Raw genomic sequence first — 144,179 nt, 5'->3', positions numbered from 1 at the left:
TTCAAAAAAACATTTGTTTGAGAGAATTTCCCCGGTGAGATTTTGAGCGTTTTCTCCAAATCAGATCTGCAAATGGGTTTTATAAGGTCATATCTCTGCTGTAACTAAACTAAAAATGTTTATTTTAATCCATAATACATACACTTATATAAACTTTAAATAAGTTAAGCAACAAAATAACCACGTCACCAACAAAATGTTGAAACCCGATTCGAAAATCCCAGACCGTCCTCCCGCATTATTTATCATATGCGGATATACAATCGGCAAAAAGTCTTTAGTTGGTACTTAATTTTCGTCTGATTCATGTAAACAAAAAAATAGGGCAAATGTTTCACACTCGTCAAAATTCGAGCTATTCGACGAACTTTACTTTCATAAGAGCTTGGTGGTATTCCAGATTGCAACTGTCAGAAAGTTTCAAATGTGATTTGGGAAGAATACCCATTTTATAAAATAATACCTTTGTTGAAAGGGTAACATTTTTTCAGGATATTTTCGGGTTCTTTCTTTTATATTTCCAGTATTATTATTATTTTACACGCTCAATGTTTCAAATTTTAAACAACTTTTCTCCTTTAGGTGAAGTTTTGTTATCTTTCTCAATCCAAACAAGGCGTTAAAAACAAACTTACAATAATTAATCAAATGGTCAATAATGTGATAATAGCCCATGCTAATAGGAAAGCCTAAGGAATTTTTTAAACAAAACGGAGTATTAAAATATTTATTTAATAACGCTGGTTTATATATTCTTCTGAATGCACCGCGTTAAAAGATTGGGTAAAGAATTCTTCAAGTTTTTTTTTTTTTTCTTTTTTTCAAATTATATTATGAATTTGTTTTTGTGCTCATTGAACTAGTGCATGAATTTAACTATATTATTGTTTTCAAAGCACATAACCCCAGACCCCTAAAATGTATTGAATTAGGTAAACTACATGGTGGCCCAAGAGTAGGCTTTGCACTTATAAATATATTTATTACTTGACAAAAGACGTAGAGCCTCTCTACATACTACTATAGAACCCTGCTATGTCTGCTTACCGAAAGTTTTTCCGGAACGCGGGATGAAAAAGATTTGTGAAACAAAGGGCAGTACAATCTGAAACTTGTGAAGTCACAAGGTCACTGACCCTAATTTATTATAATTATCTATTCAGTTAGTATTTAACAAATACCATATATTGCATAAATTGAATTATTTCTCGAAGCAAAAATGACTGTGCTGTAACTCAAGTACACACCATGCATTGTACGAATATTTAGACATATAGTACTGTGACCCAAGCCAGGTCACGTATGCCATGATTGTTTAAGGGTTTTAAGATTCATTAGCAACCGTGCGCGTGGACCCATAAAGGGCTTGTTAATACGGAACTCATTTCTCGATATTCGAGCGTGCCTCTCGAGACTGTGTGAATGTTTGCAGTCTTGTCGCAAATTACCAATAACGGGCGTGAGGAAGGCTGTAACGTCTGAGTCTCGGTTTTTTAACAAAGGGGAATGCCGTACAATCGACCTAAATGATGTCATATTTGTATTGACGTCTTTTGTGAGCACGATTCAATGGGATATAATAACTTAATATCGAAGTCAAAGAAACCCGATATGCTAGTTTACACAAACCCCCTGGCGGACGGTCATAGGGTCATTTGGAGTTACCATTGACTTTCCTCCTAATGTAACCCATAAATAAATAGGAAATCATAAAATTTGTTACTCTACCTCAAGGGAATTTAACCTTTTTGGTGGAATGGATCACCAATAATAAATAGAGGCTCGTGGAACCCATGTGCCATAATTGTATAGATGTAAGGCGTGTTTTATATACTATTAACAATATATATATATATTTTATATATGAAATTCAGTGAAAGCAAACCTAATACTGCTGAAACAAAATGACATTTAAAGTGTAGAAGGATAAGTAATAGGGGCAAACCTAATAGATATTTGATTATATTTAAATAAAGTACATATTATTAAAAATATGTGAATGTACCCGGGCTGTATTGCCAGAACACTAGGTTCGGGGAACTCTGTTTGAAAACAACAATACTGGGCTGGGCATCTCCGATCTCACCTTGTTAATATTTGTTTAAATCCACAGATGTTTTAATTACATAGTTACGATCTGTATCGAGGGTACGGCAGTCATGGCCCGCGCCTTGTACGCCGTTTGTATAGGAGCGCAAAAAAGGCGAAAATCTCGAAATGTTTCAATGAAATGATTTCAAAATCAAATTAATTGAAAGTCGTAATTTTTACTCAAATAGTAAGGTACCATTTATCTATTTAACTATTTTACAACAGTTGTTAAAAATTGTCAGTCAATAATTGAGGAGGCGCATTTTCAAAATTCGTCATGTGCGCCATTTCGCGTGGATATGCCACTGGTAACGATTCGCGAAAGTCAAACACAAGTATGACAAGCCCAAAAATCATGTTTATAAGGTCAATATAAATTATCACGGTATGGAATCAAATTTTGAAGTAGATAAACAAAATAGTATTCGTATCAATACGGTAGGAACAATTTTACATAGCTGAAAGAACACACCACATGGGGTCCTCCACATCAAATTAAGTAAACATTAATCACAAGCGCAAAATAATCCCAGTGACCGACATACCTATCATAGAGTTTAACCAATATTAATGTAGTACGTCCAATTGGATACTATATCAAAAAATAAACACTCCTTCTCCACCTACAAAGTCGTGATATTCTGAATTAATGAAACAATAAAATATACATGGAGTAAATATTTCGGCGGTAACCCTGTAAATGAAACACCAAGCAAACATTTTTTTAAATTGGCGCGTGCTAATAAAAAGAGAAAAACGTAGAGAAAAACGTACTACTCTCGTAGTATGAGTACCAGGTTAGGGTTAGACCATAATTTTATTCCGATTTTCCTTAGTTTAGTTCTGTTACGAATTCGGGGGACTGTGTGTCTAAACCAAGTGAATATACCCTGTGTCCATAGGCTTCAGTCCCTTTACACAACTTGATGTAAAGTATACGAACAAAATTAGTTACCTCCATATTGGTATACATACTTCTGGAGCGCCGTAAAAAATACCCCTAAACACTTTTAAAAGATTTGACTGCCCATTATTGTGTGTATTGTATTGTTCTGCTTTATCAAAAGCCCCGATTCTATTTATATGCACTCAACTTAATAACACGTATCATATTTAGATTGTGTCATATCAATATTTTGGACAAAAGACAATTGCCGATACTCCTGCTCTGGATCACCCCGCTTTATTTGCTCATATTTATTCTTAAGTTAGAGTAAAGGGAATTTTTATGTACTCTGGCATGAGGGTCTGATCACACATCTCTAACAAACCACAAAAAACGGTATCCAGGCTATTTGGAATATATTCTGGAGAGAATATATCTTCCACATTACTAGAACTTTTGTGCATAGAGTTTGTTGAACTTTCTTCATTTTCTTAAAACTCGTGGGGGATTGGGAGGGGCCACCTTGTGAATTAAACACTAATTATAAAATAAGTTTTCTTAGAAGTACTATTCGAACATTACTTAGCTGTCAGTTTTTTCAAGAAATCTCCTCAGGAGCAGAAAGAATTCTTGTTATATCATAAGGCAATAAAGGTTTATTTGCATCCTTGCAGACAGCTATTTCATTATTATGTATCACACTAATACAGCTTCAAAATAAAATCGAAATTTTTCAGACCGCCTTGTTTGAAACCACTGAAAGCCCTCTACCCCAGTTGGATACTTCCATAGTGTGTGTGTATCAGGTTAAGGCCCAGTTTTTTATTCCGATTTTTCCTATTTCAGTTATATTACAAGTTCGGGGACTGTTTGTGTTAGCCGAGTGAATATATTCCCTGTTTCAGTCTCCTAACACAAATTTATGTGATATAGGCGAACAAAATTAGTTACCCCCATATTGGTACACACACTTCTGGAGCGTCTCCAATTGATTTCTTAAACTGTTTATGATCAAATCGATATGTTTATAGCCAAACCACATAAGTCGACCAAACCCAACAATTTGCTGATACTAGTAATAACAGAAGCACTCATGTGTATGTCATACACGCCCCTTTTAATTGTTAGTCAGATGTGAGAATCGAATCTCTTTTACCTTTATTCCTCTCAATACGACTAACTAATTAGCTAGTACGGCGCACATGTTGATGTATCAAATTCACATTACATCAGCTGTTACGTATATTCGTAAATTTAACCGATATAAAAGAATGGATTCCGGGTTCATATATTGCACTGGGATTCTTTTAGTGACATTTTTTTTTTGCGGGGACTGAATTTTCTAAAATCAAGTTTTTATTTTGAACATGTTGATTATGCCATAACGGTCATGAGCAAGAATCCAATTTTGCAAGAACGGTCTTATTGCAGAAATGTGCATTTGCAAGTATATAATTCTACAAGAACGAGATTTGCAAGAACGTAAATTTCCCATAAATCTTTGGTCTATTCAAACAGTTGGTGGTAAAAGTGGTGCGCGGTATTGCCACAAATATTTAGCAAATTTTGACATTGTATCACATCAAAATATATTCAAATTCAGTTTTTAGCTGAGAAATTGACAGTTCCACTACTTTCACTACGTCGTAACAAACAAAAAGTCCATCGAAACTCATTATTACTAATATGTATTTTATGTATGCATATTGATATTATAAATGAAAGGAAAAATGGAATCATACCCTCTTGTGGATTAACGATATAAACGATGAATGCTCTTGTGTCAAGGAAAAATAGAGTATTTTAGGAATTGTACATAGTTAATCGAATGTGCAGTCTTTTGATTATTTTCCATTTATTCAAAGTTTGCGGTGATAGAACAGATTAATTCAGTTTCTGAGTAGCGGGTAACGTTACCCCGAGATGCCGCTTCAATTTCTATTTTGACAAATCGGATGCTTTGAATATTTGCAGCAACAACACCTGAGGATTAAGTAGTAGGCAATGGTTTTCTACTTCTTTCTATCTGCGAGCGATAACTCCTAGAAGCGTTACCACTTCGTATCGTCTGACCGCTGTTGTCGGCTTTTTGAGCATGACGATTGGTTGAAAATGACCTTTGGTCATTAAGAGTAAGAGTACAGTTCGTAAAGTGTTTGTACTAATGATAGCACAAGAATAAACTCAAATTTTTATAAACATTCTGAATGTTATGCATAACATTTGCAGCAAAAGATGTAATATTACTTACCCATTTTGTTTATCTGTTCTCTCACACCAGTTTTTGCTATGATTCACTTGATATCTTGAAGATGAGTATTTATTTACAACAAAATCAGACTTAGTGCATACAATAAGTTATTCACGTGACTGGCTCGTTAATTGCAAAAATGAGAAGAAAATAAACAATAACATTAAATGGAAGCAAATACTGTTTCGCAAAAAAGTTACCTCGATCTTGATAATTGTTAGTTTGAGTCGAAAATCCTACTTTTATTCCTTCCACATACATTGTAATATATCATCTCAGATACTAAATAAAATTCGGGTCACTTTATTGGGCTTGCTACCATATCACATGAATTCATAGTTCAAAGTGAATTCCAAGATGTGTCCACCATTCACTGCAATCTGACTCTGACAGTTGCAATATGAACAGTCTAAATCAGTTGTTCTCAACTTTCTAGGCCGCGCCCCCTTTTTGGAATTTTCAAGTCTCGCGCCCTACCTCAAAAATAACTAGACATGCAAATTAGCTACAAATAACAGGTAATAAAGCGAAAGTATGATTTATTCAAAAGACACGTTAGAAATACGTGGATGGAATCGCAATCTCTGAGCAATAGAGAAATGTAAATATCAAAAATATGGCGGACAAGATCAAATTTATTTTTATTTTTAATTAGGTTTACGCCACTTCAAAAATATTGTCTACGTCCCTCACGTGTGACGCGCAGTTAAGAACTGCTGATCTAAATCTTACATCGATGCGAACAGATTTAAATAGAAGACGCTTGATATAGCTGATACCTGACTGTCACATTTATCCCATTGGCTAAATTCAAAAGAGATTATAAATATGATTCCTAAAACCAGAGCTAGCTTCAAGATTGCGAAACCTTCTGTGTAAGTCTCACTTGTTGTCTCCTACTTCATGTTTACTAATATAAATTCGTGCTTAGGTGTTTTGTCCTATTATATCCTTTTCTAAAAATTTGGGTTGTTCTATCCCATGTACTATACGTCTCGTTACTTCATAATCTTGCATTCAATAATGGGTTTCAATTTTTAAAAAGGCACCGACATTGCAAACGAGAATATCGGTTGGAAACCGAAGACTTATCGATCGATAGTTAGGGGATCCCCCAAAACAGAAACTGCAGTTTCGATTCATCCGCTCTTGTAACTTGCGCACTGCGCATCGCACACACACACTCGGCGGGTTTCAAAATTCTCTCGCTTTACAAAAATCTAGATCACTATATCAATAATTGATTGATAACTCGCTAATTATACGACATAATTCGCCCAAAATCAATAGGATTCTGGTCCGAGATAAGATGAATGCACATGCAAAATCTGGAGCAGATTCAATCCCGCTTTCGTGAGATATCGCGTGCATCTAACAGACACACACACACACAGACAGACAGACATACATACAAATACCTATCAATATACTTACCGATCTTAAGATCGATAAGTAACAACAATGCTGCAAATACAGTTTCATAATGCTTTGTGTATGAATTGAATTTAAATATTGCAGTAAAGTGTTGAATAATTGTTCTAAATTTCGTTTTTCGAAAGCTGTAAAGTTCTAAATCTTTTGTGATTGGTGGTGAGTAAATAACATTTTTGTAAATAAAGTTTGAATTGCGTTTTAATCGAGCCCACAAAGTATAAATCGTTAAAAGCAATGCTGTGAAAAATATCGACGATAACGTACATAGTTATTGCCCTGCTTGTATGTATCACTGGTCTTTCAAATTAACGTCTATTCACCACATGCTCAATGGTAATATTTTGGGTACAACTTTGACGGCCATATTCGAGAGAGCTTTGTGTTAGGGTACATTGTATTTTGAAAGTATTCTGTATTTTTAGGCTTTGCAGGATGGCCTAATTAAGTGCAATATTCATTTTTTTCCTCCAAGTTTCTAAACAAAATATATTATCAAGAATCGTAGTTCAATTTATGGTTCTGCTGGGCATGTATATTGATTTAACTAAAATGAACTTGGACTTGACTTATGACTTCGAAGCAGAAGCGACTCAACTTTACTTGGAACCCAAAATTTAAAATTTTCTGTAAAACTTGAGATATGAATGACCTATGATTCGACTTGATTAGAGACGCAGGTTTTAGGGACCCAACACTGTCTACATTACCGTTAGAAATAATATCTTAATGTCTACTACAATATCGGATAGGTATCAGCAATTTTTAGATGCCATACTTCATAAATTACAATTACGTCTCATATAGTCTTTAATTGATAAAAGTCGCCTTAAAAGTTCAAGAGATCTGAGAAGGGGTTCCAAGTTTGTTTATTAACTTGATGAGCTCTATTGTTTCACTTTATATATTAAATGGGAAAATAAATGTCAACTACAATTAGTTGGAAATGTCGGCAACGATATTACAGAATCGACAGTGTATGGCATTATTAGATATGGGGTTAACTGTATAAGCTGATTCTGGGAATGCTTCCAATGTGATTTGATCCTAGGTAGCGAAAATTCTAGTATTCGAATTTTCATATATACCTTACCTTTTTTCCGACGCAAATAATATCCAAAGGTAGTTTTAATTTTTCGAACGAGAGAGAAATTTAAGTGCCACAATTATTAGGACCAAGCGTGAATAATATCCGCATTGAATCTTGTTTAACCTGTGTGTATTGAATTTCAAAATACATTTAAATATTTAATAACTTCTCATATTTATCATAAACATTTCGGGGTCATCGTCGTTGCAATGTAGTTTATATAAACAAAGATTGGTTACAACTTTCCCACTGTCTAAGTCGATTCCTGATGAATGACCGGTTGGTCATGCTGGAATGGATGGCCAACTGAAACAGAACCAAGGTTCAGATCAGCTAGCTGGTTTAATTACCTGTCTTCGATTTCATATTTCCTGGCAAGAGCATGAGAGTTCGGTCCCAATCGTATGTTGATCTAACGCAAATTTAATATCTCTCTATCGCCATAATGCGGATCTTGAAAGTTCTTCGTCCATTTGTCCTATTTCACGTTTGTAATTGAGTCTTGGCTTATGATAGTAAAACAGAGATATTTGAAAACAGGAGAGCGATGCTCAAATATATGGACATAGACAACCGGCCCCGTCTAGCCATTCAGCGTGGCCCTTACAATACTCTATTTTTCCCCATCAAGCATAAAATTGTGATCCGATATTTTTATTTAAAAAGACCCTTACACGAGTAAAAATACATAATGTTAATTTTTGTTCTTGTCGTTGCGTTAAATTTTTCGCCGTTTTGCCCAGTGCCGTTTTACCGTTATTGGTTGTGTTTATAGAAAAACTATATATTTTGTGTGTGACCTATTCGGAGTCAGAAGTTGGTTGTATGGCCTACCCATAAAATATGCTGCACACCTCTGTAGCAAAGTGATACGATACAGTAAAGAGCAAAGAAAGTTACGCAATAACATCATATATTAGATTTCTATTTGACAAGAATAAAATTAAAAAACATTCACAACAACCTTCAAAAAATACTATTTAGTAAGCGAACATGAAATATGTATCATATGAGAAAATATTTTCAAGCTAAATAGAAAATAAACCAAATACAGATGAATATAGGGCCGCAATAGCTAAATAACGAACTACTACGGAAATGACTTCCAAGGAATTGAGTGAACGGTAACAGTAATCCAACATTTAAAAAAGAGTACCAAGGAATGTATTTTAAAACTAAGACTAACCGATACCAACGAACAGAACCGGACTAAGACATATTCTGATTCTAGGACATAAAGACCCTACGTCATTCCCACTTTTTCAATTTTTTTAAAATTATTTCAAATGAACGCATGGCCTATTCGCTGTTTAAAGATATTGACAGTATGTGAGTAAGTATGTGAGCTGGCGAAAAGTCTTTGAAGGTTTTCAATATTTTACAGGGTGAAATGAAAAAACGCTATTGAAAAAAAGGATAAAATGAAAATGATATTTCAAACATTAACCTGAAATCAGGCCCAGAAGTTTTAGGGTAAAGTTAGTCGGTGTAATGGTAATCTAGATTTTATAACTATACATCGTAGGTCAATTATCCGCTTTCTGTAGCAGACGGATATTGTTGACTACCGGACTCATTTGACGAGAGATCATAATCTCCCATAGATACGGTATGAAAGCTGAGTGAACTTTGAACTGAGGGTTTGGGAAGTATTTCCGAGTTGTATGAACTTAGTTGTGGTCGAGATGAACTAGACACTAGTTACTAGAGCCTGATGAAAAACGAATGGCTCGTGACGATGAAGGACTGAAAGCACTTTCGTACGAAGCGGTGGAAAAACTTAATGTGCTTGAAACTGGCGACTCCTTATCGTTTGGAGGCGCACCGGAAGAAACTGAATATTCCGAACTATTGATGCTTGAGTGTCACATGACTGGGACTGACTAGTAAGAGGCGAATACGGACTGCGGAAACCTGGAGACTTTTCAAAGCTTCCATTTTTCTGCAAACTTGCGTAATTATCGTTGAAAGTGTGCGTGCCGGTGCCCTAGATATTCACATTAATGCTGACGAGTGATACTGAGAGATTTTTATCAAGTTGGAAAAACCTGTAAACTTGCTGACATAGATCGGTTCAGACAATTGTTCAAATGCTGGCATTATTAGGTGTCCTTCGTTTCCCATTTGAGTATTGTTGTTGCCGTCGATTGAGAGAAAACTTCCATATTGTGTATATAAATATGGGCTGTTTTCTTTTTAGTGACTATTCAATGCATAGGAAGAACAAAGGACACAAAGCCATTGTTCTATTTGCCACCCAAATTTACTTTTTATGATGACTCCTCTTCAAAGAAAAACGAAACTAATAAAACCTAAACGCATATATCACATTAGTATTTGTGATGTGATCAATCGTGATCGATTCGTTCATGAAATAAATCATCACACTCATAGCTTTTAACGCAATTGCGCAGAAAGAGCATCCGACACAAATTCTCAAATTGATCTAAAAAAAAATTGATTTTGACATATATTTACTTCATTTTAAAATTAAAAACTATTATTTCACCAAACCTGACATATTAAGTTTGCACAATATAAATGCGGTTCCTTCAATTAGTTGGGACATATCGGGAATGAAAAAGTAAACATTGTTTCATTACTTGCAAAATCTAATTATTTAGATTTTATTTATTTATTTTATTATAATTTAGATAATTTAATATACATATTGTAAAAATACCCCTTAACACTTTTGAAGGATTTGCATATTCAGTATTGTGTATATTGTATTGTATCGTAGTATCAAAAGCCCCGATTCCATTGATAAGCACTCGATTTGATAACACGTATAATATTTTAGATTATGTGATATTTATATTTTGCACAAATGACAATTGCCGAAACTACTGTTCTGGATCTTTCCGCTTTATTCTCTCCTATCCGACACGTATAGGCAATCAAACAATATCATATTAAAGTTTCTGTTGGAAAACATCGAGATGGATCCGGAGAAATTTCGGTCTAATAAATGAGGCTCTGATCATACATCTTTTTCAATCCCTCCACCCCCCTCAAAAAAATAATAATAACAAAAATATTCACCAAACCACTTTAGTCGACCTAGCCTAACAATAATAACCAAACCCAACTAGTAATAGCATAATCACTCATGTGTATATTACACACGCCTCCTTAATTGTTCATCAGATGTGAGAATCCAATCCAATTTCTTTTACCTCTATTCCTGTCAATACGACGAACTAATTAACTTTGGTACGGCGCACATGTTAACGTATCTAATTCACATTTTATCAGCTGTTAGGTATATTCGTAAATTTAATTGATGTAGGAGAGTAAATTCCGGGTTTGTTTCTTTTGCTGTGCCTCCTTTGTTAACATTTCTGTTTTCTTTTGGCGACAACAGTATTTTCCAAATTTTATTTTTGAAAATTTTTTTAAGATTTTTGAGCCAATTCAATATTGTGAAAACTAGCGTTTACACAAGTGCAATTATGCTAGAACGTTCGTTAGAGAGAATTAGGATTTAAGGAATCAAAATTTTTTAGTAATGTGCGCATTAAAATAATACGAAGGAAAGAAGACCCGACAAACATTGTGTGTTGTTGTTAAAAATATTTAGCAATTTTTCTTAAATATTAAAAAATGAAATCAGTAATATTTAATAAGCAAATTGTTTGTGTAATACCCCTACATATGAATGCTCGCTTTTTACAAGAAGTATCAGATCAAAAGGCAATCGGAACTCATTATTCCACGGCTCGGGTTGTAAATAGCGACTGTCAATAAAGCGACTACACGACAGCGATTGAATTAAAACAGCGACCGTCAACAGAGCGACGACACGACAGCGATTCGTTTAAAACAGCGACTGCCACAACAGCGACATCAATTCCTTTATTAAATCCAAGGCTCACGCGCACACGCACTCTTTCATGTCACTTCCTTTCCTTGACGTTATGAAATCTATCGTGGCAAACTTTCAAACGACCTTAAAATTAATGTGTCACGAAATAGCGTCACCTTTCAACGACCGACCAGGAAATTCGACTCAGTGAATTCAACTTAGTGAACACGAGGTAAAAGTCGCTATCATAACAGTCGCTGTTTTAATGAGGTCGCTATAATGACAGTCGCTGTTTGGAATGTTGCTCACTTGATTATTAAGAAGTCGCCATTATGACAGTCGCTATCCATCCTGGATACCTTATTCCAAATATGTAGAAAACCAAACGCATTTCAAAGATAATTTGAAATATCCACTAATCAATAATCGTGTCAAGTTTTATGATCGACATAACTTTTGATCCAAAGAATTTGTAGTTTGCCAGCTTTACACATAAACTGAAATTAGGTCCATAATACGGCGGTCGGGTATTTATTGAAAGTCATTAAACATTAGCTGTCATAAGCATGAGTGATTTTCAATGCGTCACAGCTCGTGAATACGGTAGGTATGAATTTGGCGTCATAGCGCTTCCTCTATTGTGCTGTATACAAAATATCGTATACGCTTAGTCCTGGGTGGGTTTCTATATTAAAGCAGACCAGAGGTACTTTAATTGCAAAAAATGCTTTGCATCAAATGATTTTATTTAGTTTATAATCGCTTGATTTCAATTTCAAAATAAATGTAATATCTTCAATATAGAAATAAATAAAGCATTAAATATTACATATATATGTAATATTATACTTCGAAATAGTTTTTATTCTCTTGTCATGAGGTAGTCAGTGACAAGGTCATCTATCTAAATACAAGTCGAATAATTAAATATATGCAATACAAAAAAATACAATAACATTATTTTCTATTTTAAATAATATCCTGTCACGACATAATTTTTATTCTCCTATTATTATGTGAATATTGACTTTTTCCCGACTGGTGATCCATTAGTCCCCAAGGCGGATTTTGGAGAAGAAATACAGAAATATTACTTTGTATTCGGTGTAGTGTATTTAGTATTATCGTAATGCATACTTATGTGCACAGATCAACTACTTCAAACCATACAAAATCCACAGTTGCGAGTAACACTAAATAACGATCTTCGAAGATTGGATAAATAGCGGAAACATAGTTTTCATGCATAGTGAGGGAGTAATGAAGAAATTCAGAATAGACAAAAGAAGAAATATATCGAAATTTATTGTGAATCACTGGACTAGGCAATCTATGTCGATATGAGAAAAACAACTAAATATACAATATACATATAAATACATAAAAATACATTGTTTTAAGAGGCAAATATATTCATATTTGGTTTCAGTCTGACGAATACAATCCGGCTGTTCTGGATGTTAAAATCAAAAGTAACAAATATTGCCATTCACGATATATATGATCCGGTTTCATCCTGTATAAAAAATTGAAATATTCAAAGTTATGACACGGCACCATGTATTATTATTAATCAAGATTTTACGAAAAAATTGTGAGCACACAATTTGGGAGCGTAACGGAGCAAGGGAAATCTTGGATAACAAAGAAACGGAGCGCTGAAATGCTGCAACTTATTTTATATCAGTATGGTAAATTTCTCGAAGATGACAAATTTGGAAAAAAAACGTCGATTTACTTGTAAAGATCGCAATGTGATATAAATATCACCGCCCATTTTGGAAAAAATAGGCCCTCATTTGCCATCTTCTGTCACAACAATGCGCAACCCTTTTTTTAATTCGTGGGTCGTTTAATTCGTTTTTTTAGGTCTAGGCTGTTGATGGGCGCCAGATGCTTCCAGTCACTTCTTGGCTCCTGCTTTTTTATTGACCTTAGCTGCTGCCTTGGTTTTCTTTTTATTCCCGGTCTTTTTGGTAGTTTCCTTGAAACATTTCACTTTAAGATATTGCAAAATGAAGCAACAACCACGCGAGTGTCGCACGCCACACGATGGCACTAGAAATCAGGAAGTGAATGATGCCGTCTACAGCGTCATCGAGAAGGGCAATAATAATGACCAAGCGGAACGAGAGATTGTAGAGAACCAATTATACAACATGTAGAAGTTTATAATTTGATTTTTCCCATACAACCCTTTTTTGTTGAGTTCCACCATTCGCCCGTTCTGATATTTCATTGTTCACCATGCATAAAACCTGCTTCAGTCATTAAATGTTTATTGGAACTTTAGGTTGTGCCATGCAAAAATTGCACTCTATCTTCAGAACAGTTTAAGTAGTAATATGTGTTATATATATCATACATAAATAAGTATTGTAGTTATAATGAAGAACTAAAAAATGTTCGTAACATTACAGCATATACAAACCAAAATGCCCCGAAACACGACCTAAAAAATTCCTCTCCGTTCGGTGACGTCGTACCACTAAATCTACTACATCTTTAAAGACTGCTATCGCTATCATTTGTGGAGTTGTCCTATTGGGCTCACCCTTTTATACAGGATCGTTTGGACGCTGACAGTAAAGCACAGTACTAGATATCTGTTTTGTGATTTCATTTAAGTTGTTGTTGTTGCTTTTAATATTGACTGCTATAAACTCTTAGCTCAGGAGTGTGCAATATTTTTTGTCGTTGGGACATATAAAACACCTTATCAGACATCTAACTAGGCTAAACAGAAAAAAAATTAGTTTTCAACGAACACAACAAATTGCAGTTATGATGGCACCGGGCAAAATGACGAATAATTTAACCCAGTGACAAGAACAAAAATAAACATTATGTATTTTTATCCATACAAGTGTCTTTTTAAACATAAACTGTCAGATTATAATTTTGTGCTTGATGGGAAAAAATCTGCATTTTTACAAGGGCCACACCAAATGGCTTGGCGGCCCGGATGTGGCCCGCGGGCCGCCTCTTGCACACCCCTGACTTAGCATGTTCGAATAATTATTTTTGATCGATTTTGTTATTTTAGCATTCAAGTATGCGATTATGTTGCTTTAATATATCTATTGGTGAAAACTTGATGCATCATTTGTATTTATTCTGAAACATTTCTTAAAGTTTAGATCCATACACAAGGAAGTCATTTAAAACTCTTCAGATAAATGTTCAAATCAGAAATAGATTGAAATACAAACATAAGTATTATTGATATTTGTAAGAATACTTCCGTTTGGAGTCTATTTAAGTAAACAAATTCCCATTTGAAAGCTCATCGCCATTGTTTATTAAATTCGAATTTGGTTGTAAGGATGATTCTACGTAAAAGAAATTGTCGTCGTAGTGTAATTTATTGAATGCGATCTGAATTTATTAATCTGTATTATAGATGAAATGTATACTTGATCAGCTAACATCATACCCGGACAATGGAACATCATGTGCTTAAACTTCGAACTAAATTTTATTATATTTATTTATTTTATTCATACTACGTTAGATTTATAGAATAAATATAAATAATAAGATCAGAAAATACCAATATCTATACCAATAATCTCACTTACTTCAGAAGTACTACAATCAAGGCGATGCTGACGATTCCAAAACCTGTTCCTAATGCAATTGCGGCCGTGTTAGTCGAGGTCTTGGTCGGGTTTGTTATACTACTAGTCTGAGTGGAACGATCTCCATCATCTTGAACATTAAAGAAAGCAATTTATTGAAAGAAAAATTTGTGATTTTAACACAAAACTCTGTTGTAGTCCCAGCGCATGTGGTTATTTTCATGTCTTCAATCAGGACTATTTCCCTTTTGGTTAAGTACTTGAGACCTCGTTATGAGAGAAAACATGCGCGAGAAAATGATCCCAGGGCGACGGGTGTGAATCGAATTTTAGCAATTGCACTCCAAAAGATCGTGAAGTATTTTAGTAACTTCATATTCACCAACCATTTTTCGAATTACCTTCTTGGGCAAATAAAATCTTGTACAAAATTTCCACTTAAATAAAAAAATAATTGCCAAGAAGTAGTAAATTTAATTTAATATTTTGTATTTCTACGCCTTCAGAAAGAGTGAAAAAACAAAGTTAGTTTTGGTCTACACGTGTTGCTCAAAATACACAGGTTCGAACTAGATTGTAATAATTACAACATTACAAGATGTTTGCAGTATTTCTGATTCTCTGGTGTTTCTTTTTTGGATTATATGTCCCAAAAACAAGACTACAAAGTTTGGATAGAGACCGTCTCATAACCGTTGCTTTGAATTTTCATCGACTACCACCTAACGGTATGATATATAAACGAAAATGAATGTTCCGTTCTCTCTCAAATATGTAAAAATTTTGATCAAAACGACTATAATTCAGTTAAAAAGAGAAGGCTGTCGTACATACCCGTGAAACTCTGCTGCGATATATTAATGATGCTTATGGTAAATTTTTGAGGAAGTGAAGACCAAGTGGGGTTCGTCTCGTAAATGATGCCAGAAGGTGGCGCGTCTGATGATCTCACTGACCACATAGTCCGCCTGCAGCCATTTGTTATTGAACCGTAAATAGGTTTCGAATCGCGTGAGCTGATGAGGAAGCAATCGCCCGGGGAATAATTACAAATATCGTGGGTCATCTGTGTGTATCCCCGGATGCTAAGCAGGTTGGTGGGGGAATACAATAAATCGAAAAGCACTTACTTCGCTTTTAGTTCTATCATCCTTGGCGCTGTCTATTGAAGACTCTATACAAAGCATAAGCACCTGCGCCAGCACCTGCCAGAATCAATGCTGTACTAAGCCCGACTCCAATTGCAGTAGCACCGACACCCACGGCGGTTAATCCAAAGGTTATTCTAGCTGTCGTCAAAGCTATTTCAATAATATCAGCCATATTTCAACCTTGTTTATGCGATAATAGTTTTCCCACGGATGAAAGCGTGTTTCGCCGCTTTAATAGACGTGAGCTCGTTGCAAACAAAAGCCAGAATGCCAAGTAATTGGCTGCAATATAATTATTATAACTTTAACCGACTTAAGTTAGTCACCCACGTATTGTTTTGATAACTTGCGGAGTTTTTCTGTTCCGCAATGGACGTATTACTGTATGATTCGTAGCCAGTGGCGTGATTCAAAATGAAGCGTTGGTTGTAATGAGTGTGCATTGTTTCCAGCGCATCATAGCTCATTATAACACATGAATACAGTGGGTGTGAATTTCGCATCATATCGCTTCCTCAATAGTGCTATATTCAAAATATCATATGCGCTTAGTGCTAGACAATTATATATATTTAGACATACATCGGGAAATATGATAACTACGATGCTCTGCGTCAGATTTTATCATTCATCTGTTGATTTTGTATAATAAACGTACGACCTTATTCTATCCAACATGGGTATAAATGAAAAGATCAGAACGGAAAACGGCGTTGAAAGTATTTGATATCAATGTCAACTGGTTTCTTTGTACAACTAACATAATGAACTTGAACCTGTCTTCATCTTGACTTATGACTCGAAGCAGAGGTGCTGACTCAACTTACTTGGGATCCAAAGTTTAAAATTTGCTGCTGTGGTTAACTCTACAACTAACAGCTAATTCTGTGGGTGCTCCCAATGTGATTTGATCCTTGAACTTATAAATGCTAGTATCCCAATTTCCATACCTTTTTTTTAGTTCTCCGCCGCGAATAATAAAGAGCCGAATGTAGTTTTAATTTTTCAAGAGAGAAAGCAATTGATGCACCACAACTATTTAGTATTAAGCGTGAATAACATCCTCATTAAATCTTGTTTGGACTATGTGTATAGAATTTCAAAGAAACACTACAATGTATAACTTCCTGTATTTATCATGAAGACTTCCGGGGTCATTGTCGTCGCGGTGTAATTTATATAAACAATGGACTTGAATTGCTCACTGGGCCAGAATCGGTGGTCTACAAATTTGATTCTATTATCATTTTTTCTCTTCCAGGAAAAAAATGTGAAACTCTTCCTAGCCCGATATAACTTTAGTTAATATCTCTCTATCATCCAAAAGCGGATATGGAAAGTTCTTCGCCAATTTGTCTGATTTTATGCTTCAAATTGAGTCTGGAACTATAAATAATGGCAGTTTTCTAACAAAACATGCCGTCAAAATTTCCCGCGTACTAATTTTTTTTCTTTTCGTAAGGCTCATGGTAAAACAGAAATGTTTCAGAATAAATACAAATGATGCATCAAGTTTTCACCAATAGATATATTAAAGCAACATAATCGCATACTTGAATGCTAAAATAACAAAATCGATCAAAAATAATTATTCGAACATGCTAAGTCAGGGGTGTGCAAGAGGCGGCCCGCGGGCCACATCCGGGCCGCCAAGCCATTTGGTGTGGCCCTTGTAAAAATGCAGATTTTTTCCCATCAAGCACAAAATTATAATCTGACAGTTTATGTTTAAAAAGACACTTGTATGGATAAAAATACATAATGTTTATTTTTGTTCTTGTCACTGGGTTAAATTATTCGTCATTTTGCCCGGTGCCATCATAACTGCAATTTGTTGTGTTCGTTGAAAACTAATTTTTTTTCTGTTTAGCCTAGTTAGATGTCTGATAAGGTGTTTTATATGTCCCAACGACAAAAAATATTGCACACTCCTGAGCTAAGAGTTTATAGCAGTCAATATTAAAAGCAACAACAACAACTTAAATGAAATCACAAAACAGATATCTAGTACTGTGCTTTACTGTCAGCGTCCAAACGATCCTGTATAAAAGGGTGAGCCCAATAGGACAACTCCACAAATGATAGCGATAGCAGTCTTTAAAGATGTAGTAGATTTAGTGGTACGACGTCACCGAACGGAGAGGAATTTTTTAGGTCGTGTTTCGGGGCATTTTGGTTTGTATATGCTGTAATGTTACGAACATTTTTTAGTTCTTCATTATAACTACAATACTTATTTATGTATGATATATATAACACATATTACTACTTAAACTGTTCTGAAGATAGAGTGCAATTTTTGCATGGCACAACCTAAAGTTCCAATAAACATTTAATGACTGAAGCAGGTTTTATGCATGGTGAACAATGAAATATCAGAACGGGCGAATGGTGGAACTCAACAAAAAAGGGTTGTATGGGAAAAATCAAATTATAAACTTCTACATGTTGTATAATTGGTTCTCTACAATCTCTCGTTCCGCTTGGTCATTATTATTGCCCTTCTCGATGACGCTGTAGACGGCATCATTCACTTCCTGATTTCTAGTGCCATCGTGTGGCGTGCGACACTCGCGTGGTTGTTGCTTCATTTTGCAATATCTTAAAGTGATTGCAGCGTTTAGATCCATACACAAGGAAGTCATTTAAAACTCTTCAGATAAATGTTCAAATCAGAAATAGATTGAAATACAAACATAAGTATTATTGATATTTGTAAGAATACTTCCGTTTGGAGTCTATTTAAGTAAACAAATTCCCATTTGAAAGCTCATCGCCATTGTTTATTAAATTCGAATTTGGTTGTAAGGATGATTCTACGTAAAAGAAATTGTCGTCGTAGTGTAATTTATTGAATGCGATCTGAATTTATTAATCTGTATTATAGATGAAATGTATACTTGATCAGCTAACATCATACCCGGACAATGGAACATCATGTGCTTAAACTTCGAACTAAATTTTATTATATTTATTTATTTTATTCATACTACGTTAGATTTATAGAATAAATATAAATAATAAGATCAGAAAATACCAATATCTATACCAATAATCTCACTTACTTCAGAAGTACTACAATCAAGGCGATGCTGACGATTCCAAAACCTGTTCCTAATGCAATTGCGGCCGTGTTAGTCGAGGTCTTGGTCGGGTTTGTTATACTACTAGTCTGAGTGGAACGATCTCCATCATCTTGAACATTAAAGAAAGCAATTTATTGAAAGAAAAATTTGTGATTTTAACACAAAACTCTGTTGTAGTCCCAGCGCATGTGGTTATTTTCATGTCTTCAATCAGGACTATTTCCCTTTTGGTTAAGTACTTGAGACCTCGTTATGAGAGAAAACATGCGCGAGAAAATGATCCCAGGGCGACGGGTGTGAATCGAATTTTAGCAATTGCACTCCAAAAGATCGTGAAGTATTTTAGTAACTTCATATTCACCAACCATTTTTCGAATTACCTTCTTGGGCAAATAAAATCTTGTACAAAATTTCCACTTAAATAAAAAAATAATTGCCAAGAAGTAGTAAATTTAATTTAATATTTTGTATTTCTACGCCTTCAGAAAGAGTGAAAAAACAAAGTTAGTTTTGGTCTACACGTGTTGCTCAAAATACACAGGTTCGAACTAGATTGTAATAATTACAACATTACAAGATGTTTGCAGTATTTCTGATTCTCTGGTGTTTCTTTTTTGGATTATATGTCCCAAAAACAAGACTACAAAGTTTGGATAGAGACCGTCTCATAACCGTTGCTTTGAATTTTCATCGACTACCACCTAACGGTATGATATATAAACGAAAATGAATGTTCCGTTCTCTCTCAAATATGTAAAAATTTTGATCAAAACGACTATAATTCAGTTAAAAAGAGAAGGCTGTCGTACATACCCGTGAAACTCTGCTGCGATATATTAATGATGCTTATGGTAAATTTTTGAGGAAGTGAAGACCAAGTGGGGTTCGTCTCGTAAATGATGCCAGAAGGTGGCGCGTCTGATGATCTCACTGACCACATAGTCCGCCTGCAGCCATTTGTTATTGAACCGTAAATAGGTTTCGAATCGCGTGAGCTGATGAGGAAGCAATCGCCCGGGGAATAATTACAAATATCGTCTTGGAATCCTGCAAATATAAGAGTTTAAGTTTTCAATCACCTCACCACCCTGTTGCATTTATCACTCCAAACAAATCTCCTAACAAGCAACAGTAGGCTCTTCTATAATATTAGGAAAGAGAGTAATTTTTGTGGTTCATCGTATAGGTTTTCTAATGAATTCCACTATGTGTTAGGCACGGGGAATGTGGATAAGAATATAATTCCATATTCATATTTAGAGTAACATTGAATTGTAAAAAGTATCCGGCGATATTGTTAGATTCAGCGTTTTAAAAATGTTATTTTTATTTAATTATTATAAACATTTACATGAACAAATTATTTAACCTAATATAATTAAACTTCCCCGGCATGTTGACTGTGGTTTCAGCTGATTTTCTGTTAAAATTAGAAGCAAAACATCTCCATGAGTGGATGAACAGTTTGTCGTCTTCAAATTCCATTTGTAGTGGAGAACATTGCTGTGATCAAATGTGATAGTTGATACGCTGCAGATATCCAGATCAATGATCTCCAAGCCACTTGCCAATAGACACCATCCTGAAATAAATGTGTTCAAAACATTTTAGTTTAAAAGCAGTTATAGCTAAGCAAGGTAGAGTTTACCTTCAGTAGTTCCCACTCATTATCCTAAATTATATTTGGACGACTTTTCAATGCTAAAATAATTGTACTCTTTCAATTGGTGCACACAATCGTAAAACATCGTTTTACCGCCCGATCTTGATTAAGAGCCCGTTTGAATAGCCGCCCCTGTGATCAGAACATAAAAATAAATAAGGGCCGGAGCTTGAATATCCACCCGATGTAAAAGCTGATTTTTCAGTGGTAGAGAACAATAGGAAGTAAGAAGCGCTTTTGTCACAACGCTGTTGAATTTTTAATTTTTTTAGAAAATTGAAAAAGTCGCCGATAACGCGTACGATTGCCCTTTGCTAAAATCGCCGAATGTTTTCATAGTTGTGACGTGTTATTTAGGCCGTAAACGCTTTTACGTTGACGTTTATTGTCTCTAAATCACAAATTTTCCACAAATTTGTACCACGATAACAATGACAATTATTTTATTTTGTTACTCGCGCGGAATTGTGCATCCGGTGAGATTTATTATAGTCCATCGGCGGCGAGATTCTAAAGACAAATTATTGAATAAGTCCACGACCTAAATTGTTTGATCAAAAAGCGGAAATAAAATTACTGAAAATAAAACCGTAAACAGGTGTTGTTGAGGCCCGCGACAGTCTAAAAACGCTTTTCTTGGCATTGAAAATCGCAAAATTTCGTCTGCCTACGGCACCTTGTTATCCATTACTTTTACTAAAATTGCCGTCGAAAATGTACGTGTTAACATTAAACAAGGTTGAGAACGCGACTTTTCCTGGTTTGAGATGATGTATAGATTTATTATAGTCCATCGGCGGCGAGATTCTAAAGACAAATTATTGAATAAGTCCACGACCTAAATTGTTTGATCAAAAAGCGGAAATAAAATTACTGAAAATAAAACCGTAAACAGGTGTTGTTGAGGCCCGCGACAGTCTAAAAACGCTTTTCTTGGCATTGAAAATCGCAAAATTTCGTCTGCCTATGGCACCTTGTTATCCATTACTTTTACTAAAATTGCCGTCGAAAATGTACGTGTTAACATTAAACAAGGTTGAGAACGCGACTTTTCCCGGTTTGAGATGATGTATAAGATAATTAATCTATAAAGTACATTCGAACAAAATTTATTGTACTAAAATAAAATTTATCCCTGAGATTTTTATTAAAGCAGAATTACGGATTTTTCAGAACGTTTTCTCCTTAAAAATAATCGGAGTGGCAGCATTGCGATTGAGAGGAGTCAGTGTTACAAGTACATCTCAAATTTGTGGAATTTGCAAAAAAGCAAAAATACGGATCAAAACAATATATAATCGGGCAGTTACCACACATTTTTATGTCTGCGGAATGTCGTGGTGTTTTTTAGTGGCTCTTGTTTTATCGACGCAACCACAGTTTAAATTGATGACAATTAAATTAATAAAGCAAGACATTTTAAATATGCCCATGAATTGATTACTTTGCACAACAGAAAATTATTTTTCGTTGAAAAAGTCGGCTCTTTTAACAAGTGGTGTTACCGCGGCCACTGTTTGACGTGGATATCGAGGCCGTGAAGACGGGTAAATATGTATTTTTGATTTACTGATATAACCTACTTTAAATGTATTTTCATTGCATAAAGTAAAATTTTACTATACGGATTTTATAACACATATTAAGATTTTTCTATCGGCTATAACGAGTTCGCAAGATTGCAAAAATACTATTAAAATTAAATACATCAGGCAACTTATCTCATATTTTTAAGTCCACAGATCGCCGTGGCATTTTAGAGAAATAATGTTTTTATTTTGACGTAAGAAGTCGCAACCGCTAGTTACGTTGGACACAATTAAATCAATATATAGGGACATTTTAGAATTTCGTAGTTGTCATGGATTGAATAATTTAAGCAACAGAAAAATCATTATACGCTTAAAAGGCGACTCTTTTAACGAGTACGTAATCGCCGTGGCTGTTACACACGGTAATTGGAATTTTCGATTTTGAAACCCCTCCCTTTTGAAAGTCCTGGCTGCGCGCCTGATTACGTAACACCATGGTTCTCAAAGTGGGCGTCGCAAAACTTTTCTTTTTTTGCGGATTTGTACCTGCGGTGCGTGAAAAAAGTCAAAATGTTCGTTATTCTCGTTTAAATCATACTTGAGAACTGGAAATATAAATACAATATAAACATAAATACAATATATTAATTATTGATCGAGAATAACGAGCGCCCGTGCTTGAATAAGGGCCCGGTTAGTGAGTTGGTTGAAAAAAATATGGGCCCGGCTACAAACGAGCAAATACGGTATATATTATATATATCACAAAGCGCTTGTTACTTGACTGTTAATAAAATTCTCATTGGTATATAGTCGACTGACTGCGGTTTTTTTCCAGACAAACTTAAAAATGCGTAACCTTTGAAAACCAAATTTTAAATGTAAATTATTCGATTTTTGTAATAAATCGTTTAAATTCATATTTCAAGATTTCTCAAGCTTCTATAAGTCCCGAGAGTTTTTAAAGGATAACTTCAATATAGAATGATGTATATAGAATGATGTATTTCATTAATCTCACCAATATCTTCTAATAATGAAATTGTAAAGTAGGCTGCTTCATTTAATATCACACATGCTAAGATTATCGCTAAGATCAGATCTATGTAAGCTGATTCATTACAAACGCCCAATCCAACCCAAACAAAAATTATAAATCTTAGTCTAAAAGGCAACTACAGCATTTTTACAGTCGACGCCAGTGAAAGGAAATCCTCCGCAGATTAGTAACCTTAAACGTTATGTTCTTACCACATACCTGTAAATAGTATCAGCAAAATATACGGCATCTCAACCTCACTTTTCTTTCACCTGAATCATTACTGGTATAGTATATACTATATAGATTGAACAACATACCAAATGCATTGAATACGTAACGCATTCTATAAACGAGGAAGTGGCTGAAGTAATTTACCACCCACACATTTAAAAATAAATGGCAAACTTACCACGTTTGAAGTTGATTTCCGTTCCAATAATCTAATTGCTCAATCCATTTTTTAAGCAATACTTAGCATACTATGTGTGACTTACTCGACAAAACATGTCAGCTCGAAAATATTTTTCTAAAGTCGCAAGATATATGTCGCACAACGCCTGGCGTAACAAAAATATTTTTCAGTTGATTTATTATTTAGAGAATCATAGAACGTGAAATTGATTGACTAAACAGCTGTAGCGTCACCAGGGCTAATATGTTATGTTGACGTCCTTTCAACATTACTGTGAATTTAACGTAAATATAGTAATCATTATTTATTGAAATGTTAGTATTCAACATTTTTGTCAACATGGGGTTGGTTGGTGTACGTATTGCCTAAATCGGATTTATGATGGCTTGGGTGTGATATACAAAAGCCCCGAATCTGAAGCCTAGCAATCGACGTGTTACAATCGCGTGTGTTACAATCGGTGAATGAACTGGAGTGTACTACTGTGATACAATTTAAATACCATCCGAAATTAGATAACATTTGAAACAAGAGACCGATCCGCAAATTTATGGACATAGCAGTGTTTACGACTAACGCGATAGCGGAACCGCCACAAGTTGATACATTTTTGATTTCGCCATTACACACAAAAATCGAATCCCATAAAGCCCAAAAACATTTTTTTAAATAAGTAATTGTAATACCCGGCTATGAAAAATATAATCATAAGCCACTGGAAAACAATTCGTACATCAGTAGTTAATGAGAAAAGCGTTTTTTTTTTACAACGATAAAAAGAAAAATACCAACAAGAATGAAAACAACGTGATAAAAACAAAATGATCCATATGTACATTTCGTGTCTAATATGTGACATTTAAGAACAATACAAAGTAATTTAAGTCGCATACATATGGTGCTTGGAAACAGACAGGAGTATGGTTGGAACAGCGATTGCCTGTGTTCATGTACTCACACCTGGAGTCCAGAAAAGGGATTTCCCCGGTTGAGAGATTAGTGTCTTCTTTTATTCAACAAATGTTTTAAATAGAACATAAAACAAAAGATGGTGTCGATGTCGGTGTGCTAACAATATTGGTATATCTATTGTCCCAATACCAAATAAATATTCACAAAGTAGACAAAAACGTATTGAGGGAGAGTAACTCTTGCTGTTTCAAGTAGTGGAGAATAAAAACCAGTTTGATAGTATTTCGAATCGTTTGTATTTTCATTACTAAAAACTATAAAAAAAATGAGAATATTTTGAATGAATTTACATAGCTGGAAGTATTGACGTAATGTTATTGGATTTATATTTTTTTAAATAGGAAATTTGATTTGGTTTTGTCGATTTCTTTTCAAAGCGTGCTAAAGCTTTAGACGAGGTAAGGATACCAACTGTAACAATAATTTACCGTTTCAAACACAGTTGATAGCATAATCTCAATATTTATATTTATTGCTTTTCTCAATAATATCTGTCGAACAACATAAAAATCAAGGTCGTTTACAAAAAATGTACTTTATGGTGTCTTCGTATATAAATGTTTGAAGATTCATTGTCCCGATTCCAATTGCTTTATTGCTGGTTTGGGAAATGCTATTTCCCAATTTTTTTGTTATATTTCTAAAAATGTCCTTAAAACTGATATATATTTAGTATAGGTAGTAAAAACATTGGATGATCCAAACTTACATGAGAGCATATTTGATAATTCTGTTCAGCCTGTCTTCAATATCATACTCATTAAGTCTGTGTCAACAATAGTTTTCGTTTATCTATTTGTAGAGTGCTCGTATCATTATCGCATAGAACAAAACGATTTTGATTGGATCAGCTTGATGCTTTACCCTCACTTGAATATGGTCTAATTCGTTCAACGATATACAAAGACCAGACAAGAATTGAGTATAGAATTAGGTGGTCTTTTGTTGGTTGATTCTATAAAATAAGCGAAAACAAATAACAGAATCGTTAATGGGTGTGCGTAGGGTGGAGAATATAAGTATATATATATATATCCTTGCTTCGATTTGTGCAAATCCTTCTCGTAATAGGCATTGAAAAAATTAGTCAACATGAACCTACACTTAACTCGGGACGCCAGTCCCCTTTTTGTTTGGGCCATATATGTGATGCTGACGTTACAAAAGCAAAAACATCTGTACTCGGGGAATACCCGACGAAAGACAGAATTTTTAATGCTTGAGCAAACAAATATTATAATTGTAAGACTCTTTGTTTTCCAGTTCAACGCCAACTTGTGACATTTTTGTATACAATAATTTTGTGCCATTAAATGTATAATATCATAAAGCTTGTTACGTATTACTTTTTTAATTTCACTGATAGTATTCTTAACCAACTATTAGCATTTTTATGTTTGAGTTACTGTGCGATACATGTACAAATGAAATTATTTGTTTAAAGCCTCGACACAAGATTAATTTTCGCATATTGCCTAATGTACCGTGAATATATTTTTTCTGAGTTATCATTCCGGGAATCAAGAAAGAGAAAGTAAAGAGATCTTTAATGAAATGCACTGAAAATTTTAAAGAGATTGGTTCAGTAATACAGTAATTAAAGATAAAAGCGACTTTTTAAAAACGTATCAAATAACCAGAAGAAGAAGAGTGCCTGCATAAAATGCAAAATGATCGTTATGTCCACGGACGTGTCCAACAAGAGAGCGATCCCTAAATATTTGGATACGAAATATAAAACAAAGTAGTACGTGATTACGCAATCTTTCACGGTAGCGGTATAGTAGTGTTCACTATTAATGCGATAACGGAACCACCACAAGGTGAGCAATTTTTGATGACGTCATTGCACACAAAAATCGAATCCCATAGAGCCCATAATTTTTTTTTAAATGAATCAATATATTACCCGGCTATCAAAAGTATAATCTTAATTAAAATACCTACTAAAAATTTCAGTAGTTTATAAGAAAAGCGATTTTTTTCACAACAACAAAATAAAAACAACAACATAAAAACAAAACGATACATATATACATTTCTTGTCTAATAATTAATAAAAATACAAAGTAATTAAAGTCGCATAATATAGTGCTTGGAAACAGACAGGAGTATGTATGGTTGGGTCAGCAGTTGTCTGTATTCATGCACTCACACCTGCGGCCCGTGAAAGTGATTTCACCGGTGGAGAGAGTAGGAACTTCTTTTATTCGACAAAGGTTTTAATTAGAGTATAAAACAAAACATGGTATCGATGTCGCCGGGCTACAATAAAAAATTGTTATGTCAAATATCCATTGTCTCAATAACAAATGAATATTCCTAAGATTGGCAAAAACTTATTGAAAAAGAGTTGCTCTTAATGTTTCAAGTCATAATGGCTTAAAAACCTATTTGATTGTGCCTAGAGTCGTCGTTTGTAATTTCAGTACTAGGAAAAATGTTTTGAAAGTATTATAATTGATTTCTAGAAGTATTGAAGTATTCGTGAATTAAAATTCCATTCGAGTTTTAATTTCTTTTCTGGTGGATTTATTTTTATTGTTTACCTAAGCTTTAGACAGGCTAACAATATACGTGAGAATCTATTGGCTTGTATTGTAATTTTGTATCGCAATTTAACACTTTTTAAACATGATACAAAGTTATAATGCGTTTCTAATGAATAATTTTACCATCGTAACAAATGCTTTTAATGGAGAATATTTTTATTTACAGCTCTAAAATACATTTTATTAAATAGACTTAACGCTGTGAAAATTGTGTTGATATACGCGAAAAATTGCATTGAAATGGGTAAGCTAGCTTTTGTAATATGGTTTGTTCATTGCAATATTATAAAATCTTAGAAGAAGAAAAAACTTCAGTAATGACCTCATATATATTTAACTCTTTTACAACTCTGATGATTGAACTGCCAGTCATATTTTCTATTGCCAATCCAAAAAATGGTGTTTCTACTTTCTATATTTAGGTTGACTGTCCGTTTACAACAGAATTCTAACCTTTTTATAATTTTTCAAATAATTAAATAAAAATTTCTATTCCTACATTTTATTGGGTGAATTTGTGACATATGCACATGTAGTCCGGCAGAATCGGGCCTTGACTTTGTTTTGGGACATAAAGTTTTTTTTATTGTTTCGATATAATGTAGATGACATATATAATGATACCCAGGTGGGTGTGGAGTATATAATGTTGAGCAATTTTTTTTAAATTGATTCAAAGTATTCGTACCAAGATGACGCATATCCTGAACCTTAACCTGGTAAACATACAATGTTCAGGTTGCGTGTCATCTTGGTACGAATACTTCAGGAGCGACTTTTTGTTAAAAACGATTATTTTATAACTACAGGGTTTAGTTTTGCATACATAGTAACATTGAATCTCCTTACAATGTCAGAAATTCAATTTTAGTAGAATAAATGGTAGTTTATTTCACTAATACAAGCCAAGATCCATCGACAGCATCTAGCCACTTTCTATTGCGCCCTTCAAACTACATTTGCGTTGCCGCGCGCATTTTGTTCTCCTAGTTTGAGCTTAGGGACTTGGAAATATTTTATTAGTTGAATTGGATTGGAATATTTGACCTCGTCTTTCACTCCGAACAAAGCCATGTAAAACCATCCACTGGTATTTAACGATGTGTAACGTGTTTTCTTTTGGAAGAACCGGAACCTTTCAGTGCTGCATCGACTTTGGCAAAACTAATATATCCTTGTGGAGATAGAAGGTATGCGTATGCGAAACCGAGATGTGCACCTGTTATGCCAACATAGTTTAGTCAAACATTTTGAATGCTAGTACATCACACACATTTTCCTGCGTGCTTCGGTTGTACGTACTAACGCGCACATTTTTGCGCACATGCATCAAATTCCACTTGATTATTGAGCTATAGGTTTCTGACGAGCTTTTGTGTATGATTTCATTCCATAGAATTGTATGCTGTTCTAAAGAATACTAGTTTTCTTCTAAAGAATACTAGCTTATTTCGACGATGCCAGTAAATCTTTAATATGAAAAGATCAGTAACATCTGCAATAAAAACAGCAGTACCCACTCAAATGACAGCTGGGGGATGGATACTCTTAGTATCTGCTCCATCGCGTGCCTCTTACAGTCTTACCAGTTTACATGAGTGCCAATTGGTATCTAAGCTCAGCCAGAGACAAAAAGTTTCGGACTGCAGTTGGCGTGACGAAATGTTTTTAAATATATATTCTACAATAAGATTATTTGATTGCATACTACTGAACGTCCCGCCTTATACGTCTTTTCCCATTGCACTATTCCTTTACTGATATTCGATAATATGACGCTCATCTGACATAGTTCTTAAAGTGTGTAGATAGGTATAATCCTTTCCACGCTGTTCAGATGGAAATGCGCAAATATATATATAAGAATTGCTAATATTGGTTTGCAATGCGATGAAATCCTTTTTTGCATTTCGGCCTCTCGCAATTGCTGCGTATACTTATCGGAGAAGTTCTGTGGCGTGGTTATCAAACGAAAAAAACAAAAAACATGGGAGTATTTTTTTTACTTCTCTACTACTATATAAACCTTGACATTTTGTGAAAACTTTTTTTCCATGCAACCTTTTTTTAAAACATCTCCAACAACCACAATTAATTCTGTTATTAAACTTCCAAAACAAACACATAAAATCATCAACAGATGCATATCACCAAGTAGATATTGTTGAATTGATTTTTATTTTACCATTTTTCATGTAATTCTTTTTGGTAAATCTGTTATCTAAATACAGCACATTTGACAATGTTGTAGTGTGACTTTTTTTGGCCTCACATTTTTGATATTTGTAGTTAGAGCTTTTGGGACTCTGTCAAACAAAGTTACATACATAATATTGGTTGTAAATTGCAAAACATGATCATGTTGTTGTTGGAATAACTTGGCATTTTACCACCCGGCACCCGTATATCATTTATTGTTGAGAATATTAATAAAATCATAAAATTTAAAAATCCAGATGCATATCACAAAGTAGATATTGCTGAATTGATCTTTAATTTACCATTTTTCATGTAATTCTTTTTGGTAAACCTGTAATCTAAATACAGCACATTTGACAATGTTGTAGTGTGACTTTTTTGGCCTCACATTTTTGATATTTGTAGTTAGAGCTCTTGGGACTCTGTCAAACAAAGTTACATACATGATATTGGTTGTAAATTGCAAAACATGATCATGTTGTTGGAATAACTTGGCATTATATCCCGTATATCATTTATTGTTGAGAATATTAATAAAATCATAAAATTTAAAAATCCGTTTTCGTGAATTTTTTGTTGTAGCTGAATTCCAGGGACAGCATGACAACAGGCCTCTTTTAGTTTATGACAGGGTTTCTTAAAAGGGGACCCCGTCTTCCTTGGTGGCCGCTGATCGGTTATCTGGGAGCACGAACAAACAGATGGAAATGCGAATATATAATACCAATGTATTTTTATAGAAGAGAAGAAGCAAGAGTGTTGAGAGTCTTTGGTAGTTTGAAAAAGCATTGGCATGGAACATAAGAATGAACTACATGCTCTCCCATGGATATACTATAAAATGTAGCAATTTTCTCATTCTTGTTCTATGATATCATTATCTTTCACGGCGTCGTCGTGATCATCCCGCTGCATAACAATTCTCGCTAACAAATAATTGACTGTTCTCCACCGGGTGTATATCCACTTGAACCACTGGCGACTGCATTAGCAGGCTTGTATTGTTAATTGCAACAAAAGCGGATATTTTGAAATAGTACTCTATTTACGCGTACTCTAATAGTACTTTATTTTACGCGTATATTTGGACAATATTTCCAGATATGGGTCGCGACCCAAAGCTGGGTTCAACAAATACCTAAAATTTATTGATTTTCTTTCCTAGTAAATTTGGTGCTTGCGTAGTTTGTGCACCAAGATTGCGCACAACCTGAACATAGTATTGTAACAGGTTATGATTCAGGTTGTGCGTCATTATGATACACAAGTTTGACGAAAAACACTATTACACTCAACAAATACCTAAAAGTTATTGATTTTCTTTCCTGGTAAATTTGGTGCTTGCGTAGTTTGTGCACCAAGATTGCGCACAACCTGAACATAGTATTGTAACAGGATATGGTTCAGGTTGTGCGTCATTATGATGCACAGGTTTGACGGAAAACACTAATACGAATATCGAGCCGTAAAAAAAATTGCTCAAGGCTGCAAACTCCACACCCATGTAGAAATGATGGGCAATGACCCCAAGATAAATAATCACAAATAAAAAAAACTTTATGTCTGAAATCAAACTCGGGCCAAACTCGGTCCCCTTATCTGCCGGACTAATGGTATAGACTTTGTGTAATAATAAGCGCAATGGTGTGGCATTGCAACTAAAATTTCTTTGTGATTTTAATGCTGCGTGCTATAAAGGCCTAATATTTTCATTTTAAAAATACAACTTACATTTACAGGTTTTAATTGGAGAATTTATGTCGGAAGAATATTATGCGCAATATCGATTATATCTGGTGGATTGGCGTGCTGTTTCGCATTTGCATCGATTGCGATTGACTACACCACAAAATATATTGCGATCCTATCGTTATTCATTGTTGCTATTGTTTCTTTTTGGAGCGCAATTATAGCGCAATGTGAATGCGAATGCGACATGGAACAGTGTCCTTGTTCACACTATTCTTCTGAAACATTGAATAGCCATCGCGACAAACTTACACTTTCACATAATCAAAATAGTCTCCAAACTGAGGACAATATCAAAACTTCTCTGGGTAACGAAGAGCACTTAAATCCAGCGTTTGAACAGTTAACTGAAGAGTTTGATGAATTTCCAGCACATTCAGAGACTTTATCACCTTGTAAAAATCTTTCAGTATCAACCGTTAACATTGACATGAATACTGAAGACGTAGGTACGCACACTTTCTGCAATAATCGCTCAAGTTTGCACGAAAGTGGAAGCGATGAAAATTCGCAAAGCATCCACCTTTCTTATACGCCACTTGAGAGTCAATTTCAGTCACATGACACTCAAGCATCGTCAAAATCCGAACCTCCTATTTGTTGCATACTGGAAAGCACTTTTGAACCTCTAACTTCGAATAGTCCTTCAGCCACATATGGAAATGAACTTGACTATCAAACCGATCAAAATCCAACTGGTTCCGACAATCAACACAAAATTGTTGAAGGTATGCCAAACACTATTGAAGGTTTAGAATATCCAATTTTACCCGATACAATCCGAGGCAGTACCGGATCGCCAGTTTCAAGCAGATTGAGCTTTTATACGGCTTCGTACGAAAATGCTAGTCCTTCATCTTCCCGAGTCAGTCGTTCTGTTTCGGGCGCCAGTTCATTTCGATCCCAACAAAGTTTCCGTTCTCACAACTCTGAAATCTTTCCCAGACAATCAGTTCAAAGTTCACTCAGCTTCCATACCGCTTCATTAATATCGTACATTTTGTAGGTTCATGTTAACTGTTAGTTGCTTGAATGTTATTGCTGTTTATTTATATCCACGCGTTCCTAATGGCAATTCATATACCATATGTATTTTGCATAAATATTTATACTCAACTGTTTTTTTGTTGTATTTCACTTGTGCATGTATCCCTATATGGTAGATATAATATATACATATTGTAATTGTTATGTTTGATTTTACTTTAGATGCTTTAACTCTGACACTGCCAAAATACGGCCCGCGGATCCTTTGCAGTCCGCTGGTTAATTCAATCTGGCCCGCTTAATGCTGCCACAACCAAACTTAAACTAAATTTGGATATTTAAGCTGAAAAATAGCTCAAGGAATTTGTTAGGATTGCGATTAAATCCAGTTTTGGCACGATGCTTATTGTTTCCCACTTTTTCTTTTGTAACACTGTGAATATTGTTCATAAAATTTACCTTTTTACGTCACACTTACATGGACCGCCACTCTGATTGAGCAAAATATTTGGCCCATGGTCAAAAAACCTTGTTAATTCCTGCTTTGATTTGTAGTTTAGTTCTTGGTTAGAAGTGTAGTTCAGATTTCCCATAGACATTTGTGGCGTGTTTGTATTTGGGATATTATCGTAATAAATATAAAGAATAAAAACGTCTTGATTTGGATCAGCAGTATGCATTGCCCTCACTTGAATAGAAGATAAAGCGCAAATAAATAAGAAGACCAGACAAGATCCGAGTTATGAGTCAGACTGTCTTTTGTTAATAACTTCAGTGAAATAAATAAATAACAGGAATACAATAGAAGCGCAAGAAAGGGTGTGCGTTGGGAGGAGCCCATATACAATAATATATACTATTATATCAATGATTTGAAAAGTTTTAACTTTTGGGTTGAAAATTTTTGTGTCAATCTTTTCTTGCGTTTTGTCGTTAGCAAACTGGAAAACATGAAATTACATCACAATATGCCAGGTTCCTAACTTCAACATTATCATAACGGAGCATCATCATCAGTCGATACTTGGTTATCACGTTACTGCATTTACAATTGATTTTCCCTCTTGTCTACATACCCTACAACAATTACCTTAAAAATGTATAAACTACTAGTACGCAAGCCAACTTATCCTTTTTCCGCACTGTCTTTGGTACTAATGTTACAAAATCATTGTATATTGCAAAAAGTACCTATACTGACTTGGTATTCACGTCCAATTAAAAAACAGGTGGTTTTTCTGACCAAGGGAGAATATTCTTTCCCATTCTTCGGCATCACATTGTAGAGAGACATAAATATTTTTATTCAACAAAGTATCGAACAGTAAAGTCGATGTAGACACTCGATACAAACGTAGAATAACTCCATTGTTTCAATTGACATATAGCTGTTTCAGGAGTAAACAGACAGAAGTAAGTGTTTCAGATGTAAGCTGTCGACAAGGAATTTTTCTGAATACTAAAAGCGTAAAAGAAATTATTTGGCTTAATCGTATTGGAATCATCTCATTATTATCAGATAAAGACAAGTGTATATCATGGGGTATTATTGTTCGACAGAATAGTTTAAATTTGAATTACTTAATATTAGTTAACCTATACCTGACTCTTAGACATTCCAGAAGTTAATGTATCAATATGGGGGTACAAGCTACAAGCTAATTACAAGTGAAGTACTACTGATTTGTATATTATTATTGTTATATTAATTCTGCTATATTTACAAGTGTCGCGGTTGTCAAAATCCTTCTATTTAAAAAATGGTGGTTTTTGATAAGTTAAATAGATTGAGCTCAGCTTGTTGAAGCCATAGAAATTGAGTTTATCAGACTCGCAGCTTACACTTTCTTTCAAATGAGTTGTGACCAATGCGAAATGTATTTTTAATAACGCCTTTAGTTATCATTGCAATTTTTACTGTTTTGTAATAATCGGTAGGAAATATTTTGGCGTTTATCAAATCTGACGACCACTTTGGCATTTTACTCTGTAAACAATTAGATTATAATTTTATCCTAATGTGACAATTTACAATTTAATACTAATATTCAGTTTTGAATAGTTTTTTATTGAATATCTACCAATATAAGTTGGAAGCTGAAAAAGAAACGTGAAAATAAGTATAGGTTAAAACATATTAAAATGAGTAAGTTCGCTTCATTTTTTTGTTGTGATACATAATAGGATATCCTATATATTATCATTGATATATCACATTATTTTCAAATAATCGTGAGTAGTAAGTGTCAGTTCCTAAAATTTGTTACAATGTTATATTTTTTTATTGCAAAAAATAACTTTTTTTTAAAATTGAAGTCGTTTTTAAAATGGCTTGACCTATATAAAATGATTAAGCATTATGACTTATAAAACTTGGCGTTTTTTTTTTAAATATATTTTTTTTTTTTTCAGGTTCTCTTGCGAGATTTTTGGCCGCATGCACATGTTTATTGTTTGCTATGAAAGCGAACGAGGAAGTGTGGTATTTCTCCCAGTTTTGGTGGATCGTGCGAGCTAATGTTTTATCAGGGGTATCAAATATTTTCATCGTTTTCTCACTGTTAGGAATTGTTGTATTGCTTAAATTGGATCGGATAGTTATGAATTGGATATTTATGCTTTATTTGTATACGACATTAAATAGGCATCAAGAAGAAATCGGTGCACATCCAGGTCATTGAGCGTTAATTGTATCAAAACTTCGAATCGGTTCTGACCAACAAAGCTCTTCACAATCTTAACTATAAATAATTCTTCTTTCACAAATGAAGGCAAAAAAGTGTGTTTTCCTTAAACTTAAATGCTAAAAGATATCACTCATGAAGTAACCCTCGATATATATTATGTTCTGTCCTATTATGAGATGTGTAAAAGTAAACACGAGCGAGTTCCACGTCATTTTCATACGTTAATTCAAATATAAAAGGTATGTTTATCATGCTTGCAATCAGACATGAATTGATTTAAAATTATTTGCGAGAATAGTTTATAATTGTCCATCGCTTTTTATTTTCAATGTTGTACTAAAATAGGCTATATTATTTGTGTCAACTTTAGTTTTATTGTGTTTATTTGCAGTATGTTTGTTTTATTCTCGCAATAAAGCATAAAAACACCGTTGAGTTTCAATACCCAGATTCTGCACTTGCTTGGATATAAACAGAGTATCGAATATCGAATCTCCTATTGAACAGACAAAACAGACAAGTGTCGGTTGTGTGTAGACCAGTAGTTGACTTTAAATATTTGCTTTTAAATACCGAGCATGGATCAGTGGACTCTATGTTTTTTTTCTTCAAATTTCTCTGTTATGACTTCATCAAAATTAAAAAATTACGTACCGTGCCGTGGTTCCGTAATTGGGTCTCAGCGATCTGATGGTCAAACTACAAAACTGTAAAAAAAACTACTTCGTTTTGGCTTTCAAGTCGATATATTTGAGCATTGCTCTCGTGTATTTTATATTTTAGTGTTTACTTGGCGGGTACATGATTCTTGACTAACATATTACATGGCCTACTCAGTATATAGAATACTATCATTCGTTAGTTCTAGCAAAAAGGGGCAGTAAAAAAATAAAAATAAGAGACTAGTGAATGACGACCAAGTGTGGGCATAGAATAAGTACATATTAATATAGCATTGCTTTGACTCACGCAACTCTTACGCACAATGGGATTTAAGCGAACAAGTTAACTTAAACCTACGAGTTAATTATGAAGCCAGGTATTTCACTTGTAAAAATCATTCATTAAATACTACTAAATTAAACCTACGAGTTAATTATGAAGCCAGGTATTTCACTTGTAAAAATCATTCATTAAATATTCGTTAATACTTTATGATTAAGAATAGATAAAATATCTGAATGCGAATCTGATTTACATTTTATTCTATATCTCACCTTTCAGCCTAAGCTTTCAGTATCGACGAAATTATCTGCAGGCAAACTTGCTACTTTGGTTTGAGCGTTTTCCCTGATACTCACATCACAAAGGCAAAAGCATTGGCAAATTGGGAATCCGCTACTTGTGACAGCATTTTGCAACGACTGAGTGTACAATAATTATGTAATTTTTTGCTGCATATTTCAAATGTATACGCTACCCCTACAATGATTTTCTAAATATTACTAATACGTAATTTCGGTTGTTGCTTATATTCGATTTTTGAATATGAACTCGTATTTTCAAGTATATATATATAAATGTCATGTTGTAATCGTACTCACTGTCGTCATAATTACTGAAATGTAAACACACATTCACGCCCGTCCGCGTACAAACGTAGACAAAGAGACCGTTTTGAAAGTTTATTTATTTAATTCCACGAATGGTATAATAATACCTATGCTTACCATGTGTATTGTTCCATCTAGTATATTCTATTCATGCTGTCATATCCATCTGAGCGTAATTATACTCAACAAGTCACACTCAGGTGATGTGAGGTTATTGGAATAAAATTCCAAATTAATGTGAACTTACTATAATTGATGTGACTAAATTAAAATGTGTTGAAGTGTATTTTTGTTACAGTGCAAATTCGGAATGAAAAAATTTTGTGTTGGTGATTTTGTGGTATGGAATCGGTATAATAATCGGTGGATTCAATATCATTGGCCCTGTCTTCAAACTCAACTATTTGTACAAATTCTCATACGTGCTGGTTCCTGTCAATTGGATTTGGAACTTTATCACATATTCTTCCCTTTTTTCGATTGTAAACAAAATTAAACGTGCATGTTTATACATTTGAAAATTAATAACCAGACCTGAAGCACGCGGGATCTCCCAAAGAAATATTATTCAAAGAAGGAACGTTTCACAAGAACAAAGTGCGGGAGAATCTAATCTGCATGGACGTGATCTAGTGGCATTTTCGCCTCTGTTAAATACAGCGGCATGCTCTCTCAAGTCCTTCATCGTCAAACGTTAGTTTATATCAACCAATAAAATCTGCGACAAATGATGGGAATAATAGCGATTCGGGATCCAGCCTCAGTTTTTAGACAGCCTCATATGAAAGTCTCTACACCATTTCCTCACGCAGTGTGTCCCCAATGTCAAGTGATATCTATCCTCCACGTAGCTCGGATACCATTCGTGAACCCTCAATTCGGAGTTTCATCAGTTTTGACACCGTCTCAGTAAGAAGTGATGAACTTTCATCGCAGGATTTTGATAGTCATACTTACTCAATAGCACCAGATAGCGGATACTTCTCCTTGGACATTCGCAGTATATAACTCTAGATTGGTTCATTCAATATCTGGACAACTCTTGGCATTTGTAAATTTACACAGTAGCAATGACTATGGAAGTTAGCATGTCAGTCAGCCTTCGGCACATGACTAACGGGTGACCTTTTGAAGCATCGCAAAACATCGAGGTTTTCTCCACTACAAAACCATGTTTCATTTTCCGTTTATGGTATAAAATTCAAGTGTAATTTCAACGAATCGATTCAAATTTCTTTTGTTATGTCATGTTTATCAATTTTGTACCTAATTTGTTGATTTGTGGCCCGCGTCATCAATAAAGTTCAAAAGGTCGCCCATGACATATTTTGAGTAAGAGACTGCTGTATTGCGGTATAACCAAACCCACATGTTGGCTAAAGTTTGACCAACAATTCCAAGACTTTACTTGTATTTTTTTTTAAATGTGCTTCCTATGACAAATGAATTTATTAATTCTGAAAAATTTGAACCGCTTGGCCGACTAGATAACCAAATCGCGATTTATGTCCAACAACAACAATTGGCAAAGATATACAAGAACCTTACGTTTTCCAAAATTGATTTTTCCACGTACAAGTGTGCATCCATAGTCGTGACCTTGAAAGAAACAATGTTACATGTGTTACATGTTATGTACCATGCGATTCGAAGTATTATTAAACCAACTTTCGACTTGAAATGCATAGTTCAAAGTTCAAAACCTCCATGAAAAGATGATGAATCGTGCACAGGCAAAAGATTTCTAGATAGGATGAATATTTAAACGAATCTTCGATAAATGGTGTATGGTTACCATCAAGATTTTTACCCGCCAAATTTGAAATTTATTTATACTATCGCAGGAGGTTGATGAAAGAATATAATCATATACAAACCCAGGTTTTCAGGCCCGCTATGCAATTCAATTGCGAAAAATCCCCCAGTTGACGACGCATGTTACTTATAGGTAAATGTAAAAAGGCAAATATATACAGATGGGTGAGATATATAGATGATATTTATGTGACCGATAATCCTTCCCTTTCACTTCAGTCGACGGTGGTATTATCTTGTAGCTAACGACCTCAAGCGACGATTAGTAATTTAATAGCTTTATCCGTTATCAAAGAAATCCGTGATAGGTACCTGCGTTGCTTTGAATATGATATGTCTGTATCTATGTATGTTAATTTAGCTAAATATCGCCTAGGGCGTTATTAAAATGACGCTTTCCCGCAATATTACGACTGCTTCTAGTCAGCCTTTAAAGCCTCCCGTAGATAGAATTTACCATTCTAACATCTCAGTAATCAGTGGGCAAGGCTTGATAAGCGATTGAATATATATTATTAGACGCCTAATATTTTAAATATACTTATTGTAGCTGTATTCCAAGGTGTAGTCGAGTAGGTACCGCGTGAAAACAACCGACGAGATAAATAACCTTTTTGGAGGTACAAATGATTGAAAGCAACGTTTCAAAATAGACTTAATTGGTGAACGTTTGATTTTATTTTATTTACATGAGAATTAGATTGTGGTAATTAAGGTCCTTTAACTCAGAATGAAAATATATAGGTGGACGAGTTTATCCGATCACTGTTGTGTTATAAGAAATGAAGCGACCGAGATATAGAAATCATGTCATGTGCGCCATCATATTAATACATGCATATTTGGATCTAGATTGGTCTTTCATCTCACAACTGTGGGATATCCAAGTCCCCAATTTTACTTTATTCTGCATTGTACTGACCAACACTGTAAAAAGGGTTGTTTACGCATGTGAGGTTTGGTTGTGTTGTGATTCAAAAAGCAGGCCTAGGTAGATTTATTTTAGTTCTAATCTTCTGTACTGCAAACAAAGGTAGGTTATCTTGTTAGTCACTTCGTAAATAGTAGAACTACCCTGGCATATTGGTATCAATAACCGAATATAATCAGTATAAAAAGAGCTTATGCAATCAATACGGCGCTCCAGAAGTAGGCGTACACCAATGTGGGGGTAACTAATTTTGTTCGCTTACTTCCCATCCAGGTGTGTAAAGGGACTGAAACTTATGGACAGGAGGTATATTCACTTGGCTAACTCAGACAGTACCCTAACTCGTAAAAACTTAAATAAGGAAATCGGAATGAAATTATGCCCTAGCCCTAACCTGATACACACACTACGGGAGTACCATCAATACTCTTAGTTTTAGATTCACTTCACATTGCGAGTCAAGTACACCTTTAACATACAATCTACGTGCGAAACAAGTAGCGATGATGTGTGTAGTTTCACACGATGAATTATGCAAAACGACTTCCCTTTAAGGCCTTACTCAAGTGCAAAATCGGCACGATATATTCCAAACATACACAGCGTGTTGCATGTAGATAGATGCCAATGTTTGATAAAAGTTTCTCGATAATGGAATTCTCATCAATATTTCAAACGAATTCACATGATTTTGAAGGGATTAAATATTCAAGGATTAAGAAATGAAGAGTAAGTAGTGTTGGATCAAGTGACTGTACTTGTGCATCAACTCAACTAGTATATTCGAAAGTAAGCCTTGACATTTTACTGTTATGATGTTGACTGTCTTCCTCTGGAATAGTAGTTAAGATAATGAACAATTGATTATTTTGGGTATAAATATAATTTTATACATGTAATTTGGATGCTTAAAAATTACGCCCTTTTTGGGCTAACGTTCCGATAATTCGGCAATATTGAATTCCTTGGATAGGGTGAGAAGTTCGATTACATTAACTGGGAGCATATACATCAAGGGTGGGCAACATACGGACCGCGGGTTCAGGTCCGGCCCGCGACGAGATTTTGACCGGCCCGCTGACTGTATCCAACCACACTCTGTAATGCGGTCCGACGCATCATTCCTGAAAGTTGTCGATTGCTATACTCTCACCGCACTGTCAGTGCAAACTGGGGAAACAACCAATTGTCTTGGGGCAGCGTTTCCCAAACGGAACACTTACACTTTTTATCTCGCCTCGCGGAACACCAAAAAATGTAAGGGTAAAATTGATAAAGAAAAATTGTGTAATGTAGCGGTTCCTGATGGGTTTGTCGTGACGAGTTGCCAAATGCGCTGCGAAAACTAACAGAAATGTGAACATACCTAAAATATGATTGAATATTCTACATATTGCATTTATTATATATACCAAATTTTTTATTGTTTCTTAATTTAAATGATGTTTATATTACTCAATTCATTCATTTTACAATTATATGTCGTTTACTTTCCATTACTTAGTGTTTGCATCTCATGTTGCGTCTGATGGAGATAGAAGTACTTGTTGCAATTTCGCGAGCTGCAGACCTGCAGCTTTGTAATTTTTTCAGCATTTCAAAGTAAAACCAGGCAGAGATGAAGGAAGAAAATTTGACCTTTTGCCTTCATTCTTTAGACCTACTTATTTGGCTATGACAATCAAAAGATTGTTGTGAACTTGATAACGAACTTAAACAGTCAAATAGCCAGGCCGACTGTTAACGAAAATGCCACTACCCTACCCTATAGCTAGTCCGCTTTAGGCCGACGGTGACGCGATATCGAACGGTCAGTTGGGCGACTACTGGTACTTCACGTTCCATAGATCGTTATGACGATCATTTTAGACGTATAGTTTGGAAAACACTGTCTTAGTGAACAAACAATTGCGTTAGCACACTTGTTAAACAAATAATATAAGGTCACAGCAGGAACGTTGTGAACATTCCCCACTACTGGTATCAGTTATATTTATATTCTAAATATAAATTGATTTTAGAAATTGGATTTTATATAAAGTTTTATTAACTATGGAATATCCCAAGAAACGTAAAGTTGACAGAAAGAGAGTGTCGAGCATTTAACAAAGATTAAAAACCGGAGTATTTTTTGTAACAATCCGGCCCGCCGAGGACTTCATTTTCCTACATTTGGCCCGCCGAATTGAGAAGTTGCCCACCCCTGATCTACATTATAGATTCTGTGCGAACAGAAGTCAAAACTTTAAATTGTACTGGAATTTCATGTTAACAAAAGTTTCATATTTTTATCTATGCATTCAAAGGAAGCCTTTCATAATGCGAATTAGGCAAGTTAAGAATCATCTGAGTCAAATTTTAATTGTGGGAGTTACATTGTATCTTGTGATATACATATTGAAAGATGATACTAAAGAAATGACAATGGAAATCAACAGATATGAAATAAAGAACGAAAATGATATTTCAATGTCGGATCAAGAAAAAGCGGATAAATTAGCATTGTCTATGGCGGAAAAGATGCACGAAAATGAACGAAGAAAAATGAAGGCAAAGCGTAAGTGTAGTTTTTGTTTTTCTATGTCATTTATCTTTGAAATATCTGTTCAATTTTGACGTCATTGGTTCTTGAGAGATATCTGAATTAGTAACAATTTGGCGTAGATCATTTGAGAGACGTTGTCTAATGTTCATATTGACCTAATTGTAAATACTCCTAATTGTTCACTAACTTTCAACCAGAATTGGTCTGTGTTAATGTTGTATATATGTCACAATATGAAATATACTTACCTTCATATAAATTAAACAAAATACTCTGAATGTAGCAGCCTCATAATATATAAAGTAGGCTAGTAGCCTACAAGTATTGTTATCCTTGATCAAATCGTTTAAATATCAGTCAATTACCCCCTTAAAATCTTTAAATTCCTTATTGTAAATTTACGGTTGTTTTTGTATTTTCGAAATATACAGATAAGAATTTTAAATAAAAAGCCATCCAGAAATAGTAACTTCAGTTTTACTGATATCTCGCAGAAATAGATTATTAAATTTCAATCTTTTAAAATATTTTACTTATTTTTCTAGAAATTGAACCCAACTTTATTTCCGGTATCAACAAAGTACCGCAGAATGTGATGGAAACAATAATTGCTCAGGTACCGGGTGGAAAAGATGCACTTTCACGAGGAGACAAAGTGGCACAAGCTGCGATGCAACGTCTGTTCGCAAAATATAAAACCGAGATACTGCAATCAAAATTAAGCAATAACAAACTTGCAGAAAACTTTGCAAAGAGGATGTTTGATGACCAGAAAAAATTGGGAGCTTTACCAGATATACGAGACGGGCCGCCTTTTTATGACCCCAAAAGAATTCCTGGTCTGAATGATCAAGACCCCAATTTAAACCCCTTTGTGGGATCAGACCCCAAGTCTTTGATGTTGCAACGTCTTGTGCAGAAATTAAACCCCAAAGGTGATAATAAAATCTATCAAATGCTAGAAGACAAGCTTATAAACGGAGGGGGAAATGCAGGTCAACAGGGCGCAGGGAGAAATATAGACCCTAACGCTATGATTTTGGAAATACTAGCAAAAAAACAAGGCAATCCGAATCCGAATCTACTAGCTCTTATGGGACAACAATTTAATAGTAATCCCAGTTTAAACGTACAAAATGTCAATAATGTTATGCAACCCCCGCAACCGGTGCAAAATGATGGTACTGGTTTGGATTTCCCAATCCAATCCTTATTAGACCAACCTAAAGAGGACGCTGAATGGCCTTTAAGTCAAGGGGGCCCTGCTGCTGCTGATCCTAACCTACCCTTAAATTGGCAATCTGGCATTAATCAACACGAACTTATCAAGATAAAGAATTTTATAAAAAAATATGAAGGAAATGATGGGCGAATAACAAAATTAAAATTAATGCTGAATATTGCGGAACCGCAAAAAGTAGACACGGGAATGGTAAACTTAGAATCTAACATCGGATACGACGGAAATCAACCACAAAACCAATTTATGGGACAGGCCAGCCTAGGAGACGCTGAATTAAGTGATTCTGATTTAAATTCAATGGTCGATTCGGAGGCGAATTCAAATGACAAACCATTGCCTCTTGAATACAACGTTAGACATGCGAGTTTAGATGGCCCAGGATTGGACGATTCCCAAAGATTACCTAATGTACTGCATGAGGTCGAGATAAAAGATCAAGAAATTGACTCCAATCAGAATGAAATGAATTATCATCTAGAAAAAAACAATATACGTGAAAATATTGTTGACAAAAATGGCAAAATACTACTTGAAGAACACAACCCTGGACATGCAAGTTTAGACGGCCCTGGATTGGAAAATTCTCAAAACGATCCAAATTTCGGTGACAGTAAAAATATACTATCTAATTCACATCTAGAGAAACTTAATCTAAAAGAAAATATTGCTGAAGTAGAGCAGCAAAATGTCGTAAGTTCACAACTGCAAAATTCTCTCGATAACAGCCAAGATGTGGCAGATGGTAACAAAGCACTCGAAAACTCAGACAATGCAGAGCAAACAATCAGGGGGAATGAAAATCAAAACGAAGTAAATGGAAACGATCAGCAAAACGACCAAGGTGTTTATTGAAAATATAAGCGCAGTATACTGCTTTCATCAATTTACATTAAATTGTTCTAGTTTTCAAGTTTATGTAGGTTTTACATAGACCCTACTTCAATTTTTGCGTACTCTTTGTGGTTTGTAGAGATTCCCATCGACAACGTTTTGAATTCATACCTAACACCCATACGTCGCGTTTCTTGCAATCGCATGCAGTCGTGTTGAAGCAGCAAGCATGTGGTGCCTGTTCAATTGACTCAAGAATTGCAATTTATTAATCATTAAAATCATTTTTATTATAATTGAGTACTAGTCTATGTTACCACATTTCTCCAAAGAGTCGAAATCTCTTATCTAAGCTTCATCATATTTTTTCGTAAATTTTATTATTCATTTTGCACAAGATATCCTAAATTTCATTGTTTGTTTTGCACAAGTTGGAATTGATAATAAATATCTTCCTACAATTTCAATTGAACGAGAGTTTTGTTGTTGCAGGTCAGGAAAGAAAAGATGTGAGCAGAAATAAAGTGAGAAGAGACTTTGAAAATAACGAAGAGGAAAGTAAGAAAGAAAAAGAAAGGTAGTTCATTTCTTCCGATAATTATATTTTGTATTTAACCGTCAAGCTTTATTTATCATAAGCAGCATGGACGTTTGCGTTTATATACAGTCTTTAAATTTGAAACAAAATGTTCACTATTGACTCGTTAATCATAAAAATTGTGCACCGCGACAAAGACCTTTTATCAAATCAAGTCAGAATGTTTACGTAGTATTTAATACTACACTCGGAGTTTAGCTGGGAATGAACAAAACCATTTAAAACCTAATATATATTTCCGGGTGCAGGAAGAGAAGGAATACAAAAATAAACAAGCATTACGCCATTGTGTTATCTAGAATCCATAATTTATAGCCAGGTAGAAGGCAGACATTGCCTGTTTTAAATCTCAAACTCTTTCCGTGTGTAGAAATCCTTCATACACGAAAATTACTCTCTGTGTAAATGATGATGTTTCAGGCCGAATAATTTTTGAATAGCCAGAAAATGTTGTTTGTATGAAGTAAACAAACACCAAATACACATAGTCTTTTCTGTTTAAATCAACACATACTATTTAGAAAAATTACCTAATTGAATCTGTTATTTTAAGAGGAAGTCTGCTATTCTTAAATATGATGGGGTTGCGTGGGTTGAGCATGATTGTTAATATTTTTTAAATGACAACTTTATCTCCTCGAGCCTTAGAGAAATAGAAAATCCTCTCTGCACTAAATGTTATGGCGATAAAGTTAGAACTCTTTGTAGCTGATCGTAAAATTATGTAGCCGTCTTCAGTACATGAATTCAAATATTATAGGTCGAAGAAGAGTGGACTGACATTCATGAGTCCACAAGAATTTGAAGCAATGATCAAAGAACAGGACGGTGGAACAACAAAACGTCCAGATTTTGATTTTGGAAAAGTTAGAGTTGTCGTGGTAGACCCGTCCAAAGACAGAATGGGAAAGGTAAACGTTATTTGACAAATTTCGTTAAATCAAAACTTCAAGTTTTATCTATTTTCATCTATTTTTCAATTTCCCATATGTTTCCATTTTTACAGACCATCAATATAACGAGAATAATGACCGTTGAAGAGTACAAGAGGTGGAAACCTCAGGAATATATAAGAATGTACGCGAATCCATTCCAGAAAGGAGACGTTCCACCGACGTTGATGCCTTATGGGGTAAGCCACTTCAAAATGTGTGGAATCTAACCTAATTGAAAAATCCTGCAAATATATATATTTAGCCTATGTTTTCACCTTCTACCTATTCTGGTGTTGATTTTTTCGAAATTTCAGATAAACTTTTTTTCAATAAAAAATTGTGTTCATCTTTTTTCGAATATTCAGCATACGAAACAAGCATAATATCAATAAACTAAAGTATTATTTATCACTACCCTTTATATTTCAATATACTTTTGTTTACTTTAGCCTGCACTTTTGCGACCTAACCCAAGATCACTGATAACAGATCTGTCAATGAACGTTCAAACAGAGAAAATCGAACTTGATTTACTTATTGAGAAAAAGAGGAGAATGGCTAATGGAGATGACGATATTTTCCAGGTAGTTTGAATTGTGGTATGACAATGGAATGCTGCAGTAATTCGGACAATTTAAATAAAACTAATTATTACATTCTCCATATCCATTATCACGTTTTCTACATAAGGTATGAAACTTACGATGAATCTATGATTTAAATTTATTTCAGTTTTGTGATTCCAAATTAGATTCTGTTTATATTAATTATTTTAAATAATATGATCAGATATATTAAAAACCCATTTTTTACGAAGGAGGCCATAACAATTACTAAACTCACTAACATTAAAAAAGTAATTTCGTTGAAGAACTTTTAAAAACAAATATTATTTTCAGATTCCAGAAGTGAGAGATGAAATGCAAAATAATCCCAAAGGAATCCCGAATATTATACATTTTATTTGGTTTTCTTGCCATAGATACAGAGTTCACCACTTTTTAAGGTAGGAAGACTTGTAATAAATACGAACATATAGTATAGTTATATCATAACATCTACATCATGCAAACGATTAGAAAAGAAATTAGGTTTTAAAACTGGACACATTGTAGTACATGATATTTAAAAAGTACCTTTAAAATTTCGATTTTGTTGTAAGGTCAGTTCTCAATATACTATTACCAGATTGGTTTTATTTCACTCGGTGTTTATTCAATTTTTACTTATCTAATATACTTGTAGGGGACAAACATCTATATATGGTATCATATATTCCCTTTGCAATTTCAATTTTTTTTTTAATTCATGGACACCCTGTATAGTTATGACTTAACATCGGCATCATGCACACTTAGAAAAAAATATGATTTTGTACATTTGGATGGTAAATATGGTATTACAGAGAAATATATCAATAAATATACTGTATAATGTATGACGTATTTTAATTTTGACTCATAGATAGCCTTGTACATCTACCTATTAATAATTGTTTTTTGAATTATTCAATTTCCCTTGCATTCAAAGTATGAAAAGCGCAATAAAAGTGCAAAAACCAAGATTGATTTTACTTCACACAAACTGCGCTCCTAGCGGCCAATACTGGGAAGAATTTGTCTCTGAAGCGGGTACAAAACTGAAGATAGTGAAACGAACTCCTCCCAATAGAATCTGGAATCACAACGTTACAGTTAGTTTATATTTTAGTGGATAATTTTGTTTCATCTAAAGTCGTTTATTTTTAAATTTTTACATAAATTTACACATATTTTTTTAAATAATTTACATATTTGTAAAAGCACGATCAATCTACAATTTTAATATAAATGGCTCTTACTTGTGATGCGCATGTACAATTCTTCTTCCCCTTCATTTATCTTTTAACTTATTGCTGGTTAATAAACAAGTTTAAGTAATTTGCTCTACTGTATTTTTTGACTGACTTTCAATATTATCTCGGATTGAATTCACACGCACAGCATGTCAACCAGAGTGTACGAGAGAAAGATCCCTTCCGGTCCCTTCAAATATGGTAGCTTCCTGCCTAGAGGTGGCTTCTCGTAAAAATCCTTGTTATGAGTGAAAATGGAAATTTTGAATACGAATGCAACGACTTTCTCGATTTTTTTTAGTATTTCGTTCTTCAACACGAGCTACGAGAACCCACTGTTACTTTTGCTTATTAGGCTTTATAATTTCCAGTGTCAAGTGTTTAAATAAATAGTATTTTTGTCTTTTACCCATGTATAATACCTTATTAAACACATTAACGTTGCAGAGAGTGGAACATCAATCGGATGTCGCCAGATTACAAATTCTTCTTGAGGTTGGAGGAATATACATGGACGATGATATGATCATATTAAAGTCATTGAACCCACTCAGAAACAACAGCATGGTTCTCGGAGAAGAAAACTACGATGCACTTGGTAAGTTGTGAGTATATTTATTTTCGCATCAGTAAGGAACAGAAGTGGGATTATTTAATATACTATTAGATTCAAGACTCTTTCTCTATTGAATACGGACCCAATAATTGATAATCATTATTTATGTGCATGCTATCACGTTTCTTATCATAGTTGAAAAATTCTTGCCTGAAGTCAGGCAGACGAAAGGTTATAGAAATACACTTGTGTTAGTATGTCATAGTATAATCATCTTTATTCCTGCCACAGCATCGTTGCTTTACTACACGCATACGGATCCACTTCCGCAAAGGCACAGAGCAAGTAAAGATAGTTTGCGTAAACCTAAACAAATAGTTGATGTTTAATGATGTTAATTAAATTAATGATGTTTAATAATAGTATGTGAATGAATGTTTCAAGGTACTCATGCAGTTTAGCTAACCAAGAAATGAGAAAAGCATATTGCGATTATATTAATTATGCCAACCACTGATATCTAAAAGTATGTAGGGAAATACTCGTTTTTCAGGAAGGTCGGAATATTCCCTAATCGCCTAGACAATTAGACCATGGGTTAGGTGGTGTACATGGGATAAATTAACAGAAAAGTATACATTATTCAAATAATAAACGAAACATCGGTTTACTACGTTCTCCGATCGACATGACAACATTTGCCGCTTATGATTAATTAAGCTTTTAGTTAGTTTATATTATTTGTGATAATATTATCACTAATTCAATCTTCGCATTCTACAGCAAACAGCATGGTATTATCGAATCGAAATTCATGGTTTTTGCGAAGATGGTATCAAGAGTATCAGACTTTCAATGGATCGAAGTGAGTATATTATTTTTTTTATCTGTAACAACAGTTGAAAACCGGTCACATAATATATAAAGGGTGGGCCAAAATGTTACCATTTTTCAAATTCAGAAAAATTAAAATGAGAATATACACAGGGTGAGCCCACAAATGTTATCGTTTTTCACATTCAGAATGTGTGAAAATGTAAAAAAGGTAACAATGTACATTCGGAATGTAAAAATGGTAACATTTTCTGGTTCACATGGTCTTATTTTAATTTTTCGGTAACAATACCTCAATTTCGTTTTCTCATATTCTGTTATCGTGTAATAATTTATACGTATCAGGGTTCAAACAAGTCGTTAGATACTATATAGAAAAAGTAAAACTTGAAATTAAGAAATATAATGTTGAGGATTTTGTAATAAAACCACGCCTTAACTTGGGTGGTCAACTGCCGATTTCGAAAGTTTTCTCAAATACAGTGAATATCATAATAATGTAGAATTTGATAAGCGAAGAACATTAAATTTAAATTTACTCCAAATACAACCTTAACAACAGGCTAACACATCTTTTATCCCATTTACTAAACTTTATTTTGACAGAAATTTTTATCTACAATTAAATATGCTTTAATTTTTCCCGCTAGATGGAGCCATAGTTCATGCTTTGTCCCTTGGTCACTGTGGATGATATTCCCAAACACAATACACATCGTCAAAGAGACGTTACTGCGACCGAACTGGGAGGAAATAAAATATATTTATCACGAATTATGGGACTGGTCCCATAATTATGCTATGCATTTATACTCAAGGTAAGAAAGATTATTATATGTAACATTAAAAAGTGAAAATATATATTTTACAGGTTAGAGTTAGACAGTATTTACTGGAGGGACAGCAAAATATCTAACTGGCGATGGTTACAGATTTATTTGAAGACATAAATAAACTATTCGTATTTGAAATAATTTGATAACATACGACAGAGAAAATGGGAGCAAAGAATGGCCCAGTTAGATATAAAAATGGCAGAACATTCCCAAAGCTATGGAAAAAATATGTCATATTATATTCACGTACAATATATTTTTTATGTTATAGGTTCATGAGAGCTTTAGATGGAACACCTGAACGATCATTACGAGAACTAGCAATATTGAATACAACGTATGGGGAAATATCGAGATTTATTTTGTGGGGTAGCAAAGAGCCAAGAGATATTACTGACTGGGTTTGAAATTATTGAAATGAAGCCTTCTTAGCAAAGAATAAAATACAATAAGCTCAAAGCAAAGATAACTCGATGTCCACCAAGTGGAGAAAAAAAGAACTGAAAATTTTAATATAAACCAAATACAGTCTATCAGAAACTAGAACTATGAGTCTATTCACAATACAATCTGAATCTTTATAATTAATACGTTTTGTTGGGTCGTGAAAGTAAAATAAAATAGACATGAATAATTTAACCGAGTGGAAATAAGATATACAATATCTAAATGTTATTTATTGATACATTATGAGAAATTCGGAATATCCAAATCCCTTTCCCAAACTTTGAAAAAGATACATTACATAATGACATTTGTTTATTTCTATACTTATTCTGCCGCTGGGATTCAACTCTTATTAGACTCAACTCAAATTATAAGTATGCGACAAAAGGAGTTTTGTGCTTAAAGCACATATTAAAAAAGATATAATGCCACGCAATTTTTCTCTCTATATTATGTTGAATATTCTATATCAATTCATATTACATTGATTGATACCAAAATAACTAGTGCAAAAAAATTGTACGTATGACGTATATTTTATTCTTTATCAAAGTTGAATATCATATACGAATGTTGTTTTGCCAATGTGTGCATTCTTGTATATGTCTTCAAACCGACAGGGTTGGAATCTTTTGGTCGAGCGATATTATTTGATATATTATTTGAAACATCTCTTATTTTAATAAAAATGATATTTTTCATTTTGAATGTTTTAATTGGTTGAATTGTTTTAATCTATCTTGGAAAGGTTCAGGTACAAAAATGAATATTTTAAACAACAGAATAACATGGGTAGAATTGAACATAAAATATATGCAGTGCTGTATCAAAGCAACTGATTACCTCGGCATTATGGCAAAATTTACTCACTTTTCCTAGGCTTACCATACGTCCCGCTTTTCAGCGTTTTGTCCCGCCGTCCCGATAAGGCAGCCAAAAGTCCCGCTTTTCCAACATAATACACAAATATGTTTTCGTTACTGTTGTTTCTGTGTAGCGCAGCGCTAGCCTGAAGGTGAATGCGTTCGTTTCCCACTGATTCCCATTGATGGCAGACGTATCGCATGTAAAACCAATACTAATTAGTCTAAATTCGAATTATTTGTACCGGTATCGGAAACGTCAATTCCTTCCTATTTTTCGAACTCAACCCGATATTTGGACAGAGAATATGCGTATGAAATTTCGATAACAATATGGTCAATAAATACAGGAGAGACAGCTTTAAATGTAGGCCTATGTAGTAAAATCGGGGTCGTTGTCTTTTGAGGCGTCCCGATTTGAAGTCACAAAAACATGGTAACCCTAACTTTTCCGCATATAAAAATAAACACTTTTTACTTATTAAAACCAAAATTGACTAAATCGAGAAAGCGACTATTAACGTAAAATTAAAAGTGATAAAACTACGCAAAATCTAATTTTTGAAGCGCCCCAATTTTGTCTGAATTAATTTGTCATAAATTTCCTATTATATTCAATGTATTTTCTGGCAGCATGTTGCAAAAATTATTCAACAATTCCATCAACTTTGCTAATAGATCATTGGTCAATTCCGTCAGCCAATGTTTATACAAGATGATACATTTAATGGCGATTCGCATCACTCCCCCTAAAAGGTTTTCATTATTCAATTCATTCGACTATTTATCAAAGAAATATACGATATAGGCATAGGTGGACCAGTGAAGAAATGCGGCTTGATTTTATGTTTAACTTTCAAATACTGTACATCGGACTGTTATTCGTTTATATTAAAATTAACCCTGTGAATCATCATTGTATTACTAGAATGTTTCGCATGGTATTGACATGTATATATATATATATATATATAGCGCTAATAATTGTTCCTACATCGGAACCTATTGCACCAGAGGCAAGCAATATTGGAAAGTTACTTGTTCTAGTGAAAGCAATTCGAAAATTCTACCTATCCAAGTATTCATCTAAATAATAAGATGCTAGGACTGTTTTAACGTCAGTCATAGTATATAGAAAATATTTGGATGATAATTTTACTTTACTTACCTAATCAATGATTGCACGATTCAGTCTGCTGTTTGCGAAAATCCGTTCGCCCCTATCGGTATATTTTCCTGTTGTAAATGGGTCAATATGAAAACAAACAACTCTTCGAAATTCGTTCTATGGCGTAATAATTGTCCATTAATCAAACACAGCCACTGTATAATTTGCTATAAAAATGATTTATGTGGTCACAATGGACCAGACAATACAATCGCGGATGACGCGAACAGCGAAAATGTTGTTTGGTGGTCAAAAAACGGTGAGGTCGGCCCAGGAAGTTGAAACGGATTGTATACCACAATGTTTAGCGTTATACTATTTACGTTACTGTACTTTGAAAAGAGATTTCTACTAAGCTGAACTGATATAGTAACATTACCTGGTAGTTTACCACATGCGAACATTTTGATGTAGAATTATTTATGCAAATAAAAGTGTCAGGATGAATGTGTGTTATTTTAGGTGCTTGTTAGTTTTGCAAATTTAGTTCAGAACCCGCTGAAATACATAGAAAGAACAGTTGCTGAGTGAAAGCAGATGTCAGGGAGAACATCAGATTTTTGCCGGTTAGTTTGCTCTCAAATAGGCCGGTCATTTGCCCATCAACATTTGCAGACTACGTTATCATCTAAATTTGAAAGCTTCAGTTGTGCTGTGTGGAACAAATTGTGGATTCAGGGAGAGCAACACTGCACTGTCACAACAAGGTAATCAAGATAAAATTAATCAGACGCATTACCATGCCAAAATGCTGAGTAAGTCCAGGGGACGATTGTCATGATGTAAAGTTATGTCCGAAGTGTATACATTTCAGGCAGACTAGTTTGGTCTTAGTTGGTCTCTCTCTCTAGTTTGGCAGAAATTATAGACTGTAATCTTAATTTTAAAAGGAGTACGATACTAGTTTTGCTTGCATATATTTTTCGATTTAATTTTGCTCAATAATTTTATGTGAAACGTTCATTTTTTTAATTACTTCTTTTCAGAAGTCGGTTTGCATTCAAATAAATTTATTTGTTAAGTTCAAATGACTAAAAAACTCCGCTGAGAGATTTAATTAAGAGATTTAAGTGCTTTGCCTAAAATAAGCTCGAAGTTATATTTAGACGCTTTTATATCTTGGCAGGCGTGTACTTTGTTACGCATTGAATTAGGTCATCATAATATATCTATATGTTTTGAATAGGTAGAAGCACGTGTTTTTAATATCAAACATAGAAAATTCATCATTTTTACTTTGAAGACACGGCCAATTTCAAGCTAATGTTCCACGCCTTTTATAGACCTTTGTTTTGAACATGACCTAGCCCGAAGGGAGTGGTGTAGACATATTTGAGCGTTTAATCGTCTTCCTAGTGACGAAACTGTTCATGTTTCCGTGATTCCATATGTCAAGAAAAACTTCTACTTTGCATATGTACAACGTGTTTAAATACTGTTATGAGCTATTATCAATTAGTCTAATTTGAGATCTCCATTGTAATTTATAGAGCGTAATCGTATACATGAGGCGTCTGAATATAAAAAGACACACTTAGCTTACTTTTTATAACATTCTATTGAAACAAAATATCCAAATAGGTTGGATTCTACTTTCTCCTATATTACCACCTATCCTCTGGTAAAACCTTACTCCAATTGTTCTTTAGATTATGTGGGTGGGGGAGTTTTAGGTAGCTCATCTTAAAGGCGGTAGATCAATGGCATTGTTAAGCTGTCTTGTATTTGTTTTGCTCCAAGATAAATCGACGATGTGCTTTAGGTTTACCGAATCTTTGAATAAAGTCGCGATATCTAGCTTTCAGATTATTCTAAAACTAGATAGTTGTTCGCTAATTTATATAAATTCACCTTAATGTTTCACACTTTTTTCGTAATATGCTTCCACTAAAACAAACATTTATATATCAAAAATACCCTTTTCTTTTGAAATCATTACGCATGTGCGCAGCAGCACTTATCGACCAAACTTGAACTAACCTTATACTCGAAGTTTTGCCTATTATTTGCTATGCCATGCCAATCACGACCTGGAGATACAAATATTGTTACTTCTACAGTCACGCCTGGTAGGGAATAAGCTTTTGATAATCCCACGACCCATCGGTTGCCATTTTAACTTTCTCAACAATACACAGCTGGCCATGCTGAGCAAATACTGTAAAACGCGGGGATGTCCAGATATAATAGGGCTGTTATTTTCTATGGTGGGTCATCGACCTCTACACATAGTATTGCGCCTGAATAAAATTTCATTAAAAAAGACAATCCAGACAGAGGGGTTGAACTATACTTCCATGACTTTGAGACATGAAAAATACTTTGTGCATGTTGTGCCTATTTTTATTCGCTTTGGTGCTCCCCACCATATTGAATTTCAATATTGTGGACTGATTACTAAATTGTCCGTGCCGAATAGTATTGTGTTTAAATATAAATTTGAAAGGTTGTTGCAAAACAAATGTCTAGAACTGGCGAAATTAGTTGAAGTTAACAATAACATAATCAGACAAGTTTCGAGCTTATACTTAAAACTGTAAAATAGTAGTTCTAGTTTTGAGCCGGTTCACCCAGGTAAGCTCTTGCGTGGTTAAGGATCAGGAATTTGTTTATTCTCTTTTTAAATATTTTGTAGGATGAGATGTTTTAGTTTAATCATTGGGCTGTTTGCCATGGTTGACCCCGACTTTAATGAGAACAACAACATTTCGTGTAAATATCAAAGTTTATTGTGGCCTATCAAGTGAGCTGGTCGTAAATTTTATTTCACCTTCTCTTGGACCGAGTCGAAATAACGTTGAAATATATCGAGAAATTCGAGAAAACGAAAAAATTCAAACACAGCCCAGGGCCTTTGCCGAATTTTAAAAATTCCTCAGTATCTTATATTTTAATATAATCATTTTCAAAAATATATAACCCGGATGCTTTAACAACATTTTTCTCGAGCAAGATTCTATTTATCTACTATTTGAAGAATTATTGGTTCTGAGATGGTATTTTACTTGGAATGACAAAACTGACACATAGCTCAACATCTTGAGTTTTTTTTGAAAGTAAGCGTTGGCCATTGAGTATCTAATATCTGGATGCAATAATTAGAATTAGCGTAATGATGTTATTTTAAGGATCACATTGAGAAGCGGACAGCATGTCCACTCACTAGTACCCACTCATATATCATCGCAGTCATGAATCACTCACTACCTGATGTATCTATCGCTTATTGAAACACGAACCATTACCGGTCGTTTCAGTGCGTGTTTAAACATAGAAGAAACCACGAACTAGTATTTTGGCTTTTGATGTCTGAGGTAACGAGTATCGTATAGGTTTTATCGTGCTGTTACCTCGTATAATTTTATTTTTTTCGTTGTTGATAGATGTGGTGTTCGCGAACTCCCCACGCGATCCCATACTGAATGTTTTGTCCGATCAAAGTTTTTAGAAGGGCGGCACGAGCCTCAAATATCGTCAAATCCTCCTTGGTATTAACTAACTTTTCCCAGCCGGGGGAGAAATTTGGCCTGCCTTCTTTGGGGAGGAATTTCGCTTTGTATTTGCTGTAGTATTACTAATATTCTTCAATTTTTATCATTACTATAATAATTATCCATGAACAAATAATGAACTACTTAAACTGTGCAAAGGCGGGAGTGCAATATTCTCAAAGCACTAGCAAATGATCCAAGGGTTGGCAAGACTTTATGCATAGGGAAAGAGGAATAAAGGCTTCTAAAATATGCAAAGAGAAGAATTTAACACAAAAGATTGGAAACCACTGTATTCCAAACTATGGATTGAAATATTTTACCAGCGATGTCTATACATTTTTGTAGTGCTTTACACATTATGGCGACTGTTCGTATTGCGAGTGGAAAAAAATTACAAATTGATTAGTTCTTAAACTCTAGTAAGTTTTGCGTATTTTTTCGAATATAAATTTTAGCAAAACTTCATTCGATCGCGTCGAAGGTTAGCTTTGATCTTTGTTAAAATCTCGCAAATTAGTAGGAATGACTACGTTCTACCGTCTCACGCTAAATCCATTCGACCAAATAAAACAAATATTGACACATTGCCAAATGACTGGGTTTCTTACCAAAATTCCACAAACTACACGACAGTCGATGATTTTCCAATTAGCCAGCCTTATTTCATAGGCATACCAATGCTGGTATAGTTCAAATTATCCCTTTTGAAAACACTACCGTTTGAGTTAAAATTTGATGATTCACTTTCCTTTCACATTGTCCCTAATATTGGCAAAATTTCTATAAGGTTCTAGGGTTCACAATTCTTGTTGACCAAAGATGAGTTAAATGGATCCACTATTTGTGTAGGAATGCCATTTCGAAGAAATAAGAACTGGTAGGTATCACAAATCAAGTACGTCATCCTGGTACTGCTGTCTGAACCCGAAGTTGTGAATTGCCACCATGACCCAAAGAACGGCTTTGGCCTAAGCTCTAATCTATAAATACCTATGGGTATGTATATAAAGTCGTACCTACTATTTGAAATTTACCTTCAAAATGTGTGACATTAGAATTAGAAAGAGGACGTTACTTTGACTGGGACATGATATTTAATGCAAATAAAGCGGAACGACATCAAACATAGAAATCAAATATGTGTTTAGTCTGTAATCAGAGTTTTTGGCAGGATTAGCTCAAAAAGCCGTATCAAAATACAATCATCAAAAAATTTATGAAAATTTTGAATGCCCTGAAATTTTTTTACCAATTGATCGGCGGATATAACATATGTATCAGGCAGTTCTGGGTCTGAGTGGTCTTTATGGGCCAGGTTGCTCGTGGTTGGGTATGACTGATTTTGGAAAATTATTTTATATTTCTATCAAATTTCTATCCGAAATATTCCTTTGTGATAATTGATTTTGTGTTAAAGAGGCGTTGAGCATTAGAAATGTTTTGCACACGCTCTCTGCTGGTAAACATGCCAAAAATTTAAAATATATTCCCATTCAAACTCTAACTAGTCAGAGGAGGGGAATGTAAACACATATTGAGGAAGTATGAAACGACAGTGAGGTGAATTGTTGTACAGTTCTGGACATAAATATGCACGATCAAGCGTGTACTTCGTTTCGTTTTTTACCTCAACAACAATTGTAGATATTTTGTTTCATGAAAATATTTGACCTTGTATTTGAGATCACCAAATCGGTCAAAAAGGCGACACTGAACAAATATACAAATGACGAAAACCATTTGCATCGTTTCAATATAAATAATGTGGCAAACACCATGCGGGTGACTAAAAATTCTACACAAATAAAAATAATACATTTGAGTCATCTTATTCCAGAATGGATTTTTTTCGCATATAATGTGGTTCGGGCATTCCACATATTAGTCATTTCTGACAAAATATTTTTACGGTATATAATATTTTGAAAACCACTCGTGTTTGGATTTACTCTCGTTTTGCAGCTTTCTCGACAGTGTTTAGTCGAAGCTTGTCAGCTAGTACCTATTTATTGTTTGTGTTAACTGGTATGGATATATATCCTGCAAGCAGAAATTCAGGTGCTCTCGAAGTATTCGTACTAAGATAGCGCACAACCTGAACATAGTATGCGTACCGGGTTGTGGTTGTTCAGGTTGTGCGCCATCTTGGTACGAATACTTCCGGAGCGCCGAAAATTAATATTTTATTTGAGTGTGCGTAAGTGGTTGCTTATTTCCAATAATCTTTTCGCTTTAAGTTCTGTTTAATTGGAAGTAAACAACGCTGATCTGATCTGCACTTATCTGAAAGCTGAAGAAATTTTGGTGATACTTAGCGTGAGTTCTACCCCCATAGGTAGTCTACCCAGACGCAACAAATAAAGTGTTTATCACTAAAATAAATGTATGGAAATGTGTAATGTTCACGAGGGATGGACAATAAAACGATGGACCTCACCATAAAGTGCTAACGGGAAGAGATAGTTCTCACGCTAAAGTGCGGTAGACTTCACAATAAAGTGGCACCGAATTCTTATCACCATAAGTCAATAACCGCTCGAATACCGCATTCAATACATTTCTAGTTTCAGTCGGGTAGAATCAGGACAGACAGTTCGGGACGTGTGTTATCTGGATCACTAAATGAATATTTTGATATAAGATTGAGTCTAAGTTACCTATTCGACAAAACCGGTTTCAAACATTCTTCCAAAGAGTGTTATTTTCACACGGTTCGCTTACCTTGCACGCATGGTAATATGCTAATCCGTGATTTCCTCACTAGGGGTCAAGGGTCCTAATTGCTAATTTTTAAACAGTTAATTTCTGTTTCAATCGAATTATTACTGTACGCATTTTGAATCAAAACTAACTATTACCAAACAAAAATTAGAAGACAGCACTTGTTTTTTGTAGTTGAAAAAAGCAGTCCTTATAAAAAGTCGTTTTAAACCGCAAATCATAGATATTTGTTAAATGGCATTTCCGATTGTTCTTTGCCAAATTTGATACGTTTGGAACAATTTTGGTGCCAGTTAGGTTAAATGTCAGACACTTGCGGTTAAACCTACTACAAAAATTGTGAACTATGTTAAATAAAGTTATTAGGATTTGAAACACTAAATAAACATATAGCTGACTACGTTGAACTAATAGGTCACGGATATTAAATTCAGAAAACAGGTAGACCTGACTTGATATACATTCAGACCAGAAAACGAAAGAAAGCAACATCATGATTGATCTATATTAAAAACAGTTCAGCCTTATATCAAAATTATATCATTACGTTTTCTATCATAATTGAGCCCAAATCTTACAAGAAAATTGGTTTATCGGCTCTTGCTTCTCCCGTGAGTGTAATTTTTAACTGGCATGTTTAGTTAAATTTCATTTGTCAATAACCTAACATTAGATTGACATAGTATGCCCAAAGTTAATGTAGAACTGTTGAGTATAATCAAACAAATTATAAAAAACATTTTTATTTTGGTTGCATTGACATATTTGAAAGTATGATCATGTTTTGTAATACTCTGATATATCTGAAGCGATTTGTGGGTATGAATGAAAAACATAGAAATGAATAAATATTTATGTAACCTCGCGTGCTCACAAAACAAATCTGTAACTCATGGATGCCAGATTGCAGTACGTTGCGGTTAAGTACATTCCAAGTCTGACCCAAAGTATCAAGGCACGTTCGGTATTATCCATTATGACCCCGCTGCCTCTTAGGAATGTTAAGCGATTTGGTACTTAGGCTCGTGTTGGCAGACACGCTTATGTTGTTTTTTCTGTAAGTAACGTAGCGCGTTAAAACAATTTCTGCCGCCAAACGTGAATGCTCTTTTCTATTATCTATCAAGTCAACGGCTGGAACGATTGTTTCCAAAATATTATTATAATTAGGGAATTTCCGAATGCCTAAAAGCGTACGATACCAAATTTACACAATTTAGAAAACCCAAAATATGGCGTGTCACAAAAACTGTGTGTAATGAGAACTTTTACAATAATTTCTCATCATCCTCTATTTTTATCGTGACTTGAATGTAGTGTATGTTGTTTATTTCCATCAATAGCACTTATAAGTCACACAGATGTTAAACAACCGCAATATCTAATTTTCTACAGAATCAATCCATGTTTTTTGAGACGTGAAAATTTTTATGGTTGTTCATCTAAATCAGTGGTTTTCAGGGCTTCGCAATACGGTCCATAGGTTCCGCAAGTTCACGCTGTTTATATATAAAACAAATACTTGTTTTGCTACTATTAAATAAATTTGCTATACGCTTCAAAAATCATATTGTTTCGCCATTATTGATTTTGCTTTTATATATATTTATTGTTCATGTGTTTCAAACAATAACAGAAAATTAAAACTCTTGCACAGGAGTTCCTTGAGCCTTCAGAATTTTTAACTGGGATTCAGTTCTACCAAAATGGTTGAAACTCACGAACTAATTAAGTTGCAAATATCCAACTAACATAAAATTTCGTATGCAAATTGACAGAAACAAGATACCTATTTTATAACTATTACTTTATAACTATTTTTATATGTTCTGACACATGTCAAATTGTATTGTAAGATATTTTATTACCAGTTCGATTGGAGGTTCCAAAAATTTTTCCATATAATTTAATTTGAATAGTTGGTAAATCTTTACATATTTATTGAGTTTTAATCACCTTCAATTGCTTTGTTTAGTTGACATAGTAATTCACATGTTATTATAGGCAAAATTGATAATATTTTGCATGAAATTATGGCTACTGCTTTTGGTAAAGTCAAAATTAACAATTAGAATGCGTTTGCAACGCTAATAAAACATTTAATAGATAAGTTTAGTTGATTTATTAATTGGCACGTGATGATGACGAATTGGATGATATTTAGCTTAACAATATGAATACCACTTGGTTTTGAGACACAATGGATACTTCGAATGCCCCATATTCGATCTCGTTGTAGCAACGTTCTCATTTCCGTGACTGTACATTTGTTTTCGAGCTTAGGACAGTGACGTTTGGCATTGAAATGACAGATGGCCATTTGGGTGGTTTGCCAGTCATCCGTTAATCAAGGTCATTTTCAAAAATTGGAATTCTTGTGTAAATCTCACTTAATGGATTTTAAAGCCAGTAGTATATGCAATGCAATTGGCAATGGATTAGGAGTACTTCAGCTTTGCGTGTCTGAAAATTTAGCGATATTTGTATATCATTTATGATGAGAGATGATTGTCAAAATAGGCGTGTATTTTAAAGACATAAACCTTTTGAAGTTCTGTTTGATAAAATAATAAAAGAGATTCACATTTCGTTCTTACTGGCTTTATTTGACACAATAAATGTGACATTGCAATGGAAAGAAATATTCTATATTTGTTTTGATATATGTGACGGAACATGATTGTCAAAATAATGATGTTCTGTTTGATAAAAGATTGAAAGAGATTCGAATTTCGTTCTCGCAGACATTATTCAAAAGAATCATACAATGATAAAGTAACACTGAAATAGACAGGAATACTGTATATAAGATTTAATATATCATTTCTGGCAGAAGATGATAGTCAAAATAGTCGTGTAATTCAAATACATGGAACTTTTGAAGTTCTATTTGATAGAAGATTAAAATTTCGGGTTTTTTGAAATTAGTTACCATATCATAAAACGTTAAAATAACACTGAAAACATGAAATATACTGCATATTCTATATGGTTAATAAATGAATCTTTCAATTCAATATTGAGACTATTTTGAAATAGGCCACCATAACAAAATATAGAACAGTATTTTTTGTCATATTTGATTTCTTGTACTATGGTGGGTAGATCCGAGTTTCTGAAATGTCCAAATAGATAAAATATTTTGCAAAAACAGCCAGTCAGTTTATTTACCAAACAAACGAAATACACCTTGACCCATTTTCTCAACCATGAAATGGACTGTTCCGTTTAATCCGCACTTGCAAACTCTACCGACAGGTTTTGTGGATGAACGTTTTTGATGTCCAATATTTATCATTTTGCACATCATTTGCTTCCTTGACCTGGTTTTTGAGCAAGGATGTGAAACTACGTTGATATTGAACAGTGCGAAATGTCTGTCTGTTTTTTAATTGGATGGGCCACATTTATTACAGCGTCAGTTATTCTAATAATTGTAATATTTAATAATATTGTTACTGGCCTAATTTCTATGTATCTGCTCCCATTTTTCCGTGTAACATCGTAAAACATCTGTATTCTTGACTAGACAAAAACATTTGAACAGACATGAATTTATGGTGACCTTTCATCTATGAGTGCAGACATATTCAGATAAAAAAATATTCAATAATATACGCTAATTAGCGAGCTTGAACTCTGAATTGTCTTAGAAATCAGATAACGAGACCCTTCTCCTTTCAAGTAGGTTGATGTTGGATTAAATACGCATTAGAGACCGCGTAGATAGCATACCGACAAAGTCAAAAGGATTATGGGTAATAATAGGGCGATTATTGGAATTAGTGTAAAATAGCGAATAAACATGCAAGCAAACTTAATTTAATTATTTCCTTTTGATTCGGTCGATATTCAATCCCCCTCTAGAAACACGGATACACGTGAATCATCGAAAATGTTTGTTTAGTTCAGACTAGGGAGGTTGGAGTGAGTTTTTCACGTACTTTGAATGTTTTGAGTTTTGTACATCAGCTCTTTATTTAGAGAAACATTCTTTTGTACATTGTCTGGCTTTCGCATTGAATTCGGTGCTGCGAATTATATTGGGGTAATTTATAAAAGTAATTAAATTGAAAATATTCAAAGCAAAGTCATTCCACCTTTAAAAAGACTCAAAATGAATCAAAACGAAAAATATTATTTATGTGTTTTGTTGGTATAACTTTACCTAGAATACGAAGCATCATTAATTTGTCTTTATATCTTCTAAAATGTTTTTGAATAAACTTTGCTCAAAGTAGGTCACACACAACCACTCAGACTGATATCTGAACAAAGTTGCGCAACAAAATAATTGCCTGAAGCTGATAGAACTCTATAAACACGTTCATTGAAGGAAACTCATCCCAAAGATTTGAGTTAACTCCCCTAATATTAATGCTTGTTGTGTAGTCATCGAGTGTTGAAGTTACATTTACATGATAAAACAGTTCACTTAGTTTTCTCCAAGGTATGGGGTTTTAAATTAAAACGAAATGCATTTATACAAAGCCTGTTATCACCTCACAATAATATTTGAACCAAGGTGTTGCATTTCTCAAAACATAAAATTTGTTTACGTGTATATTCACTGTGTATTATTTCTTTTCGTTCATTGGAAATAAATCTTAATTGAAAATGAACAAAGAGCGTTTTTTTCTATTTTAATTTATACATTAGAAATCGTGATATGCGTTAAAACACTTCAGCTGTCAGTGACAAAGTATACTTGCTTTGTATATGAACCACGTAGAGGTCGTGTTTTAGGATTGTAACAGGACACTTTTGACAAAAACTGTGAGTAAAACGCGGTTGGTTGTCACATGACATACCACCACATACTTAAATTTCATTTGAACCTGTACATGACTTTTGAGTTTGTGCTTGTCCTCTATAGATACTTACAAATGAAATTATGTAACATTTTAAAGTAAAATCTTGGTATTGTATGAAATTCAACGCTGTGACTTTGACGTAATAAGAAGAAATTTAAGATTATTTTATTATTGAAAATTATACAGTGTTTGTATTCAAATTCAAACACTATTCTTCAATACTCACTAGTATATTTATATTGCGGAATTACGTGCAAATCACTGGCGACTCGTATTACTTTCTACGTTTGTTTGATCTTATTGTTTTTCTACATAATTTTTATTATTTCATTTACTCAGTATTTAGTAATATTAATAATATTAAGTCTGTACAATTTCCCGATCAAGATAGTCCACTATGTATAATTAGATTCAATTCAGGCTTTAGACATAATATATTTATCTCAGTAGCAAAGCTGATTTGTCATGTGTCATTTATTTATTTATTTGTCAAAGCTCTTTTTTAAATATAGAATTTTTGGATATAAATATTTTAATATTAAGTTTTACTGAAATTCTTAGGCATCAAGTTCAAGCATCCCTAACCTTGCGGCTAAGCTACATCAGTCGCTTTATCAAATTGATCGAAAAAATTTGAGTTGTTGCAATCTGCTTGAGTTATTTATCTCAGAAAAACAAGAACATTAATTGTATAATAAATTGTTATTACTCAAAAAAAATGGAACAATGACATCTGCTTATTTGACTGTGCGTTTGACAAATTTAATAATTGAGTCTTTGTTATAAAAATAATGTTTTTACAAATTATACGACAGTTTCCCATGACAAATATAAGTGATATCTTTGAGTCACATCAGACATTAGATACCTATATATATCAAGGGTCATCAAATATGCTTTAGATAGATAAGTGGATGGAAATGCCAATTCAGTAAATCAGGAAAGCGCATCTTAATTTTAGAGTAGCCGTAGTATTGCTCCAGGGAGACGGATATCTGATATTGCAAGCAGCTGAAACAAGATGGTTCAAAATCAAAAAATGATTGTCTCTTGCATCGGATGCAGTTTTAGTTTTTATAAAATGAGCCCCGTGGTTTGTGAATGCTCGGAGTTTTCTTTAAAGATTTCAAAATGGGTGCGTGGCATTGACTTTGGTAACTCTGGTAACAAATGATAGTAAAAGAAACAATGACCCATGACAAATACTCTGACATTATATTTCTCACAAAATCAAATATTAAGGTACAATTAATGAATGTAAAAAAAATTTGGAACGATTTAGAAATGTGTGTGTGGCATTGACTTTGGTATACCTTTCGTTACAATTGTAGGTAAAAGAAGCAAGGCCCCTTCTACTATATATATATATATATATATATTCATTACAAAATCGAACAGAAGACATTTTCACAAATTAGAAGATATTATATCATCTTCACAAGCTTCTCTAATGTTTTTGTGGAATTCTTGCTTCTCCCCCATGATCGAAAGCTCCCACTGGCTTGAACTAGTTGAAACGTGCACTAACCGGTATGCGATCTATTACGCAATAGCACATTGAATTTTATGTTTCAGATTTGTTTAGGAAAACGCTTTAATCACGATAGCAGGGATCGAAATTGCGAGTAAATTGGTCGCCATGGCGATCTCGGTCGTTCTTCGGCGTCTCTGGGTCCTAAATTACCCGTTCAATATCGTTTATAGCTGGCATATTTTTTAATCGTCAAGTAACAGCAGCAAACTTTTAAATTTCACCATGGGCTAAGTTTTTTTGGCAATCACCCATCAATTTTACCTTCTAATTTATTGGTGTTCCGCGAGACGAGATAAAAAGCAAGTTTGAAAAACGCTGCACCATAGCAATGGAATGCTCTCGCGCGCCATAAATCAGTTTTACGACGTCATTTTTTTTAGAATTCTAAAGTCATCATTTACCAAATAATTTTTTCATATATATGAGTGTCGACTGTCGAGACTCTGTTGGTCATGAGTTTATAATCACTAATAATTGTTGTACAAACGTACAACATTTTTCATGATGTATAATGCAACATAAGCATTCACCTTTTCAACCAAACGGTATGTTATAAACAAAACGTGCTTGTGTATTGAATTATCACTATGTGAAATCTTCGAAATATTTATTTTGAAAAGACCAGAGACTGTTTCTGCTCAAGTTCAAAAGATTATCAAACTTTTTATCTAAAGCCTTCGGGCCCTAAGAACAGGTACAACTGATTTTAGTGATTCATTTTGCGAAAATATACAAGATCCATGATCATATCTATATTCAATCAATGTAATGAGCCTACATAGAAATTTTCAGTCTAGACTGCAAGCGTCCATTTTAACAGTCGGAAACAAAACTGGATTAAAAAGCTTTCAGCTTTGTGACTCAGGAAAACCTGTGTTTATTTATCTAGCGTTTCGAAATTTAATTGCAGCAGGTCTCAAAATTGTTTTCCATATTTTTATTTAAAAATTTTAGATAAAATAATTATTATATTCGAGAAAGCTAAAGGCTGTAACCTTGACGTTAAGAAGTTTGTTTAAATTTCAGTATTATATGTGTAGAGGTAAGAATATATTCTAGGGCGATTCAAGTAAAGATGTGCCAGAATACCGAATAAGCGTAGAAGATTAAGATGAGATATCATCGACATAGAATTTGGAGCTTTCAGTGCCCGTTGGTACTATATTTACAAAATTCAGTAGACCCCATGCATAGTATTGAGATTTAAAACTTTCATTTTGTTTGAAAGCAATAACCCAAAGATAAAATATAAAATTCTTGATACGCTTTTCATCTGCACTTAGTTATTATCTAGGATTTGACAAGAAAATAATTTTGGCTACCTGGCAAAACTCCTCGGAGATTTTTAATACATCAGCAAAGAAAATTTCAGTAATTTTCGAGTTTCCGATTTTTTGTATCGAGAACAAAACATCCTTCAAATCGGTATGCTTGATGATCTTTATCGATAAGAGCCTAATGAACACATTTCAATCGACGCCCGATGAATTGTGTACTTAGTAAATTTTGTGGCCACAAAACGAGCCCTATATGAAAAGGTCAAAGCTATTTTAGCTGATCGAATAGTCAAAATTGAGCCAAAAATGGAAGTATAGACGAGTATTGTCGACTTTAAGGTGACAGTCTAATTTCTTCTGTCAGTTTTGTTTTTTACTAATTACAAAGTAATGCGTGTTTTGTCTCTGTTGTTTTCAATTGCGCATTCGCGGAATTCGTTTTTGAAAATAATAATCAATTTAAAACGTTTATAAATGAAACATTGTCTTGCGAAAAATCTCTAAATATGCGAATCACGTCCAAGGCTGAAACGCTACTAATTATATGTGTTTATTTCCGATATGGTGATAAATGCATTGTTTTACATCTGAACAATAAGATTAAATAAACATTTCCAAGTAAAAAGTTTCTTTTATTTTTATTGTATTCTTGATGGTAGGACGAAAAGATTTGATTTATAGTGTATTGATAGCACAGTTGAAGTAATCAACTAGGTGGAACATGTAATAATTTAAGTTAAAATTGTTAGATAAATATCTTGCCTCCCCCTCGTAAATACATTTCTTCTAGAGTGTGCGTGTAGACAATGCTGAAATTGAAATTGCACTCTGCTCAGCAATTTCGTAGCCTCTTATTAAGCAGCTGTAACTTTTTCATGTTAGCCGTTTACGTAGCCAAAGTGCAAAATATCGATAAAACTCAATACATTTTTAGATAATATATCTCCCCGTTCAAATGGTATCCATGACTTCATATTAGAAACTTCTACTGTTGACTTAGAAGCGAAATTGACTTTCTGACACATTGCTTTCATCGCCCAATTATCGTTCCTTTGTATCTCGATGTTAATTGGCAGCAGTACAAACGTTTGACGTCAGTAAGTCGCAGCGGAAAGGTTGTGTTTTGATAACAATATTTTTCAACTTAGAAATACCTTTAATGCGGAATATACATATCAACTCAAAAAAGCGTTTATTTCCTATATTCTGTATCTATTTTAGTAGCGTTCAGAAAACCTATTTATGGTTTCTAATTGGAATAAATATATCAGATCAAAATATCAATTTATTTATATGATTGTCGTTTAAGGTTACTTTTAAAAGAACATAGATGTGGGATTTACACAAAATTGTTAATTTCAAATACTGCCGCATTATTATTTAATTCAAGTAATGATGATATTACTGTAATGGTATTTCGGTAGCCTTCAGATGAGTTTCAAGTAATTTCAAATTGGTCTAAACTTGTCGAAGCCAAAATTTAATTTATAGAAATTCCATTCAATCGTGAGAGCAAAGTTATAAAGTATAATTTAATTTAGATATGATAATTTGACGGCACGAATTTATAATCCGTGCAACGGTTTGTGGTCGATGGTCTTCTTTACTGGTTATCAATTTGCTCAAAAACTGATTCTTTTCTTTTGGGGATTTTTCAAATTAATTCAAATTAGAAAATGCCAAAATATTACGTCACCGTGAATTCATTACATTCGGAGTACTTATCTGGTGGAAAAATTTGTCTAAATATGTAAAATCACCTGAATATGTACCTAATAATAACAATTTACGTTATGATTACCCATTATTACTATTGTTAGAGACATCCCACAATTGAGATCTGCCAAATAGGTGATAAATGCTACTTATGAGAGTAAACGGTAGAGTGTTTCCCACAATGGAATGATTAAATTACCCCATTAGTGGTCTAATAAAACTGGCATCCATGTTAAAGTAATTTCGACTACAGGTATTTGTTCGAAACCCAAATACATCATCAGAAAATATTTTTTATCATTTTCGATTATGTAACTTTATGATATATAATTATTTATATTGGTTTATAACATGTAATCTGGAAGATTAAAGCAAAAATGTTAGACAACTTTAAAATCATGAATTGTTTTTCAAATCATAGAATTGATCAACAATTGCTCCGAAGAATTCATATTCTTAAGTATCATTGAATTATCGTACATATAAAAATATATGCTATTCTGTGTTAGCATAATGTGCTATGCGACATCCTGTTTTGGTTCTTTAGTGACAAGAGCCATAGTATATTTCAAATAAATGAACTATTTGAGTCTTATAAAATATATGAAAACGCAATTTTGGAAGGCATAAATATATTTTGTTTATGGCCTTCAAATATCAAAATTCGAATACTATAAATATTTGATAATTCTTAATTTGTAAACGTGTCAATATGAAATAAATTAGAATACGACTTTTTTGAATACCTAAATAATATTTTGGTATTTATTTAATTTACAAATATTTTATGATATTTGTTTACCCCAAGTAAATTTGAAGAGCCTAATCTTCGCTATCGAACAGGCCCGTTTCCAAAAGTTGTCTTCAATCGAAGCCATTACCGTATTTAGTCAAACAAACAAATATTTTAGCTAAAGTTTGTACTAAAATGCATTTTATTCCATACAATATACCTCACCTTGAAATGAAGAGAAATGCTGGAAAAGCAATAGTCACTCACTAAAAAAATATTATTACTTTTTTTCATGAATTATTTACTTGTTGGACTGCTTAATTAAGAAGTTTGATATATGATTCTTCTGATTCAGAACGGACTTGCGAATTGTTCAGTCTGCAAATATTGAGTCATCTTAAAACTGTTCCCTGACAATTAAAACATTTTTTTTTCACCAAATAATTTTTTGTTTTGCGTTTCCGTTAATAAGGCAATTTCTCTTACATATTTGGATGTTTTTCTATTCACATCCTTTATAAACCATGCATTATATAGCATTACAATGGTTCCCAGACAAATTAGCTCGCAAAGTGATAAAAATGACTATATTTGACATCAATTATTCTCTAAATATGTGTTCCTATGCATTATTGTCGTTCAATTATTGTTAAATTAGTAGGTAACAACAAAAGTGACAATTTATTAAATGGAGATCGGTTATTGCGTTAATTTCCCTTTTCGGTACGCCTGAACTTTGTCAAGTCTCATTTTTGTAGGTATTTATTTTCACGATTAACTTAAATTGAGTTGCTCCATTTTGAAATACTCACTTACTCTTTCGTTTGTTCCAGTGACTTCGCTTTTTTTAGCGATTTGCCATGTCTGATACTAAACATAACAATATTTGTAAAGAAAGTGATTATACATAGGTCATCGCGATGAAAGTAATATAAATGTTTGCTTCAAACGTCAACAAATTGCAAAGGAACTAAATATAAATGGATATAAATAACGTAATATATGTGTCATATACAGAGGCGTAGCAAGGATTTTCAAAAGGGGGATTCAAAAATGCACATTCAATCCCAAGGAAATTCCAACGCAACGACTTTTAAAACTTGCGCCGCGACAACGCCATTGAAAGATTCGCCTTTTTAACTGATAATGATTTTTCTGTTACTCAAAATATTCGATTCATGACCGATACAAAGCATTATAATGTTGTAGCGTTATAATGTCATAAAGTGTAATGAAAGGGATTGATTGGAAATGTTATTCAGATTTCTATGAATTAGAGAAAGACTTATATTGAAGAATTCATAAAAGCATTGAATATCTTATAAAATATATATAATATCGGCCTAATAACTGAGCTTCAGTTTAATTTCTATGGCATGTCTAAGCAAACCGTACAATGATAAGTTATTCACAATTAATTATTATATTTAGTTCGAGTTCTCGGAAAACTCAGCTAAACTATGAAATAGAGAACTAATAATTTCCTCGTGCCCTGTACGAGTTTTCAGAACTTCTTCACCTGTTGCTAAGTTCATATTCGAGTTAAAATATGGCGTCACATCTAAAATCCTGATACTGTTCCCTACCTCAATATTGTATACATCGAAACCAACATCTTTTCTTTTTTTGTATTAAAACAATTAATTAAAAATTTGTCTCATATGGTTTTAGTGAAGCTCTATAACGATAGTTACAAAAGTTCGACCTATACAAGAAAAATACGACAATTGAATATTTTATGTTGATAGCTTATTGACGAAGAGCAGCTAAAGACATTTCAGTAATAGTTTTTAGGTATTTCGCCTCATTGTGGTATTTTTTTTTTGTAGCACGATGCCGTAGCAATATATTTAGAAATGAGATCTTCAGTGGACATTTTATATGTTCGTCACCGGCCTGTATGTTCTACGCATGTTTGAGAAATGTTCCTTTTACTTCAAGTTCTTAGACTCATTTTCTGAAACGTGAAATAACATAGATTTTTAATTTGCTTTTTATCGCAATCGGACAATTCTCCCATGAAAGCGACCATGTAATAAAACATTCACTCAGGAAATTAAGTCACAAAATATTGACATTAATCGTACAAAACACTAATAAAACAAGAATTATCTTGAAATTTTGAACAAAGCCGGTATTTAGTTTAGTGCGCGATAAGTACAACACTTCATCTTAATTGACGGAGTTAAATTTAAACATGTGGAATAGGAGCGAGATGCTGTAACGCCTGGAATAGCGGTGTAATGGATTTATATGATAGGTTCTTATTTTCCATACTTCATTTAAATTGACTGAGTCTTGAAATAAACTAGAAAAGCTATCATGTCTGAAACAGTTGTGCGATGGAGTTTGTATGATAATTTGATAAGCTGCGGTTACCGTCATTTACCTTGTTCTAAAAACTATCGTTTGTAAACGCTTGCACAAAGTAAATAATAATCCCCTACGCATATTAAAAGTATTTGTATGTTACTTTGAACAAGAGCTAAAAATAACTGAGATATTAGTAGATACCGGTTGACAGTGTTATTGGGAGGGTTTAATTCAGCAAAACAAACAAGGTGATAGAAGATATCAACCGACTCGAGCCGAAATTAATACTCTCTGACGCGGGATCAGATATTTTTGCAATCGCAAAACACGAATATCTGAAATTTCACTTCTTTGCATTGTTTCATTTTGTTCGATTTATTGCAGATTGATTTTATGTAAATGTCTGGATGAACCGGTCTTTGAAGTGCACAGACGACACCTGTATCCAGATATTATCTTCGAAATCAATTACATCGTCTATTTATTAAAGTTCCATAAAATTCGTTTCACGGTTTGATCAAGACATTGCCGGTTACTTCAGACAGACTGAACATTGATATAAAAATATTTGCAACATATTTGCAGTTTTTAAATAACTGACAGTTTTGGGTCGGTAGGCAGTATAAAATAGACATTGTTGTGATATGGAAAAATTTATATTAGTGTTCCAACTGAGAGATGTTTATGAATGAAAGTAGAAAACTTTAAACGCTTAATTTGATTAATTTGTTCATCGTTTCATTTGTTGTTGTTCAATAAAAGCGTTAGCCTTGGTTACTTTTGAAATCCTGGAGTTGGTGATTTTAACTTCCAAATATTTTTCACGTCGAAGCTTTTTTAGTTACTAATAATAATACTTGAGTAATAATACTCGTTCGTCGCTAAATAAAAGGGTTAATGTTGATTACTATGGATTTTTTAATTTGTGATTCTGACTAGGTCTCAGCATTATCAAGAGCAAATTTAACGTGTTTATATGTACTACAATGGCCACATGTCTCATGTCCCATGACTTCATTCGCAACAGCCATCTACGTCGCGTTAAGATCAAAAACATCGATAAAAAGTCGGATGTCTCTGATTTTTTTTTGTAAAACTGGAAAACATGTATTAACAAACAACATGGAACATCCAATAACGCATATGACATGTCAAAGTAAGGCGGCAATCTAGATTAAAATGTGAGATATGTCTTCAAAGAATGCTTTGTGCGATAGGTCATGCATTTTAGGACTGAATTCTTTGTGAATGCTTTGTGCGATAGGTCATGCATTTTAGGACTGAATTCCGTGGCAGACCTAAAACAATATAAGTTTCAGAACGGCACAAATTGTGGCAATTTTTATTGAAAGTCTGTACAAACGATTATTTTTAATTTTCAATATTTCAAACAGTGTATATCGTAACGATTTACATTGCACCTACTGAAACGTATTTGCCTAAATAAGTGCAAGATTGGGCTAAAATTTCGCTGCACCCATATTTTGGGTAAATGACTTATTTTTCTCTCTTCCACCCTAAATTTATTCTAAATATTTTTATTTAACTTGAGGCCTATCATTTGATTACGAGACTCTTACAGTCTAGTAATCAATTCCTGATTTAAGTCCTCACCCATTATTCAGTATAATAAATAAATACGTTATAACCCAATCAAGATATCAACTCCAAAAATACCGTACATGATGCCACCGTCAAGATAAGGCCCAGGCAACAAAGGTAGTTTCGTGGTGGAATTTAACCATTTATTTAGGTATCCGGTCATAAAAATGCTCAGTCTATCACAAACCATAGTGTATTTGGCGAATTTCATTCTCATTTATTTGCGCCTCCGGATATAAAACAGAGACATCATCACGATAACATTTTGTGGTGGTCCATCACTTGTAACCAGACAAGAACTGAATTATTTATTGTCTCCATAGTTGCTTATATAAACTGATGAAGTCTCAGAAAATGACACCATCGTTATTAATTTATAGTATGTCATGATTCATTTCCTTATCTGTCAGAAATGTTTATGGCTTCGTCACAAATTGAAAATCTGATTAGGACGTGTGTGGTTTCTTTTTTTCCTTCAATATCTTTTCGCATTCCAAATTTTTTCTATTTGCTCCTCCATACGTATGTGTTAAGAACGGATTTTTTTAATATGCATTCCAAAATTTTCCGATTTGGTAAAAACTGTTTTCGTTTATTTATGCATATTTTAGGAATACAATAAAATTTCTTTATTCTTATACATATGTTGTCGCTCGAACCCCACTCATTTTATATGAGTAATATCATCGCAGGTGTCTCTTATGCAAATATTTCCTCCATAAAGCTTTGACTCAATTATTTTGTTTGTTACATGCCTAAAGAGAGTTTGAGCACACCAAAGCAAGTTTCTTAATATCGTATTTACCATATCAAAATCCTCTATTTTAATTTGTGGAGTGACATTAGGATAACGATTCAGGCTAGGCACCGGGGCATTAAAAATTGAGTAGAAGATTGACGATCCCAACATCAACCAAGCCTATGTATATTCAAAAACTGTATTTTTCGTTCCGAATGAAAATTTGGAATAATTAGGAAACAAATTATGTCACGAATAAAACCAAAATAACGACTAAAACCTCACCTGTCTTCTTGACTAAAAACCATGTCGAATCAATTCTACTTAAATTTAAGATGAAAACTCGGATAAACCTTCTCAGCTATTTTATGCTAAAAAGTTGCCAGGTTTTTGATTTGGCGGTTTTTCGGGAATCAAAAATACATAAAATTGCACTTGGCAATCATCATTGTCTGATGAATATCGTCGTAACTACGTTATCTATTCGATATCTGCCTGAATGCTCAACGAAAAGAGCCCATAAGTAAATTTAGAGTCTTTGCGATCTGCTTTGTACTGCATTATATGGACTATAATCCACTTAGGAGTAATATTGCATCATGCTTCGTTAACTTGTCTGGCTTTCTGAATATACTCTAATGAAGACCACGTCACGTTAGTAATGACTTAATAAAATATGACCTCGTATTCTATTATTGAATATTTTTTATTGTCGAAATTCCATCTGACCAAAAATGCGCTACCTTTTCGATATCATCTTACCCCCAATTTAGTGATAAAATAAGGAGAGTTAATATATATGTGGTAGACCGATTTAAACATTCCTGCAGTATTTTGGGCATTATGATGTCATATACTAAACGGAATAAAATTGGCGCGATTTGTGCGGAATTTTTAGAAAATAAAACCGGTATATTTTAATGAATGAGTGCTTCTAAGTGCAAAGCTATTCTCACATTTATAGTATAGCTTATTTGACTAGAACTGTAACAATTATTGCACATACACAGTGACATATCTATTATCGCTTATAAGTATGTTCAAAACTTTAAATGTTGAAAGAGTATTAAAAAAATATTTCCTTTTTATCTCGATATTTTGCTAATTTTTTAGCAGTAAATCTGAGTTTTGGCCACCTGTGCCGCAAATCACCGTTGCAAATCAATTTGATCAAATTTAGATTAAATTTCAGACTATTCATATTTATTTGACCTTTATAAAATGAAAAACACTCTAAATAATTCTTTTCACCTCAGTTTCACAATCGGTTGCGTCAAATTGATAATTTTTTACGAGAGTTTTACGTTTCCATATTCACCAGTTTTGTAGCAGCAACAAATTATGCATTACAGAAATATTTTTCTCTTGTCAGTGAGTTTTATTTTCAAAAAATCAAACCATGTGCGTGTTGATGCTAACAAACAGATAGATTATGATGATTAGAAACGTGGTTTTATTGCCAGGAGATATTTCAGTGATTTTTTTTTATCAATAAAACGATTTACTTCTAAGCTATCGACTTGTGTTTCATCTGTAGTTTCATTTTTTTCTGCTGCAAGAGTTACCTTTGCACGGGTGGGAAAGATACTGTACAAGCGTCTGTTGCTGACTTTGCGATTGACTGTTAATGAATATCACATCGCAAACAGACGGCGGAAAAGTGATAGACAAGACGTAAATTGTCTGAGATGCCTTTGGTTTTTGCACAGTGTGAATAACTTAAAATATATCCATGAATACGTTTTACAATAATACTAAATAAAATAACAATATGTTTGAATATACACCGAATAAAAAGAGATATTTCTACCCCATGAACATCAAAATTCCTCACTGGGGGAATTTTTTTTTTTTTTTTTCTATATTTCGCTTCTATTACTGACCTGTCAGAAACTGTTAGGTCCAATCAGTTCATATCATGGACTTTGTGTTTGACTTTAACCTATTCCTACATAGCTGTTTTTGAAACAAGCAGTGTAAAATTGCGACTAAATATCACTAATTTCATGATATTTTTATCAGTAGTGTTTGGGGATTGTTCTCGAGGGCTTTGTGGTTTTCAAGAGTCAAGATGCTCCAGAGCGGAATTATATTACAAAAGTGATTAATTTGTTTGCTTGGGTTATGAATATTGTTAGTTGTGCATTTTAGATAAGAAACTCATTGTCATAAAAGAGTTTAAATGGGCAAATTTTTTATTTTAACATCATTTTGTATTCCAGATGTACATGATCAGTTAAGAAAACTACAATGAATTGTGGTACATCTTCTTGTTTTTTGTTTTAGACAGTAGACGAGCGAGAAAATTGGTAACGCGCAACGCAGCTGAAGAATAGCGTTATATTTGAGTTTCGAAAGTTATGTATTGAATTTTTTAAAGCGTGTCATGTTAATGCAAATATGTAGTGGCGTGCATACATTTTCTGAAATGAGAAAACCCGTTGTCAGTAACTTTATTACAGGAGAGAACCTGTTACGAAACTTTTGAATCCCATCAATACAATATATACGAAATGAACGAATTTGACGAAAATATAAACCAGCGCTTTAATTTACTCAAAATTTCCACTAATTTAATTAGAAATACAGTGATTTAAATTGCTCGTGCAAAATTATTGCTCGCTATGTAAAAAGTTATTACACTGTGTTTATTTTACCTGACATATGATCTAATACAAAAATATAGGCTAAGACAACTCTTTTTAACCTATAGCAAAATCATAGATCCTTTATGTGAAAAGGTATTTAAAGTATTTTGCAAGGCATGTAAATGGTTTTGCTCAAACTGTCAAAGTTATCAAGTTGTTTTGCAACGTCATACTGAAACTAAAGATTTTAACCGATATATGTTATGAACTACAAGATTGAAATGTATATTTGTGTGTATACATGATCGCATGTTGATCATATATATACGTTGCCATCAATGGTGAGATTCTTGGAATGTCGTGATAATCAGCCAACAGATTCTTAAGATGACTACTATTGGTATATTTGGCATTTCACGAGTTATGAATCATATAGATATGTAAAGCGTGTCATATTAATGTAGCTTACGTAGAGACATGTATTAGTGAATACGACGCAGAGTTATAATGCTATAAGTTCGGCATGAGATTCGGAATTGAGAGAATCTGTTGTTAGTGAGTTCTACACAATAAACAACTTGTTCTTAAAGTTATTAATTCGGCCACTGGTTTCCACTTAAGACACACATGAATGATAGAAATATGCATGGAAACGTCAAATCAAAAATAAATACATCGTAGGCGCCATATGTGTGTGGACGTCGTTTTGTATTTTCTCAACACGATATTGTCGTCTCAAGAGTGTGTTATCTGTATAGGTTTGTTGTGCTACCGTTCTGTAAGCTTGTATTAAAGATTAAGATTGCTATAGTGTTTGCACAATATTGCTAATACAATTGCGAGAAAGGTATTGAAAACGTTCAATATAGAAATTCCATTAACAAAATAGTGATTGCCTGGTCTGCTATCAAATCCTGTTTATTAATGTTTAGCTCAGTATGGATCACTGAACTAACTGGTAGAGTGGTAGTTAGGGTTAATGATAAGTGCCCGATTCTAAAATGTCTTTATCAGTGGATGTGAACTGGCTTGATCCGAGTTTTGAGCTCTGAAGATGAACAGGCAATTTGATGTACTAGCTTACACAACAAAAGGGTTTTTCCGTCCTGATTTTTTGCAAACTTATATCAGTTAAGCTCTATATTACAAAACGCGCTCTTAATTTCAGTTTTGAAAATCGCTTGATTTAGCCAAGAAACTCGATGAATAGTCACACATGGGAGTGAATTACTAAGTGAAGATGAGAATAGGAAAATAGCTGATCGAAGTATCGAATAGTGAGATGGTTCAAAGGATAAGTATACGTAAGAGGGTCACATTGAAAGTTATATATTCTGGTTAAAGTCTGTTTATACCGGGTCCGGTGCAAGACGATTGTCTTACAGAAGACAAATGATTCAGATTAACATACCAGAAATTGATTTCAGGTTCTTCAAATCCCAGTGTAGAGGCAGAGATGAAGAAGAAGAGTTGAGTCCTTTTGCCTCTATTTCTTAGGCCTACATGTTTACAAACTTTAAAGGGCATAAATCACACATTAACGATCACAAAAATGAGTTTTATTTATTTCCCTGATAATTTGGCACAAAAAGTTTGGAAACCGCGTTCCTAGTTAATGCTGGTCCAGGTTTACAGTCTATGTTGCAACTACATTATAAAATGTAATCAAAATTCAAAACAAATTTTCGAAATGGTGATCAGAATAAGCTTCTTTGTTTTTATTCTAATTTGTCTATCAATATTGTTAAATCGCATATAAATAGTTGAAAGCCTTTGAAGCGGTTAAAAGTTATGAGAATGGTTGTTTGTGATCGCGTAAGGATTGAGCACGTTGCCTATTGTATATTAAAAAACCACGGCCTGAAAAGCATATTTTAGAAATAAATTCCTTCAGGTATTTCCAAGTAAAATAACTCGTAAGATTTAGTCTGCGCAATGTTGTGTAATGTTCATTCTGAGCTTTAGGTTTGATAGCAAAACGATTTAACTTGCTATATCTTCTGATGTGGTAAATTCCAATAATAATTCGTTTACACATATTTATAACGTTCAATCGGTCCACCGACACAAGTCTGTTTCCCAGACTAATTTTGGCAAGAGCGATATCGACACGTCGCTCAAACGTCCGCGGCCACGTCTACTGTAAAACTACGGCTAAAACTCCACATAAACGCGGTCTGGAATTAATAAGAAATATTTGTCTTCATGTGGGAATCTGAGTGACGTTGTAATATTGTTATGAACCACAATAAATATCGAAACTTCTAATGTGATAAACTAACACTTTTGTATATGTGTATTAAAATGATTAATATGGGATTGTCTAAAATATATATTTATACAAAGCCCATTTAAATGAAGTAAGGGCAAAAATGACTTTCGCGGTCAATAATGTATAGGCAAAACGTTTGAACAAACTGACGTTGTTGTTGTTATCCTGATTTTGTTTGCCTACGACGCCTTTAAACTTGAACAAGTACTGCTACTGTGTATGTCCAGGGCCATCGAAATGTTTAATAAACAAAATTTAAAATATTTTTTTTATTAAAATTGTATAATATAACCGCGTTTTTTTTAATGTCAACAATGTATTTATAGTAATCGTCTGGTATGACTTGGCTTTTTTCATAGGTTTTCTGTAAGTTTTAATTGCCTCATTCAATCAACACTCCTATGTATTGGTTGCTGTGCTAAGCATTAAATGACGCACGTGCGACTTAATATAGAACAAAAAAACTATTCAAACAAGTTATGCTCAGATATATTGAATACATAGTGGATGACTCCCACCCATCGTTCCGAGGAAACGCAACATTCAACATTGCAATAACTTTTACCCGAATACTCATTTCAGTAAAGTCTTTGCAATTTAGAAAACACTCGGGTGTAATGAATTGGTTTGGCAGTTCCGGAATTAAAAGATTCTTCCAAATATAGAAGTGCCTTGCTTGCTCGTGGTTGCTCGCTCGAATAAGAGATTTTGTTTGTAGTGAAGGTTTGTTGGTAGTCTCTGATATAAATATATTTACGTTATTTTACACTATTTTAATATTAGCGTCCACTATTGGAGATTAATTCTTACTTTGCAGTTCAAAATCGCTCAAGTAAATGGTCACTCTGAAAAATATATTAAAATGTAAAAAATCATTCAATGTCGAGAAATATAAACTAAAAGCTGATAAAACACAAAAATGAATTCCTGAGTGATATTTGATAGTGATGAATGATTATTCGTGGCCTGATGACGTCAATATGACGTAAAATTACAATTTCTTAAATCTTTGTAAATATATCGAAGTTATTAAAATGCGATGGGAAGTTTTATATCAGAAATGATGTATTGCTTAAACTGTAATGGTTAGATTTTGTGCAAATGAAGCACGTATTATAGATAGAATTCGATTAAATTGCTTGTTTTCCTTGGATGACTTTACAATATCTTTTCATTGATAAATTCCTTTAAATAATTGAATTACCTTGAGGTGATTTAGGAAAGAATCAGATCTAAATGCTTTTGCCATTTGTGTCAATTGGTTTATGAAAGAAGATCGCCTTTTCAGTGATTCTAAAGTATCATTTTGTACCTTGATTTCATCGGTTGATAGTAATCAAACAAAACTTCATAATTAGTTTGGTGGCATTTTCCCCCAACGTTCACTTCACTCATAGCATCACTGTTTATGAAGGAAGGATTTACATATTTATCCCGGGGGAGAGGAAAGTCGATAAGACGGCTTAATCATATGGCGAACCACGGCTTCTCGTCCGGTTACCGGTCCAGGTCGGGTATAGGATTAGTTAATCAGTTATTTGTTTTTGGAAGCATGTACTTGATGTTGGAGGAAGCCGTAACCGACCAGTGGTTACGTGAACCACCCTGGCGAGGAGTCCAGCAATCCTCTCGCACATGATCATCCCCGCATGATACTAGTTTCTGTTGAAATTTTTGTTTAAATAAAGCTGTTTATTGTTCAATTAATGTAAGATCGATATGAGAAAGATCTAATTGAAGATTTATGTAAATTTTATTTCTTTTTTCTAAATTTTGACGTGGCATTAGTATAGCCCGTCCCATTCAAAACCAGTAAAGCTATGTGTTGTTTCATAAATGTAAACAATCATTTTAATGTAAACTAGTAGAGATATCGTTCTAGTAAATTAGTTACATAATGCATTTCTTTCATTGAGAAGCCATGTACAACCGTATGTTACCATGAGCTCATAGACTTCTCTGTTAATCGAAGCCTTATATCCTTATTTCCCAATCGATGAGGAATTCCTTACAGTAGAGGAATTCGGTCGTTCTTGGGGAGAAAATTTTTCTTCTTATTTGACGTAGTATTATCAATATTATTTAACTTTTTATTATTATTGTAAAACTTATTTGTGCACACATTACAAACTCGGTAAAACTGTACATAACCGAGATTGCGACTTGCGTGGGGATCTTATGCACAGTAAGCAAGTATAATGAAGTATATTGGATCTTTTATCAAATTTGCGCGTTTTCAGATTTCATGCCGTGATAACTTTATCTTTCTTTCCCTATATATTTACGATAGTGTTGCTTTCCATAATATGCCCTGATGAAGTTTTTTTGAATAGAAGTTCTAAACGTCGGCAAATTAAATCGTTTTGCTAACACCGATTGTGCTTTATTTATCTTCGATAGCAACATCCCTTGTTGCGACATATTGTTGCGGAATGTAGCTTACTCAATTCACCAAACTATAAAAGAAGCGGTAAACTTTGACTGCGAACAGACATTGTCTGTTCTTGTAAATCCTCACAAAATTAACACCCCTATTAACAAAATCACATAAAACACTGTTTCCGACTTTTGTACTTTTATCTCTTATACTATCAGTAACTAAACTAGGGATTGAAGTTTACGATTGCTTTAAAATAAATAATTGAACGTGACTGTGGTAACGGTTCTGTCTGGGCGAGAAATTTATTTAGCTGTTTTATTTGATAATACAAGCCCAAATATACCTTGATTTTCCGACTTTTGTTGAGAAAGTCACTTTTCCTGAATGGTCTTTATTCATTTTCCTTTTATATACGAAGTTTTAAAAGCTCAGAAAGCTAACTAACTTTTTCTAGTAAAGAATTTTGACTATAATCATCAAATTTTATCATTCGTAAACCCTAATCGACACTTATTTTTTTATCCAATCACCGAGCACAATTTTATCAGCATGCACAATTAAAACTGGTTATCTGGAATGTTGCCGTTCCGAGTAAACAAAATGCAAAAGTTACTGTGAAGAAAACAGTTTACGATGTGATTGTTTTGCAGTGCATGAGAAACTTTTATTATCTAGAATTTTTATAGCACAAGGTAAAGTATAGGACTTCCGCCTTGAAAACAATAGTTTTTTCATTCGGAAAGAGAGAATAGGTTCAGATTATCTATCAGTAATAACTACATATTTCTATGTAGTATGCTTATATAGGTATCACATGTGTTCACTTCCTTCGGAAGTCCATAACTCGTTCCTGAAAAACCTTGCTTGTCTATATTCAATGTTGAATCCAGACAGGAAAAATGCCGTTAAAAAAACGAAAAGACATTCTTATACCTCGATGTAATCATAATTTACGCTGAATTTTGGGTATTTATTTTATGTAAGTTCGTTTAATCCAACCTGTAAAACTACACCTAAAATTAAATAAATTGTCATTGAAAGGCCGAAGAAACTTGATGGGATAAATCAATTGAGACCTCCTGAAGTATGCGCACCAAGATGGCGCACAACCTGAACTTAGGTTGTGTACCAGGTTAGGGTTCAAGAAGTGAACACATGTGATACCTATATAAGATACCTATATACTTCAGGAGTACCATCAATTGAATAGAATAAATTATTTGTGACGTCGTGGGAGTGACAATCTGTTTAGTAGAAATGTGATTTATGATGACGATCCATACAAAATGTTAGTCTGACTTAATTGGCATGGACGTTTTACAACTTACAAGACCGAAGCCTTCCTCGATAAGAACAATAGTAACACAAATCCTTCCAAAAATAGTGGATTCTCTCGCAGTGAGGCGTATCTACGTAAAATGATGCTCATGGCAAAGTTTAAAAATGCGTCCCCTTGATATTTGTTTGGCAATTTATAATGACTATTATTGCATTGAAATACTTGTACGTTCTTATTTGAGTAAAAATACGAGTTCAGTTATTCCCAATTTGAAATTATTTTATTATAACCTTTTATGATCAATACTTTTCGCCGCCCCCCTCTGTTCAAACGGCACCCTAGTTACGCCACTGTTCTCTTGTTCTAGTGCCTGATTGTATACAGCCTAGCTCGGAGAGACGACGTGAAAACGCTGTATAAAAATTTGTAATATTTCGTTTCTTAGAAATGTTTATGCATAAATGGGCCTCCCTTGGCAGTGTATAAATTTCTGTTGGTATCGTTCTCGACTCCTAAACCTTTTTCTCGAAACTTTTATTTGCTTTCTCTCTTTATATACGGAGAGTACCTAGAATATTTCTTTATTTAGTTCTGTTAGATAGACGAGCGAAGTCAGGAGCAATTTTCAATAAAACCGTATATAAAGATCCCATGGAAATGTTTTTAATAACCAACAGTATTATATTTTTAGTGATACTCAAGAATTTGAATTTTGTTGAATCTAGTGTAAGCCAAGCACTGAAGATTATTTGCCTGTATCTTGCTCAATGAGACCGGGAATTACAGCAACAATCGGCCGCAAAATGGACTCAAATTCGCCGCAAATGAAAAATTTAAACTCGATATATAGGATTACATTTGGATTTATACTTTTATTAAGTACTCATATTGGACACACAATTGCAACAAAATGTGAACAAATAACGGTTAAACGTTGTATGCGGATGCCTTGGACATTAACACATATGCCAAACTTGGTTCATCATTCTTCCCAAGAAAATGCTGAATTAGTTTTATCGCAATTTGAGCCACTATTGAGCATACATTGCAGCGTGTACCTCGAGTTCTTTCTATGCTCAATGTTTACACCGATGTGCTTCCATCACGAAGGAGAATTTCCAAAAATTGTGAGTATGGTTGATTCATTTGAAAAACGATTTTGATTTTTGATGTATTCAGGTATTATGGCTCTCAAAAGACAATTTTCAAACTAAAAAAATTGAAGTTTTGTTTAGGTATTCCATGACCTAGCTGTACGTTAAAGTTCACATATATATTTATTAAAATTAACTATACAATCAACTAATTTGATATGCAATTATTAGAAACTTTTACGATTATTTTATGCTTGAAATTTCTATCTAAAATTCAAAATTTTATTGTCTATTTTAATTTGAGGAGTGGAGGAGATGATTTTCAGGCTGTCGAATTTTCTATTGTAAAAGTTTTAAATTAAGTTTAGGTGATAGTAACAATAGCAATTCATAGACCTGAGGAAAAAATAAGAAATTTTTCAATACCAAAATTAGAACTGGGTGCGGTAAATTGGGAAAAGGCCTCTGCATTGCGCATTCAATGTATACACCAAACAGTGGTGTAGATATCAAGTCTGAACATGACTCGAATCAAAGTATTTTTTTATGCCAGTTTGCTAAAAACAAGCTTTGAACTAAATGTGGAAACAAGACTAGTGAAATAGTTAGAATTAACCCGTAGTGCACGAAGACTTTTGCGTAGGCTCTACGGTTTTGGTAAAAATGCAAATCTTTAATAAGATTTGTATATAAAAGGCTGAACGTTTTGCACAGTTTAGGAAGTTTGAAAAATACCATATTTTTACGAGTGCCACATATCCTTATTTGCGATCGCCCCAGAACGTCCTACATAATGCAATCCTCGTTCTTTCTAATGATAAAATGGCTCGAACATGAATTTCATCAATAAACTCATATTTAACGAAATTAGAAGCTTTCATCGTCACGGTGAATTTAAGATCGCTCGCCTTTGTTTACTGCTAATCACACACTCTTATTTTATTTTGACGTAGAATACACAGTTATGATGTACCACATCACGCAAAAAGATCATATTTCAAAAATATGGACGGTAAATACATTTTAAAGATCCAAACCTCACCTGTTAAACAAACCATACCGTTGTATTAAAATGCAATTAATGCCTGTCCATAATTTTCAATAGATTGAGTGACTACTTGAAAAACAATCAGCGTGAGATAGAAACGCGGTTAACCACTTTGCTATTATTTACAGACATGACTAGACATTTGTTTTTATTTTCTAAGTGAATTTCGCTCCGAACAAGGTCTTATACAAGAAACCACTGATATCTCAGGATATTTAAGGAGTTACATTTATTATTCATTTAGAGAGACCGACATTTTTTGGGTCGGCATTGCCTACACAACTTATTACACTAATTTAAAAGCCTGGCAACATAATCGTAACTATAAAAAAAAGTCTCAAAGTTTAAAATTGAATCATTAGACATTGGTCACGAATCACGATTGAACAAATCCTCGTGGTGTTGTCAAACTTCGCACATATTCCAATAAGTTGTGTGAGCGCTACCTAGCCTGACAAACTTTTTAGATCGAAACGGAGGTCGAGCATTCAGTAGGTTGTTCGAAACATGAATAGGTGAAACGACCAGGAAACAAAAGCATAGTAAAATGCGACGGCGAGTCGGCGACCTTCGAGGAAGTTGAGTGAAATAAAACCTATTCTGCCCATGAATATAAAGCTGCACACACAAATGTGATACCGTTTATCCTGAATGTCTTATTCCATTGTTTTTTTGTTATTGCTGTGAAAGTAAGTCTAGTTTCCGCCTATATACGCGTACCAGGTTTTATGAAGTCTTGCAAAAATGAAGAGGTGAAACTGTTCTTAAAAACGTGATTGAAAAATTTAGTTAGCAACCGAAGCATAACTCAAAACCTCATTTCTACTAAAATAATTTTGGTGAAATAGTATATATATATGGATACAGACAAGTCATTGTCCCGTTTAATGAATACACAACAGAGCGTACGGAATTCGTGCGGTTCCTCGTCTTATCAATAATGTCAACACTTATTTCTCAATTAACATATTTTTGTGGCAAATGGAGTTTGTAATAGAAACCAAAATGAGAAAACGATATACGGAAAAAGCTGGAATTCATTTGAGTATATTTGCGTATTTGTTTGCCTTATATGAAAGCTGTGGACGCAGCAAAGAAGGAAAAATCCACATTTCAGTCATGGTTTTTTCATACAACTGCATTATTATGACTTGTTTGTGGGCGAACATTGTACAGGAATGGGGAGCGGGTCTACTTGGTTACCGTTAGGATATTTTTACAATCGAGAATTATTGATGCTTTAATTGTCAGAATACTGTTATTCTTAAATAAGTGTTTCAATGCTGTCAAGTCAAGCTATATTGATCCGAATGAAACTTTGTTGGATTCCCTTTTGATATTTTTTCAAGGTTCCACTTTAACCATCGGAAATTATTGGAGCGTTATTATTATTACTTGTCAGAATACTGCCATTCTAAAATTAGTGTGTCAATGCTCTCAAATCATTTAATTTGTTTGAAAATCGTTGAATCATCTATTGTTATGTTTTTCAGGTGCCACCGTGCCGCAAGATTTGTCAGGATGCGAGGAATAGATGCGAACCAATCATGCTCAAGTATAATGTCACGTGGCCTGAGCAGTTATCCTGTCACGACCTGCCGGAATATCACAGAGGGATGTGTATTGAACCAGACGCTTTCATTCAAAGACAAACTGAGAGCCCCGGTATGTTTTAAATTTTTGTAAAATGTATCTTATATAATAATGTATTTATTAATAATTTGATTTAATTTTAAAGTTATTTAATCTCAGTGGTCTTAATATAAAAATCAGGATTCTACAATTGTTTAAAGTACATAGAACACAATGAGGAGAGCGGGAAGCAATGCAATTGGCTAGGTTTCAAATTCCCATACAATAAATTTCATTGGGTCCGTGATCCCAATATGATTTTACGTGTTGGCAATCATTAATGAATAATTAATGTTATAACGTAGTTAGTTGAGCTTTAATATAAGATTCGTTAAGAAAGGTTCGCAAGGACCTGAGATCAAAACTTAGTAGAAAGCGACGGACACGAAATAAAGTGAATCTTTTTCCAGCCAGATAGACAGAAAAATTGAACTTACAGAATTGAAATTCCTCAGTAAGTTTGAAATTGCTCTGCTCATGATTTAAAGTTACACACGCAAATGTGGTACAATTTATCAGGGAATTTTTTACGCCGCCGTATTTCTAATCATGGACATAAAAGTAAGAAAAATCATTTTGTTTCTATAAGAGCGGGCTATCCATATTTATGTTTTTACATTTTGTGTCCATGAATTTAAAGTTACACACACAAATGGGTACATTCTATTCTGAAATTGTTGAAACTAATCTTTCCCGCGTGTCATCGCTCTTGTACCTGTGAAAGTAAGCAAAACAATTTTGCCTCGATAAGAGTAGGTTAGCCATATTTCAGTCTCACATTTTGTGCAAGTTCACTAAATATTACTAAGTAACCAAGTCGACCGGTAACGATTTCAAACTTTGTCGCAAAACAAATACTATGACAATAAAAGTCAGGAAGTTACGGATACGTACTATTTGTTCAGTTCGTGGTACAGACGGTAGCTCAAATAATAATCGTAGAAACGTGCTGCAATCAATAGAGTTTAGAAATAACGTAAAATTGAATATGTTAAGCATATCGTATTGGTATATTATGTTCGATGATAACCTTATTTTCAAAGGTGTCTATTTAATGTAGTTACTTTCAGACGTGACATGGACAAACCACGGCCCGCAGGCCAAATTCGTCCCGTTGGGCAAATCAATCTGGCCTGCTGGTGCTGCCACAACCAAACTGAAGCGATATTTTGATGTTTTAGCCAACATAGCTCAAGGAGTTTGTTGAGAATGCAATTAAATTTAATATTTGCACAGACTTTGTTTTCCACTTTTGCTTTTGTGATACTGTAAATATTGTTAATGAAATGTAACTTTTTACGTCACACTTACATGGCCCGCCAGTCTAGGTGGGCAAGGTTTTTGAACCAGGGGCCAAAATTTTATGATTTAGACTATCAATAGCATATGCTGATGATAGTTTATAAGTGGATACCAAATTATTAAATAAATATTGGTGACGTCATTATTATATTGATGACGTGCAAGCAAGTTCAAACAAGTTCAATCGTCTTTTCGAATTTTTAAATAAAATCAAAGATCGATATTTTATCACCATTTTGAGAGGCTATTTTTCTTTCATCATAGCGTTTCTTCATTATTTCCATTTCTAATTATTTTTTTGGTTTGTCAACTGGTAAACACTGTAATAATTTGCAAATGCATTTAGTTATTTAATGAGAATTATACTGTCATCATACAGAAATATATCTTGACCTTGGACCCAGATCCATAGACCAATAAATACCATTTTATGATCTTGAGTGAGAAATGTTTGACTATAAGATTTTAAATACTTCCTATCGTAAACTATTTTTAGAGCACAGTTTGTCTAGTCCTAGAGGTTGAACCATGGAAATTTTATCGAACTATTTTACGTCCAATAAAAAGCAAATTTGGTACTACAAATGAGGGGGTGGGGCAACATTGGCGCAAATATGGCTTTCCTTTTTATTCATCCGATGTAATTCATGTGTTTATTTATTTTTGATTGACAAACGAAAATGTGTTTTAGTTCCGTCTAAACCACAAACGTGATACATTTGACAGCAGTGATCGCTGGAACTTCATTCAAAGGATTACGATTTTACGTCAGCCTTTTACTGTACGTATGTCGTTGTATATTTGTCTCAAAATCGGTCCAAATTAGACTAAACCAATTTAAGACATCGCTAATGTTGGTCGTCACTAACAAAAGTTTTGTTAAGTGGAAACGCTCCTTCAAAGTTTTCACATCAAATGGTGGGTTTAAAGAGAACACCCACGTTACACTCTGGGTTATTGTTTTGTTCGTAGTTTGTTTGTTTTGTGGGAAGCTAAAGTTAAGCCCTCACACACGAATTCAATTTTCAGGAGATTAACGATGTTTGTATATTGTAGTATTTGTATGTGGTTTACTGTCCCTTACAAAATCTCAGATAAAACACTTTTTCATCAAAATACAAGATCTGTCTCAAGTCTGGCTAATTTTATTAAAATAAATTTCGCTTTGTGGAGTTTTCTTGCGTCTCAATGTTTCAGGGATGTTCCTGACTTAAAAGTTTCAAATATCATTTCAATCAGTAATCAAGTTTGCAAGCTCAACTTATTATATAGACTGATAAATGGTCAAAAGTAGTGACTATTCCATCAGTAATTTTCAATATCAGATGAAAGATCACGACCTAAATTTTTAAATTTGGAATAAAAAGTCCCCCCCGGATTAAAAATAGTATCTTATCCTTACAGTGTGTATATAGTTTCAGCATAAGCGGTGAAACTTGATCTTTAAACAGAATATGGGAGAGACCTAATGATTCATAAAGTAATTTTTTCATTTATTTTGGAAACTATTGACAGCCATACATTAACAAAAGTTTCCCAAGAAATCGTAAATCAAACCCCATAGGAGATCAAACTTTTGACCACAATTTCAGCGAGGTATAAAGCGGTTTCCCTTTTGTTTAAAAACAATTTTTCTTTGCGTTTGATCTTAAGTTTTCGCGCACGACTGCGTCATGGGTCAACAAATCGCGCGCCCTGGACTGTCATTATGTATAGTACCTAGATTTTTGATAATGATGGGTTTAGGTCTCCTCCTTTTGCTCGTGGATTACCCCTCTAAATCTTGCGAATGTCAAAGCCCATTTCCTCATTAAAGAGTTTTATAAAAAACTAGTATGAAAACGTCATAATATTTTGGTATGAGTATATTATTACATCAAAAAGGTACAAATTATCGCCAAAAAAGTTGAAAGAATATGATCAAACAGATGGCCTTTATTTCTGAAAATTTTTTAAATTTGTGCGTATTGAATGGAAAACCAGCGGACATTTGATGCACGCGATATCTCACGAAAGCAAGATTGAATCTGCTCCAGATTTTGCATGTGCATTCATCATATGTCGTACCAAAAGCCTATTGATTTATTTTGGATGAATTATGTCGGATAATTAGCGAGTTATTAATTAATTAGTGATGGGACACAAGGTGTCACTATGGAATTCACTATGGAATTCTTCGAATTTTCTCTTTACGAAAAATTAAATTATCGCTTCATAATAATGCAAATGTTGTAATAAAAATGGTAAGAATCGCGTTGTAATAAAAGTTATTCTGTAATAATTAGGTTTTCTACTTTTGTTTTGGAAAAATCTCTTCATAAACTATCCATCCATGTACGCCACTGTGTCACGCGAACAGTTGGTAATGATTTTCATGCTTATGAACATGCGGTTGAAATTTTTTCCGGTTCACAAGACAATGAGTTGTGTATAAACTAAAATGTTTGGCAAATATGCAGAATTTTCAATTATTGTAACATAATTTGCGTAAATATGTCGGAATTTAAAAGCATTCGTGACAGTAATTCCGTTATATTTTTCAAAAAAGCAGGTCGGTTTGCGCACGGACATGTAGATTTATAACTGAATAACTACTAATTTTGTTATTTACAGCGGTGACGAGAGTTTACTACAGGCGTTAATACATAAACCAAAAATTGATCCTAAATTTATTATTGTATCTACACAGATTTATGTGATAACAAATGCTGATGTAGGGCGCTTGTTTTGTAACAAGTAGCGTCAGTTGTATGTTGTTCGTGTTAATTTTGATTTTTTAAATTTAAAAACGGATGGAAGTTCTCGACGTGGGTCGAACATTCCAAGGTGCATGGACGAAAAAGTATTTTTGTCCCGTATGCGTTCTAAAACCAGTTTGCTCGATATGCAGTCAGCATCGCAGTTATCAAGGGATTGAATGTTAAACTCGTTACGAAACATGTCATCAAAAATTCGACCTCGAGACCCGGGACTGCGCCGGAGCTCATCTGTGCGACAGTGAAAAACGTGTAATGTGCACGTTCGAAATAACATATTGATGTGGGCACCTTTATTTAAAATGCATTGCACTTAGAATAAATTTTGTATTCGCTTGTAAGATCGTTATTTGGACGACGTACCGAAGGCAAGTTGCCATAAAAACATAATCATTCACATTGATAATAATAGGAAATAAAAACAATGTATTGTTGAATGATATATTAAAAAAACACGCTACATACAGATCTCATTGTGACAGGTTTTTAAGGCAGCAATATGGCGAATGCGCCATAATTTGATGTTAAATGTAACAATCGTTCGAAGGCGGAAATATTGCCGCCCACGCGCTACCGAAAATATGTAAATTTGGCCCGCAAGTACATAAAGTTTGCCGACCACTGGTTTACTACATAAGATTCACTTTTTTTTTTTTAAAAAGGCAGATTTCAGCATATGTATTATACCACAAATATGTTCGTACACGTGCATTTTCTCAGGTTATCTCTCATGCTCATTTGAAAGGGGAATAGGTGGTACATATGTGGGTTTTGCAGTCCTCCTATTATTTTACCCATAACTTTGTGTTTTGTATCATATTTTATCACTCATGTAAGATAAAACCAATTTTGAATAGGATTCCTTGCATTCTGTAAATTCTTGAGGACGACACTATCTTTGAAAGTTAACTGATTTGACCTATTTAAATAAATGCATAGAAATCTTGTAGGAGTCACAAAGGTATTCAACACTCCTCCAGATACACAGCCCAAGCCAAAACGCTATTTCTGCTTGGGAACCGTAAATGCAATGTTGTACATTATTACTATACACTTGCTACTAAACTGTTAGAGTGATAATCGCCAAGGAAATACATCCAAGTAATTTAACAAAACAATACGACGAAAATACAATATGCATAAACGTAGAACAATCTCACCTTCTTCGAAATTTATATCCTCCAAGGCTGACATGAGAAAACTACGTTACTTCAAACTGGCCGGCCTGATGCTGTCACTAAAACCAAATTTTGATATTTTGGCTAAAAAAAATAGCTCGACAAATGTATTTGTCGATATCGCGATTAAATTTAGTTTTGGCAAGAGGCTTATTGGTTTCCACTTTTGCTTTTGTAACACTGTAAATATTGTTCATAAAATGTAACTTTTCACGTCTCACTTACATGGATCGTCAGTTTAGGTGGGCAAAATGTTTGGCCCTTTTCCCAAAAACCTTGCTGCACCTCTGAGACTTTGATAAGTTTTTTCGTTAGGTACACGCCTCCTTAGAATTCTATATGTGATTGGCTGGTTTCAATACACCACTCTCCAGACGTTCAATTTGTTATAATATAAACTTCTCCCGAAGTTCTCTATCAGTAATCCTCACGGTCGAAGCAAAATGTTAATACGAATTCATCCATCTATCAAATACGCTGTGGTGATTTTGATCTCAAACCACTCGGCTCTTGAAAATTTCAGAGTGCTCAAACGGCTTATAAGTTACGTGCTGTGGTTTTATTCTTTCGTTAAAAGTATTTCGACAACATAATGAGAAAGCAAACTATAGGTTTTAGTTGCACTTCTAAAAGTTTTATTTGATATTTTACAGAGCAAAAATCCCTCTCCGCCGCAAATATTACGAATATGAATGATAAATGAGAGTGGCTAAATCCCGAGACCTGATATCAGTAACTTTCAAGAATTTTCAAATAGTTATGTGATGTTTAATCTCGATGGTTTTTACCGCACATTTGTTAAATTCGTTTGATCATTTCAAGGAACTGTGCGTTTTGAAAACACAGTAACATTAATGCAGTTTGCCTGGTAAATAGTTTTTTTTGGTGATGTTCGTGTAAAACATGTAATAATGTTTTTCCCGTTGATATGTATGTCTGCTTGTTGACGCGCTGTTTATAACGAACAAAGGTGCTCATAGAATGGATTTAAGTTCTGTGTAGTCTTCTTTTTGTTTCTTAACGAAATGTATATATCTTAAATATAGATCCCACTACAATGCAGTGCAGAATAAAGGACCCAAACAACATAAAGAAATTATGCGTAAAAACGTGATCGCCTACAACGAGGTACTGCCATCTTTAACTATTGTAAATTTCGAAAGAATTGGTATAGGAATTTTAGAGAAATATCGCGAATAAGAATTTGCCTATCAATACTTTCACATAGTATAAAATAAAATAAAACAAGTTCCATTCAGCTTTACCTCGTAACGGAAGCTTTTGTGCTAAATATACGACTTAGAAAAATATTTCTAGATCATAAACCCGATCAGATGACCCCGAGTACAGCATAAATCACGAGTCTCATTATTTTTTTATCACGTTTTGTGACAACGTCTGAACAACTAGATTTATCTAAGCCGTAAATTTAATAATCATATATCATAACATAAGTCCAGACAAGACGTCTCAGGATGGGTAAACAGCTTGTTGGATTTTATCAACTTATAGGAATGTTGCATAGATGGGTGTGTATGGTCCGTTTCTTCCCACATGACGTGTAACCTATGTATGTATGTTTTTTTTTCCTCGAAAATTTGACAATATCTGTAATTAGTAATTAAACACTATAACCGAGACGGTATGCATGTTCAAGACCTTATCGATCTAATTTTTATGTATTAATCAACATTTAACACATGCATCTGTACACAACATATTAAAAATTTGAATGTATTTAAAGAGCACTCTCTCGAAATAGCTTATATTTGCTTTGAACACGCCTTTAAAAAGCTATTTTCATGAGATAGTTGTTAATTTTCTAGGAAAGATGTTTCTACGTACGTTACCACACGTTTTCCTGAATCTGTTAATGTTGGGTCGCTTTGTAAATGTGTTTATATATTAAACATAACTTATCCTTTGTCCTTTTGAATGTTTCAGTCGTTGTAAAAACAGTTCTACACATCGGATTTAGTCGACAATAATGTCATCATAACATTAGCCTTTGTTGTAATTGTCAAAGGCGACAAATTTGACACTGAGTGACGGATCGCTCACCACTCGCAAAGGGGGAAGGTCGCGTTAATGTGTTTTGTGCTTGTAGCGATGTTTTGATTCCATGTCATCCGCCTAAATTGAGAATACGTGATGAGGATTAATTTGCTAAAATATTATATTATTCGACTTTTCGTGAATTGTGTAGTTCAAGAATATCTTTGATTGACATGCACTTATTATACCATTCAAAATAGAAATTGGTTGTATATATGTCACCAGTACAATGTCTGGCTTAATCAGCCAAAGGTCCATTGAAAAGAAGAAGGATAAGTAGTTAGTCTCGCAGAAACCAAATCTTTAGCGTAAAATTAGTTTGTTTGTAATTTTTAATGCACTGTTAACTGGTACGCTTTTTGCCTCGTTAAAACTATTACAGTCATGAGACCCTCAGAGATACAAAGGGAGTACAAAGTACCTCATTTACTAAATAATCCTCGTTTTGTCCCAACAATATGATCTTCCTGTCACGTTACACGTTTCTTCTACATTTCTATACCCAGAAATAGCCTCGGAAACAATTGGTTTTAAAAAGACATTTGAATCACGCGGCTGAGGTTGTGATAACACACGATGATACGAACATGAATGTCTTGGCCACGGTGATCTTTGTTGTACGTTTTTTTTTATTTTTTATGGCGGATCAGAATTTTTTCAATCTCGGATCAGTGTCTTTAACACACGTCATATCCGAGTTATATCGGTCATTCGGACATCTGTGAATTCTGAAAGTTTTCACACTTATTCCGACGATCAGTTATTTATCGTCGATGCAACTTCCTATTCATTAATAGGGGGAGTCTGTGAATACATGCTCATAATTATTCTCCGATATTAGAGTGATTCTATAATTTAGTTTTGTGAAAAAACATCATTTACAATGTATTAGATTTGGCTTATATCAAACAAGTTATAAATTTGTGCAAATGACCAAGGCAAATTTTCTTTTCAACTTTACTGAAACTCCACATAAAAATTCAAAGTGAAATGATTATTCTTATCTTGTTTTCTGTGTTACCGCAAAAGTCATAATCATGCAAATGTCGCAAAGACTTTACAAAATCTAGATTTATTGTTTTCGAATACTCATCGTTAATTAGGAAGTCCATTTTTTTTAGTTAGTTTGCGATGTTTAAATTTAAACTATGGGGAACGCTACATCCTCCCAAATATATAGATATTGCAGGGTATATTATAAATTAGGCTATGTATGAGAATGAAGTTTACGCAATATTTGGCGCTCCAGAAGTGTGTGTACCAATATGAAGATAACTAGTTTTGTTCGCATACTTTACATCAAGTTGTATAAAGGGACTGAAGCCTATGGACAGAGGGTGTATTCACTTAGCTAACACAGACTTCCCGAACTTGTAATAGAACTAAAATAAGAAAATCGGAATAAAATTATGGCCTAACCCCAACTTGTACACACACTACGGCAGTACCCACTATTTTACGTGGTAGTTTAAGGATATGCTGAGTTTCTTCAAATTAGAATACACTTTATTTATATATTTACATGATACAAAATATCAGTCATACTTTGTTATATGAAAAGTACGGGATTTTATCATTTAATTACCATCATGAGTTGGAGATGACATCATCATCGGGTTTTTCTTAAACCACAGTATATTGTGTTCGAAATATTCTCTCGCTCTAGATTAGGCTTGGAACATAGAATATTTACACATAACGGTGAGTTTTTGATAGTCAATGCTCTATTGCTAATGATGATGTGGCATTAGTCCAATAAGTCAAGAAAGTATTACTGTGCAAAATACCTGCACAAAGCCACATATTTCCATATAAGGTCTACGACACAAACGCACGCGATTTCTGCTTCACGAGTACCTTGAGGTCTGTTAAAGTGTACAAAAATGTGTAACCGAATGACATTGTACTGTAACTAATCAACTCGTTGCTTAACCCTGTATCGAGAATAGGTATCATGTAAGTGCCTTTCTTGCAACCACACTATCATATTCAATTTTGTGTTTATGGTTGTATTTGGAAGAATTTACCGCGAAGTTTTAACAGCACAGGCGACACTAAATAAAGTTATCAAGTACTTGGGTGTATTGTATATACGTGTAATAACATTGACTTCCTCTCCACCGTCAAACGGGCGCCTTATTAAATAGGTGCGACAGTGTAAACGAGGGCATATACATATACTAACTATCTGAGCCTCGATATGGCAAAAACTTTTCACAGCACGAGTTCGCTCGTCTCACTTCCAAAACATGATCATATTTTAGTGAGCGTAGAGAATCTTTGAATATTTTAAACGTACAACAACTATTGAAACGAGCTTAAAAGTCTTATAGGCTTTTCTAAATACCGTTTATATATTTTTTCAATTCTAAATCAGATTGATATGAAGCCCATACCATAATTGAAAATTGAAACTCTCAATCCAACTATTGTAGTGTTAAACTTTAACAAAACTTTTGGACGACGATACTTCAATCAAAGCAACTAAGATTTTAGATTTTCAATGAAATTGACTTTACAATATATCTGTATCTGTGAATCCCACTCAAACAAAGTGTTTCCGTTTTGCGATTCATAATGAACGAATATAATTTGAAAAAATATAATACAAAATTCACGAAATGTAACTTTTTAATCTACGACTTTTTGGTTTCCGTACATCCACAAGGCATACGGTTTTATACAAACTGACACTAATAAGTGAATTAATCTCTAAAATATTTCAATCCCAAAACAATATAACTATTCTTCAACGAATATCGGATAAGCATATTTTCAAAACAAAAGCCGCAAATAAATGTTATTTCGCTATTCCTAGCCAGGTGTCGAAGCCCGAATTCTAGCTGAAATCTATCCGATAATTGGCTAATTGTCTTTACCCCTTTGAACCTTAAGTGCGTCAAAGGTGTTCGGTTTTCGGTGAACAGTAAAAATATCCGGCGCGGGTGAGGTGACCTTGATTCCCTTAATTCTTGTATCGTTGCCAAACACGGAAGCGTTGAATAGATGAGGATACTGAAAGGAATATACTGATTGTAAAATCCAACGTCGGAAACATAATCTGTAATATTAAATTGACATTTCGAGTATTTACCATTTAATACCGAAAGAATTTTGTGTATGCTCAGGAATTTAGTAGTTTGTATGTCCTCACCTGAGGTCTTATGAACGGCATCGGATTCAGTACTACGAAAAATTAACTCTTTTCGAGCGAGCTTTATTCGAGTGAGGTTAGGAGAACAACTCGTAGAAATACGCCTGATGTACTATGTTTAAAATCATTAGTCGATGATTATGCGATTTGATGATTCTTTTGAATACGTCTGAGTTACTTTTACAATGCGATGCCCAATCGTCACAAATTCACCAACGGAATTTTAGTCGTTCATGCTCTGAGTATATTTATTTCTACAAGCTACTAATAGTGAGATAGAACCCAACAATGAATAAAATTCTTTATATTCATCCCGAGGGAGGGGAAGGTCGACACGACGGCTAAATCATTTGGGAGCAACTGGCTCTATGCCGATTGGCAGTCAGGCATGTTAGGTATGGAAATAGTAACCAAGTTTCGGTTCCAGATGCAAGAACTTGACTCTAACCCGATTAAGATCTCTGAGGTATGCTCAGTTAACTTAAAGTTTATTTCAGAAATTAGAATCAATGTTCATTGGTGGCTAAAGGTTGTAGTATATCAACTTACGCGTGGTCTTATCTGATCTAAAAGTTTTTATCCATCACGATTGTCACAAAGGCAGTGTCGGTTTTCACCACAAACTTACCCTTCGAAGACGAGGGCAAAACTTTGCGGGATGTTCTAACTCTTAAGGAATGTTAGAATTCTTGTATCAAGTGTTGAATTTAACAAAAATGTAACACTTAAGTGAAATTCAATAGTAAAGTATTACTGACTCGAACGGAGTTTGTTAATATAAAGTTACAAATTTCATAGTTTTCGACTGAAAAAAGACGAAAGATAAGTAAAAGTTGAAAAGTATATGTTATCATTTATCGTCGAAATTCAGCATAACACCCTCACCATCAATTATTGAATATAGAAATCGAATAAATGTTTTAAAAGTAACGTGGCCCAAATTATCATCTGAAGGAATTACTTTTTGCATCACATTTCAATTTAGCATTTCTAGTTACCATTGCGCAATAACTTACCCCTTGTCAGCTAATGAATTTTCCGACCATTTATTGAAGAGGGAACGTTTCATGTGTCAAGTGTCTGTAACCTCTACACTTCTGGTAGACGATGACATCCTGGGATTAGTGTCAATTGAGCGATACATTGATTTAAACGTTGCACGAAGTCATTAGTCTGTATTGATATTCCAAAATCATAACAGTCGTGTTTTAGATCTCAAGTTTCCAGTCATCAATGCTTAAAATCTGATATAGATTTCAAAGCATGTTGATTTTGGAATTTTTAACTTTTTTGAGTCAATCGAAAACAAATTAAATTAAACGATTTGTTTTATGGACACATCTGATAAATCTGCACTTAAAGCATGATATCGAAATTCTTTTCAAATAGTGCCAGTCCGGGATCAGAACGATCTAAACAGAGACATATATGTTTTCAACTCTTCCAAATACTGTTTTTTTTTTTTTTTTTTTATCTGCTATATGTTCACAGATTATTTATTAGGCTTGCACGTAATTGACAAAAATCAATTCCGTAATTACGGCAAAATCAATTACGTAATGACCCCGTAATTGCGATATTTTTCCACGCATTTAAACCTATCGTAACATCCCATTGAATCCACTTTTTTTCCGAATGGGACATTGAAGTTGGTTTTTCCTATTCTTGGCAGTAATACACGCCAGCGGCAGATGTTAAAGACAACTATCAAGGAGTGAATTCAAATTAATTTTATTCTGATTTTTATCTTTTGTGTTAGCTTTGGTTTTTCTTTATCACCTTCGCAAATTAACCGTCCCATTTTTATGCGATCAATTTTATTTTATTATTACCGACACTGGTATACGGATATTTATGGAAACGATAGTTTTTTAAAACCACCTTAGTACTGAATAAAAATTACTTTATTAACCAACGACGAGCGTATTCTCTCATTTAATTACACTTGCGATTTCCTCGCGACGAAGACTTGTTTTTGCAGCGTTTTCTGCATTATCCGACATTACTGCCTTGTTAGCATTTTTATAATAATAATCATTGATGTCGACTTATTGACGATATTCCGATTACCATGCTTCATTTTACATTCAATCATTTCGCGGACTGAATGTTTATAACATTATTTGCGATAAATTTAGATCAAATATTATTTATTTGCGTTTAATTTAAATACCGAACTTATATGACATGCCCTCTCCGAAAATACAACGTTATATCGCAAAACAATGCATTTTGTGACATTTATTTTACACTCACAACATTTATTTGCTAACTCAAGTCGGCGATCCGGACTGATATATAACGATAAAACCGTTAACAGAACATCAAGATTTTGTAATAGAAAATGGATCTCGCACAGAATAAACACACAGGCTCATATTTGATTATATATGATAGCAGTTAAATTTTCAACGGTCCGCGAGGAATCCGTCGTTTTGGTTCATTACGCAATCTCTCTTTTGTCGTCATATTGCTATTTGATAAGCGTGACATTAATTATCACGGCGAGGTAATGGCGCGAGTGATCAATCGCTCTTTTCGCTTATTTGGTTCCAATTCGTCGCGAAAGCTCTTCGTTAAATTTCACAAGATCGTCGTGTTGAAAGGTTATGGATATCTGAAATGAAACAGCCAAAAACAATATGATATTCCATGTTCATATATCAAATGTTGATATTAACAATAAAGAATGGTTAAGCATTGCTAATCCACACTTGGTGGGGAATTCCCACTATTCAAACGCGTGACTATAAAATAGAATAAAATAGAAACGGAACATATATACCATAAGTCAATGGTCGGCAACCACCGGGCCGCGGCCCATCACCGGTCCGCAGAAAGATTACTACCGGTCCGCAGAAAGGTGACCTAAAAACAGACAAGGCCCTGATAACATATATACAATCGAATATCTACAAACCCCACGACTGAAAGCTGGTGTTCCGTGTTGTTGTCTTCAAATTCTTTTTTATATTTTGGCATATTTTATGTCACAGTTTTCAAGGAGATTTTGTTTCTTGTGATAAATATCTGCACGAAGTTGAAACAATAACTAAACAGCTAAATGTAAACGGAAACGTAACAATTTAAATTTAATTATCGCTCAAACCCCATTTTTAATCATGTTCGGGAACATTGACTCGTTTTCGTAATGTAAATTATAAAAGTTGCTTAAAGCTGGGAAAATTTAAAACCCGACTCGTAGAATACCCTTAAAGAAGCAATAAATTCATTCAATAGTAGAAGTACAAGTAGGATTTTTGACGCCAGAAAGACGACCGACCATTGAAGGAGAACTACGTGTTTGCCTTTCCTAAATTCAGACCAAGATAAACGATGCGTGCTCATTTAAACAAGTTCATATACCATATTAAAATTGCATTGATATTAACGGCTTCGAACAGCCAGTTTTAAATATTTGGTTTAATCTCATTGGTACTTCAGTGTACTTTTGTTCTCTGGAGTAATGAATTTGTTACGTCTTTTTACAACTTGAGTCATTGGTCTAATTGTAATTTCATTCCTACGCAAAACCTGACAGTGATTATTGCTTAATTTGATAGTTTCCACGAAATTTAGAAATTTTCATTTGTTGTTCCGCGAAAAATTCATAATCTAAAAAGTGTTCCGCGGTTCGAAAAAGATGGTAAATATCGATGTTTCATACAATCTCCGGATTGGAAACAATAGCACAAATGCCGATCTCGCAATAAATATCATCACCTTCGTTTTTGTGTATATTGTCAGCATAAATTTTCTAACGCGTTTGAATTCACTACATAAGCATAGTTCGTTTATATAAAGGTGGTCCATCAAAATTTTGACCAGGCTAAACCGGACCGTCACTTAAAAAAGGTTGCCGACCACTACCATAAGTAACGGAAAACTGGAACAAGTAAATAATAAATAAAAGTAAAATGGATACAAATGTTTAATAGACCATGTTTGATAGATTGATCTCCTGCGTTCATTAGTCATTTCACCCGAAGAAGTTGAAACCGGGCGTGTTAGCGTCCATCGGTCTTAACACAATTCTTCCCCCTATCTACGGTTATTATGTACATTGGCCATGGCAATGCTAGATAAGATGCGAGAGAAATTGAAACCAGGTGTGTTGGCGTCAATCGGTCTCAACGCAATTCTATCCCTTATCTATGGTTAAGTTGCGGGAGAAGTTAAAACCAGGTGTGTTGGCGTCAAACGGCCCTACTCAGTTCTTCCCCCATTAACTACGTTAATAATTTACATTGGCCACGCCAGATAAGTTGATAATAGGTTAGTAAATGGCAACGCGTCATGCGTTCACCTACGTAACAAGAGAGAGAAAAACGGCTGCGAATACCGGAACTCTAACTTCTTCTACTTGTTGAGCTTTCATTTTTCGCAATCGACGAAATTGACTGCTTTGAAGAAAGCTCGTTTCAATGCAATAATTACGACTTTACGTAATTCGTAACTTCCCTTCCGTAACTCCAAATAATTACGTAATTCCGTCAATCCGTAAATTACGTGCAAGCCTATTATTTATTATAAAAATTTCAATGTGTCAGACTTATGATGCGCATATATAAGTGTAAGTTTAATCCATCCTGGTATTTGGAGCAGTGAACAACGTCATTGAAAAGCATTAGTTAAGAAAATAGTAACCAGTTTGTAAGTGCCTTCAACCATGGTAAAACTCATAACTATATCAGACATAATTAGCCATATAAAATTACGTATCAACGTAGAATATTTTTGAATAACTTAATGGTCCGTCAACAAAGTATTCATGCTATTTAAATTTACCGCACGGACCATTTAAACATTATGAGTCTTCCGTCATGTGCCACCCTTCGTGCGAGAGTCCCAAATTCCAAAGATATCTCCTATACGACACGCCCCCTCTCAAGAGGGGATACGGAAAATACAACCGTAGGAAAGCACGCATACTTATTCCGGGTTTAACTGTTTATTTCAAATTAATTTGGATCTACAGTTTGGAATTGGTGCGCGAAATCATTACCTTCTTTGTGTCGAGAGGATATGTCGAAAGAGAAAATTGCAAAAACCAAGTTAGGAAATTCTACCGTCCGCGAGAACCAAAACTTCACTCGCTAGTACTTTTTAAGTCCCGGTATATATTTTCGATTTTCATTTGTATCAACAGCCATTTACAGAAAATATTAAAAATTTCCGGATTGATGTTTTTCATTTCACTTTTCGAAGTTATGCTCGATTACGCCAGCAACTGTTTTTTTCATGCATCCCCTCATTCCATTTCATGCATTAATAAGAAATTTTTTCATTCTTGAACTTTTAATTGAATTTCTCTTGTAAAATAAACAATGTAAAACGCATCAGCTATTTTTGCCAAATGATAAATGTTTTAAAAGCCTCCCCCAACAATGTGACAATTGCAAAACTACAAGCATCGTTGCTAAGTTAATTTATTTTATATTACGGGCTTTCCAAGCATGATGTATAGATATTGTGATCCGTGGCTAAAGCTCGGCAGCATAAAAGCATTCCAATAATTGGTTATCAGAAATAAAAATTTCACCATCACAGGTCAAGTCTTACATTCCTCATTTAGTAATCTGTCATCCCACGCGGATCTGGCTTGACAGCTTCCATTCAATTTTTAGATAAATGGTGTTTGATTAGCACAAGACCCGACGCCGGGGGTGGCTTTATGTCCACTAAGGTGTCAATATGTCGTTTCTAAGTAGGACACTGTTAAAATGATTGAGATATTCACTCGCTTAATAAGTAAATGTTTTTGTTTTGTATTAATGGAAGCCATGGTTATGTTGACTTTAGCAGGGATGGTGGAAAAATTAGGGCCCGTGGCCGGATCCGGCCCACCGTAGTGATTCATTCGGCCCATTTTTGCCTTATGACTAGAGTTTTTACATATATAAATTTGCGTTTAAAATTTCAATAAAACTAACGAATCGTCGACTAGATTATAGACCGTAATTTCCCATTTATTATCTGCGCCTGAATTTAATTGTGCCACTTGGTGCATTAGCTGTTTGTTGTACATTATCTGTTACGCTGGTTATTTCTAAATAATAATTTTTTATTCATAGTTTCATATTAATTTTCTCCGGCCCAGTAACTAAGTTTATTATCTGTAACGAGCCCCCTGAAGGAAATTGCCCACTCCTGCTTTAGAGCGTTGACTATATAAATGTTGGCATCTCAGGGTAGAGATATTTGGTTCTATATAACACCTCACCAACTGTTTAGTAAATAGGATGATCAATACCGAACGAGAAATATTCTATTTTTTTTCAAAACATTTGACTTTTACAAAGTACGGCTTTCGCACAGAGCCTTGTTTGGAGTAATGGTGTGAAAAATGCGTTTTATTAAAATCCATGTAATATTGCCTCCCGCATCTAATTTTTATGGGAGCTTTCTACAACATTTTTTGGGTTGTAAATGTGAGAAACTGAGACCACAATTGTGCCTCCATAAAAACCGTTGAGATTGATTTGTGTTAAATAAGGATTGTGTGTGATGTACAAAGATATACTGTCGAAGATGGCCCCAAAAATGTATTTGTATCAATCACAGCTGAATCATCGGGTTCAATTTCCGACGCTGGAGTTTTATGACTCGGGTTTTATGGCCGTCGTTCTCTTATGAAACAGTGTCATAACGTGGATTGATAGTTATCGATAAATATGAAGGCTTCGCAAATTTCTGTTTGAATGTGTTTTCAATGTTTTCGTTCCTTTTGTCAATTTCGTCCCTAAAAAATGAAACGCGGTTACCAAGACTGCAAATAGCGCCGTTGAAGTTCCTACTATGAAGATAGTCCGTTGACTATGCCAATCTGCAAGAGTCAACCAATCGTGTTTTAGTCATTATAACATATTTTACCGTTTCCTTTAAAGTACGACTTACGATAAGTGGTATTTTGATCGCCAGGGCTAAGTAAAGACAAGCAAAACCCTCGAAAACCTTAAATAAATAATATGACTTTACATCGTAAGAAAGTACTAATATATGCACACGTGTGTAGTAAATAATAAGCTCAAAAATTAATGAAGTATTTGATTTTGGGATTAAGTGTGTTAAGCAAAATGACAGGTAATTAATTTAAAACAGACAAAATACTTTAAACAAGATAACACTTGACAAAAATATCTGAAACATTACTTTTCCGGTACTCCCGTAGTGTGTGTACCAGGTTAGGGTTAGGGAATAATTTTTCATTCCGATCTTGCCCTATTTTAGCTCTATTACGAGTTTGGGGACTGTCTGTGTTAGTCAAGTGAATATACCCCCTGCCCTTAGGTTTCAACCCCTTTACACAACTTGAATTAAAGTAGGCGAACAAAATTTGTTACCTCCATATTGGTACACACACCTCTTTAGCATCATTTTTCCACTATCGTTGTTTTTGTTTCTAGTATGAATTTGCGAGTATGGTTCCATGATATGAATAGTCACTTACTGGGTATCACTTGTGACAAGCAAAAGTATATTCAAATATATCAAACTAAACTGAAATTAAAATCATGAAAAACTAAAACGTTTATACAAAAAATGCACCCCCAGTCGTATCAAAAATAATTGTCGTCTTGTCTACATGCCGTTGTTCGTCTTATGGAAAACAGAATTTTATCTAGTATTGTACGTGACTTTTCCATAAATTATCTTTGCTCTCAAGAATTCGACCCCATACCGGGTCACCTCTCCCAATTAATTTCCTGTCTGTGACATGAGCCAACTTAGAAAATAGCATAATTTAAACAACACGATGACAGGTATATTACGTTTGGCAATGATCTTTGAGCAAAGTAATAAATTTAAAACAAGCAATTGACAATTTAATTTATCTCCCTCAAAGATGTTATAATTCAACGAGCGCTCACTTCTATTTATTTACCGTTGGATTTATCAAAAGTGTTTCTCACCTAAAATCACTCACGTTCGGCCCGGGTTTATGGATGGGTTGATTGTGGATCTATTTGAAAAACATATCTATCATCTTTGCGCATATTCAACAGTAATTTAAAGAATTTTATTTGCGTAACAAATTACCCGTTCGACGGGCAAATAAAACTCGGAATGCTCACAAGATAGTTGGCGTTGAATGTACAGTTTGCCATATTTTAAAACTTTGTGGATCAAAGATGTATTTACGAACAAAATACTATTTTATTTGAAAGTAGTCAAATGGGTTGTCGTGACCCGTGGGTAATAAAAATCTTTGAACCTTGTCCAGAGATCATTTGTAATTGCAATGTATTTTGAATTCAACTTTCCCAAACTTCCCAAACTTTTAAGCTTACGACGCGTTACAATATATAAAAATTTTCGGCGACCCCTGTTGAGTCATCATCGTTGCAAGTGCGCCTAATTATCGAAACGAATTTCAATAAAATTGTCGTTTCGCTAAGCAAATTATTTTACAGTAATCGGTTCGTTAAGTCGACCACATGATCCATTTCGTGCACAGACACAAAAATGTTAATGTGACATCCAAGCTTTCAATGTGTTACTTACGGAGGATTACCGACTGCATGCACCTGGATTATACTTTGACCGTTTCAAAACAATTTAGTCTACATGTGCTCATTTAGACAGTCATTATCGCTGTACGATTTAAAAAAGCATCTGGGTTTCCGGGGAGGTCGAACATCTTTTGCAAACATGAAAAATGATGAGGGTACTGTAGGGTAGGGTATTATGTATTGAACATTTAACTACAAGCCCTTTCTCCTTGTTAACCTCCTATACTTCGGATCCGTATGTGTCAGTTGCCACAAAGATGCCAGAACGAGATAGTATTTTAAAGATAAATATGAATAGCACGAAGTATATTGGTTATTATGTATTTATATAATATAAACGTGCTATTTCGTGGAAACATATTATGCTATTCTGATGAAATATGAAAACCGATCTTGGGCATTCAATAGGGAGGCGTGCTATTTACGCTCATGGTTATTAATTTCCCAATGTGTCAGCCGGGGCCAAAAGATGAAGCCCGTAGGAAACGAAACTTCCACATCAGCAGTTTTCGTTGCAAGAGCATCTTTTATTGATTCACATTCATTTTATAATTATATAAAAAAATGCTTCCTTAATTCTTTACTATTCAGTAGATTTGCATTAGTTGCTGAATCCACTGTTGTTTATCGTCGCAAATTACATATTGATATGGTCTATTTTGCAATTTTTCTACTCTAAACAAATAACTTGAAATACCAATGAATACAAGTGAAATTACTCAAACTTATTAACAGTGTTAAAAAGGGTGTCATTAAAGAATCAAAGTATCAAATAACTTTCAATTTTGGGAGAAAATGTAGCATTATCCGGATTATTAGACAAATAAAATATTTTTGGTCTTTGAGAACATTTATTGAAAAACAAAACAGGAATTATTTTTCATTCTGATATGATGATTTTCGCTATATCGTAGTTAAACGTGCCAACTCATAGGAAGAGATTTTATTGTCACGTACCCGACGAGACAGATGTAATTCAACGAGAACCCGACGCATTATGGATATTTGCTTTTTATTGGTTGTATAAGCGAACGACTTTTGTCATTGTGGTGAAAATACTTCTGGGTGTGATATTCATATGTCATAGTCCTAATATTTATGATTTTATTACAAAGCCAAGTAAGTCACCATTGCGCATTTAACAATTTTGTTTTGTTACCTTCTGGAAACAAGGTCTGTTGTTATCAGGTTTGGTCGAACAGCATTTTCTTTGGCCAGCACGAGTTTTTTAACAGTCATCCTTCCGTAACTATGCCAAGAATAGTATTTAAAAATGAAAGCTTAATATGCTGACAATTTGGCCGGGGGTGATGGAACAAACGAAACGTTGAAACCCGTGTTTTACAATTATTATATTCTGATATAGATCGTAGATGAGATAGTTTTGATATTACTTTTGGTTTATTAGATCACAAAATTACCGCCATATCGTCTGACAGAATTTTCTATATATTTTGTGTGACGATCTAAGATTATTCGTTGGATAATAATTGAACACATTGTTGGAAAAATTATAACAAAATACATGTCCTAACACCGATAAAATTTCATTTATAGCACCTGCTTTGAGCACTTTATTTAAGACAAAGAATTCACAGTTATCTTAGGAATATTTATTTCTTGAGAATGTCGTGTTTTCAATAGGAATTCAGTAACATGATATTCATATACGAATCTTTAGCCAGGTGTTCCAAACTTGAAATTGAGTTAATGCGTTACATTATAAAGATAATGTTTCATAATCAAATACCAATTTAACCCAGTTTAGTTTTGAAACAAGACTCTGTAATGAATATATCCAAGATATGTTGTTATTCGTGCATTTGGTTTGGATATCTGAATACGAAGCATTGCCTCATATAGAATTCCGCAACAAAACACAGCAATGGCATCACAAATTACATCATTTCTTTTCTAATTTGGTATTAGTTAACAATCCAATGGAATTGATGGGGTGTGAGGTCAGCCAGATGGTTGGAACTTTATCACAAAGCATTCATTTCTAAGATATTTGCATTCAGTGAATGTATAACGCTTTATCGTCACTGTGAATATCAGTTTTCTGATCCGATATGTGTTCCGATGTGTCATTCATTTCACACCAAATGAAAAAAGAATCCTAAAAAAATGCGTTTTTACTATTTTAACGTAAATCCAGCGTTTATAAGAAAACCTGATTCCCCCGGGGAAATAGGGAATCGTCCAACTCAATGCATCATTAGAATTCGTTATAAATCGCTCCAGATGTGTGTGTACCAATATGGAGGTAACAATTTTGTTCGCTACTTTACATCGAGTTGTGTAAAGGGACTGAAACCTATGGGCAGAGGGTATATTCAATTGGCTAACACAGACCGTCCCCGAACTCGTAATAGAACTAAAATAGGTAACAAACGGAATAAAATTATGGCCTAACCTAGTACACACACTATGTGAGTACTCATTATAATATTTGTGATTGGCGTTGGTAGACATCAGTCATCTTGTGCATTTACATTTTAATGGATTCATCCCGGAGATAAAATAGTAGCGATCATTTCATTGTAAATTTTGCAATGTAAAAAGGTGTTGAGCGAGTGTTGAGAACTGGATGAAGCCGGAACTTCTAAGCTGGGCATAGCCTGTCAAACTCTGAATAAAATGTTAAATCTGCACATGACAATAATCTCAAACGGTATTGAAACCCTAATATATATAAATTCTACAATACCAACGAACCCAGCCAAAAACTCAGTTTCAGTATTGGTTTTCAAGCTATGTATCGTGGTTGTAGCAAAACATTTTGACAGGACACAATGATTTGTGTTTCCATTTCTCCTATAATCCCATGCATTATGAAAGGTGAATATTGTTATTGAGATTATCATTGAAGCGAGATCACAACAAATATTATTTCAGCGGATCTGTGGGGTCGTGAATTCAATTCTGTTCAAGATTACAGTCTACCGTGTCCAAAGTATATTGCCATAAATTTATCGCGTGATATTTTTCACTATAGACAGGTTGTTGACGTTTTGTGTATTCCGTTTTGTGACAAACGGGTATTTGTTCTTATGAAAAAGCGAAGCGAAGTTTTTGCGCAATGAATATTATAAAAGAGAGAGAGAGCAAAGGTTTGAAAGTTAATAATACAAATATGAAATACTTGCTTCGCTTTAGAAAAAATTGCATAGCATACGTCTAGAATCTCCCTTTCCCTGTCGTTTTCATTTAAGCGTACCAGTTACTGCCAAAGTTGACCTATAATATTCTATGATTCCGATTGTTTGGTACGTTTTTCATGTTCGTTTCTCAGACGATGCTTGCACCACTATGAAACATTTTTTATGGTATATGATCTGGTCCATTGAAAACTTGACATAGTAATCTGAATCTGCGGTGTTACAAGTAATTTACTTCTAAATCTCCTTTGATTAACAGTGTTAAAAACTAATTTGTTCGCAAGTCGAATACCGAAAAGACTACTTTTTTTTCATATTTGTAATCACACAATATGTAATATTTACTGTATATCCCCTGGTGCATTGAAAACTTGACATGGTAATCTGAATCTGCGGTGTTACAAGTAATTTACTTCTAAATCTCCTTTGAGTAACAGTGTTAAAAAAGTAATTTGTTCACAAGTCGAAAACCCGGAAACTATTTTGTTTTTCTCATATTTGTAATCATACAAGTCATATGTATTTGCACTCTATATTTATGGGTAAGATCGATGGCGCTATTTGGTTTTCTTTTTAGACAAAAAAGTTTCATTTTAAGACCACTAACGTGATATTCGATATTATAGATAAGTTTTAAAGTTGCTTTTGAGATCGATAATGCTGTCAGTAAATGATTATCAAAGAAATTTGATTCAAACTGCGGTTTTCTGGAGATTTCGTAGATGAAAATATAACTAATTTTGACTATTTTCTCCAAGGTTTGTGGATGAAATATAATCCTTAATTTCTTTGACGGACGTTCTTTCGACCTTTATCAGTGACCGCAAATCCCTCTCGTAAAGCAATACACGGCATACATATGTAATATACAGATTTCAAATAGATCAACGTCACTCACGACTAAGATTTGTTAAATTATTTCTTAGGAGTCGGATTACGACTTCCTGCGTTGCTATAGCAACCGGTATCGCCGGTTAACCAAATTGCTATATCTTGCGTGTTTCGTCTCGATGTTGCGTGTGTGAGACTAAAACTTCCAATTGCAAATGAAAAAAATATGGGTGGACACGAGATAATACCCCGGATCGTTTGGAAATAATTGTTTTGCCTTCGCAGATTCAAATTGATTTACGTCATCCTGTGAAAATTCTGCCTGTTCGATCACGTGATCAAATAGCGCCCTTTGTTTACATGAGAGTAACTCTGTATTCATATTTCCCAAATTACACCACGCGTTCTCCTTAAAGCGAAGCCCTTTTCAAGCGGCTACTGACATTTATCGATTTTTAAAAAGTTCATATTTATTTATAAAAACCGAAATCATTCTCATTCGTCATTGCCAACCCAATTTCTAACCTGAGTGAAGATGGGTTGAGGCCGTGGAATTTGAACTCGAGATTTATAATCGGATAAATTATTAGAGGATTCCCATTTTTGTTACGTCCAGGCAACATTCAGAAGCACTGTATATAGCCAGGGCACCGGTTTTCAACCAGTGGGCCATGGTCCACTGCAGGTCCACAAAAACGTTTCCAGATGGGCCACGAACCCATCAAAAATTGCTAAAGTTTTATGCAATAATTGTAATAATTGCAATAAATGCAAAATTAGCTTTAGTTTTTGCTACTGAGTGGTAATTTGTATTCTAATTATTAAAGTGTCCATTTCTGTGGACAAAGTTTTTTTTCTCTTGCATGAAAAAGTTAATAAGCCACAGAATTTTTGAGCAAAGAAAAAAGGTTCACAAAAGAACTTAGGTTGGGAACCCTTGAGCTAGAGATTAAAACCCCACAACACAAATTCATAAAACCACGACCTCACGCAACAGATACATTGGCATAATTCTCCCAAAAATACCATAAATACTCAGATATTGAGCATAATCCATGACCGTAAAGACAACAACCGCAAAACAGTTTTTAAAAGTTTTTTGGCCCTTCACTTCCGATACTGAATTGGAAAACAATTTATGTATGACGTTATAATAAGGAGCGAATCAAAACAAATTGTTCTCCTTGTACCTATTGTCACGTTACAATACACTGTGACAAAATATCAGTAAATTAGGAAAATAGTCAAAATTCTATACTAGAGTATATTTTAATATAGCCAGACTATGACAAAATAATTCAGTTTTCAAACATGCTTTAATTAATGTGTTTATGACGAAATAATTCAACAATAGATTGTTATTTTGTTGAACATTTTTCCATGCACATACGGCGCGAAAAAAATGGTCGATGAAGGTAACAATGTAAAATTATGTGTGATAATATGAGATGTACATGTACCACATGTGTGACGTTATGTATAAGAAAAATATGTGTGTTGTTGTGTGATATAATGTGAAAAAATGTAATTCATTGTGTGACATTCTATGTGATTTTTTGTGTATCATTTAGTACTTAGGATAATAAATGAGTAAAAAACATGTGAATATGATTACATTTTTGCAAGTATACTTAAACGTAATGATTTAGTTCGCGTGCGGATATTTTTGTTTTGGTCATGCCTTTGGTACTGGAGTCACAACAACTTTCGCCTATTGAGATGAAATAACGATAAAATACGTTGAATAAATGATAATAGAATGCTATAGGCTCCAAGTAGACTTATAGATCGTTTCGTATATTGGTGTGGTTAGGGCGGAAAAAATCGCCTTTCTGTCCTGTTTAATTATTTTTCAAATTTTTCAGTTTTTATTTTCACTTTTTTCAAAATCATTGATGCTGTAACAATTGACATATGTATTGGCTGGGCAATCATAAGTATTACACCATCGAATTGATGAATTTTTTACTTGCTAATTTCGCTTTTGCTAGACTGTACTTGATCAATAACCCCACATTCGGCGCCACTGTTCAAAACTATAATGATCCGATTTTATATTACAAAAAGTAAAAAAGCGCATTGTATATATAGTATTAAAACGATTTTAAAGAAAAAAAAAAATAATTCTGATTTATTTTGTTTTTCAGACGAGCCTCCAAGGTGTTCGGCTGCTTCACCCGGTAAGACATTAGTTTTAATAATGAATGATTTGTATTTAATTTGGGCATTGAAATGTCCATAGCAAAATATGGATTATATAATATTATTATTGAATGGTTTAAAATTAAATGGAGAACTGAAGATAGATACCTATAAATATATTTTCCTATTCAAATGTCTATTAGATACTCTGAGATGAAACGTGAATATAATTCAATCTTCCCGAAACGCCGAATTAAACATTCACTTCGCAGGTGTCATTTTGCCGCAAAAAAATAAATTTCAGAACGGATTTATTAGACAATATATATATTATATATATATTATTTGAAAGCCGTTGCAAAAAATCGTATTCATTGTTTAGTAACATGGGTTTTTAGCCGTGCATTTGACAAAATTCATAGATTTTAACAGTAGGAAATTGCATTGCTATCATTGTTTCAAGGGGTGTCTGTCACTCGTTTTTGAAACACTGCGACCAGCCACCCCCAAATAAATCGCAACGGACAATCTGACGCCCATGATTTCGCACTTATCCTTCACTACTTATCAAAATCACACCATAAATCCTAAAAAATCTTAAAACTTGATCGCGTTGCGGTTACCGCCCCTCAAATCCGCACAAAAACAGGGTAAGCATGTCGCCTGTCTCGTTATCAATCCCCAAATCTTCCGAATGTCGCCAAAGTCCCTCGAAGGTCATGGTAAACGATTAACTTCAAACAAAAATTTAAATATTGCACTAAAAAGCGATAATCCATGCAATGTTTGAGAAATTTCAACGCAAACCTCCTGCCATTGCTCACTTGGTATATTTGTACAGCGTGACGTCTGTATAATCTTACGGGCGCTCCAGAAGTATGTGTACCAATATGGAGATAACTAATTTTGTTCTCTTATTTACATCAATTTGTATAAAGGGACTGAAACCATGGGCAGGGGGTCTTTTCGCTTGGCTAACACAGACAGTGCCGAACTCGTAATAGAACTAAAATAAGGAAAACCTGTGGAATTCTACCTTCTAGCATTATCAAATAAGTACTCTTTGTAGGTTTTTTCGGCACTGTAGTGCCCTAATATCTATATCAAATATTGCATAAGTTGACATCTACCTGGGAATGCAGATATTTATAAATTTTTACCGCAATCGCGATCTTAAAAAAAACGTGGTAATTTTCGCAAACTTGAAATAAATATTGTACTTCAAAAAACATCTTTTCTGTACTGTTCAATAACTGTTTGTCAAAATTTATTCAAAATTTACAAAAAGAGTAAAGTCATTTGAAGAAGAATACTTCCCATTCATTACGCTCACATACATTTTGATTTATTTCCAAAGGTATGCAATAATAGCCCCTTTTTTGTGAGAAATCGGAAATTCAGCACAATTGAGTAGTTTCCAAACTTGCTAAGCTAGTCTGAGCCTATTTGTCAACATATTATTTAAAATCGTCTGAGTTTTATTTATATAAAACATGGTTTTCCTGCTTCTTTGAATTCCAGTGAATTGGTCTGGTCGTCTTTCAATTGGAATCTTCCACTTTATTTCCTACTTAATCCCGTAGTTTGATTTGAGTTGACCTAAAAACATTAGGTGTGTACATTTCGCACCCAGGATAAGCTCGGTTGAGCTTTTTGTCAATAAATAAAGCTGACTGGGTCCGATTTCTGGGCGATAAGTTTAACCGAAAAACGATTTGCCCTTTCATCTCTCCCTAATCAAAAATAGGATATGCGGTCAAGCTTACTAAAATTCTTTTGCGGCTCATTTTTGGAATTCGTCATTGAGCGCAAAGTGATGGTAAATTTCACCAAAAACATATGAACAAATTTACAAAAATAGCTGTTAGCCCGCCAACCAACTATATTAAAATGCATCTTAGTTGGGAATGGTTCGAGCGCTAGTAAGCGTACAGTTCAAACTCCATATCATAAAATTGTTATAAAAAAATAAGGTATTGTAAAATTTCAAATAAGCCACGGGAGTTACGAGGTATGGAAAATTAAAAAAAAAATGGACGACAAAAAATACATGCTAGGAAGCGGATACCCCCAACCACTCAAGTGGCTATACCTGACTGACGCTAAATAGGAACTACGGTAGAAAATTTTACAACGGTATTTCCGAAAAAATATGGTGTAATACCCAAATGACATGGTAATTGTTCAAGCGATAAATACACCAATACCATATTAGTTCTTATCGTTTAAAACACTCATCTACATCACTTTTCCACGCAATCGTACACACCAGCCAGTGTCTCACTCTTATTATTCATTTATGTTTGAAGTAAATATGCTTAGATAAGGAAATTCAATTAAATTTTGATATTCTTCTACAGTGAAATGCAAGAAATGCAAAAGATTCAAAATGAAAGACAAAGTTTTCTTCGCCAAAGATTATGACTTCGGTTAGTATTTTATACAATTGGTATGATATTTTGCTAAGCGAAATAAGCACAAAACCTTTTGCCGAGGAATAGCTTAGCAACATGCTATTTATACTGATTCCGTATAATAACATTTTTTCAATGGCAATGGTAGATATTAGTATTTGGTCTCACCTGGGCTGGCCACGTCGATTTTTGTTCATTGTATATATACAGAACGAATGGGCCGCCCAATGGTTCGCATCTTTCTTAACTATGGTACGCCATGCTTAAGGGTAATACGCATTGTTGATTGTCCTCAACCATGGTAAACCACATTACCAACAGGATAGGAAATATAAAATTATACATCTGCTAATAACATTTCAAACTAGCATCTCCATTCTCGTAATATGCCTTGATTCAAGACAAGTTGAATAAAATTGATAAATAATCATACGAGATCTACAAATAAGTTTAAAATTTCAATTTTTGAGTATGAAACTTACTATAATGTAATTAACTTTTACGTCTTATTCATAACTGTAATATTAACCTTTTTACAGTCATTCGCGCAAAGATAGAAAAGGTAATCCAGAACCCATGCGACGCAAGTGTTAAGATCAACGTCACTCAAGTCTTCAAAATGAAAACAATTCTAATCGGACCTGGACCAAACGTCCTCACTTTCAATGATTCGTGCGCCTGTCCCAAACTGAAACGAGGGTAAGTCTTCATTTTCGACAATATTGATTCGTGAAACTCTTAAAATATTAAAGTTTGCGTGTCTGCCTCGAATTGAGGTAAGTGAGTTCTAGCCTCTGCTGGTTTGTAATAATATAATGAAATAGAGAATTTATTTTCGGTTGTTTTTATTGATTGTTATTTCTATTGTGTATTAGATTTAAACCAGTGAGGGATATGTAAAATTTCGAGATCAGATTCTTCTTAACGTATCAAACTCCACATTTTTTTTTTTTTAAATTATCAGTTCTATTATTAGTTGACTAATGCACGGGTTCGCTGATCATCGAATTATTCTAAGAACGGCTTTGCGCAAAATCCGCTGAATCCCTCCACTGAATCTATGCCATAAAAACCGCATTCCTCGAAATTTAGTTAACGTTTTGTTACATTGCTAACTCCAACCTTGTTCGTAATCTCATAGTTTCGCATTGCATGTATTATTCGTTTCACAGACGTGAATACATTCTTGGAGGTTACGAAAACTCAAGCAATGGTGACCTGCTGCTACAAAGAGAAAGTATGGCAGAGAAATGGGGAAGAAAATGGGAAAAGAAAATTGGTGTAAGTCGATAAAAAACATGCTAAACTGAAACTTATTGCCCTAATTCTTCTCCAGTTGACGGGATACCATGTTTCGTAATTTTACCACCTATGCAATAATATAGTATTTCCAAATAGTATTTCTTCGGATGCAATCTGTAAAAACTTGGTCAGCAAATTTTCTATTGTCCGGCTTACATGATAAACAAAATATACAATTCTGTATAATAAATAGTCGTCTTATTTCTTAGGGTAATTGCATCGCAGGGTACTGATTTTGAATTCAGTTATTAAGATTTCTTGTACAGGGTAGTATTCTAATAAGCTGAGTTAAACTTATAAATTTTATTTTAGAATTTAGATTTTATTATCGTATTATTTATTTTTAATATTAAAATATTTCGAACAAGGATTGTAACGTTTTTCGCAATTTTAGAAATGGGTGAAAAAGAAGGCCAAGACGCCACTAAATCGACGTAGAAGGACAAACGAGTCTGCAGCGCCACCTAAGCGAACAAGAAAAGGCAGAAAACGCAGTAGAAAGACTCCGGACAGAAAATGAAAACCGGGACAAGGAAGTTAAAAAACACGGAAAATATAAACTATAAGAGAAGTTTTACTTCGGTTAAATTGCTTCAAGTCCATTTATTTTGACGCTTGTGTGGAAAGAGTGTAGAATTGTATAAGACTATTAAAGTTCAAAGCAGTATTTAGGTTTTAACTGTATTTTTATTTAATTGAAATTAAAACGCACAAACAGTTCAAGGTGATTCCATCAAAAATGAACCATGATTTTGTGTTCCATTTACTTTGCTAAACATGGTACTCAAAAAAGATGAAAATCGGCTCATTGGCGACCTCTAGCGATTAAGATACATTATATAGTTTAGCAGTGATAAGATCATAAATACCAGAAAATATAAGATTTCATCAAATACATAAATTGCGTTTACGTACGGCGGCGGCATTAAACAGATTCATTAAAACATTTTTTTTTGTAAATCAATTTTTGACATAGTTTCTTGGCAATGGCCGTTGATGCTTCTTCGATTGCATCTGTATCTAAGTTATTGAAAATATCTTTCACGTTGTATTAAAAAACGTTGAGGTTGGTTTGATATTTCTTAAAAATTTTAAATTGAAAAAAATAATCTATAATATACATATTTTGTTGATTATAGTAGCGTGGCCCTGGCTACTGCTTCCGAGTTACAGAATATTTAAAAGTGTGACCACTCATAGTACCATCATATTTTTTATAGTCGCCTGATTAGAAATTTTCAACCAAGTCTCGAAGTATACAATATTACTTGTACTTTCTTGTAGTCGCTTTTTTGTGCTTTTTTTCTGTTGTAGTGCATTGCATAACGCTTGTCGCCTTCTGCTTTCAATATAGCTCCAAACATTAATTACATCAATAGTAACCAAACTTGTGTAGTTATGCGAAAAATCCAGTAAACGATTTTATGGTATTCAAGTACGACTCACATTGTTTTTCAGCAATTTTCAAGATGCCCATGTAGATATTATTCGGACGTAATTTTCAAAATATCGATTCTGATTCGCAACGTTCGGATATTAAATTCTTTTCAAAAAAAAAAAGTTATTCGAAAATAAGATTTCTAGATTACGTATGTTGCAAATATTTAAGAGTTTTGGTCACATTTGCACGACATTCAAAGTAAAGTCTTGAATTTTTTCAACAGCATAGATCTGCTCTCGTTTTAGCATATTCAGCGTAGTGTAGTTATTATATATGTAGGAATGCTTGTGACAAATTATGACTCTTGTCGATATTAAAAACCAATTCTTTTGACTGGATTAGCTACTAATTTAGAAATGCTGTACATGCTAGCAAGTGTTCAACGCAATTGGTCAAACCAATTTAATGAAATTCTAATTTTTGTCATTTTATGAAATTACTATATTATTTTAATGTTTCGTAATGTTTTTTTTTTAATTTCATTTAAGGCCTAAAATACAAGGAGAAAAGTGGCGAAAATTAAAAACGAAATTTTATATAGTGCTACGGACAAGCACCACCCGGGCTTGTGATAAAACCGATTGCTGTACAAACTAATGTTTAACAGAAGACCAAATTGCACCCAATCCCTATTACCGTCTTTCAAGTAATGGTTGATGAAAACAAAAACCACAACAATATATTAATTAGCATCATTAAACGATCCAAATGTACATTTCGTGTACAACAAGTTCTTAATTCATATATTGGATGTCATAGTAATGTCCAATCAGTTTTTCGGTATTTGAAATATGCATAGGGTATCCATCAAGTCTTACAATTTTTAAAATTGCAAATATCATTCATCGATACCATATATTATTTTCGCCCGCACAGTACCGAAATGAAGTATAAATACTTGAATAACTACTGATTAAAAAACAACAAACCTGGTTAAGATATATGGAGAACTGACTTCATAACAAAACTGAAATTGTAAAGCGACTTTATGGACACCCTGTATAACATTCAGTGTCGGTTGCTAGCGATATATAACATTGGGGTTGATTTGCATATATGATTTTGGTGTCGCTTGTGATATACATCCAGCCAACGTTCTTTTTGCAATACTCAAATATTTCATCTTGGAAAAATCAACCGCGGCTTCGCCGCTGATTCTGGCCTATTTTATATATATTCAGTTTTGTTTTGTATACAAATTGTGTGTTTATGTATTATTTTGGGTTTTACAGGCAGATTTATTGTTATTTTTATTATTATAGTTGCTGAAATATTCCTTGCTCGTTTGGTTCCATTTATTTGTTTTATTTTTATGCGTGTTTATATATAATCTTTTTTTTGTTTGTGATTTCTATAATTCTAGTATTTTATCAGGTTTATACCTTAGTTGTCAAATTCGTGAATCAAAGGATATAAAAAACTGCATTCCGTGACCCAAATAATTCTGGCAACGCTTTAAAGTTGTCAAGCAAAAGTTTGCTTACACTATATATATATGAGAAACTTGTCTCAGATTTCACCAAACGCTCACTTTTTATCTTCAAATCAGGCTATAAATAAAACTAAAAATGAGTGGTAGATTCAACTTGAATATACACTGACACTCATTTTTAGTTTGTGTCTTCCTATTACACAAAAGTACTTGGAAAATAGTATAAATAAATGCAAACAATAATTCCAAACGCAAGTTCGAGTACATCATAGAAGCAATGACCCCCATCTAATTGTCAATAACTCAAAACTTGGAAACATGCACACATATAACGGTTATAAACTTGAAAAAATGCACTCATATAACGGTTATCAGTGTCGAATTTTTGCATGGAACTAGTCTTTATTTTTCAAAGCATTTTAAACTGATCTGGGCGTATTATTCATCAATTAAAGTCAAACTAACGTTTTGTATTTTCATTTTGCTTTATATATCGTTACCTGCCTGTACCTATGCATTTGTTTTTGTAAATAAATAACTTCCAAAGTTACATGTTTGCACAACTTTCATCCATACGTTTTCTCAGTAGTCCATATTTATGATTTGTAACTGCCGACGGGAGCAAATATGTATGCGTACAAATTTCCTTTAGGTACAAACGTCTATGGCAGCAAAATTGTGAAAGTGAAAATTTCTGAGTGCAAATGTATGTTGGTGAAAAGCTAATAGACGCGTTAAATAATTCAGGGGATTATTTTGCGATATTAGCCCACTTTTTTATTCAACTACGTTTTGAAAATAAAAAAAATAATCATGTCAATATATAAATATTCAATAAAAGCGTGACCTCTCAACCTTATTTTGAAACGTATTTCGTCAATCATACAATGACATTTTATTTCTGACTATCGTAAAAATATCACCACTACACGAGAAACGTTCGAAATTGGTACATGAAGTTCAATAATTATCTCATCATTGGGCCCATGATGGTTTTGTGAGGACAGAAGAACAGCACCAGTCCATATAATCGGTCTAAAATCTGTACATTATCGTCACACAAAGTTTCACAAAAATTTTCCTAGTCGTGATGTTTCTCTCTAAGTGAGATTTTGATGGCTCCCTCAAACAATCTATGGATTATCCTGCTCATTATAATAATTTTTCACACAGCACTAAGAAAAGTTAAAAAGTTAATATGCTCAGAACAGAATATATATATATATGTATATTTATATATACGATATATGATTTGTGTACATGACATCTTGGACTGCTGTTGACAGAACAAAAACATCCATTTTCTGAGATATTGTAAAAAATTGCAATGAGTTTTATATCATCACCCATGATATGAAAAGCAGCACAAAAATTGAAAAGACCCGATATTTAAAATAAATCAAATATATTTTATTAGCTATATCATGCATGAATTTTATCGTTATTCAATAAAGGGGTCTTTTCGTTCGCTAATGCATTACCGTTGGTCGTGTGTCGGTTTGTCTGAGTCTGATTGTCACGCGGTACAAGTTTTTTGAACGTCGTACATATCAAGACTACAGCAACAAACATCAAAATGAGAACAAGACCGCCTAAAATAGGCAAACGTTTTTCAGTCACCATTGGCGCAGACCACAACGGGCCCAGGATACGACCAGCGCCAGCAAACATGAGCAGAACACCCTGATTGAAACTTTGTGTCTCAATGCTTGTTATTTTTGAATACAGTGACATCATTGGAATAATAATGAGCGGGAAACACATTGTTAAAATAATCCAATCAACCCAAAATATTGGCAAAAGCCAGTCAGGATTTTCGACATCTTTTCTAAAATACAAAACAGTGGAGTAAACCGTGAATATTGAATAACATAATACACCACCAGAACAACCTGCCAGCAGAATAAATCGATCCAACAGCTTTCTGTTGACAACGCCAATTACTGCGTACACAAAGATTATAGCAGCACCCCCTGCACAAAACATGAAGCTATTACTAATTCCGCCCCAGCCGAAAAATAATAAGCTGATCGGTGTCGCTGCTGATTCGAACCCAGTCAGCGCTACCCAAGACATGAACGAGACGAGCAGGCAGACCAGAACTTCTTGCCTCAAAAACTCGTCACGGAAACTTCTAGTTGTCTTAGGAATTCTAATTTCCGGGGAAGTTGTTCTCTCGTTAGAATGCTCACTGTTCTGTAGCATGCCGTTATTGCTTTGTCGCGTCGGTTCAATATCTTCAGCCCAGAAGTCATTCGGAACATCCTTGAAAAGTAACATTACAAGTATCGTATGTATTGTCCACATTCCTGTCATAAAAAGTCCAGGTGAAGAAAACTCATTCACATCAAATGGTCCAAGTTTAAAATCCAGCTGACTTAGGAACAGATTGAATCCGGGACCAGTAAGCATACCCACATTTCTCATGAAGCCCAGCATAGATAAGACCCCAGTTCTTTGCTTTGTAGTTGTTGTCTTTGAGATCATGCCGAAGTAGGAAGATCCAGCTCCGGTTCCAACTCCGGATATTAATCTCGCGCCCCACAATATCCGGTAATCTCCGCCTACAAAATACATGAAATTCCCAATAATCTCAAAAATGTTGCTGATGATGGCGCACATCTTATTAGCGCCAGTCTTATCAGCTATTCGCCCATATATCGGTGCTGATAATAATCCAGTAAGACTGAACGAAGACATGATAATCCCAAGAAATCCAGTGGGTCCATCGAGAGATATGAGATATCCATTTAGAGTCGGTAGAATAACAGCGTATTCCACTCCGCACAAAAAGAAGTATAGTCCAGTACAAAGCAATCGTCCATAGCTCTGACGAGTGCAAATCATTTTCCTATTCTAATGTCTTCTAAGAGGGGAATAGATTAGAGATATTTTGATGCTAAGCACTATGCTGAAAATACCATGAAATTTTTTCTCAAGGTTAGTATTTACACCCGACTGTATATCTAGCATGTTTTTTTTTAAATAAAATTCATTTTGTATTTTGAATTACCGTTTTCTGAAAAGCGAGAATTTATATAATTCCGCGACATTTAACCCACATTATTACCCAAAATCGTCCACCTGATTAATGACGTCACTGCCAATTATTACCAATTCACGCTTTTGTGTTATTAAGATCCCAAACCATTGAACAGTTTTTCTATCGTACTGCTGTATTTTAAGGAGAAGCCAGAGTTATTTTATTTGTGAATTTAATTAAGAAGTTTCCACATTAAAGCTCTTGAGTAATATGAAAAATACAGGAGTTGTGAAAGACGTATTGCTCCGTCATCGGGTCCACATCACCATTAGATAAGCAAAAAAGAAATGAAAAATAAAATAAAGAAACAAATAATAAAGATCTGAAACAATACATAACAATAGAAATATATTAATTCTCAGGGGTTTACTGGCATACTCTAGTGGTAATAAACCAAAGTGTGCCAAGGGCCAAACTAAATTCTTGTTCTTATTTGTATGCAAAGCATTCGAAATGTAAAAAAAAATAATTCGTCTGCTCTCTATACAAGTTTCACTTTTAATTAATTATTCGCTGTTTGGATTTGTCTTATGTACTGCGACGTCGTTTGATGAGTCAGAAATAACTCGTCGGCACATAACATGACAAAATATTGCTACTTAACACCTCATTGTTGGTTTACCCGTCGATCTCGTTTTGAATGAGACTAACAATTGCTTATTTGATGGTGATGGTCATTCTTGAAATAGAAAAAAATGACAGATAGGTTAACTAGTTTGAAATTATTCTGAAATTGCCAGAAGAGCAAGAGTTGGCCTGGATTTGGAGATTTGTAAAACTTTGTACGTCTAGCATAAGTCTCATCTAAATTTGTCTCAACTCAAAAATAAAACTTTGGTTACTACAAGAAAGAGAGAAAAAATGTATCTGCTCAAAAAGTTGCAACTGAAATTTGAAACAATCTCGACGAAACGTAAACCATCTAGATCTAGAACTTGGTGAAGAAAAGATATCATGGTCTCATAAAAATAAGTCATTTGGCGCTTTTGTACAATATAACCTCTTCCCGCTATCGCAGGAGTTCATATTTTTATACATATTCCTTTTATATATATTACGATTTACGGTATTCCCTATAATTTCTAACACTATATTTTTATTTTATTTCTTACAGTTATTGTCTCCCACTTAGTCTGTTCCCCGAAATGCTTTTCTAGCCTAGTGCGAATGACAAACGAGTTAGACAATTTGACCTTAACACGTTTTGAACGTTCTCGAGAGAAAATAAATAAATGACTGACGACTATTTAAGTAACCCAATTAATCTTGAAAATTAAATGAACTCGTGTATTATTTGTTCAAAACTTTCGCACCGTAGAAAACTTTGACGAAATTATTAATTACATACAAAAAAGATGAGACTAATTACGAAAAACAGTTGTGTGGTCTTTGAGATGTTTACAAACAAATAAGTGTTTTTTGCTGGCATGTTTAGGTTTTCGGTTTTTGAATAGTCTGCCTGTTATAAATTTATATATCACACGTTGTTTATTACAGTATTATGTTTTTATAATTTATTATTGTTGGACTTTCTTATGGGTGCCACTGCTCGATAAACAAATTTGGCCACTGAATACCCTGCGAAGGTTCGCCGGTTCGAATCCTACGTGATGAAAAACTATGTGCGAGAGGATTTCCAGCCTCTCGCTCAGTGTTTCACGTAACCTCTGTCTGACCTCATACGGCTTCTTCCTTCGCGAATTCTGAATTGAACTGATTAACTATTCATATACCAGCCACCAAATGGTTATCGGAGGCCATTGTTGGGCATGTAATTAAGTCGTTTCGTGGGCTTTCCTCTTATCTAGGATAAATGACCAGGAACTATTCTCAAACCCGACATTGAATGGTAACTGAGCAAGTGGTCATAGTTCGCTATATCAGGGCTACTCAACTGGCGCACCGCGATCCGAATCCGTACCTTTCGAGTATTCGAATCGCATCTGAATTTATTTTCGCGGTTACTTAGTTTTCCCAAATCGCTTTTCTGTGTGACTTCAAAAATAAAGGCACCGAAATATCTTTAGGAGCACTGTGAAAATATTTTCCCTAAAGACCTGACCCAGTAATTTTGAAGTTTTGCTCACGAATTTTTGGTAAACAAAGTCGAGTAGCACTGCGTTAATAGTACTCTTCCTGGGATAAATAGGAAAATTCATAACATTCCTAGTACTGAACAAAATAAGCATCCATTCATTACACGCTTACACATGCATATTATTGCCCTTTAATTTTATAGCCATTATTTGATCATTGTATCATATTGATTTATGCATAGCCTTCAATCACCCCAGTGATTGATCGATTATGGATTAAAAACACGATCGTTTAAAATACGCAAAGTACAATGACATAGAATATTTATATCATTTAGGATATAAATAAGTAATAATAGAGCCTTTTTACTATTTGCAATTCAAGTTTGTGAAATACCGATATTATAAATGAAATATTAAATCGCTTGTCAGTCGCAATTATTATAGGAATTCATTGTACCAATACTTAAAATCCTTTCGCCCGAACAAACTAACATCAGAATGATACCGTATATAAATACATAACTCCTTTTCTGATATGTTTTCTCGCTCTACATATAGACGATATTCTTGCACTTTTTTTGAAAGCGCCTTCTCCATAATATATATGTATGTTTATTTGCCTCAAAAATGTAACAGTATCTGCATAATAAATAGACAACATAGTTAGTCTTATTTGTTGGTTTATATATTTCAAATCCTCTGCATATTCAGAATAATTTAGTCTTGCTCTTATGAATTAGCCTCACTACATACATGTTCCATCTCCCCTTGCCTTGGATTATAATAAAGCATAACCTTGTGAAATATCCTTCGCTACATGACGCCCTATTTCATAACTGTGATGACAATACGAAATGGTTTGCTATCCATTGCGTCATTCAAAATAACGAAACCCGCTGATTTGCAAAATGAGTAACATTATTATGCAGATGACGTAATTTATGAGGAAAGTAAAACCTTTTCCACAAAATGGTATATTTAACCCCATTTTACATGCTTTTTTAAACTGAATTATGATTTAACGCAGTGTTACCCAATCTATGGGTCGCGATCCACACTTGGGTCGCATGAAAATATACTCGGGTCGCATGTTTTTTCAACAAAAACATAAAAGTTACCGCTTCTATTTTCTAGTTTGGTCGATATTTGTATTAAGTGTTTTTCATTAGTTAGTGTATATTATTTTGGAAGTATTACAGCGTGAAAACTTAGCAGCTGCTGTTTTGCTCAAGTAATGCCACTCCACGATTTTAAAAAACTGGCTTATGGCAAACAATGCAGCTTTCTCACTATGAGTGAGAAAGCTTGGAAAAATAAATTTTACGTAAAAATGGTATTTTTGCATTAGGAAATTTGTGACCACATATAGCATAATAATTACATACCGCCTAGTATTTGTGCACATTCTTGGGTCGCGAGATTACACCAAAAATTGGGTCGCTTGAAAATCGGTTAGGAACCACTACTCTAACGATCATATTATAAATACCTCCCTAAATAACAAGAGTTGGTATGTTGGTAACTGCAGGCTTGCAATATTTCTTGAGTTACCTAGTGTGATTCCCGCTATAACCTGTTCTTGCAAAACAACATTACCACTGGCTTTCAATTCCGTACATCTCATGAACATTTCGATTTTTATTATAACAAAAAATAAACCATTCCTCCAACCCAACCTTTTCGGTTGAACGGAACCACAATATAACATTCCACAGGCTCGAGAAACCTCTGTGCAATAGTTTTTGTCTGAATTATAAAATCATCAATATACATAAAACCTAATACTTGAAAAACAAAATGATCCACAGTAACCTAGGTGATTTAAGAGCTATTGCATCTTGCTGCACACCAACACAAAAATATGTCTGTAACGTTTTGTCTGATCAAGGTCAGATATACATAGTTCCTCAGACATCCTATTTTGTAATTGAAATGATATTGCGCAACAGCTTGTCCTAAATTGCACCATTCAAAATAAAGTGACCTGCTGACATACAGTAAAAGGAGGCGTAATCATGCAGCGTAGGATAAATAGATTTCGAAAATTATGACTAATTTGATAAATTAGAACACGTGGTATTTTGAAATCGAACATTAATATTTAGTAGTAGAAATGATATATAGGGTTTCTATAAAGTTTCAAAGTTTTATAAAGTTACAAAGGGAATTATTTGATAACAATATTGTTTTGGCCCTCACAGACGTTTAAATGAAGTAAAAATACTTAAACAATTGCTGATTGAAAAAAAAAAAATCTGGTCAAGATATATTAAATACTGACTTTATACCAAAATTAAAACTGTGAAGGGATTTTATGGACACCACCGATCATGATATGAATGCGAAGTCCAGACATCTTCTCGCACATAACTTTCCCCGCAGTGGATTCGAACCCGCGAACCGATGCAGGTTAGTCAGAGGTGCTGTGGCAAGCTTATTCCAAACGCTTAGCACGATGAACCACACCACCGAGCCATGTAAGAATAAGAGCATAGTTGAGCCGAACGTCTTATAATGAGGCTTAAAATATGATATTTTCACCAGCCCAAATTTCAACTGCAATTGAACAATTAATAGAAGAAATAATATTAATAAAACAATATATTAAAAAAATGCCATGGTAAAATATTCAAGATATTTACAACTTCGCACAATTAGTTTGCACCAATGATCAGGGGTGAAAATGCGAATTTAACAAACAATATGTAAGAAATATGAATGGCTCTTTAGAGTGATGGAGGAGTGTTAAACTCGTACTGGGTATCTGTCGAACAGCGATATCCTTGATTAAGCCTAACAGAAAATGACAAAAAAAAAGTGAAGCTCCACATTCCTAAAATACAGAATGCAATTAGAAAATAAATTGAATTGTAGTATTACTCAAAATAAAAATAATAAATATAGATTTGTTTGAAAGAGTGTACACCCGTAGTATGTATACCAGGGAAAATACCCTCATATATTACTGAGTCGTAAGAATTATTTTACGTCATGTCACGAGTAAGGTTTAGTCCATGAGTCATTAGTATTAGCAAGCTGCTATTAATCTTTTCTTACATCCCCCATTCCTTCGTTTAGCAGTTTCAGCATTTCCCCGGGTATTGTTTTTTTACATAATAATATCACATTGGTACATACACTTCTGGAGCGCTAAAAATGGAATCCATAAATTGTTTAATTGCTTCTACATAAGTTGAATAAAATTTATTAAATATTTACGCTCCAACTTATGTTTGTGCATGATTTTACTCGAAAGTTTCACGAATTAAGGACGGAATGCACGAAAGTTATGTTCTTTTTAGAATATGTTCCAAATCAAATCCTAAGCATATAGCTAATACAAATAAAACAGTATTCAAAAGTTACTTTTAAATCCTTATTTTGCAATATATAAAATATGAAATGATTTTCGATAACTTTATGAAACATACAAAGCACTTTGCAAAATAGCATTTCGTATTTAACTTTAGAAAATATGTCTTTCAAATGTGATAAAAAAAAACACTTCTCTTGTTGTAAAATTGCACACACTAAACCGCGTTGTTTTACCAATTCTTTACAGCCATTTATTGTCGTCATGACATTACGTGACACCGTGATATCTCTTGCTCTCTGTGATATAACAGCCTGCTTGCCTGTTTCAGAATATTTATATTTCTAAAGTGCTGTTTTGGGATCGGACGTATTTTGGGTATTCAATTCAGGTCTCTTCGACTTCCTTTGACGTAAATTACTGTTATACCTAAATCACGGGTGTCGCTGGCCTATAACCAGTCTTGGTGTCTCGCGCCTTTTTCCACCCTAAAATACCATTTTCCTTCTTTTTCGTATTATTTATTGATAAAGTGCACTTTAGTATGATGAAAAAATGAATTTCCGATTATTGGTTGAACCAATGTAGTTTTACTTCTTTAAAAACTTGTTTTGTACGTTCTGCAAGATCTCGACAATTTATCACCGAGTACTTGATATTCAGTTGGTCGAGAATAGAAATCATAGAATAGTGTAGTTTCATAAGTTCGTCAATGTTGCATTCTCGTCTAACTCCGTCAAATTCAATAAATTCTTTTTCTGGTTTCACCATGAATACGAGACAAGTTTTTCCTTCTTTCCATCTGAAACAGCAATTGAACTGGTTAAACTTACGATTACTATATCATTATTATAGCAAGCTAGTGCAATCTAGCGTAAGATTTATATTTACACATGAAATTTATACCCTATTTCCATCCTTTAGCACCAGAATCTGGAGCATGAACGTGCCATTAACTGACCATTGTACATTTAGTCGTTTTGCGGTACCTCTGCGGTCTGTGTATTTTACTAGAGTTTTATTTTTATATTTAATGTCTGTTGTCCTTTAACTTAGCAGTCCTAAGCTGCAGTTATACATATTGTCGCACATCTGTGTCTCAGGCCAGTGAGGTCGTTAACATATATCCCGCATTAGTTAAAATGTTTAAATTTTATGCAGATACGGTTACATCTTTGCGGCAAATAAACATACACACATGCGAATCCATAGCACATATAACAATTTAGTTACGGTCTTGGGAGATATATCTCGGGCTTGGATACCGAGTAGTTCGCTGATCATTTATTGTTATTAATGCAAGGTCTCACGCAGTCACATAGTAGGGTTGGTCCATTTATATACGCAATTTTATCGGCGACCAAAAAATTGCCAAGCCATGGAAAGTTAATGCGTTGCGCGTTAGCAAATGAAAATTGAAGCTTTTTAAGTTCAAACGATAAGAAAGACCACAACAATATAGTGAATTCCACATAACCGAATGTCTTAATAAAAAGTTCTGGTCTACTCGACCAATTTGAACATAGTTTCATACTTATACTTTTATGGTATCTGAATGAAACCGCTGATGTAAAAATTGTATGTTCATTGTATATTTATCTACTTTTTTATATTATTTTATCTTTTAAATTTTTAATGTTTATTTCTTTTTTCATAAATATATATGTTTTTTACGAAAAGTTTGTAACAGCTATTTGGTAATTTTCTTGTTTTCCAAAACGTTATATATATATATATTTAAATCATTTCAGTGCGTCATTTTTTATGTCTTGAAAATATTTATAATTATTAATTAGGAGCATCTGAATGTATTTGTGAAGCTGAATTGGAGTTGTGGATGTCGCTGTTTGAAAACACTTGAAGACTCTCACGACTTATGTCACACAATTAAAGTTAGTTTTCTTTTCTTTTTTCATTTGCCATATTTGTCATGATGTTTTTATATCTTGTGTTGACAAATAAATAATGATTGAATGATTGTTTGGAATCTACAACACATTTTCGAATCGATAGCTTCTTCGAGCAAAATGCTTCTAATTGTCTGTTCACACATAAAGTTTTCGCACATAAGTAAAACCAAGAGTCGTTATTGATAACTTGAATTATTTCATGAAACATTCTCACCTTGACAGCATCTTTTTTGCGTGTGGAATTTCAAATAATTCTTCAGCCTCCGACTCGCCGACAAAAGCCTTTGTATATCCCAATGGATCGATTATACCACGGTCCCAGAGAAAACGATTATAATTCCCGTTATATTCTGAAATTAGATACAAAAGCATGAGAAACTTCGGTCTTGTTGCTGTGTGATTCACCAATGAACTGACAACAGAGAGCTTATGGATACTGACTCTTCCAAATATCTACAAATATAGCAATCGAAAGATTTTTCATTGAGCATAATGTGAAAAAAGTCGCTTATAATATATAATTATTCTTAGCACACTCATCGACTCCAATACCCATTAAATTGGCGTTTTGAAAAGTTAGAACAAAGGCGTGCAACAGGCGTCTCGCGATCACAACCCGGCTTGCCAAGCCATTCAGTGTGGCCCTTGTCAACACTCAATTTTCCCACATCAAACATAAAATATTAAACTGATAGTTTATGTTTAAAAAGGCGCTCACGTGTTTGAAAATACAAAATGTTTTTATTTTTTGTCTTGTCCTGCGTTAAATATTTCGCCATTTTGCGCGGTGCCTTTATTGCCGTAAGACCATGCGATAGTCTTTTCATTGTGATAAATGTTTAGATTGTTGGAACATGGAAAACGAATTTTTTTGTGTGTGACATCGAATATATTCTCTTGTACCTTGAAATAGGACTCTAAAATAAATTTTAGAGAAAACGCAACAAAATTTGAATTAAACAGCCATTGTTATCATAGATTAAGGGAGTGCAACATATTTTTTCGGTGGGCCACATAACCAACTTCGGACATCTAGCCGGGTCACAAATAAAATTTAGCAGGAAGGGCAAAAGAAGAGAATGTGGCTATGAATTATCCTTGCATTAATAAAGTCACCGGGCAAAACGAGAAAGATTTAACGCAGCTACAAGATAAAATGACATCATGTATTTTTACCCACTTGAGCGACTATTTAAACTAAAAATGTTTGATTCGAATTGTATGCTTGTCAAGAATATCTGAGTGTTGACAAGGGCCACACTGAATGAGTTGGCGAGCTGAGTTGTGGCCGATAGGACGCCCGTTGCACACCCCTATCTTAGGACGTAGATAATCTAGATCAGGGGTCACCAACCTTTTCGAGGCCGAGGGCTACTTTCTGGGTATAGATTAAGCCGCGGGCTACCAATTCAATGTACACTTCTAAAAAAAGCGGCTGTGTGGCCATCGTTAGTGTGGTAAGCGTTAGATTCGCAGGTTAGAATCCCATGCGAGGAGATTGCTGGACCCCTTGCTGGACTAACTAATCCCATATCCGACATGAAATGGTAACCGGACGAAAGGCCTTTGTTCGCCATAAGATTAAGCCGTCTTATCGGCTATCTTCTCCCCCGGGATAAATATGTAAATCCCATCCTATCCTGAGTTTATGTCAAAAATGTTGATTCACAAAGATAGGTTGAACGAAACAATGGTCTCGTAAAATAGAATTGCTGTATAATTTGAATCGCGAGCTTTTTCTGCCCGAACTGCGCTGACCAGTGGATAGTTAGCGCGGTAGATCGCGTGACAAGCCGTGAAATATCTTTTCGCTTTGCCGTCGCTACAATCGCCCCACAAATGAGACACGCGCAGGCTGTTTTCATGGTGGGTTTTTCATCGTTTTTCTGCCATTTTCTTTGGAATCAATAATTATATTATTGCTGCTCCACAAACCAACGGACAAGAAAAAGCGTGGGTTCGTGGTAAGTGATATCAGTGTGATGTCATAATTGGAAGGGTGTTAATTGACCCGTCACATTACCGAGGTCAAATAAAAGTCGGGTTGGTGGCTATAATAATTAATATAGTGCCATTCCCGATTCCCATATAAGTGTGATTTATACAAGAATAGCAGGACAAAATTTAATTGATGTATCTTACTCATAAGCGCCCTTATTAAGCTTAGTTTGGAACAGATCTGCGGGCGACTCATATGGTCTTCACGGGCGACTTGGTGCCCGCGGGCAACGCGTTGGTGACCCCTGATCTAGATAATTCACCTTTTATTTCATTATCCTCTGTCGTGCATTGTATTTGCAAAATTTCTTTCTCAAATTCGAAGAGTACATCTGGATTGCGAAGTTGTTCCTGTAAGTGTGAAGAAACATATTATTTTTATTGATTGGCTTGCGTTTATGGTAAATCAGTCAGATAATTATTTACGAGAAGTTTAACTTTCATTGAACAAGACTTTTGACAATGATTAATTATATATAGAAAAGTATCATGTTCTTCAATTTAAACAGGGCATTTTATTTACATTCGATAAAGTCTATGGTGTCTTTGACTTGGATGGTAAAACGTGCTATCAACAAAAATTTAAATTTTTTTAAACCCTGATTCTTGTTGCAATATCGTTGTTCCGGGTGAGGTTTCAGAAACCCTTCTTTAGATAAAAAGACTCGGGATACTATACATGTTACACTAAAGTTATGCATCAATACTGCTCAGGTCGGCTTCGATTAAAGCGGTTTCATTCTCAAACAATGTCATTCGAACTTTCTAGCTGCGTTCTTACACTTAGAATTAATATAGTCATAATCAGTTTTAAAAAAAAGAGCTCAAGAAAATTTGGTAAAACTCTGATAATCTTGAGCTGGACTGATCTCATGAATATACGTCACTATCGTACCGGCGTGAGTCCTCTCTTCTTAATCAACGGCCTTGCTACTTCTTCTTGAGATTTAAATCCGAACTTTGAAAACTCTGGATGTCTTTGAAGACTTTGCTGAAGAGTTGTCTTCCCGGCACAGTGTGCGCCGCATAGATAAACCGATATTTTCCTATCCATGAGTTCAATCGACACGACGTGTATTTGAAGATTTCTTATGATAGAAATAGCCCTTGAGCATGAATGCTGTGAATGAAAGGGTGGCACAGACGAGCTATATCAAGAAGGACTGTAGTCAAATGAATGGTGCGCTGTTTCCGAGAGCTCACTTATTTGTTACGTCATAATCTATATCTTTGTAGCCATATGTCATAAAAAAAACAAAAAAGTTTAGATAGAGCCGTAGATAGAGCCGTATCTGGACTGGACTAGACTGGCCTAGCGGTTAGGGCAGGGGTGCACAACCTTTTTGCTATTGGCGGCCACATTGCATTTATATGTATTCAATACGGCTTCCATGGGGATGATGAGAGCCCTATCGGCGCGCTAAAATTTTCTTTTGGGCTTTTATGACGTCATAACGGCGTATTTGACTCATGCGAGGTGCAGTTTGCCCAATTATGAAGTATGTGGGACTACTTGGAAGAATAATATTTGCATTTTAAACGGATTTTTCTTTTCGGTCGACCTATTCTTGAGCAGATATATTGCAGCAAATTGCATAATGGTTGCACAATTTTGAATAAAATCAAAAGTCGGGGAGGGGGAGGGGTGAGGGTTCGTTTGCCCAGATTGTGACGCATCGTGTCGTCTGAATTTTTTGCAGTGCTTCTCTTTTGCTTCAATATACGCCTGCATATGCGCCAAATACTATATTTAGAACTTCATTTTATTTTATAGGATTTTGTATGTGAACGACCGCATTATTTTTTAACGACGGCCGCATGCGGCCGTAAGGACGCAGGCTGTGCACCGTTGGGTTAAGGCGTTGAACCTAATCGTGTTGGCATTGTAGATCACATATCTCGGGTCCATTCCCCCACCTCACTCATAATGTGTAATAAATCGAATGGGAGATGCCAAACTAGCCCTTTCACATAACAGTAGTTTCATAAATAAATATCAGGGGCCTTTTTACAGCGCCTTGTAGAGAGCAAAATCCTCGAGAAAGCGTCTTATATAAAAATGCTTATGTTTCTTTACATATATTCAGCACTCGCAGTGAAATACCAATACGTAATGTATTTTTTTTATAAAACACAATATAACTCGTAGCATATATGTTTAAATACCTGCCCCAAGCACTTTCACGTTGCTTTTGGAATGAGATGTTCCACTACTCTATCTTTTGCAAGACTCTCCAGATCAGTGATTCCCAAACCGTGGCCCGCGGGCAAATCACGGCCCGCGTTACGATTTAAAACGGCCCGCCGAACTTAAGCGAAGTATTTTGCCACTCCATGTTTTTACTTTTTTGCGTTCTAGATACCACCAATTGTTATGTCATTATCACATACACGTGTATAATCTTAACAATTCAATTAAAACGGTATCTTAATTTTACGTACGGTTATCGGGCCCGCGAATATCCTTCTGCTTCCAATTTCGGCCCCCCGGCAATCAACTTTGGGAACCACTGCTCTAGAATCTAGACAATCTAGACAGATATTAATACTTGAAGCTACTTGTGCGGAATCTTTCCAGACTGGCATTACCTAATTATTTTATTACATTCTTTCATTTAATAAGGGCAACTAATTACTCTAAAAATATGGTAATTGTCTCAATTTCTCTTAACTTATTCTCTCCCACGTCGTCAACTCACTACCCCTACAAATATCACACATGAAACGCACAAGCGATTTTGGATCCTGCTTAGAAACTAAATTTTTATTCGAGGCGTCGAATTACAATGAACCTTCATTGTTACCGTAGGTACAATTCAGTGCGGATGGTGTGTATATCGGAAATGACGCCACACAACCGGGCTGATATGTTTTCATTAAGCGTTCATGATCTTTTTTAGAACAAGCTTGATTGATTTCATCAATATTTTAAAGCACAGAGTCACGTTGAATAAAAATTGAAAAATTGCACTTGCTTGACTGACAATACACACTTTATATATCTTACCTGAACATGTTTTACTCAGGGGTGGGCATATTACGGACCGCGGGCCGGATCCGATTCACACCGAAGTGTTTCATCCGGCCCTTTTGTGTCTGAGTCAGAGTTATTTTATTTGTCACCTCAAAAAAACAAGCAATCAAGAACAAATATTTGTCTGCTGAAATAGCGACTATAACTTTTATGAATATAAATTTCGGTTGAAAATAACGTCATAGTGACCCCGATTGTTACTTTGTGCTTTTTATTATTATATAAACCTAGCTGTTGTAAATAAACTGTTTTTTACTCATATTGAGTTTTGATCCCCCAGCCCAGTAACCAAGTCTATTATCGGTAACTGGCCCACTAAAAAAATAAATTGCCTATCCCTGAGCTAGTTATATCCGAAGGAAGCTATTCGAATGTCAATTAGCCCATACATGTATCATAAATATATCTAATTCAATCAATATGGCGTATGTGGTGAAGCCTTCAATAAATCTAATAAACTCGAATAATACTTGTCCCTCAAAGCGTGTATCTTTATGGTTGGCTGGGTGAAAGCTGATAAATATGTCCCATAGAAAAACAACACTTGATTATGTAACTATCACTTGGCGTTAGACGAGACTAACTACCCTTCCTTGTACTATGTTTTTGTCCAAGTGATTTGATATATCATATTCCCGACTTATAATCAACAACGGTTTACAGCAGGGACTTTGTATATACAGTTTGCCGTAGCTCGTCAATCATATATTGGTGAAAGTGGAATATAAATATCGGCCTCATTGCCTCATTGCCTAAAAGTACAGCCTTGATATTAGGTTTTCATTTTCTTTGTTGTTGTATCTGCTATCACTTACCTCATTTTACCACAATCCTGAAACAACAAAACTAATAAATATTTTATATAAATCTATAGTGCAGTAGCCAACTTTATTTTTCTTTGCAATCGGAAAAAAACTTAATCCTGATAGAAGAGGAATTCTAAATCAGCCATATCTAACATTTTCCTCAGCACCAAAGTTAAAACTGTCACGTCAACCAAATTTTAAAGTACACAGGCAAAATATTTAATACTAAATTATTGATACACTATCCCAGTAATACTTAAACTTTGTTCGTTCGTGGCCTATTCTGTGGCCCAATAACGTTTTTATGCAAGAGAAAAAGCAAACTATGTCCAGTGGTGGGATTCAGCCGGTTCGCAACGGTTCTATAGAACCGTCTCACGGAATTTTATGAGATCAGCGAACCGGTTAGCATTACTGGTTACTTTCAATGTTCTGTTTGTAAGAGAACCGGTTGAAAAATATGACTTTTGTGATGAAACCGGCTACAAAAAAAATTCGAATCCCACCACTGACTATGTCCTCAAAAACAAACACTTTCACTTCAATAATTAGAAAGAAAATCACCAATTAATAGCATAAAAACGGTATCATCATTTATCACCACAATTAAAATTCAACTATTGTGAGACAAATGAAACTGGAATTATCAATATCTCTGGCAATTCCTAATAAGTTGTGGCCCAACTGAAAATATTGCTGTGGCCACCAGTGGTTGAGAACCGATGTACTAGTCCCACAATTTTGATTTTTAACAAACTCAATAAATAAAAACGTCTCAAAATAATGCTGCAAGCCTAAAAATTCACATTTATTTATCGCGTATGCTCTAAAAAGACCTTAAGTCTCAACGCTTTACAGTGAAATAAAACCCTAAACGAAAGTTTCTTTTCGAAACACTTGAATAGTTTTCTTAAGTATCACGAGCTTTTCGTAAATGGGGAACCACCGAAATCGAAAATAGAGGCGAAGAAATTCAATACAATATGACGACTTCGCATTCATTAACCCGTTTACGTCCTCTTGAGGTACGCAATCAAGCGTGTCTGTGCGTATATTTAAGATAATGTAACACCCCGCTTACGTTACATGCGTTATGAGTATGCAAGCAAATGTTTACGTCATTGTTCATAAATAACAAGAGAGCAATACTCAAATATATGGACACGAAAGCCAAAACGAAGTAGTAAGGTTATGGAATATATCACAGTAAATTACAATATTCACTACTGACGCGAAAGAAGAACCGCCACAAGATGTGCAATTTTTGATGACGAAAATACCAACAAGAACAACATAATAACAAAACTATCCATATGTACACTTCGTGTCCAAAAATTCAGTAGCCAAATGCATTATCGTTGGAACTTAGATAGGACTGGTAATCAAAGTATCGTGTGTTCAATTTCCGGAGGCCGACATCGAATTCTGCAGCATGTGACATTTTTCCTCGTTTAAATCCAGATCTTCAGTTTGGTCCTTCATACCTTTCTCAAGCGATACTTGGTTAGGTATAACTAAAATTTCGATCTCACCAAGCTCGACAAGCTACGGTAAGTTGACACAAAGACCTTGCTGTAAACCGTTTAAAGATTTTTATTCGCGATTGTGATATAACGAATATAAATAAATAAATGTTGTGTTTCTGTTCGACGTATTTGTCTCATTTCACCCAGTCAACCATAGAGATACACTTGGCCCGCTTTGAAGGACAATTATTATTCGAGTTGCCTTTTTATTAAATGCTGTACGACCTACGCCAGGGGTGGGCAACCCCTGGCACGCGTGCCAAACTTGGCACGCAAGTTCATTTATTTGGTACGGAAGCGAATCATCAGAAACAAGATCACTCTTCTTCAGATAAAAGTTTTCGAGGCTCTGCATTATCTGATGAAACTAGGTGTTCATTTGTTCATTATCGTATGTTACCAATTCATTATTTATTCTTCTTCTTTACTTTCATGACATATGGCAACAATAAAATATATTGGCGTAACGAAAGAGCTCTCGAGAAATTTTGTCGAGAATAGCGCAGTATTAATTTGGCTACATTCTTACGTAATCTCTCACTGATATTTTCCCTAAATATGAATCTGCCAGTACATGTTTAATTAATAGGTTTATTATCGTGTACTTTTGCTTTAATAGTAGCAAAGCATTGTATTTAATTTTGGTCGGCACGCGAAAGAATTTGTCGTTAAATTCAGTTGATTTTGGCACGGGAGCCGAAAAAGGTTGCCCACCTCTGACCTGCGCCATATATGTTATACCATATGAATAATTATGGTACATGTGTGGGCCAATTAACTTTCAAATTGCCTCATTAGTTATAGATCAGGGGTGGCAAACACGTCAATCGCCACGTCTCGAGAAGTTGAACGCGTCTGATGATGAGTGAATTTAATAACATACCCCCAAAATTCTGTAGTAGCCTACGTGAAAGGTATTGTCTCACTCCAAGAGTATAATATGATAAATTTTATTCCCAACGGTAGAAATTGCATCAGAATGCCCGATTTTTCTAATTTTAATCGAGGGAAGAATTGGACTTGGAGAAAATTGTGAATTAGGTAAATTACCATCCAATTAAAAATTGAATGGAACATAAAAAATACAATTTTTTGCGGCGAACGTATTAAGAATGCGCACACAGAGTCGAGCTTATCGGCAGCGGTGGAATTTTTTTATGCGTGTGTGCAGTTATCTGCATATTCAGTACGCATTCGTTTTTGTGTCTGGCCCATTTACCGATCAGTCGATCGCGAGCTCTTTTGAAGATTTTAGTCGATGGCGGTCGAAAGCAGGTTGGCCATCCCTGGTATAGATAGAGCTAGCCATTACATTACTTATAAAGTACATTACAAACATTTTCAGGTCAGATATAAAATGTGTATTGTCAGCCAAGCGTAATATATAATTTTTATTCTCATTCAAAGACGTGACATTGCATCATAAATTATTGGTGATCTCAAACAAGCTTGATCGAAAAAGATCATGCACGCTTCATGAAATTATATTGGACCGATTGTATGGCGTCATATCCGATTTAAAGCATTAGCATCAACACTGAATTGTACCTGTGGCATTTCAGGGAAGGTTCATTGTAATAGGACGAGTAGAAATATTATCCAGACAAGATTTAAAACGGCTTGTAAGTTTCATGTGCGATATTCGAATGTATTTGATTGTACAGGAATCGCAAGTTGAGAAATTGGGAGAATTACCATTCTCATCGGCAAACTGCGGCCCGCGGACAAAATGCGGCCCTGCGAATTTATTTTTTGCGGCCCTCGAACGTCCCGACTTTTGATGTGAAAATCTAAACTTTGATTATAAATTTATTATTGTCTCGACACGGGTGTACGTGGTAACAAGTGCCGTTGTGCGACGCTTTTTTGCAGTAAGTAGCGTCAGTTGTTTGTCGTTTACTCGTTGTTGGATGTAATTATAAGTCAAGTTTATTTTGAATTTAAGTGATAAAGAAAAAAGTTCGGGAACGGAGAAAAATTTGCGATGAGGGTCGTGCTTGGACAGAAAACGTTTTTTTCTTCTTGCGTATTACAAAACCAGTTTGTAAGGTAGCATCGCGGGTATTAAGGGGTTAGGGTTAAACGTCATTATGAAACGTGTCATTGACCTCGAGACTGCACAGCCGCTCGTCTGTGCGACAGTGCACGTTCGGAAGTACATATCGCTGTGAGCAACTTTATCTAAAAGTTGCCAGAGTGCAATATTTAAAGTTTCATGTGACGATTGTTCGCAGGCGGAAATTAATGAGGCCCGTACGCTACTGTAAATGTCTATATTTGGCCCGCGAGTACCTGAAGTTTGTCGACCATCGGTCTAGAGCAGGGGTTCCCAAACTTTATTGGCCGCGGGCCAAAATTAGAATCGGAAGGGTGTTCACGGGCCGGAAGAGTGTAGTACCCGAAAGTGTGCAACGGTTTAGCTGGGGTTCTGTGGATTCACATTTGACGGTGCTCCCGAAGTATGCGAACCAAGATGGCGGACATCGGAACGTAACATGGGTAACAGGTTAGAGTTAGGCGATAATTTTTTTCCAATTTTCCTTATTTTAGTCCTATTATCAGTTAGGAGACTAGCCAATAGCATCCCGTAGTATTTATACCTAAAATTATGGCCTAACCCTAACCTAGTACACATAATACATATTACATTCCGATGTCCGCCATCTTGGTTCGCATACTTCGGGAGCCCCCATTTGACATTTTTTTAAACATGTTTGTTTGATTCATAATGGCGCTTTATGTCGTATTGTTTTATAACTTGAATAGTTCGTCGGCAAAGTGGACAAATCGCATAAGTGTGATTCTTTCCAATACAGAAATACGAACGATGCCATTTATCGGAGTAACATCTGTTTTCAGAGTCTTGTATATTATTTGACATCTCTAACCTTTCTTAAACGGCTGATAACTAAATTACTGCCCTATGTAATCCTAATACGGTACGTATAATTGAGATACCGGCATAATCGAATTGTTACCATGAACACGAGCTTAAACTGTGATAATGACATAACATTTGGCGGTTTTTAGATTGTAAAAAGGTAGAAACAAAATCTGTTTCATTGTTTCACTCAAGCTCGGCGGGCCATTTTAAATCGTTACGCGGGCCGGAGTTGGCCCGCGGGCCGCGGTTTGGGAACCCCTGGGGTAGAGTCTTGTCTCTGTCAGATGTGTGAAGGCGCCTCATTCCAAAAAAAGAAGCGTAAAAGTGATCGAAGCAGGTATCAAAACTACTAAGCTACGAGATACGCGGAAATGTGCTTCATGAAAAAAATACATCAGAAAAAACTCTAAAGTCAACATGTTTGACCATTTTATTCCAAAACTAAAACTAATTTTTGACCAAAAGTATTTAGTTGATTTATTAAATGAAATTATTTATTTATATCATGATTATCTATTTTGTTTATTCGTTTTCTTTGTAGAAGTTCTTTAATAATTTAATTCTGTTGTTTAAAATATTGCTTATAAGCTATAATGCTGCACGTTGTCGTTTTTTCAATATTTTGAAACCAAATTAGCAACTTCTTGGTAGTATATATTGCAAAGTGAGAAAGTAGACTGGCAAAATAAGTGAATGCAGTGGCGGCGCGTCAATAGGGCCAACCGGGGCAATGCCCCGGTTGTTTTTTCGGTATAATAAAAAATATTCGAAAAATACCTCAATATCGGTTGCACAGACTGTCTACACTAGCCATATTCAATCAATCAATCTTTTATTTGTCAACACAAAAAACAAGCATATAGAAAACTGTTACAATAAATGAAATATACTGATCATGTTAATTGTGTGACTGGAGTCGCGAGGGACCTATAAAGGTCTTCAAGCAGCGACACCTAGCTGATGCAGGTTAGTATAAAAAAGTAACTAAATAAGACACAACTACTGAATACCAGTAGTTGCGGCAGTATACATAATTGAGGCTACTGTGCAGATTATTTAACAAAATAAATGTATAACTATCACGAGAGAATGCACTGAAGAGAGAAAATGAGAGGACAACAAGAAAAAATAAAGAAAAACTTAGAGAGAATGCAAATTGCACAAAATATTTCTAACAAGTACAATTTTGAAAACTTATATACAAATGAAAAGAGTGAAAATTACCACTCTGATTAAGTTACAGCGAATAATATATTGCAAACAATACCGGTACGGTATCCTATTATACGTGTATAAAACTTGCAATAAGGGGGATAAAATATGACGAGAAAAAAAAACGGTCATAGTATTTGTAAATAACAGTAAACATACTTTCACTGAGTCATTAGGAGTTACCAGATTTAATGCGGCGGGTATTCTAGAATTAGACTCCTTGCACTTATTGTTGTTTGCCCGACTTGCTTGACAGCGAGCAATTTGGTAGGCGACACTGTCGAGTACCGGTACGGTACTTCAATGGTTACAGGAAGAGAGATAGTTACTAATGTATTTATTTTTCAAATTTTTTTTAAACATACCATACGATAGTGATCTAATGGCATTAGGTAAAACATTCCAGAGCTTTACACCCATATATTTGATTGACTTCTGTGTTCTGCTTGACGAGTATCTTGGGACGTGGAATGAACCTGACGAAGCTGATCTAGTGGAATGGGAATGGATAGTACTCTGCTTCGTAAAAAATTCAGTGAATGCTATGGGAAGTTTACCATCGAAATATTGATGCATAAGTTTCGATATCTCGATTTCATGAATATGACCAAGTTTAACTATGCTGCATCTGTGGTATAAAGGGTCAAGTCTAGACCGAAATGGTGCATTACATACAGCTCGGACGGCTTTATTCTCCCGACATGGTTCATTTTTCGCTCGCAAAGCCTTCGCCGAACGTCGACGGGGCGACGCCGATTTTGCCCCGGTTGCTCATTGTATATCGTATTCTCTCTTTTATCTTCCACTCGCCGCGTTTGTCTCGTTTGTTTTCTGTTTCTTCTACTAAATCATCGGGGCCGATCGGGGATAGCCCCGAAATTATGACGACACAATGCCGACGTTTCTTACAACAACGTGTTGACATATTCACGCATTCCTTCTCGTTCGTTGGTTGCTTGAAGAGTTGATAGTTTCCTCGCCTTCGTTTTTGTCGCTTGTTTCGCTATTTGAATCAGTTAGAAACTTTTAGTCCATTTGCTTTCGATTTTCCACATTCCTTTTGAGCTCCTCACTTCTTTCCGGCTTCGCATTTCTTAGCCTTAGACCTCATAATGAATAAGGTTGATGCACTACTTCGCACTCCGTTTTCGCAGCTGCCGCTGGAACAAAAATTAGAGGTACAACGGCTTGGGCCTTATCAACCAAAAAATTGTTCACTGGAACAATCCCATGACGGAGGAAAGCGTCGGCGTACATTCTGCGCAGAAACTTGGTATAAAAAACACGAATGGTTGTGTTACAGCGAAGACAAAAATGCACTTTTTTGTTTTTATTGCCTACTTTTTGCTACCGCCCGTGACTCACGTTGGTGTAAATTTGGTTTTAGAGATCTTAAACATCTAGCCGAGCGTGCCAGGGATCATCAATCTTCTATGGAGCATCTGGACAATGCAGTAAAATACCGAACATTCGGAAATGTTAATAATGCAGCACAGTTGGATGAAGGACGCGCGGTTTCTATTCGTCGGCACAACCAAAACGTCGAGAAAAACCGCCATGTTCTCGGTCGATTGATAGATGTTTTGAAGTTCATTGGTTGTCACGAGCTGTCCCTCCGTGGGCACGATGAACGGGCTGGCTCTTCTAATAGAGGGGTATTTTTGGATATGGTGGAATACACCGCATCCCTAGATGCAGTATTGAGAGATCATCTTGATGCCGCAACTGTTTCGAAAGGGACATCTAAGGATATCCAGAATGATTTGCTCGACTCAATGTATAAAATTTATTTACAACATTTGGCTCTGGAAATTGAGAATTGCCAGTTCCTTTCGATTCAGTCTGACGAGACAACTGACATCACGTGCGTTTCCCAACTGGCTGTGATTTTTCGGTTTGTGAAAGATGGTAAACCTACCGAGAGATTTCACAGCTTCGTACCAATCGTTGATCGCACGGCTTGCGGGATATCGGCTGTACTGAAAGAAGTGTTACAGCCTTACAACGCGAAGTCAAAATTGATAGCTCAAACTTATGACGGCGCGGCAGTCATGAGTGGGTCGAAACATGGTGTTCAAGTTTATATAAAAGAAGATTTTCCTCATGCGCATTTTTTACATTGTTATGCACACCAATTTAACCTCGTTATTAAAAATATGTGTCTTGATACCCCTCTCGTCCGTATATTTTTTGCAAATGTTTCGGGGTTTTCTTCATTTTTTTCCGTTTCGCCGAAGCGCTCTGACCTCCTTCGCCAGCTTTGTAGCCGCCGTCTCCCAGCTTGTGCACCAACACGTTGGAACTTCCAATCACGCTTGGTGCAGGGCGTGTCCAAAATTAGGTCTGAGCTCATTGAGTGTTTCAATGGCATTCAGAGCTCTCCGGTTTGGGACGAACGCTCTGTGAGGGAGGCGGCAGGTCTGAAGCGTCTGCTAGAAGATGGTGAGTTTTCATTTTTTCTCGCTTTTTTCTCCACAATATTCTATCACGTGGCTGTATTATACGGCGCATTGCAGTCAAGGGTAATGGATGGAGCGTCTGTGCAGTCGTGTATTTCAGACTTCTGCGATGCTGTATCTCGTATCCGGGAAACAATAAAATACGACGACACATGGAGTGCTTCTTTACGCCGCGGGCAAACAACGCAGCGTTTGATTTTGTCTGCAAAGGAATGCTGTGACATTCTAGTGAATCAAATAGGCGATCGTCTGCGCACTGAACACCTTGCCGCGTTCACTTTGATGAACCTCAAAAATTTTTCAAAATTTGCACGTCAATTTCCCATCCATTTGTTGGCTACTGTCTCCAAATTTTACCCCATGATAAACGTGGGTAAATTGGAAAATGAATTGCGATGTATATACACCAATCAAACTTTTTTTGAACATCACATCAACTTGCGCGCTCTATGGGTTCCTCATAGATAACACTCTAGTAACTACCTTTGCGGCGTCTGCAAAATTTCTGGATATCATTTTGACGACGCCTATTTCTTCCGCCGACGCAGAGCGAACATTCAGCACGCTGAAGCGTATTAAAACGTATCTCAGAAACACAATGAAGCAAGATAGATTAAATTCCTTGGCTGTTTTATCCATTCACAGAGACGTTATTTCTGGGATGCATGGCTTTAATCAGCGCGTTATTGAGCATTTTGCTTCCAAGAAACCGCGGCGTGTTGCATATATGTTCAAGCAGTAGAAGTCTAGCAGCATAATTATCTATGAGTGAGCAACGCATGTCCTTATCTTTGCATAACTTTCCTTTCTTCATAGTAACGTTTTAAACCTTATTTTAGGTTTTGTCTGCTTTCCCGAACTTTCTGTTAATATGTCATTGTATTTATCTGGGTAAATATTGCCTTTCCTTTTGAAAGAGGTTTCAAAATAAACTATGTCTATATTTATTAATCCCTTGACTTGGACCGGTTTTAAAGACACTTTCTTATCGTTAAAAATTGTCGCTTTTGCCGATTGGTTGTTACCGATGGAATGGTTTTTATACTCATAAAATAATGGGAGAACTTACAGCGCTCATCCTGTCCCCGTAGATGGGGGTGACTTGGTCCCGCAGTAGCTTGCCCCGGTTGTCAAAATGACCACGCGCCGCCACTGAGTGAATGTTTGTATAGCTTTAACGTATACAATTAGTTGTTTTGGATGCATGGATGGTGAAAGACGCCGTAGCTGACAATTTGCTACGTTGGCCTACGGCGGCAAAGAGTTCAGCAAACCTCTTGCACATAATCATTCCCCACTTGCATTCGAACTTGCAGGCAATCCGAGGTTCGGTGAAGAACTTATTCCAAACGCTTTTCACGATGCGCTAGTAGTCGAGTCGGGCATTAAATAAATCATCTGAAAAAAAACACACTAAGACCAGCATCAAATAAAAAATTTCCGTTTTGGTATTTGAAAACATTTGTATATTAAGTTCAATAAAATTATTACATACTAGATATTAAATTAATACAATCCGTAACACATACCAAGTGTGAAGATTACACAGGAAGTCGTAACGGTATTTTTGTCGTGTTCGCTGTCACACAAAAATATTTTCATACCGCAACTTGCAACAGTATTGCATTGACGTGCATAAATATCCGTTTAGTTTACCTTAACCAGTGAAGCATCTTTTTAACGCTAACAAAAATATAGGTAGGAAATGTGTTCCCTGTCACCAAAAAATATCTTCAGACTTTCAATGTAAATGTTATATTACATAAACCAGTTACGTTAAGTTGAGTTAACGTCGAACCGAGGACGTGTCGAAGACCGTGAGGAAATCGATAGAGATGTAACCGGTTTGGCAGGAATCGGCCGCATAGTTGTTTATCCGTGTAGTGTGGAGACAAAGCGCGGACACCTTTCCTATTACTTTACCTGAGCCGGAGGAACGATTTATCATCAATTCATTGCATACAATTGTCTGTTATTCCGGTGGGGTTCGAAGTTTACTGACAGCGTATATTTTGAAATCATTTTTTATATTTCATTTTAAATATTTTAGATATAGTTATGTTTATCACAAGATTATTTTTCTTTGTCGGAATTATTCATGGTTTATCGCAAGCGAAAAAAGCTCCAGGCAAGTATAAATTTTTACCCCATATGACCTAGAAATTGCGCCTAACTATCTTTTTTAAATAGATATAACGTTAATAATGCAAAAAATATTTTGTAAGGCTTATACATCAGATTGTTTTGTTCTGACGACTTTAGTTGGGCGTTGGGCCAAACAATATTTGTTTTGAAATCACCGCCTGTTTTTTAAATGGTTTGTAGAACAAAAAGCGTTAGCCTATTTGGTTATTTAATCGGTAGTATGTATATATATATAGTGACCGAACGAGTGATATATATACACTTCTTAGAACTCCATTCAGTGCAAACCGGAAATATAGATAGTGACCCAAATTGCGCCCATTATATGTAGAACACAGTCATGCGTATAGTTGAAATACAGATCAAATTGACTCCGAAATTTTGAATATGCTGCGTCAACAACGTACATCAAAATCACCTTATTTAGGCGTCTGTAATCATATATATATAGTTTTCAAATTTGTGAAGATTTTAGTGTTATTTTGTTAAAATTAGTTCTATGTCTATTCACCAATACTGTAATCCCGCGTAGTTCTCATTCTATATATTTTGCCAGAATCGGCATATTTTTGTCCTCAAACAGAGGGAATTACAATAGAATTATCGCATTGAACAAACATTATTTGTCTACTATCACTACTATACGTTCACCAACAGACCTGGAACATGTTTTATTCAAGTTTATTCGAACATAAACTTGCGCCAATTAAAAAAAAGGCCGCCGTGGAATTAAA

The 144,179-nt window shown here is 34.5% G+C and overlaps 5 protein-coding genes and 2 long non-coding RNA genes across 9 annotated transcripts; 2 read left to right on the top strand and 5 right to left on the bottom strand.

Annotated features, from left to right (window-relative positions):
- Positions 1 to 12,264: 12,264 nt before the first annotated feature.
- LOC144430636 (uncharacterized) lies at positions 12,265 to 16,666 on the bottom strand. The gene is made up of 2 exons (XR_013479641.1): positions 16,269 to 16,666; positions 12,265 to 13,073 (listed from the first exon to the last, which is right to left on the bottom strand). It is a non-coding gene; the product is annotated as an uncharacterized LOC144430636 (long non-coding RNA).
- Positions 14,144 to 16,182, bottom strand: LOC144430637 (uncharacterized). The gene is made up of 2 exons (XR_013479642.1): positions 15,973 to 16,182; positions 14,144 to 15,268 (listed from the first exon to the last, which is right to left on the bottom strand). It is a non-coding gene; the product is annotated as an uncharacterized LOC144430637 (long non-coding RNA).
- A 1,143-nt stretch (positions 16,667 to 17,809) lies between the features above and the next one.
- LOC120330137 (uncharacterized) lies at positions 17,810 to 23,953 on the bottom strand. Its single transcript, XM_039396980.2, has 5 exons — positions 23,829 to 23,953; positions 20,745 to 20,957; positions 20,189 to 20,422; positions 19,355 to 19,484; positions 17,810 to 18,890 (listed from the first exon to the last, which is right to left on the bottom strand). Exons 1-5 carry the CDS (start codon positions 23,857 to 23,859, stop codon positions 18,731 to 18,733), a joined length of 768 nt encoding a protein of 255 aa, XP_039252914.2. The 5' UTR covers positions 23,860 to 23,953; the 3' UTR covers positions 17,810 to 18,730.
- Positions 23,954 to 41,737: 17,784 nt separating this feature from the next.
- LOC120329532 (uncharacterized) lies at positions 41,738 to 50,844 on the top strand. The gene is made up of 12 exons (XM_039396179.2): positions 41,738 to 42,026; positions 42,560 to 44,098; positions 44,581 to 44,665; positions 45,447 to 45,597; positions 45,693 to 45,818; positions 46,071 to 46,205; positions 46,521 to 46,627; positions 47,152 to 47,314; positions 47,903 to 48,053; positions 48,795 to 48,876; positions 49,496 to 49,663; positions 49,953 to 50,844. Exons 1-12 carry the CDS (start codon positions 41,789 to 41,791, stop codon positions 50,086 to 50,088), a joined length of 3,081 nt encoding a protein of 1,026 aa, XP_039252113.2. The 5' UTR covers positions 41,738 to 41,788; the 3' UTR covers positions 50,089 to 50,844.
- A 31,458-nt stretch (positions 50,845 to 82,302) lies between these two features.
- On the top strand, positions 82,303 to 117,626 carry LOC120330001 (secreted frizzled-related protein 3-like). Its single transcript, XM_039396812.2, has 7 exons — positions 82,303 to 82,748; positions 85,257 to 85,428; positions 110,493 to 110,525; positions 112,848 to 112,916; positions 113,441 to 113,600; positions 114,074 to 114,182; positions 114,598 to 117,626. The coding sequence occupies exons 1-7, from the start codon at positions 82,389 to 82,391 to the stop codon at positions 114,721 to 114,723; spliced, it is 1,029 nt and encodes a 342-aa protein (XP_039252746.2). The 5' UTR covers positions 82,303 to 82,388; the 3' UTR covers positions 114,724 to 117,626.
- A 330-nt stretch (positions 117,627 to 117,956) lies between these two features.
- Positions 117,957 to 121,081, bottom strand: LOC120330359 (multidrug resistance protein 1-like). Its single transcript, XM_039397277.2, has one exon. It carries the CDS (start codon positions 119,921 to 119,923, stop codon positions 118,499 to 118,501), a length of 1,425 nt encoding a protein of 474 aa, XP_039253211.2. The 5' UTR covers positions 119,924 to 121,081; the 3' UTR covers positions 117,957 to 118,498.
- Positions 121,082 to 123,829: 2,748 nt separating this feature from the next.
- Positions 123,830 to 133,857, bottom strand: LOC120330357 (uncharacterized). Of its 3 annotated transcripts, none has more exons than XM_039397274.2 (5): positions 131,546 to 133,857; positions 130,275 to 130,499; positions 129,643 to 129,730; positions 127,596 to 127,731; positions 123,830 to 126,273 (listed from the first exon to the last, which is right to left on the bottom strand). In XM_039397274.2, exons 2-5 carry the CDS (start codon positions 130,431 to 130,433, stop codon positions 126,039 to 126,041), a joined length of 618 nt encoding a protein of 205 aa, XP_039253208.2. In that variant the 5' UTR covers positions 130,434 to 130,499; positions 131,546 to 133,857; the 3' UTR covers positions 123,830 to 126,038. The 3 variants fall into 3 exon arrangements, with proteins under 3 accessions (XP_039253208.2, XP_039253209.2, XP_039253206.2); XM_039397275.2 differs by having other exon boundaries at positions 130,275 to 130,467; XM_039397272.2 differs by lacking the exon at positions 131,546 to 133,857 and having other exon boundaries at positions 130,275 to 130,599.
- Between the last annotated feature and the right edge of the window lie 10,322 nt (positions 133,858 to 144,179).

Source organism: Styela clava, chromosome 12, assembly GCF_964204865.1.
Source record: "Styela clava chromosome 12, kaStyClav1.hap1.2, whole genome shotgun sequence".
NCBI lineage: Eukaryota > Metazoa > Chordata > Ascidiacea > Stolidobranchia > Styelidae > Styela > Styela clava.
The sequence above is the reverse complement of the archived record's forward strand: the minus strand, read 5'-3'. Positions and strand labels throughout refer to the sequence as shown.

Excerpts from the sequence above, each read along its gene's own strand:
- LOC120330359 (XM_039397277.2), bottom strand. The coding sequence starts at position 119,923 with ATGATTTGCACTCGTCAGAGCTATGGACGATTGCTTTGTACTGGACTA.
- LOC120330001 (XM_039396812.2), top strand. The coding sequence starts at position 82,389 with ATGAGACCGGGAATTACAGCAACAATCGGCCGCAAAATGGACTCAAAT. Across the intron at positions 82,749-85,256 it reads AAGGAGAATTTCCAAAAATT|GTGCCACCGTGCCGCAAGAT; the intron begins GTGAGTATGGTT and ends TATGTTTTTCAG. Across the intron at positions 110,526-112,847 it reads GTGTTCGGCTGCTTCACCCG|TGAAATGCAAGAAATGCAAA; the intron begins GTAAGACATTAG and ends ATTCTTCTACAG.
- LOC120330137 (XM_039396980.2), bottom strand. The coding sequence starts at position 23,859 with ATGCCGTATATTTTGCTGATACTATTTACAG. Across the intron at positions 20,958-23,828 it reads TTTGCTGATACTATTTACAG|GATGGTGTCTATTGGCAAGT; the intron begins GTATGTGGTAAG and ends CATTTATTTCAG. Across the intron at positions 20,423-20,744 it reads GGGAAGTTTAATTATATTAG|GATTCCAAGACGATATTTGT; the intron begins GTTAAATAATTT and ends TTATATTTGCAG.
- LOC120330357 (XM_039397274.2), bottom strand. The coding sequence starts at position 130,433 with ATGGATAGGAAAATATCGGTTTATCTATGCGGCGCACACTGTGCCGGG. Across the intron at positions 127,732-129,642 it reads AGAGGATAATGAAATAAAAG|AATATAACGGGAATTATAAT; the intron begins GTGAATTATCTA and ends ATCTAATTTCAG. Across the intron at positions 126,274-127,595 it reads GCAAAAAAGATGCTGTCAAG|ATGGAAAGAAGGAAAAACTT; the intron begins GTGAGAATGTTT and ends TTGCTGTTTCAG.
- LOC120329532 (XM_039396179.2), top strand. The coding sequence starts at position 41,789 with ATGCGAATTAGGCAAGTTAAGAATCATCTGAGTCAAATTTTAATTGTG. Across the intron at positions 47,315-47,902 it reads TCTGGAATCACAACGTTACA|AGAGTGGAACATCAATCGGA; the intron begins GTTAGTTTATAT and ends TTAACGTTGCAG. Across the intron at positions 49,664-49,952 it reads GCTATGCATTTATACTCAAG|GTTCATGAGAGCTTTAGATG; the intron begins GTAAGAAAGATT and ends TTTATGTTATAG.